The sequence below is a fragment of the Scyliorhinus canicula genome, chromosome 5 (assembly GCF_902713615.1).
Source record: "Scyliorhinus canicula chromosome 5, sScyCan1.1, whole genome shotgun sequence".
Lineage (NCBI taxonomy): Eukaryota > Metazoa > Chordata > Chondrichthyes > Carcharhiniformes > Scyliorhinidae > Scyliorhinus > Scyliorhinus canicula.
Window position 1 is genome coordinate 120,222,129 of NC_052150.1, and position 144,179 is coordinate 120,366,307.

The 144,179-nt window shown below is 45.0% G+C and overlaps 1 protein-coding gene across 2 annotated transcripts; it reads right to left on the reverse strand.

The window, feature by feature from the left end:
* Positions 1-18,456: 18,456 nt before the first annotated feature.
* Positions 18,457-77,713, reverse strand: col1a2 (collagen, type I, alpha 2). Of its 2 annotated transcripts, none has more exons than XM_038797562.1 (52): positions 77,504-77,713; positions 73,440-73,456; positions 73,316-73,333; positions 70,842-70,886; positions 70,217-70,294; positions 67,653-67,703; positions 64,831-64,875; positions 64,618-64,671; positions 64,457-64,510; positions 61,968-62,021; positions 61,737-61,790; positions 61,572-61,625; positions 59,347-59,391; positions 59,149-59,202; positions 58,668-58,712; positions 55,417-55,470; positions 53,841-53,939; positions 53,693-53,737; positions 53,484-53,582; positions 53,296-53,349; positions 53,083-53,190; positions 52,501-52,554; positions 52,243-52,341; positions 51,469-51,522; positions 50,063-50,161; positions 48,965-49,018; positions 45,934-45,987; positions 45,384-45,437; positions 43,521-43,574; positions 41,392-41,436; positions 41,199-41,297; positions 38,655-38,762; positions 38,158-38,211; positions 37,977-38,030; positions 37,715-37,768; positions 37,449-37,502; positions 37,237-37,344; positions 31,109-31,162; positions 30,823-30,876; positions 29,937-30,098; positions 29,710-29,817; positions 25,987-26,094; positions 25,819-25,872; positions 25,597-25,704; positions 25,430-25,483; positions 24,738-24,845; positions 24,571-24,624; positions 24,362-24,469; positions 22,413-22,662; positions 21,206-21,396; positions 20,836-21,078; positions 18,457-19,432 (listed from the first exon to the last, which is right to left on the reverse strand). In XM_038797562.1, exons 1-52 carry the CDS (start codon positions 77,583-77,585, stop codon positions 19,286-19,288), a joined length of 4,110 nt encoding a protein of 1,369 aa, XP_038653490.1. In that variant the 5' UTR covers positions 77,586-77,713; the 3' UTR covers positions 18,457-19,285. The 2 variants fall into 2 exon arrangements, with proteins under 2 accessions (XP_038653490.1, XP_038653489.1); XM_038797561.1 differs by lacking the exon at positions 51,469-51,522 and adding an exon at positions 51,375-51,428 and having other exon boundaries at positions 18,466-19,432.
* Between the last annotated feature and the right edge of the window lie 66,466 nt (positions 77,714-144,179).

Consider the following 144,179-nt stretch of genomic DNA (forward strand, 5'->3'; position numbering starts at 1 on the left):
GCCAGGGACAGCACAGGCGGCCCATATCCAATCCGTCATGCTCCACACCTGTAAAACAGCGCTGGGGAAAGGAGGCAGGTTAGTGACCGATCATTTTGCAGTGGTGGAGGTAGACCCAAGCACTCTGCCCCTCCAATTTAACTGCAGCAGGGGTGGTAAGGAGAACTTGGAAGGGCTGCTGTCACTGTGGCTCCAACCCTTCCCGAGTCCAGTTCTTAACCATGGCATAACTACCAGGCTGCACTGATGTTTCATTTTTCATTTTTCAAGCGAGCTATGTAATGGGGACGGTGATGGGTGAGCCGCTCGAACCTGGCTATGGAGTTCCTTGAGGGCGTTAGTGAGGGCTAGAACATAGTTAGCTCTTTCTTTAGCCATATGGTGAAACTGGACCAGTCTGGGAACAGGCAGGTTCCAGGGTGTTCTAATGGGCCTGCCATAAAATATCTCGGCAGGAGAGAGCCGGGCCGATCCCGCAGGTGTGACCCGCAGCTGGAAGAGGGAAACGGGGAGCAACTTAAACCATGCTAACCCCCTGTCCACTCGTAATTTGGCCAATTTGGTTTTGAGGGTCTGATTGTGTCTCTCAACCAAGCCGGCCATCTGTGACCAGTACGCACAGTGGAACTGCTGGCGTATGCTCAACTGGGAGCAGAACTCCTCGTTAATCTGTCCAATAAAATGCGGCCCGTTATCAGAACTTAACTGAGCTAAACACCTCATCACATTTTACAGCCACTGGCTCTCCATCCAGCTTCCTTCTGGTGTGATGGTCACCAGTAACGGGATGTCATCTTGGTGAGTAGTGATGGGCCAAGTCTATCGGCATCCTATCCGAGCCATAGCCAGCTTGCAACACATATTAAGGCATCCAATGATTATACAGTGTACAATTATAATAACAAGTATTATCAATCCATGCATCAGGTAAAACCCCATGACTGAGCTATGGGAACAAACTCTGAGCTGAATCCTGCTGTAGGGTTTATATCCCTCTTATTGTTGTACCGACTAGCAACTATCCCTCATCCTTGTCATTCGGATGTACATGTCATGATTTGTAAACTGTGCACGGAAATCAATGGTAAATGCATCCATCTCGCAGACCAGTGTCGATAGACCCTTTGTATTGTTCTTTCCTCAAATCCAATCACCGTGAACCATAGCTTTCGCCGCTCAGAAAGGTAACACAATAGCCATGTCCGTATGTTCCACTACCTCCACGGCATCTGACTACCTTGGGGTAGCAGCACCATAAAAGCTTCCTCATGTCCATTAGAAACAGCACAGAACTCAGTCCATCAGCGACCAAAAGGTCTTTTATCCCTCACTGTTTTTTTTTTAGGAAGTGCTTTCCGTTTCTCATTGGAATGACAAATTATGATATCATGTATTATCCACTGATTGCCTTGCTTTATTAATTGCAGGAGCTTCAACCGATCCTGTTTCTATTCCTGACTTCCTTACTCTAACATAGCACATTGTACTGAACCATATAATCTGCCAGCCCTGACTTACTTGAGGCAATAACTCAGTTTTTTTCAAACCCCTTTTGTCCGTTATCATTTTCCTTACAGCATGAAGTGTATACTTGCCATTATTCGGTTTTTTTTTGCAATAACACCACTCGCACATTTAATACAGTGAACTTTTTGGGGTTACAACCCAATTGAATCCACACATAACAGTCCCTAACAACTTACAGGACATTTCGTCTGTAATAACTGTTATACTCTCCAATGCTATATTGGTTGCTTCATTGGTTACAAATTTCCCCTCGTGGCATCAAGCTGCCAAGATTCTTAAACTATTGTCATTTAAAATACGGGGGTTCCTCGTCAGTTGCTGCTGTCTGCCGAGACCCTTAATAACTCCACCGCATAATACGCCCCTCCTGGAGACCACAGATCACCCATCAGCTGACGTCCAGTTAGAGATGTCTGACCAGAGGTTTCACGTATTCAGTAATAATTTGATATTTTGATTTGTTTCTAACCCGTAAGGTTTTTTCTTCCGGGCTCTATCATTTAATTCCCTCAAATATGTAGCCAATTGTATCATTAGTTTTTTTCCCCACACTGTCTGAAACATTCTTCTCCGGAGTGTTGTTCAGGTTCGTCATCTGTATTATTGTTGCTTCATCTGAAACCCAAATAAACAGGTCAAAGGCGGAGAGGGCCCTATTTCTTGATTTGTATCTTCCTGTCCTTGCTTGGATATTCCAGAAGTACCCTCTCCAGGACTTCGGAATTTCCATTGCCACCATTCCTCTTTTTCTAACTCAGTGATTCAATCAGGTCGAAACTTTCCCTGATACATTTCAGATATTGCTACTGCTTCTACTTCAATGTTTTTAATTCTGATTGTGACAAGATTTTTTGAAAGCTGAGTTCCGAATATGACATTTTCACTGTATCATCTGTCCTATCGATGCTGCTAATTTCAATTCACTGGCATCCTGACACCCACACCCAAACATTCCTTTTTCCCTTGTCCGAGCGGTTGGGGGATATGATCTATCCTGTGGAACGGCATCATTGCAGTGATACAGTCTCTAAGCACTGTTAGGCTAATTTTACGTCCCCAGGTCATCCCAACAGCATAAACTACATACTCCCTCACTAATCGATACCACACGTTTGTCAGTTGCCCACAAGCTTGCACACTGGGTTTTCTCTGCAGTAATTACAATTTGTCATTAGCACACCATCCCATTGTCAAAATGTATCTTATGGTCACAAACTTCAATCATCAGTATTGCTTTGAGCCGAAGCATTTCCCCATTTCTATTGTTCGAAATGCAATATCAAATCGCCTGACTACGCTGTATCTGTCATTCTCCTAGGTTTCATATGATTACCCCTTGACCAAACTACTGGGCTACAGGACGTGCCACACCTTTGACACGATGTTTCATTATGTTCACCATGAATCATTTTAAACTGGGGACCAATTCTCTAATGCAATTTCCCCTGTGCTTCTATCAGCTTTGATTAAAAGTGCTAATTACTTTTGCTGCTCCTAGGAAAAAGAGGGCCTGCATACTCTCATGACTATTCTTCCATCGGTGTCTCAAATACCCCAAAGTTCTCATGATTTGCTGAACCCCGTTTCGTGAAACAGGCGCTGTGATTCTAGTAACTTTCTCTCTCATCCCAACACTGGCCTCCCTGCCTGCCTTTGACATTGAATACCCTAAATAGTCGACTTCGCTCCTGCCAATCTGGCATTTCTTTCACCCTATTTTAAATCCTACTTCACTAAGTGTTTTAATAATTTTGGTCACTCTTTCAACATGTGTCCCCCTGATCATCATCTCTAATTAACACATCATCAATATATACTAAAGCCAAATCATGTTTAATCAGCTCCCTGACTATTGCCTGAAAGTGGTTCGGGAAACTAACATATCCTTGTGGCAATTTACAGTATACGTAATGTTTAGTGCCAAAGGTATTGCTAGTTTTGCTTTCCTTATCTCCTCTAGTTATCAACTGGTGTTTATATCTTAATTTTTTTTGCATCTATTTTTATTAATCTTTCCCTGCCATCAGATTCTCATTTCCTGATACTGCAAGTAATACTCCTAATCTAAGCTCCGGTCCCATATCTTTATTCCTTAAAGCTCCATCTGCAATGTAGTCCAAATAAAATCCATAGTCTTTGCTGTATGAAAATCCCGATCAGTAAATTTGATGTGTAGTGAGTTTCCAGAGAAAATACTGAAATCTCTACAAATTTGGAACACACCGAACAAAAGTTTTAATTCTAGGTACATCATTGCTGCCTCTAACAAAGGAGCACATGGCGCACACCGAATGCCTAGTCTTCACATTTCAATTTAGATTCCTTTGTTCTCTTATTTCTTAATTTTTTTTTTGAGCAGCCAAGACTATGCCGAGTTAAAACTAATCATTTACAAATCCCAATTTATACATTTTGATTTTGCTTTTTGTTTACTTCCTGAGAATTATGTTCTAATTAACTCTCACAATGTTAATCATTATTACTGATTTTCTAAAGTACTTTCAAATACTTACCCCATTTTAAATCTCACTTTAACGCCCGAGTATACCTCCTAATTGATGTGAAACTTCGTTTTGCAAAACACAACATTTTAAAAACTAGGAATACCAGAGGATGTTCACAGTTCTTATTAAACGGTGAGAAGTGATCCCCGACCTCCTCAGCCCAAACGCCGAGTGGGAGGGTTCCCAGTCCCCCCTGTAGCCCCCCCCCCAATACCCACACAGGGCACTCCCAGCCTGATCGCACACGTGCAGAAAATGCCAGCTTGGCACCACCAACCTGGCAATGCCCATGCCAGCTGGCAATGCCAGGGTACCCAGGGTACCCAGGTGGCACCAGCAGTGCCAGGGAACCACACTGTCCAAAAGGCATGCAGGTGGGGCCTCTGATCCCTTGTGACACCCTCATGAGTGCCGTTCTGTCTGGTCCTCGTTTGTGGGGACCAGTTCTGAATAGCGCTTGCCCGAGGTCTTTGAGGCAAAGGGGGTGAATCCCAAAGCTTTGGGTTGTTGCTAATTGTGTTCTCTCTTTAATTGGCTCTGTTTATGGCGGTTAATATGGTCACCTTCCTTAATTCTAATTACGGTTGTTCAAGAGTTGGCAGGTATTTTTCGATACCGCCACAAGGTTCAAAACCGAATACTGATCAAAGACTCGGTACACCAGTTAGTAAGTTCGAAATCAATGCTAATTTATTTACACATACACAGTCAAATATACTCATGCACAAAACTCTACCAACTAAACTATCACTACTATTAAAGCCAATACTTAGCTTTGGGTACCCACTAAATCCCAATATTCATTGTCTGCAGGGGTTGAAAGGTTGACATGTTGGCATGGTGTGTACCTCTGTGCCCAACCAGGTCCAACAGGCTACACGGTGGCCCCGGTTGACACTCCGGACTATGCCCCCGCATCCCCCCCCAATACCTGCACCACTGGTCCTGTCGTGTCCAGCACCATGGGGGCATTTGGCCCTGGCACCCGTCCCTGCTGCCAGAGGCTGCACCGTTGGCTGGCGCTGCCCTTGCTAGCGGTGCACTATGCACTCCCGCCTGGCACCCCCATAGGGGCTATAATGGACATTGCCCTTGAGTGGGCAGCACAATGCCCCACTGGCGAGTGGCAGCCAGGGTGGTGGCATGGCAGAAGGTTAGGTGGCAGGTGGGCTAGGGTGCACCCACATGGCCTGTGTTGCTCCACAGAAGCAGAGACCTAGAGTGGTGCCAGTGGGGTATGCAGCAAGATGGTGGAGAATCGGTTCCAACGCTGAAATCGCAGAGGGCACAGATTTGACGCCAAATCACAATTTTCTGTCACTTTGACAACAGCCCTAATGCATTCCGGAAGCAACGTACAGTAAACACCGTTTGCATATCATTAGCGGGGCTGACCCGGTGTTCTCCGGAGCTTTCTAGAATCTCTGCCTCTGATGGGTCGCATTCTGAAGGCGTGGTTCATCGTGCTTTTAAAATTGAAACCTGTATCATGGCTGTTGAGGGAGGGAAAGGAGGTAGGACTCAGAGATGCGACTGTGGGCTGACGGGCTGGACACTGGGCGGGCTGGCTGGGGTGGGGGACCCCTGCAAGGGCCAGGGGGTGGGGTGACAGGGGAATGGGGCCGTGTCCAGGCACAGACAACGATTGCCGCAGTCTGCAAGGCAGCCACCTTGCTGCACATCCCACTGACCACCCACCTTGCCCCTGGTTCTGCAGAATGACACTGGCCATGCAAGTGCCCCCACCATCCACTCTCGTACCCCAGCTCCTTCCCCTGCACTCCACCCTCCACCACACGACCAACTGCCATCCGCCACGGGGCATCACGGCCCACTCAAGGGCAATGCGCACAATAGCCCCTACGGGGACGCTGGGCCAGGCTGCAGAGCGTTCCACTGGCAAGGGGAGAACCAGCCTACAATGCCCCTGGCATCAGGGATGGGTGCTGATGTGTTGGGTAAGCTGAGCCTGCGAGGACTGCATTTACCATAGCAGTGAGAGAGACAGGCTTCCAACACTTGGAGAAATGCAACTCTATTATATTGAACTCTTCACTATTAAACATACTTTAACTGTGGGTTGACATTATGCTGAGTTGACTGGAGACCTGAGGTTAACCTGACCAGACTATTTTACTACCACATGGTGTATGTTCTAGTTGTTGCTCACGGGCTCTGACTGTCTCAGAGGCTGCATCGCAAGAGAGCGGGAAAACTAGTGCCCTCTGGCTTTATAGTGGCCGTGTCCTGTCTGGTGATTGGCTGCTGTGTTCTGTGTGTTCATTGGTCATCCTGTGTGTCAATCACTGCCTGTCTGTGCACCATCATATACTTTTAAAAAAAATGTGTGTATGTCAATAAATAGTGAGGGTGTGAATGTGCCTGACTATGTACAAAGTATGTGAGCGTATTTACATGATTAGGAGCCTGACTATATATGAAATACGTGAACATATCTACATGGGAAGGTGTCTAGTACAGATAGAGTGCATACAACAAATTAGGAAGAATAATATGTACAGACGTGTAAACAAAGCACAAGGCAATGAAGCAGTCAGTCTATAAATTCAGTCTCTGTGGCGGGTGATGAATTCTGGTTGACCGCCTCAAGGGAGGGTCAGGGGCCGCCTGCACCGGAATGGGCGGAGCTGCATCCAATGTAGAGGGTGGCAAAAGAAGCAGCAGATCGGTGACCTCATGGAAGGGTGCGTCCTGAGGAATCAGCAGGCGAGGCGGGACATCACGTTCAGCTGCCGAGCGTGGAAGCAGCCGCAGTGCCCGCCTATTACGCCGAAGGAAAGAGCCACCATGCATGCGAACGAGAAATGATCTGGGGGCCACTTGCTTGACCACCACAGCTGTGGCTGACCAGCCACTGTCAGGTAGCTGAACACGAACTCGGACAGCAGGGACCAGGGCAGGGAGATCTGTGGTGTGGGTGTCATAAGCTGACTTGCATTGGGCCCAAGACTGTTGCATCCTCTGCAGGACCGGAAAATTGTCAAGGTCCGGGATGTGGATAGCCGGCACCGTCGTCCGTAGTGTGCGGTTCATTAGCAGCTGTGCTGGGGACAGGCCAGCGGACAAAGGAGTCGCCCTGTAGGCTAGCAGTGCTAGGTGAAAATCTGAACCCGAATCAGCAGCTTTACACAGCAGTCTTTTAACAATGTGGACCCCCTTTTCAGCTTTCCCATTTGACTGGGGGTAGTGGGGGCTTGAAGTGACGTGCATGAAATTGTACCGTTGGGCAAAATCCGTCCACTCCTGACTGAAGAAGCAAGGGTCATTATCTGTCATGACTGTAAGTGGAATGCCATGACGGGAAAAGGTCTCTTTGCACGCCCTGATAACTGTTGCTGATGTGAGGTCATACAGTCTGAGCACCTCGGGGTAGTTAGAAAAATAGTCCACAATGAGGACGTAGTCCCGGCCTTTTGCGTGAATGAGATCAATGCCAACCTTGGTCCATGGGACGATACCAGTTCATGCGGCAACAAAGTCTCTTTCGGCTGAGCCGGCTGGAACCGTTGGCACATTGGGCAATTGAGGACAGTGTTGGCGATGTCCTGATTGATGCCAGGCCAGTATACTGCCTCTCGGGCCCGCCGGCGAAACTTTTTAACCCCCAGGTGACCCTCGTGGAGTTGGCCGAGGACGAGATCTCGCATACTCTGTGGTACTATCCTGTCCAGTTTCATCAGTATGCCATCGACCACTGCCAGATCGTCTTTTATATTGTAGAACTGTGGCTACTGACCCCTTTGCCAACCATCTGTGAGATGGCGCATGACCCGTTGGAGTAGAGGATCCTTGGCCATTTCATGACGAATCTGTACGACCCGTTCGTCAGTGGCCGGACAGTTGGATGTGCAGAACTCAACATGGGCGTCGATCTGGCAGACAAAGTCTGACTGCTCGCACAGCGTGGTGATGGAGCGAGAGAGTGCATCGGCCACAATGAGCACCTTGCCCGGGGTGTAGACCAGGTCGAAATCATAGCGTCGGAGTTTGAGGAGGATATGTTGTAGGCGTGGCGTCATATCATTGAGGTCCTTCTGTATGATGTGAACCAGTGGCCTGTGGTCCGTTTCGACCGTAAACTTGGGGAGTCCATACACGTAATCATGGAATTTGTTAATCCCCGTGAGGAGGCCCAGGCACTCTTTCTCGATTTGAGCATAGCGCTGCTCAGTAGGTGTCATGGCTCTAGATGCATATGCGGCTGGGGCCCAGGAGGAGGATTCGTCGCGCTGGAGGAGTACTGCCCCAATGCCAGACTGGCTCGCATCAATGGAGATCTTCGTCTCCTTGGCAGGGTAGAAGAATGCCAGTACCGGGGCCTTGGTGAGTTTCGCCCTGAGTTCACGCCACTCTTGCTCATGAGCGGGGAGCCACTGGAAGTCGATGGTTTTCTTTACAAGATTGCGGAGAGCTGAGGTGTGAGATGCAAGGTTGGGGATAAACTTCCCAAGGAAGTTGGCCATCCCTAGAAAGCGGAGGACCGCCTTCTTGTCCTCCGGTTTCTTCATAGCATTGATCGCCGACACCTTGCTGCAACTGGCTGCACACCGAACTGCGAAATATGGTCACCAAGGAACTTTATTTCTGATTGACCGAACGAGCATTTGGCTCTGTTCAGTCGGAGGCCATGCTTATGGATCCTATGGAACACTCGCTTGAGGCGATCGATGTGTTCCTGCGGAGTCGTGGACCAGTCAATGATGTCATTGACGAACACTCACACCCCCTCGATGCCATCCATCATTTGCTCCATTATTCGGTGGAACACCTCCGAGGTAAAGATGATGCCAAAGGGCATCCGGTTGTAACAATACTGGCCAAACGGGGTGTTAAATGTGCAGAGCTTTCGACTGGATGCGTCCAGCTGTATTTGCCAAAACCCCTTGGAGGCATCCAGCTTCGTGAAAAACTTGGCGTGAGCCATTTCGCTGGTGAGCTCTTCTCGTTTAGGTATTGGGTAGTGTTCCCTCATGATGTTACGGTTCAAATCTTTGGGGTCGATACAAATGCGCAGTTCCCCTGATGGTTTTTTGACACAAACCATGGAGCTAATCCAGTCCGTGGGTTCCGTGACCTTAGAAATGACACCCTGGTCCTGGAGGTCTTGCACCTGCTGCTTGAGGCGGTCCTTAAGGGGCGCCGGCACCCGACGGGGTGCATGAACCACAGGTGTGGCATTCAGTTTCAGAAGAATCTTGTATGTGTAGGGGAATGTGCCCATACCCTCGAAGACGCTGTGGTATTGTGCAATGATGTCATTTAATTGTATTTGGAAGTTGGCATCTGGCGAGGCTGATGCCTCAGCGGGCGACATGGAGTGAACCCGCTGCACAAGATTCAGGATTTTGCAGGCCTGAGCACCGAGCAAGGAAGCTTTGTTGGACCCTACAATTTCGAAACGCAGGGTGGCTCTTGAAGAATGATGCGATACCACAAGCTGGCATGAGCCACTGGCAGCAATGGCATTGCCATTGTAGTCGAGAAGCTGGCAGGCCAATGGAAGAATGTTCGGCTTGACGTGGATGGTATCCAGGTCAGACTGTGAAATGAGGTTAGCTGAAGCGCCGATGTCCAGTTTGAAGCGTATGCGAGATTTGTTGACCACTCGTCGTTCGGATCAATGCTCATCACTGGGAGGGGTTTAGCCTTTTTTGAGGAAAGCATCGTATGCTTGGTGATGATGCTCACCCGGAATGGGGATGTGAGATCCTCGGTGTCGGGATCTAGAAACATGTCAGAGTCGGAGTCTGCCACGGGTTGCTACACTGACCGTACGTTCCTGCGCTGCTGCTGGGATCGATGTGTGTTGGGCAGCTGAGCAGATCTGCACAGGGCTGCGTAGTGGCCAAGCTTGCCACACTGGAGACAGCGTCGAGATTTTGCGGGACATTGCCGCTTTAAGTGGGAGGAGCCACAGTTGTTGCACGTCATGGCGCTGATGTCAGGACACTCCGTGCGCCACAGCGCATGTGCGGTGCGATCGAACGATGTGCGCACCTGCGCAGTTCGGTCCTCGGCCTCGCCGCCCTCTCGGTCATTGCGCGCATGTGCAGGAGCCCGGGAAAAGCGCTCGAAATGGCTGCCCTCATCCAGACTCAGGCCCTGGAGCTGTTTTACGGCCTGCACCCGCTCCGCATCGTGGGGGCCTTGCCGCGCCGTCTCTGCCGCCTTGATATGGGAGTACTGGTTAGTAGCGTGCTCATGTAGGACGCAGGTCTCGATGGCGATGGTAAGGGTGAGCTGCTTCATTTTAAGGAGCTGTTGGCCAAGGGCGTCGGAGTGGACCCCGAAAACGATCTGGTCACGGATCATGGAGTCTGAAGTGGAGCCATAGTTGCAGGACTGCGCGAGGATACGGAGATGGGTTAAGAAGGACTGAAAAGGTTCATCCTTACCCTGAAGCCTCTGCTGGAACACGTAGCGTTCAAAGCTCTCGTTGACTTCGATGTCACAGTGGCTGTCGAATTTCAGCAGGACTGTTTTGAACTTGGTCTTGTCCTCACCTTCAGCAAAGGTGGGGGAGTTAAAAATGTGGATAGTGTGGTCCCCGGCTGTAGAGAGGAAGAGAGCAATCTTCCTGGCATCCAATGCAGCTTCAATGTCGGTGGCTTCAAGACAAAACTGAAACTTCTGCTTGAAAATCTTCCAGTTGGCACTGAGGTTGCCGGCGATGCGGAGCTGCTGAGGAGGGCGGACGTTGTCCATGTTACCGGATGGCTGATCGCTGGTCAAAGGCAGATTATCTCCAGGTAGGTCTATCAAACTCTAACATCACGCTCTGGTACCATGATGTGTTGGGTATGCTGAGCCTGCGAGGACTGCGTTTACCATAGCAGTGAGAGAGACAGGCTTCCAACACTTGGAGAAATGCAACTCTATTTTATTGAACTCTTAACTATTAAACATACTTGAACTGTGGGTTGACACTATTCTGAGTTGACTGGAGACCTGAGGCTAACCTGACCAGACTATCTTACTACCACATGGTGGATGTTCTAGTTGTTGCTCACAGGCTCTGGTTGTCTCAGAGGCTGCATCCCAAGAGAGCAGGAAAACTAGTACCCCCTGGCTTGATAGTGGCCGTGTCCTGTCTGGCGATTGGCTGCTGTGTTCTGTGTGTTCATTGGTCATTCTGTGTGTCAATCAATGTCTGTCTGTGCACCATCATATACTTGTGTGTATATTATGACAGGTGCCAGGGCCAGAGACTCCCACAGTGCTGGGCACCGACAGGGCCAGGGGTGCAGAGATGGGGAGGGGGGACATTGACAGGTGGAGGAAGCTGCAGCAGCAGAGCCTGTGACAAAGGAACAGGAGGCAGCCACCCAGGATGGAGAGCCAACAGCCCAACAGGCTGAGGAGGAGAAACTGCAAAGGAGGCACCGCACAAGGCCTCGTGTGTACTGGCAGCGCCTAATATTCGAGCACGTGCCGGACCGGGCAAGCTGTTGAAGACTCTGGTTGAGCAGGGAGACAGTGTGACATATCTGCCAGATCATGGCAAAGCTGACATTCCGGGGAATGGGGGGAGGACACCAAGGTGACGTTCGCCCTGAACGCCACGGGGTCCATCCAGGCGTCGAGTGGGGACCTGTGCGGGATCCCACAGACCTCAGTGCACAGGTACATCCACGCCGTCACCAAGACCATTTATGCCCATTCCGCACAATACATCTATTTTCTTGTGGACTGGACCCCCTGGGATGCCGGGGCAGCAGGTTTCGCTGCCATCGCCGATATGCTTGGGTCCAGGGTTAGGTGGATGAGATGCATGTCATCCGACGAGCACCTGCAGATGACAGGCCCGCTCTATACAAACTGAAAGAGGTTCCACTCCATGAAAGAGCAGTTGACCATCAGATGCGTATCATACACGTCTGCGCCCAATACCCTGTCTGTGTGCATGGCGCCTTTATCCTGGCACACAGGACTATTCCTTCTTTTTAATAAATTTAGAGTACTCAATTTATTTCTTCCAATTAAGGGGCAATTTAGCATGGCCAATCCACCTATCCTGCACATCTTTGGATTGTGGGGACGAAACCCATGCAAACACGTGGCGTATGTGCAAACTCCACAAGGACAATGACCCAGGGCCGCGATCGAACCTGGCACCTCAGTGCCGTGAGGCAGCAGTGCTAACCCACGGCACCACCGTACTGCCCTGCATGCGACTATTCCTGACATAGAGACGCCCCTGATGTGTTGGGCAGGTTGGGTCAACGTGGACTGCACTTGATGCAGTGTAGCGAGAGACAGACCTCTAACACTGGAGAAGATCCAACACGATTTTATTCAACGTATTAACAAATCTACATGCTCAGCTGTGGGTTGACACTATACTGAATTGACTGGAGACCTAGTACTAGCCTGACCAGACTTACTAGCTGCCGCATGGTGTTTGCACTGGCTATGCTCACGAACTCTGACTGTCTCAGTGGCTGGGTCCAGAGAGAACGGGAAACCTAGTGCCCTCTGGCTTTATAGTGGTAGTATCCTGTCTGGTGATTGGCTGCACTGTGCTGTGTACTTACTGGTCATCATGTGTGTCAATCACTGCCTGTCTGCACTCCATTATATACATGGGTTGATATTATGACAGGCCTCATGGCTGAGGGGTTGGCTCTTGGGCGGCAGGGGTTACTGCTGCGGTGATGGCTAATGAAGCCTATCCGGAGGCCTCAGACCAATGCCGAGACCCACTACAACGATGCTTATGCAGCGACCAGGGCATGATCAAGCGGTGCTTTGGCCCCCTGAAGATGAGGTTCAGGTGCCTGGACGCTCTGGAGGGGCCCTCCAGTATGACGCTGAGAGGGTCACCAGCATCGTGGCAGCCTGCTGTGTCCCCCTCAATCTTACACAGCAGAGGGGCAATGTGCTGGAGGAGGAGGATGTGAGGGAATGTGCAGATGGGACATGGGGCCCAGGCAGGCACGGGAGGCTGAAGGACGTGCGTGCCTGCGCCAATGCGTACGAGGCGCTCTGATCGTCTCCAGATTCACCGATTAGGGGGCGGGGGTGTGGGGGAAACTGGCCAGGGGCATGGACACTGCATCCCACCCTCACTATTTATAGATACATGCCCTCGCCTCTATAACTAAACTGTGCACTGCACCCATGCCAAATTAACTAGTGTCTACCTTTCTGGCTGTATGGGCCCTAATGCTATGTCTAGGTGGATCCCCAGATGGTACATCAGGGCTGGAGGCAGCCTGCTGTGATTCCTGCCCTATGACCTGGGTACCCATTGGCGGCTGTCTTCTGGGGTGACCGGACCTGGATGGGCCCAGCTGTTGCTCAGGTTTCCCAGGTGGCGTGGTGCCACCTCTTCTGCTCGCTGCCCACCAGATGCACCAGGGTCAGGAGTGGGAGGGGAGTCGGAAGTGCTGCGGTGTTCCAGCACCTCCATTGCGGGTGTCACCGGCACGGGCCCCATCGTCTCCTCCTCCCTTGGGGCACCCGATGGCCCCTGGGCTACTCCATGGGATGGGGGTATAAGTGGAGCTATCCCCTGAGGCTCCCCCGCCACCTGGCACTGCCAGTCCTGAAGACCTGCTCTGGTCTCGATCAGGGTCTGCACGCTGGCGGCCATGGAGCACAAGCACCGTCTGGGACTCGCCACATCACCCATTGACTGTCCCACCACCTTCTGGGTCTATGTCACATCAACCAATGACTGTGCCATCTCCCTCTAAGACTGGGCTTGTCAGCCTCCCAAGTGTCAATCATGGACCCGGTAAATCCTGCAATATATAGAACAGTACAGCACAGAACAGGCCCTTCGGTCCTCGATGTTGTGCCAAGCTTTGTCCGAAACCAAGATCAAGCTACCTTGCTCCCTATCATGTTTCCCATTGGAATCATTTGTGTTCCACGTGCCACTGGTGCTAGCCCCTCAACACTCGCTGAATCAGTCCAGGTGCGGTGCCAGTTTTGTTCTCATGGAAGTCCATGATTCCTGTCCCGGTGTCAACAGTTAGTCTCAGGAACGGAGAATCCAGCTGAAGATGTTTCCCTTGGCTGGTGAATTTGAAAATAGGGGACAAATTTCAGGATAAAGGGCAGACCATGAAAGATCTCTTCTGTAAATTTTCAGAAGTCTCTCCCTCAGAGGACTGTGGAAGCTTTATCATTGAACATGTTCAAGACAGAAACTGATGGATTACTCGAGGCAAGTTGCATCAAAAGATATGGGGGAAATGTGGGAAAGTGGTATTGAGTTAGATGGTCACCCATGATCTTATTGAATGGAGGAGCACATTGGCAAGCTGAATGGCCTCCTCCTGTTCCTATGTTTCTCCCATTACAGCTGTGATGAAATCACTGATAAATGGTATAAATAATAGTTTACACAGTTGCCCTGAGGTTTCTGTTGCATTTAGGGTAGGAGATGGGATGAACCCCAATGGAAACAATTACCCTGATGCCAGTCGTGCATTTTGAATGAGCAGCGCTTATTGGCTGAGGCTTTGCTATATACGAGCGAAGAATTTATCATCACTGAAGAATCCCAGCAGAATATTGTTTTACATGATGTATTGCTGTTATTGATCTTTTTGATATTGTGGGTTTCTCTCTAACCATTTTGATGGATGCATTAACTAAACTAATCAGTTTAAAGAAGTATATTCTGACAAATTGATTCATAATTTTAAAAGTTAATATAAAGGATTTGCAATTTACTGATGACTCTTGTTAGCCAGTTATCCCTTGTTACCCAGTTTTAGACTTTCTAATTACTACTTAGAATCAACCTGGGCACTGTCTAATATGTCTGCTGCTGGGATATTATTGTCCCCTGATATGAATAGGACCATTGGATTGTGACTAGCACTTCTTATTTTGGACACCACTGGCTGCTTTCAGTCAGCAGAGAAAACGTTATCCAAGGGTGACAATAGGAGACACTGCTACTTAAATATGGCATTTGAACAGTTAGGATGAAGGGACATCTCTGTAGACAGCCGGCCTGAGTTTTACAGGAGGGAATGGGAAGGGTACACAAGAGCTCAGAGGTAGTTGATGAACCAGATCAAATGGGAGACATGGAGACCCTGCCAAACTTAATTGGTCCTCTCCTGAGTGAGTATTTCCTGAATTGAACCTGATTGGATACCTGACCAGCAGGTGGATATAAAATCAAGTGTCAGTGGGAACAGATCCCTACTGTGGATGAAAGGGATTCTCTTGCATCATGGAGGGAGGGCTAGGCTGGGTTTTTTTTAGTGAGAGAGCAGGGAAATGTTGGGATAGGGAAATCCTTGAGGACGGAGTTAATTACAATGGTAGAGAAGGTCAAGGGCCCTTTAAAAAGCCTCAGGTAAAGGACGACATGTGGCGCAGTGGTTAACACTGGGACTGCGGTGCTGAGGACCAGGGTTCGAAACCTGGCCCTGGGTCACTGTCCGTGTGGAATTTGCATATTCTCCCCATGTCTGCGTGGGTTTCACCCCCACAACCCAAAGATCCCGGCTGGGTCACTGTCTGTGTGGAGTCTGCACGTCCTCCCCGTGTGTGCGTGGGTTTCCTCCGGGTGCTCCGGTTTCCTCCCACAGTCCAAAGATGTGCGGGTTAGGTGGATTGGCAATGCTAAATTGCCCGTAGTGTAAGGTTAATGGGGGGATTGTTGGGTTACGGGTATACGGGTTACGTGGGTTAAGTAGGGTGATCATTGCTCGGCACAACTTCGAGGGCCGAAGGGCCTGTTCTGTGCTGTACTGTTCTATGTTCTATGTGCTGGTTAGGTGGATTGGCCACCCTAAATTACCCCTTAATTGGAAAAGAAAAATAATTGGCTACTCTGAATTTATAAAAACTCGGGTTTTTTCTTCTCCTGCTCTTTTGGCCAATTGGGTGCACCTGTCATGTTTCTGCTGCTGGGCTGTGAATACTCAGGTTTGCCCTCTGTGGACCTCAAAATTACATTGCATTTCTGAAGGCATCATCGGTCCTTGACTTTTAATTTTAAATGGGCTGTTGCTTGCTTTCCTGTGTGATCCTTGTCCAGAGCCTGAATCATCGCCATAAATGTGAATATTATGGTGTCCTGGAACTCAAGTTGGAGGTGATATCTCAATTACGATTTTAACTCCTCACTTGACTTTCCTGTCATAGGGGTGGGATGTACAGGAGTTAATACTGAAACCTAAATTTCAAACAAAATTCAAAACAATGATCTCAAACCAGGTTAGCCATTATAAATTCCAATACACAATTGCATCTCAAAAAATGTATCTGGTATAAAAAAGGCTCAACCTCTGCTCTCTGCTCATTTTAACCATAATGTGATATGGATGCTATAACTGGTCACAGTGTTTCTGGAGAGGGAGGGAAAAAATAGTTGAGGTTATTGCTTTTCATAACTATCCAATGCCCCCACTAAAATGTGCATACATGGTCATTGCAAAGTCAGGGCTATTTAATCTGTGGCGTACTCTGTGGTCAAACAAGCTACTGGTCCTTACTATCGAAGTTCATTCATGATTATTGGACATTTACCAGGGTTATATAAGTGCATTACGCCATCTGAATTTTATCCCATCAAAGATTCAAAGCTTTTAGGGAAAACAAAATAAGATTATGGGATTCTTCGGCCGCGCCTTCCCGGTGACCTGAAATTCACGCCCAAGGTCAATGGACCTTTACATGGTCTGTGCCCGCCCGTGGCGATCTTGTGGTGAGCGGGGTGGAAGAATCCAGCCCTATTTCCGCTGTTCACTAATATTAATGAAAATGTCAGCATGATTACAAAGCCAGGCAGCTTGTTTTCTGCTTGTATTCTTGATGACTTAACCTTGATATTAGGGAACTGAGAAACTGTATCCAATACTCTGAGAATTTCAGACAATAGGAAGTATATTTCAGGCTTCAGTAAATGCCTACAATAGGCCCAGGAATGGAAGACTGTATTTTCATCTGGACATGATTAAAACGACCTTGAGATTTTTATTTTAAAAACAGCTTGCATTTAATTTAATCTTAAACTGAAACATTAACGTCTGTTTCTCCACGGATGCAACCAGACGTGCTATTTCTAGCATTCCCTATTTTATTTCAGATTTCTAGCATTTACAGTATTTTGCTTTTGCATTTAATTTTGTTTGATTTCATGCCTGTGAAGCACCTTGGAGTATTTTACTATGTTAAAGATGAAGCCTAAGTGGAAGGTGCTATTGCATTTATCAACTAAGGAGACATGGAAAGATAGAGCAACATAAGGAAATTTAACTGGCTAGAAGATGAATGGGATAGTAAAAGGGAATAATGTTTAAAAGACATCTGAAGATACAAAAAATAATGACACGGTGACGTGGCAGAGGGAGAAAACCCCAGAGGGCAGGAATAGATGGTGCTGATGTTGTGGAACAATAGTAACCCATTCTCATAATATTGGAAATTGAATTCAGGGTCATAGATTGGGTAACACAACGATGAACATTATAAATATGTGCTGCTTTTACAATTGTAAGAATGCAAGTTCCCCCTATCTTTTTGAGTTCTGATGAAGGTCATATTGAACATGAATAATTAGCAAATCCATTAGATTATTAAGTTCTAAAGATGCTATCTGTTTGTTCTAAGTTGGTGATCATTCAAGTTAACCATTGTCTTACGTTTGTATTATTAAGCCCCCCACTTTAATAATGTTGGCCGAGAAATTTGGGAATGCCCACTTTCGAGCACCTTATTCTCTCAGTCTTAGCAGCATGTGCTCAAATGAGAAGGTTGCCTGATTTTGAGTCTGGGAACTCATCACACTGCTGTAGGAACCTGCATGGGCAAGAAGTGCTCCAATTCCTAGATCAGTGATTAGATTGGGAGAGGGGCATCCTGATGAGGAATGTGTCAGTCTTGGTGCCTTCAAGTCGGGTTTCATTTTGGACTAGGCAGCAAGATTTCAGGCCTTGGGAGTACTGTTGAGGGGGTGGGTTGGATGGGGCTCAAGATTTCTGTTGAGGATTCTGTAGAACGATCACAGACTTTGAGAATACCAGTGGATGAGTCAGAAGAGCACTTGTGGCGGGGGGGGGCATGGTTTTCAAAAGTGTGCTTGCACAAGTTGGACTTTGCTTCCCAAATTGCATCCATATCTCCCAAACAATAGGCAACACCCATTCCAATTTCACACCCATGTTTTATTGCACTAATTTATTCTGATTTCCCTATACTTCCCAGCCAATTTACGTTGGGTTCTATAGTGAGATTACCAATTACTTAAACAATGTGTGATTGGCAATAACAGGCTTTTATAACCTGTCACTGGACTGGAGAGAATCTTACATCTCCATATGAGAAAGGTGGCGACACCCAACCAAATTACTCCTCTGTCTGTATGGAAGATAGAGACTGAGGGCAATTCTAGTTTACAAAGTTGTAACATGAACCACAGTCATGAAATAAGTTACTTCAGAACATTTTCATGCTTTATTTCACAATTATTAAAACATCTCACTTGTCACATATACAAAATAGGAACATTTTTAGTTTTTATTATTTGATTTTAGAATTGTCGCCTCCTTTTTCCATTCAGTTGGAGTGAAAGTGCATGGCTAAAAGCATGAACACCTGAAGTAATGAGATGGAAATGGCAAGGAAGGTATCCACCTGTTTAGTTTGGGAGTAGACAAGAGGATTCCATGATCATGATCAATGGATTTTACGAAGAAATAAAACCACTGTACAACTTAATACAGCACTGGAAACGTGGCCTCACATAATGACAGATGGCATGGGACATTCAGTTAGCACCACAGTTAGTACTTCAAGAACGGTATTTGCACAATTCAATACCACTTAGCACCTTTACAAAATGACTTGAACCCCAAGTACCACAGTTAATTTTGAGAAAGAAGTTATGTGTTTAATACTTTAAAATAAGTATATGAGGTAGTTTAAACCTTGGGAAGCTGTGGTTATAAACTTCCTCTTTGAAAAATATTCAAGACTACAGATGACACTCATTTTCACTTTCTTTTATTTACTTTCCATTATTCGTGATTTCAACCTTTAGGGCAAGATTTCACCTGCAATAATCTCTTGAAATTTCCAAGCTGTTGGGAACTGCATTAAAATTGCATGGAGAAAACAATGTTCCTTTTTTTTGGATCTCCTACTTCTCTTTAAGCCCAGAACTTAAGCAAGTGGATGAGCAGAAGACATGGAATGAGTCAGCATTCAGTAAAAAATAAAAGAAAAAATGCGGAGAGTATTCTAAGTTAGCTCAAGTTCATTTATTTGAAACAGACTGGGCCAATGTCCAAACCAAATTCTTGTTCAGGGCCACCAATGTCCAAAGGTGCAATGTCCATAAATGGCAAGCGAGATGTTTTCTGTGTCCTGTATTCAATGACTGTCTTACTCCATTCACCAGTATGTCTCTGTTACAAGTAAAACAGAATGAAAGGTTATTTTGAGACAATGCATTTATGTTTGCTAAAAAGATAAACATGACATGGGCCATGATCAGTAAAACTAGATTTTGTTTCATTCTAAGCTAAAACAGATTGTTGAAGGAACAATTTTATTGCTGCCCATCAGAGATTCCACTCCTGCCCTGCTGTTATTTCCTGTTGGTTTATAACAAACAATTGAGTGGGGGTACGCAGGTAAGGTCTTGGAGTTAAAATTGGCCACGCCTCTGCCATCAAAGTTTGGAAGGTGGGGGGCGATGGTGGCGGCTGATGCCCACCATGTCCGCAAATTTCTGCCATTAAAATCACAGCTAGAATGTCAGATACACACTAAAAACCAGTCTTATTTTAGCAGAGAAGCACATAACACAGCCTGGTTTAATTCACAAAGTTCCTTATTCATACTGATAAAGGAATAGAAAGAAGACGTGCTATTTAAAATACTCTTCCAGAAGTTACTGAGATCTCCTATTATTACCTTCATGCTACAAACCTAGCAAATGTTTCAAACACATGTGGATTTTTTGTTTAGTATTTTTATTTTGTCTGTTGTGGGTGGTACCAGCATCTTGCCAATATAAGCACAAAGTTTACTCGTTCAGCGCCTTAAATGTTGCAGTTCCTTTTTGTGATTAGGATGCTTTGTTTTATAGGGTGTATTTAACACAGCTAATCTCTGGTAGGGTATCTCAATTTCAATGGTTACATGATAAAAAGGCTATGAAATAATGTGAAAGAAGTAAAATTTAAGGCCTGGCCAATACTGGAAGTGGTTGAATTGAAGCGGAATGAACGAAAGGAACAGAACAGTGCTAGATGGATATGGTGAGAAGCCAGTAATGTGTTTGAGATTAATAATGAAATGAGTGGCTTGAGTTTCTTTGTACAACTAAATTACCCAAAAGAAAGAATTAAATGAGAAAGAAAAATAAAATGTATCTAATGGAAGATAAAGAAAAGCAGTATTCTACTTTTGAGAATATTTCCTGGGAACTCAGAGTTAGGAATCATGTTCCATGTAAAATCACATTGCGCACAGCCAATTTTTTCACTCCAACTTCAATTAAGTCACGTACATGTGATAAGTAACCTGCAACACAATCTGTGCGGTGCGGTACATTCTATGTTGCCACTTACGGCTACTGCTTACTGAGGTCATTGGTTGGGAATATTGCACAAAATATCCACCACTGTAACTCAGATCAGAGTTTATAATTTGTTTAATTGAGATCTCTGTGCTTTGCTACTCTGCTTCCAGCTAAGTAAAAATGTCTGCAAACAGATAATACATTTGGTCGCTGCATATTTTGTCCAACATGCGCAATTAGTGTATTGGGACATTAGTGTTAAGACAAGTAACCAGGACTTACTGTGCATCCGTCTTCCAGAACGCTGTAAGTGAATCTGCTGTTACCTTCAGCTCGGAGTTCAACATCATTGGAACCAAGTAGGATCACTGACTTTTTCAGGTTTCCAGTCTCCTCATCCATATATGCTACACTGTTCTTACAATGATAGGTGATATTCTGTGCGGCTTCATTGGAGAGAAGGTGCAGGAAGGTCAGCTGGGTACCCATAATAAATGGACTAATGTGTTCATCGTTGTAAGTGAACTGGAACAAAGAGATTCATGGTAAGATGTATATTTCCCAATATTTAAAGTACTGCACTATGTGCTGCATAGAGTTTTTGATAAGGGAGAAAAATACCCTTAACAATAAACTTCTGAGCTGGACTTACTTGGGCACCATCATTGATAGTTTCACCAAACCATACGTGTTTCTTTTCTTTGGGAGTCTTGTTATTCCACCAGTTCCTGCGTTCTATGATGTCTGGGTTTGCATGTACACAAGTCTCGCCTGATACAAAGTCACAATAAACTCTGATGGCATCCATGATACATCCTTGATTGGGATCGATCCAATAGTAACCTAAAATGAGGGAAAATATAATGATAAGGCATACTTTCTTATTGCTAGGGCAGCTTGGGCCAGAGCTTACTCTCTGTAAAAAAAATTTACAAAGCAAATGCACAAATCTGAAATTTACATTTCACAAGTGGATATAAAATTCACAGTTTGCAAGATGAAAGTTTTATAATTTTGGCACAATGATTAGCACTGCTGCCTCACAACATCAGGGACCAGGGTTTAGTTCTGGCCTCGGATGACTGCCTGTGTAGAGTTTGTACGTTCTCCCTGTGTATGCATGGGTTTCTTCTGGGTGCTCTGGTTTCCTTGCACGATCCAAAGATATGCAGGTTAGATGGATTGGCCGTGCTAAATTCCCCCTTAGTGTCCAAACGGTTAGGTGGGGTTGCGGGGATGGAGTGGGGGTGTGGGCCTTTGTTGGATGCTCTTTCAGAGGTTGGTGCAGACTTGATGGGCCAAATGACCTCCTTCTGCATGGTAGGATTCTATAATTCTATGAATTTAGTAAAGAGAAATTTGCAAAATGTTTAATTTTATTTCTGCATTAGTCGGGAATAAACATACAAAATGATTTTTAGTTGTAGTACCCTTTGAAGGAAATAACAATGGTGTATAATTGTATTTTACTTTATGTATTTCTTTATTCTGATATCGCAGGTATTGGCAGTCCCTTGGCACTTTGCTCAACTGACCATTTTTCATGTGAGAAATGCAGAATGATTGTTCTCAAAGTTTGAGAGCGTATTAATGAAACTTGATTAACACCTCATCGGATGTATACAGCAGGGATCACTGAATAGAGATTGAGAAGTAGAAGTTTGGCTACTTTTTCGCCTCTCTGAAGATAGCAGCAAATTATAATCTTTCCCCAAGGGCTGAATTAGTCCACTCTGCACAGGTCAGGGTTTAATCCTATGACCTTGGTCATTATGTACCCTACTACATAGCATATTTAATGATTTTTTTAAAATTGAAAAACACTGATAATTATGTAGTAATTTTGTTCATTAACATACCGGACTTCCATTCTGGATGGCTGAGTCTCAGGTCACGACATGAGCGAGCAGGATTTTTCTTTGACCCTTCAGGGGTGCGGATATTCTCAATCTGATTGGTCAAAACTTTCAGTTTGGCATCAACTTCAATATCCTTCTCTCTTGAGGCAGATGGTTGATCGGCTCTGTAATACTCGCGATCATAGCTCACTTCATATGGCACACCAGCCATACCTGGGAGGCCAGCAGGGCCTGGTGAACCAGGAGGACCCTAAAAAAGGCAAGGTTTCAAAGTCATTTGCCTATTTTCAGTTGACTCCCTTCATGTGATAAATTACTTGAATGCAATTCTCTGTATCATCATACTCCAGGGCTGAACTATTGTTCAGTCAGCCAAGTTTATTGGAACTAAAATTCCTCCTCCAATCTTGGCTTACCCTGCAACCTAATGATCTGTGGAGAGTGATTTGGATGGATAAATAGTGGGGAGAGGTTCAGTTCTGAGAAATAGTGATTTTAGGTGGTGAAGCTCCATCAATATCCAAGGGTGCTACTAGGATTTCCCACGCCTTAGCCTGTTAATCTTTCCTTAATTCGCGACCATAGCCCAGTCCATCATACGAACCTGCCTCCCATCCATTGACACTGTCTACACCTCCCGCTGCCTTGGGAAAGCGGGCAGCATGATCAAAGACTTCATCCACCAGGGTTATTCTCTTCCAAACCCTTCCATCGGCTAGGAGATACAAAAGTCTGAGAACACGAACTAACCAATTCAAAAACAGCTTCTTCCCCGCTGTTACCAGATGCCTGAATGACCCTCTTATGGACTGAATTGATCTCTCCACGCATCTTCTCCACTGTTGTAGCACTATACCCAGTATGCTTCACCCGATGTGTATGTCCATGTATTTACATTATGATTTCATGTATGGAATGATCTGCCTGGACTGTACGCAGAACAATACTTTTTCACAGTACCTCGGTACACGTGACAATAAGTCTAAATCAAATCAAATCAACTTCCATGTGTCCATTTGATTTAAGTGTGTCCTAACAGGGAGGAAATACCCACTCTGACTTTAATAACCCCTCAGAAGCTTTGGGTTTGCTTTGCAATTGCCAATTGGATGCAAACATAGCTGATGTTCTCAATGTTCTCTCACTTCAATAGTTGTTGGTCTCCTTTAAATCTTCCACCATCATACCTCTTCTCAAAAAAATAAGCCCTTCATCCCCAACCTCCTTGTATCTACCACACCTTTTCCAACTTCTCTTTCCTCTCGAGCCCTGGGTCGTGTTGTCACCTCCAGTCTCAATCCTGGAGCTCCATGTTTGAATCCTTCTGATCAGGTTCCTGCCTCTCCGAAAGTACTGGACCAATTCTCACCAAAGTCATAAATAACAGTCTAGGTGACAACGATAGATTTAAACATCCTTCCTTGTGCTTTGAGATCTGCCCAGGGTCTTTAACAGTTGATTACATCATCCTCCCCCCACCTCAGAAATGCGTGGGTATGCATTTCAAGAAAGGATTGACAGACTGTCTTTCTTTTCTCTTATAGGTGACGAGAACATTTCCTATTGTGGGGAAGAGAATTTTTAGTGGCCATCAATAAAAGATAGTCATCAAGGAATCAAACATGGAATTGGTGAGATTTTGGAATTTGCTACCACAGGTGGTAGTAGCACTGAATATTTCAGATGCATTTAAAGGAAAGTTAGACAAGTATATGAGGGAGAGGGAATTCGGAGTTATGATGAGACCTTTATTTGAGGAAGGATATGAGGAGGCTCGCGGGGGCCATAAACATTGGCGTGGTTGAGCTGAAAGGCTTGTGCCTGTGCCAAATATGGTACATCATCCGGCGTAATGTCATATTTCACAATATCATTGAGGCACTAATGAAGTGGCCTGTGTAATTATATATATAAAAAACTTTAAAATAATAGTTCTGCTGTCAGCTTACCATGGGGCCATGTTCACCAGGACGTCCACGATGACCAACAGGACCTATAGAACCAGGATGTCCGGAACCACCATCTTTGCCATGAGGACCAGAGGGACCAGATGGACCCTGTAAAGAATGAGTACATCAGTTTATTTCATTCTAAGTGTATTATTTTCAATTGAAAATGACCCATCAGTCTAAATCTGAAAAATTATTTCTTCACTTACTCTTGGACCAGAAGGACCAGAAGGACCATGACTACCAGTTTCACCAGAAATGCCCTAGAATGGAAAGGAAATCAATCAGGATTTTTCTGCTGGAAACAATAGATAAAAAGTGAAGTGGGGGGAGGAGAAGGGCTGGGGATATATTCAAGAATCTTACAATTACTTACACCAACACCAGGGAGACCCTGCAAGCCACCAGGCCCTCTTAATCCTTTCAGGCCTCTGACACCAGCAAAGCCAGTTTCACCCTTTCCTCCGCGTGGACCTTGTGGGCCCTACAAAGGATGAATAGATTTACTTATTGTTGATATTATATGGGAAAGAAATAGAACAAAACTACAAAGAAAGACTCGCACTAGGACCCTAATTCTTGAAGTAGTGGGTGAAAACAGAAGCAATGGCTCTGGATCTAGCTGTAATGCTCTGCTGTTGGAGAACAGCAGGAAGAGGCATAATCCAATTGCATCTGCAGTACAATAGGATACTTACCTGTTAGCCTTTCTTTGCCTTTATTACCTTGCTAGGCCCTTCAGCTTGAGGGAATTCTCGTGCAAGGTCTTTTAAAGATTGCAGAAAGAAAATTAGGTGGAAAGGGGGAAATGCCGATTCCCACATCGGTATCGTGCCAATGTCATTGTAAATGCCGATCCTGCTCTGCTCTTCTGGAAAGGCATCACCAACCCCCATGCAAGTAAGACACAACATAATTGGTTCTGCAACCCTTTTAATCTCCAGAGCACTGGTGAAATGATGATCGTTTCCCTCGTCATTGGGGGGGGGGGCTCACATATTGAAGCATATTCATCTAACTTTCTCTTCTCACAGTATGAATATTACAGCTGCTTGAACATGTACTCACAGCAAGACCTCTTGGACCCATTTGACCGACAGCGCCAGATGAACCTGAAGGGCCCTTATGTAAAAGGAAACAAAAAAGTAGTTTTATTTCTAAATTAAAAAATTTATGACCTAAATCTACTATTATGCACTTCCTTGTTTGAAAGCAAAACAAATTTGTAAACTTACGGCCTCACCACGGTTGCCAGCCTTTCCAGCAGGACCTACATGCCCATGGGCACCAGGTTGACCCAGTGCACCAGATGAACCAACCCTACCGGCATCACCACGTTCGCCCTGAAAACAAGACAAACAGAGAAAAAAAAGGTGAATCATCATCCAAGAAGATATGTGCTAATAGGTCAAAGGTCTGTAACCTTATTGGAGGATAGAAATTAGGACTGCACGTACCTTAACTCCAGATTGTCCACCAGGTCCAGGGGGACCATCGCGACCAGGATTTCCCTTAAAAGCAAAAGAAAGGGAAAAAAAGGCCATGTAATATTGTATAGTTTATTCACTTAGGATATCACATTCATAACAATAACACTGGCAATTGTAGTCTATTTATTCACTTACATCACGACCAGATTCACCATTTTGACCAGTCAGACCTGCTGGACCAACTGCACCAGCTGAACCCCGGAGACCAGAAGCTCCTGAAGGACCTGTTGGACCAGGTAGACCCTAGAAATAAGAAACAGCGAAATAAGATTAAACAGCAGAACTATCTGAGCAAGACCATCTCAAATGGAAAGTGGAAACATTTCATAAACATGAGCAGTATTCCAGCCTTTTCTTCAGAAATTCTGTATATCTCTCACAAACAGTTGATTACCCAGTTTCCTTTCGTCAGTCTTCAGTTGGAGTTATTATAAGAGACCAGTAGCACCTTGATAGAAGTTTGTATCTTAAAGGGATACATTTTACAAATAGCTGCCGAAACCTATTAGTGAAAGCATGATTATGTATATTTCTAAACTAAACCTATTCCTTGCTTGCTAAGTTTGTGGAACGTTGTTTTTATACATGTTTTAATTACAAATTCCAATGCTACTGATATTGGAAGCATCTAAAAAAGCTTTTTTCAAACAATCTTTATTGTCGCAAGTAGGCTTACATTAACAGTGCAATGAAGGTACTGCGAAAATCCCCTAGTCGCCACATTCCGGGTCCTGTTCGGGTACATGGAGGGAAAACTCAGAGTGTCTAAATTACCTAACAGCACATCTTTCGGGCCTTGAGGAAGGAAATTGGAGCACCCGGAGGAAATCCACACAGACACAGGGAGAACATGCAGACTCCACACAGACAGTGACCCAAGCCGAAATCGAACCTGGGACCCTGGCGCTGTGAAGCAACAGTACTAACCACTGTGCTACCGTGCCGCCCACCTATACTGATCTTTAACATTGAGACTTCAGATTGATGTATTGACTTCTATCAGAATGGTTAGGACAACACGGTAGCACAGTGGGCATCACTGTTGTTTCACCGCACCAGGGTCCCGGGTTCGATTCCCAGCTTGGGTCATTGTGAGTGTGGAGTCTGCATGTTCTCCCTGTGTCTGTGTGGGTTTCCTCCGGGTGTTCCGGTTTCCTCTCACAAGTCCTGAAAGACGTGCTATTAGGTGAATTGGATATTCTGATTTTGCCCTCTGTGTACCCGAACAGGCGCAGAATGTGGCGACTGGGGCCTTCTCACAGTAACTTCATTGCAGTGTTAATGTAAACCGACTGGTGACAATAAGGATTATTATTATTATTGAAACAATTAAAAAAGGAAGTGACCCTTCTGTTCTGGATATTAATGGCAACGATAGCAAATCTGCAATAAATGCTCTGGAAGGGTAACTGCAAAGCCTGATTCTATATTTAGGAATTCCCAGAGAGGAACACAAGCAGTAGTTTTCAACACATTTCAGTCCTAAGGCACTGAATTTCTCTCTGTTTAAATGAACAGACAGAAAATCAGAGCCGCAGGTTCATGATTTCTCCATTAGGGCCATTTATAGATATGGATTCTCACTGCAGAAATTCCATATACCTAGTTTAACAGGGGCCTGATTTTAACTTTTGTGCAAGTGGATGGGTTCTCCCCCTAGGTATGCTATTTGCATTCGTTGAATGTGAAAAAACAATTCATGCCAAAACCCTATTGTGAGGAATAACCCATATTGGGACAATTACCCTAAAATCTTTTCCTCTCAAGAGTCTAAACCAACAAAGTTTTGTTGGCATATTGAGGGATAAATTTCAATGACTAATTTCTCCATGGGAATCCCAATCTTTCTAAACATACAATTTTGTTGTCACCTAGTCATTATTTCTTGATTTGTCTTGTCTCTTTTATTTTTTTCACCATTTACCCATAAAAATATTGATCAAGATACACATTTTCAATATTTTATCACTTCATGCATGGCACCACGCAACTAATCTATTAACTATTTCAGAAGATGGAAAGAATGAGATGTTCATGATCCAGGCACAGGGGCAGGAAAGGAGGCTGAAGGAGCTACCTTTTAAAGTGGTTGGGAGGCGTTTTAGGCATCTGGATATTCAAGTGGCCAAGGATTGGGGGCAGCTTCGCAAGCTAAATTTGGGCAAAGCAGTGGATCAAATGAGAAGGGATTTTTGTAGATGGGACATGTTCCCACTGACGCTGGCGGGGAGGGGTCAGATGGTGAAGATGACGGTCCTTCCGAGACTGCTTTGGTTTTTTTTCAGTGTCTCCCGATTTTTGTCCCAAAGGCTTTTTTCAGAAGTACGAATGTGGGTTTATATGGTCTGGTAAAACCCTGAGAGTAAAGAGGACACTCCTGCAATGGACCCACGGGGAAGGGGGCTTGGCTCTCCCGAGCTTTGTTAACTAATACTGGGCTGCCAACATATCGATGGTCAGGAAGTGGGTAGTAGGGGAGGGGCCGGTTTGGGAGTGGATGGAAGCAGCATCCTGCAAAGGTACGAGTCTGGAGGCTTTACTGACGGCGCCCCTGCCGTTCTCGCCGCCTTGGTACTCCACAAGTCCTGTGGTGGTGGCAGCCCAAAGGTTGTGGGGGCAATGGAGGCAGCATATGAGACTGGAGGGGGAATCAGTGTGGTCACCGATCTGTGGCAATCACCGGTTTGTCCCGGGGGGCTGGATGGGGGCTTTAAGATATGGCAGCAGTCAGTGATTGAGAGGTTTGGGGATCCATTCATCCAGGAGGGCTTTCCGACCTTGGAGACATTAGAGGAGGAGTTTGACTTGTCGGGAGGGAACGGGTTTTGGTACCTTCAAGTGCGGGACTTTGTACAGAGACAGGTCCCAACTTTCCTCGCCTCCCGCTAAGGGGACTACAGGATAAAGTTCTGTCAGAAACTGGGGTTGGAGGTGGGAATGTTCCGGAGATATACAGGGAATTGTTAGAGTGGGAAGGGGCCCCTATCAGAGAGGTGAAGAGGAAGTGGGAAGAGGAGCTAAGAGGGGAGCTGGAAACTGAACTGTGGGAAAAAGCCTTGAAAAGGGTAAATGTATCCTCGTCCTGTGCTAGACTTGGCTTGATTCAGTTCAAGGTAGTCCACAGGGCCCACATGACGGTAGCTCAGATGAGTAGGTTCTTCGAGGAGGTGGAGGACAGATGTGGGCGGTGTGGGGGTAGCCCGGCCAACCATGTTCATATGTTTTGGGCATGTCCGAAACAGGGAATTCTGGCAGAGATTTACAGACGTTATGTCGGAAGTCCTGGAAGGTAGGGTAACTCTGTCCAGAATTAGCAATATTTGGGGTGCCGGAGGATCCTGGGGCAAAGTGGGGGAGGGAGGCCGATATCCAGGCCTTCTCCTCCCTGGTGGCCCGGAGACAGATCCTGCTAAGCTGGAGGGACTTGGAGCCCCCGAAGTCAGGAGTGTGGGTCAGCGATATGGTAGAGTTTCTCAGTCTGGAGAAAATCAAGTTCACTCTGAGACGATCAACACAGGGATTCGCCCGGAGTTTACCGTTCATCGATTTCTTTAACAAAAACTGAACGTCAGCAGTAAGGGGGGAAAGGGAAAAAGGGGTGGGAGGAAAACTGGAGGCATGGTAATGTTAAATAAGGATAGGGAACTTAGTATACGGGTAATTGGGGATAGGACGGGAGATGTGGGGGATGTGGTTTATTGTTTGCTGTTATTTTAGGGGGCATTTGTGCATCGACCCACACGGTTGTTTTAGAAATGTCAACATGTTAAATTGTGAAAATTACAAATGCTTCAATAAAATAGTTTCTGAACAAAAACTATTTCAGAAGACACTGTTTGATAAAATTGTTATACTTACATGTGGACCTGAGACACCTGGGAGACCTGAATCACCTCTTGAACCAGGAAGACCATGTACACCAGCCGAGCCAAGAAAACCTTGAGGACCAGGACCTCCTGGAGGACCCTGAACAGAAATTAACATAAATTAATAAGTAACAATGTTTATTGAAGAAAGTAATGGAAATTATAAAGTTGGATATCAATTATAAGGTTATATTTTACGATTAGTTCAAAGTAACTTACAGAAGGGCCTGTTTCACCAGCTGGACCTCTATCTCCAGGTACACCATTTGCTCCCAGAGAACCTCCTGAGCCTGAACGACCTTGTGGACCTGTATCACCTCTTGGACCTTGTGGGCCAGGATTACCAGTTGGACCAGGGGGACCTTGTGGACCTGCAGCACCCTATGAAAGTGTAATGCATTAATCACCAACACTTATATTCTTGATTGCACCTTCAAATGCCTCATGATATAACACATTTTCTATTGTTCACTCCCGAATAGAAAACATGCTTTTTCCTTGTTGTCAAAACCAATCTTCAAGGTCTACTATATGATGTATTTTCAGAATATGCATTCCAAAAACTACACATGGATGTCCTCTGTTTTGGTATCAACTTTGATGGAATATATTCCGATTGATGTCTCTTATGGATATAATTATGTTAAAAGATAAATGCTAGAAGTCTTCACAGTATGGTCTTAAATTTGCATGATCAATTACATGATTATTTAACAAAGGTAATAATTAAAACAGGGAACAGGAAACAGAAATTTTTGAAAAGGACAAATACGGAAACACTGAACATATCAAAAAACTGTGAAGAAAGGAAGATAGGATTATTAATGTTTCAGGTTTGCCCCTTTATCAGAATTGACAAAATTATCATCTATGTACTGAGGCTTGATGGATGCTGGTTTTGACCTGGCAATATAAACTTTCAGTCTAGATTTACTATTCAGAGCACCAAACCCTGAAGTTATTTTGGTTGGAAGAAATAAATATTGCAACCATGCATCAGCAGACAGATATCATTGCTAACATTAACTTGATCCACTTAAATGCTTCCCATCAGTTTAATCACAGTGTCAAAGTTAATTACTAAATATCAGAACAAAATACTTACTGCTGGACCTGGAGTGCCTGCTCTACCAGCTGGACCCGAAAAACCTGTCATACCCTAGAAACAGTAAAACAATTAGTTGAAGTTAGCTATTTATATACCAAGCCACCTTTCTCAGGCTGAAAATAGGAATTAAGAAGCATTCGATCTTACCACCTAAAAGCTACATCTACTCTGTCAAACCCCACAAGAATTTTTCTTTTTCTATGAAATGTTATTTTTCAACTCTATAGAATGTAGCCCATTCAACTCAATGAAATACTTGAGGTACAATTATTAGTCAACTTACTGTTTGTCCAGTGGAACCAACAGGTCCTTGCAAGCCAGGAACTCCAGCAGGGCCCTGAGGAGCAACAAAATGAGAGAAATACAAACAACTGAGATTAGAATTGGCATTGTGATAATGAATATGCACAAGATCGTCACCAGCAAGTTATTTCCTGATCCTGCAGAAAGCTCATGTTACCGATCTTCATTGCATGCCACTGTTATGGTGGCCACAAAGGACATGGGGGATCATCAATAGATCTCACTGTGGGCTCCGTTGAATATGAACTTCCCTACTGAGTGGCTGGGAACTCGCCTAATGGAAAACAAGCAATGGGAGTTTAAAACCTGCTGCTTCAACCTGGGCCACATTCTCTTGTCTCCAGCTGGGCGAAGTTTTACATTGGCAATGAGGATAAGAAAAGTTTTTCCTCCGAGCAATCTTCATTATTGAGAACGAGCAACTTCTTTGGTTAAAAAAAAGCCTCTCTTCGGAAAACATGAACCCTATGATGTAAGTGGGAAAGACTGGGCCCAATACACAGAACACATTACGTTACTTTTTCCAGGTTAATAATATTGAGGGAGATGAAAAAGAGAAAGTAATCTTACTGACAACATCCATGACCTTGACATTTAATGTGATAAAAAGGTCTGATCTATCCAGATGCCCCGACTCAAAGACCTTTAACAAGTTAGTAATGCTGTTAGAAACTGCTATGATCCGAAGCCCTCTGTTATACCCCAGAAATACTGCTTTAACACAGCAGGGGAACCCTGGGGGAACCTGCCACTGATTCTTTGGCCCAATTACAAAATTTGGCAGACAATTGCAAATTCAGACCATCCCCAAACGAAACATTGCAAGGCAAATTGGTATGCGGAATAAACAACCTGACAACCCAAATAATTATTGGCAGAACTCAACCTGGATTTTTAAAAAAGCCATTGAATTAGCTCTTATCACTGGAAAATGCAGAAAAGGGCCTCAGGAGTTACAAGGAGCATCAGACAGCAATGTCTGCCAGTTAGGGGAAGGGGCCTTGTGTAACAGTCGTCATCCCTCAACTGAGGATGCTTGTGTAAGTAAGATGTCAGATAGCTAGGAGGAGGAACCTGCCTGCAAGCAAGCCTCGTTAACGGCTATGGAGGTGACCGTTGCCAGAATAGAGCAATAGCTCGAAGCTGACCCCATGCCCGTCCCTCCGGATAATGGGGTCACGGACTCTGAGATGGAAGCAGAGGAAGCTGGTACCCCAGAGAGGACCCCACTTCAGGAACTCTCAGCACGCCCTCTGGAATTCAAGTTCGCAAATTTGGTTCACACCACCAGATCTGGTCCCACCCTTGACTGACATCAGACTGACTGCCAAGCAAAGGAAAGGACTTCCTCCCAGCAGGGCTTCTGGGGGAGAAACGGACGTAAGGCGGGGGAGGGGAGGGCATGGGGAGTCATCACTAGATCTCCTCGTGGGCTTTGTGGAATATGAATCTCCTTATAGAGCAGGCGGGAGTTCGCCAAATGGGAAACAAGCAGTGGGTGTTTAAAATCTGCTGTTTCAACTGGGCCGATATTCTGTAGGTCACCGGGCTGGGATTTGTGTGCTGTCAGCTGTGGCTGCGGCCTATTTCACTATGTAAATAAAAGGGTATCGTGTTGGTGAGATTATTACAGTTACAAAATTACTCCCAACATTAAGTCACCAGCAGACATTGGGGGCGATTCTCCGAGCCCCGCGCCGGCGTGAAACGCAATGGCGTTCACGATGGCGCAAACACTCGGGCTCCATTTGGGAGAATCGTCCCCATTATCTTTTTGATTAATTGTGGTAACATTATTCAGCATGTGGAGATTAGACAATGGCTATTCAAATTCAATTTGTACAATCTGCAATATTATTGCTTTGCACATGTGATAGAGTGAATGCTGATTCGTGTGATTGCTCTCCTCAGCATAAATCAGAGTGGACAATTGAGCACTGATTTTGAAAGCAACAAGTGGAAATGTATTCAGTGTATCATTTAAATCACAACCGGCATAAAATGACAGTGGGCAGCTTGTGTGGTAAATGAATACAGAAAGCAGAACCTGAAGCATCAAGAACATTACTTCTTGTAGATCGAACTGAAACTAGCTTCTTCGAGATTTCAATCATTGCCTGAATGAAGGCCTGCAATACATCTTGATACAGTACACCAGTGACAGCAAAGGTCACTGTAATAACTGTGCCTTGGAGACATTCCTGGCAAGCGCTACAGATCTATGAAGTGTGAACCAACTTGCTGTGCTTGTGGCCATCACAGCCACAGCAGATATTGTATTCTGCCAAGCCGATAATTTCATTCCTTTCTCAAATTGACTTGCAGCACCAGAAGAGTAACATATTTCTCAAAGGTGCAGGAGTCACTGTATGCTTCTTGCCATTCATTTCCATATACATAATGTAATGATCTATATGAACTGTAAGGGGTTTTATTGACTAAAAATGCAATTAGTTTGCTGTTGGCTCACTTGTCTAGACAGCTGGTTTGTGATGGACAGTAAGGCCAGGAGCGCAGGTTCAATTCCCGTACCGGCTGAAGTTATTCATGAAGGCACCCCCCCCCCCCCCCCCGGCCTTCCCAACCTTGCCCCTTACCTGGGCAGAGGTGGGGCAACATGGTGGCACAGTGGTTAGTACTGCTGCCACTCTGCGCCAGGAACCCGGGTTCAATACCAACCTCGAGTGATTGTGTGGAGTTTGTATGTTCTTCCTGTGTCTGCTCCGGTTTCCTCCCACAGTCCAAAGATGTGCAGGTTAGGTAAATTGGCTATGCTAAATTGTCCCTAAGTGTCCAGAGGTTGGGTGGGCTTATGAGGATAGGGCGGGGGATTGAGCCTGGGTAGGGTGCTCTTTCAGAGGATTGGTGCAGACTTGATGGGTCGAATGGCCTCCTTCTGCAGTGTAGGGATTCTATGATTCTATGCCCCTCAGGTTAAATCACCACCAGTCAGCTCTCCCCCTCAAAGGGGAAAACAGCCTATTGTCATCTGGGACTATGACGACTTTACCTTACCATTACCAGCTTAGAATTATACAAGTTAATGGCCACCTCCCAGGGAACTTGCACAACATGTTTCTATTGAGACTGGTGTGCTGTATCATTGTTCATTGGAAGGAAAGTAAGGTTGGAAGTTTAGTTGCATTTGCACCTTTAACTATCATAGCTTTTGTGAGGGTCACAAAGAGTCCAACACAAATTTGTGAGTCAAACAAAACTTAACTTTATTTACACTAATATTTACACAGCACCAGTAGTTCGCTACTGATCTTCTCTCTAGCCGGTATCTAACTGACCGGCTCTACTTATACAACAGAAAAGGTTAACGATTGCCCGAGGGAGCTTATACTCCCCACGATCCATGGGGTAACCAATTGTCCCTACCCAATAGGATCTGTACAACAATAGCTCATTAAACTTCTGGATTAATAATAGATACATTAAAGTAATGAGCAAAAATGCTTAAATGGCGACAGCATCAATTTTAGATTAGATATCCTTCTCTCCATTAATGTTCCTTATTCATGTAATTTGTATATTTGAATGGAGGCAGCTGCATGCTACTCAATGGGAATACAGCTTGTTCTTTAAAATATTTTTCGCAGCACCAATGTTCCAATGATGAGTTCCCAAAAATACATGCCGTAGGGAGACCACCTAACATATTTAAATTAGGCTAACTGCAGAGCCAGCGTTGAGCCCAGCAGGCTGGTGGAATTCCTGCCACCACACATCTGCTGATGATACTGCAGGAGAGGAAAGCCTCGGCTTTCTGGATGAAAGCAGTATTGACAACCTTCACATGGCTCTGTCATGCATTATCAAGGGTTCCCCTACAGACACCAACGTTGCTAACTCATTCCATCCCTTGCCTTGTAAATCAGGCATTTTGATGGAAGGGTAATATTCTGTCTTGCCAGTGAAGAGGGAATCTGTACCCTTGTTCCCTTTATCAAAGCCCCACGTCCATGATTCCTCCAGTGAAATTGCCTAGGAAACAGCTGTACTGAGGTGATAAGCACAAATTTCATAACTTAATTGGTGCTTAGTGCATTACAAAAAGGTGCTGGACAGAATTAATGCAATTAATATTCCACTAGCTATTGTGCGCTCATTATAGGGCACAGAATTGGGTATTAAATAAAAATAATAAAATGTGAGGTTCAAAATGTACAAAATAATGCTGAAACAATGGGTTGGATTCTCCGGTCCCCCAGTCGCATCTTCATCTGCGGGATGCCGTTCGCTGGTGGTGGGATTCCCTCTTCCCGCTGCGTGTCAATGGGATTTCCCATTGAAACCGCCCCATGCTGCTGGGAAACCGGGGGGCGGTGAGCAGCCAGCGGGGAAAGCAAATCCCAATGGCTGTAGAATTGCAGCTCATATGAGCAATATTCACTTGTTTCTTTATTGCCAAAAGAATCATTTCTTAGACACAAACATACATACCAATTAGAAGAAGAGTAGGACACCTGGGGCGGGATTCTCCGACCCTGCGCTTGGTCGGAGAATCGGCAGCGAGCCGCGCGAATCGCACCATGCCACCCTGACGCCGGCACGTGATTCTCCGCAGAGCGGAGAAATGGCGCCGGCGTGGTTGGCGGGGCGCTGGTCGCGGGCCACCGATTCTCTTGCCCGGATGGGCTGACCGGCCGCAGGAAAAGAGCTGAGTCCCGCCGGTGCCGTTCTAACCTGCTCTGGGCCAGCAGGACCTCAGTGTTTAAGGGTCGGGTGGCGGCCTTTGGTGGGGAGGAGGGGTACGACTCTGGGGGGGCCTCCGATGTGGCCTGGCCCGCGATCGGGGCCCACCGACCGGCGGGCTGACCTCTGTGGCTGGGGGCCTTCTTTCCTACACACCGGCCCCTGTAGTCCTGTGCCATGTTGCATCGGGTCCGGTGCGTTGAAGGAGGCCACTGCGCATGCGCGGATCCGCGGTGCACAGTTCGCGCCGGGATCTGCAGCTGGAGTGGCGCGAACCGCTCGAGCGCCGTGCTGGCCCTCTGTAGGGGCCAGAATTAGACGTAGGAGCGGCCCGTTCACTCTATCGTAAAACGCGACGGTGTTTACAACGGCGTGGACACATTGGAGAATCCCGCCCAAGGTCTCTTGCACCTGCTCCGCCATGCAATAAGATCATGGTTGATCTGGTTTTAACTTCCACTTCACATTCCTGTCTACTTCTGCTGTAAAGATATTCATGAACTTTGCCTCAACTACCTTTAGAGGAAGCGAATTCCAAAGTTTCACAACCCTCAGAGAAATTACTCCGTCGTAAATGGACCACCACTTATTTTGAAACATTGGCCCTATTTCATCTCACATGTTTAGATCATGCAAGCCTGACGGGGTAAATGACATAGATAAGTTGCGGCACGCATAAGAAAATTAAATGATTATCTGGATATCAATCTAAATTCTATGCTGCACAAATACTTTATCATTAAAATAAGTTGTGCTCTTTAGAATTTCAGCAATTAACAAAAACTAGTCCTCAATGATATTTTATCCTCACAGTCAAGGGTATCTTAAAAATAACCAAAACTGTCCTAGAGTTGGACAGTTCAGGACCTTCCTCTTGTTCACTGCTGCATTGGTTGCAGTAAGAGTAGTGGGTGGCAGCATAAAATTGGACAGGGATGCAGTAAGGGCAGCACAGTAGCACAATGGTTAGCACAGTTGCTTCACAGCTCCAGGGTCTCAGGTTCGAATTTTGGTTTGGGTCACTGTCTGTGCAGAGTCTGCACGTTCTCCCCGTGTCTGCATGGGTTTCCTCCGGGTGCTCCGATTTCCTCCCACAGTCCAAAGATGTGCAGGTTAGGTGGATTGGCCATGATACATTGCCCTTAGTGGCCAAAAAAGTTTATGTGGGGTTACTAGGATAGGGTGGAGGCATGGGCCTAAGTAGGGTGCTCTTTCCAAGGACCGGTGCAGACTCAATGGGCCGAATGGCCTCTTTCTGCACTGTAAACTCTATGATTCTATGAAGTCAGATTATTGCCCATTCTTTTGCCAGATTATTTATATTATTTTGATCAATATCTAGATGTATAAAGGGAAACATTTGAAATGAATGAATATACTCTCATGACTTTATGTCAGGATACTTACCGCAGCACCAGCGAGACCAGGTTGACCAACAGCACCAGCAGAGCCGACCTCTCCTTTGCCACCAGGGACACCTTTCTCACCTTTAGCACCACTGTGTCCATCTGCACCCTACATAGGAGAAAAAAATAGAGTTAAGGTGTTTTAAAAATAGACAATAGTTTAAAAAAAGTAAAAATAATTAAAATAAAATAAAAGTAAGTTTTGAAACTTACAGGTGGACCAGCAAATCCAGGAGGACCGATACGACCAGCTTCACCACGCTCACCCTAAGCAGAGTAAAATCAAATCAGATTATCTTATTGTCCGTGCTCCTTCTCAAGTAGTAGCTTAATTGAAATGTCGCAACTAGGACTATTAATTACAACAGATGTTTTAATGCATTATCAACACTTGATAAGATATTTAGAAGAACATGAAATAAAATACAAGAATTCAGTCTAAGTTCATTTTATCACTTGTTCCTGTGTTTTCTACTTACTGGTGAACCACGAGGTCCAGCTGAACCAGAATGACCAGAGGCACCAGATTCACCCTGAAGAAAAAAACATAAGTCAGCTGATGGTGGTAATAAAAAGGTATTGAGATGAAAACTATTATGAGAAGGACATCAGAGTTGAAACATTAATAAGCACAATAGTGATATTTATGTCCGTAATAAAAGATAGCAATGGAGTTAGAGACGATGACATTAATAGAAGGGACATTCTGATCACTTCTCGTGTAAGCTTTCAAAAACTTACCCTATCACCAGAAGGACCACTGGGACCAGGAGCACCGACAGGACCAGGAATACCCTATAAAATAGGAGCATGATAATATTAAGATAAATCTCAAGATAAGATCAAGGTTAGATTGATGTGCACGCATGAGTGCAGCAGTATTAAAGTCTTAAACCGATGCAGAAAATTATGGGACACTTACCCGTGGACCATCCATGCCTGCACTGCCTTGAGGACCAGCTGGACCTGAGTCACCCTAAAAAAATATACATGGCGAGTTAGACCAACTAATGGGTTGCACATAAATAAGAATACATATTGTTACTTAATATCTGTATGAATTATTTTATGCTTAAACTGCTACTAATTTTATATTTTTTTGTGGAACATTGATTGCTCTGGCTGAGCTGAAGTTGTTCTGTATACATTTCCACCATAATGTATCTTTTAAATAATTTTTAAAATACTAAATGTTAGAAACATACAGAATGAGATAGACTTATAAAGATTCTCATATGAAGCACAGAACATGAGTACATTTAACAGTTTTTATGTACATTGGTGGTGGTGCAATGTGTTTGGGAGACAGAGGCTTAAAGAAGCCTACACTACAAATCAACTAGCGGCCCTTAAAAAGTGAAAACATTGAGATATTTTCACAGTTCAAAAATATAAAAAACACCATTAAAAACAACTTACCTTTTCACCTTTGATGCCAATGGAACCAGCAGCACCTCTCTCACCTGGCATACCCTGAGCACCGTGAGCACCTGGGTGACCAACCAGACCAACAAGACCAACTTCACCCTGATAAGAAATAAAGATCAAGCGATGACAGTTTTTAAGAGTTAGTTAATAAAACATCACACTCAAAGCACTGAAAGCTCCCTTGATACCTATTTCTCAGAAATCCAGGTTACCACATAAGATCCCATATTTAAGAAGGCTAATGCCAGTTTCAGGTGTTCACTCTGGATAACTAAGGGCAGAATCTTCTGCTGATAGGTTATTTTCAGATGTTGACACCATCTCCAGGTCCTGATCTCACATCGACTTGTAATTTGCACTCCCATGTGATCTTTTGGGTGGTGACCTCCAGTAAGGATGTCGGGTGAGCTTCTGAGGCTGCAGGTCCAGTCAGGTGACCAGAAACTGTGGACAGCTGGCAACCTCACTGGGAGAGGTGGGCACAGTTGAGGGAGCTCGGACACCTCAAGTTGGAAGTGTCATTGGAAGCGTGAATGAAATGCCGAAAATAGAGATCTGAGTACTCTAGAAGAAGGAAACCCCTCCAGAGGATTGGTGCCATCGGCTTTGAGTGTAACCTTTCATGCCCAAAAACCTAACTTTGGGCATGCTTCGATTGGTTTCACTGGTCTGCGGCCTGTCTCCAAGAAGCTGCCTGGCTCTGCACTCATTGGTGATACCAGGAAGATCCTGGCAGACTCCCCACCGATTCCCCCCTATTGGGCACTTAATAGGGCGAATTGACTACCCACTGTTGCCTGGCGGTTAGCCAGTGACATGTTGACCCCGCCTCTGGCAAACCCGCCCAGAGGTGGGAACGGGTCGGGGAACCAACCCAATGCTGTCATCTCTGATTTCGCTCTCCTCCCTGCCTGCAGACTTGTCTCCGGAGGATTGGGGAATTTCCATCCGAAAGGTCAATATGACATCCAGCATATCACCCGCACAACTTAAGTATGGCAGATGGTGATATGAAATTTGAATTATGCCAGAAAAGTTGCAGAATATACATTTGTCCCCCTTTAAGTCCTCATTATTTTATGACGTGTGTTTAAATGATTTCAAAGAAATCCTGTAAACAATCAAGGAGCTGATACCAAAGCATAGACTTGATAGTGAGTCTCCTAAAAATATTCCATTAGCTAGTAAGAGTTAAATTGTGGGACGATATTATCAGTAATGGGAGAGAAGGTATCACTTCTGAATGGCTTTTATTATTTCCCCCTGGAGGCTATGGCTGCGTTCATAGTATAGTGGCACATCGCCAACCCTAACTGGTTTCACTTCATTGTTCCTACTGCACCCGTCCTCCCCTCTTCCCCCAAACCCATTGTGGAAGGTTTTTATTGTTTTATGATTACAAACTGAGATTCCCATGAATTTAATAGAAATACTGTCCATCACCTTTGAACTGAAACACATCTTTATATTGAAACGGCAGTTACAATGGGAATGTGATCTAAATCCAATATCGGGCTAGCTGACTCCAGAACAAAGTAGGGTGAGGGTCACTGGGAGAGTTTCCACACTCTCATTGAGGAGGTAATTTGGGTTTTAATATTGGATTTAAACTAAACATGTATAAGTTTGGTGTGAAACTGGCAAAGAAACCTCATTGAGCCTAAACTAATTTAAATGCATTTTATTCACAACCAATTGTGCCATATATATTTCCTTCTACATATTTCCTCAATCAAATCAATCCATATGGCATCAAAAAAAACTAATTTTACTCTTGTGAATTCACAATTGACCTAAACCCCTGATAGAATATAATCAAATATCTAGGTTAGATATCTGAGAATAGGGCGGCACAGTGGCACATTGGTTAGCACTTCTGCCCATGGTGCTGAGGACCGGGGTTCGATCCCGGTCCCGGATCACTGTCTGTGTGGAGTCTGTACATTCTCCCCGTGTCTGTGTGGGTTTCACCCCCACTACCAAAGGTTAGGTGGATTGGCCACGCTAAATTGCCCCTTAGTTGGGGAAAAAAATAATTGGGTTCTCTACATTTATGAAAAAGATAGATATCAGAGAATGATTCGATATTGCATAATGTAGCATTCACAAACCAAGTAAACATATAAATTGACATTTTCAAACATTTGTAAATTCTGACTTTGAATATATTTTTTGATGGAAGGAAAAATACAGATGATTTGCTTAGCCCAGATTATGATTTAGTAATGATCTGTATTAAGATGAATTCAAACGAAACCTTAGAATTTTCAAGTAAAACAAACTACAATAGAGCTTTCCAATTAGATCTACATAGGAGTCAAATGATCACTGTGTGACAGTGTTCTGTTACAACTTAAAATAAAGCTGCCAGAAATCCATTAGTTAGTTGTTGAGTGAGTTTGGGAAACATCAATTGCACATTTTTGATGTCTGTGATTAGATTTCAAGATATCAACCAAGCATCTTTCTTGTTTTGAAAGAACATTTAAAAGCAGGCATCATTTGTTCTGCAGAGTTTTTTTGCGTTCAGCATACCTTTCCACCATCAGAACCAGGAGGACCACTGGCACCACGAGAACCAGTAAGACCTTGGGGACCTTTACCACCTCGTTCACCTGGGGGACCTCGTTCACCCTAAATAGCAAAATATGAACCACAATGCTTTAATCATGATCTCATTAAATTAAACAAACAAAGTGTGAAAGTGCAGAAGAAATGTAAAATTTACCTTTGTACCGGCAACGCCTGGGCTACCATTGTCACCTCGGACACCCTGTGGAGAAATAGCATGGTAATAAGTAAGATATTTTGGCATCGTAATGCATAATAAAGTACAAATTGTAACTTAAAATATCTTAAATTTGACCATTGTGGTGAAGTTCTTTTTCTGAATGCTATTGTAATGATTTATTAAGCCCTTCAGATTTACGATATCATCACATACAGCTCATAAAACTGTTATGAATGCTGAAAATATGGGATAAATTTCCATCTTTCTTTTCTGGATTGTAACTGGTGGAATGGATTGTCCACCCATTATATCGACCACCTAATTTTAATTCAATTGAAATTAATGAAAACCAAATGGGCTCTAAGGGCCTTACCAAATGATCAACCAGCTGGTGAGTATGAAAATTGACCCACAATTCTTTCAACAAAAACAAATATACATTAACGTCAATAGATTGATTATTGTGATAGTTTGCTTATGTTAGGACAAATGTATAAATTTTAAAGCATAATTGTCCTTCAACTTTGTTCAGTTTGTAAAGACTATTAGCAAAGGTGATTTATTGATGCACCATTTGTTAATTAAATCAAGGTATTGGAGGTAATTAGACAAATATTGTTCTTAGTGCAGCTTCGCTTCTCTGTGGATGTCATCACCCTTTTCCTGCTGATTTCTGGCCTGTCAAGGTTTTGAACTGGGCTGCCATACCCGCTTGTAGTAGACAGGAACCTTGTGAATTCATGCAAACTGAGGTCTGATGCGGCACGGTAGCAGTGGGTAGCACTGTTACTTCACAGTTCCAGGGTCCCAGGTTCGATTCCCGGCTTGAGTAACTGTCTGTGTGAAGTCTGCACATTCTCCCTGTGTCTGCGTGGGTTTCCTCCGGGTGCTCCGGTTTCCACCCACAATTCCTGAAAGACGTGCTGTTAGGTAATTTGGACATTCTGAATTCTCCCTCTGTGTACCCTAAATGTGGTGATTCAGGGTTTTCACAGTAACTTCAATGCAGTGTTAATGTAAGCCTACTTGTGACAATAAAGATTATTATTATTATGTATAGGAGTCTAGTACATCTTCAATACTGCAACACCTGCGCATGTGCTGTGCCAACACTGCCCAGGAGACCTTGATGTAAAGTGGCCAGACGATTGGTCCTTAAAAATACCATTGAAACCTGCTCGAGAGAATATTCCAGATTGTTTTTCCTAACTACATTGGTGGGCAGCTTACCAATAATATTTTAATGAGGTCCGATCATGAAAGTAGCACGGGCCCCCAGTGTAAATCATTGGATGGATCTGTTCTAGCTTTTCTGCTTAATGTCTGCTCAATAAACTGGATAAGGATGATGTATTTATTTCAAAATTTATATTAGTATAATTTTGTCCCAGACACTTCAGATTATCCAAATTTAAACATACATATGGGGCAGGATTCTCCAATAATGGGGCTATGTCCCCACGCCAGTGTGAAAACCAGCGCCAACCACTCCGGCGTCAACGGCCCCCGAAAGCGAGCAGTTTTCCCCTTTCTAGGGGGCTGGGTGACGCCGGAGTGGTACCCGCAGCTCCAGAGCCGGCACCGTAGGGCCGGCGCGAGTTCGCTGGCGTATTTCCGCGCATGCGCGGGGGTTCCCTTATCTGTGCCGGCCCCCATAGGGCCTGGCATGGAGTAAAGTAGGCCCCCACGGAACCATCCCACCTGCCGATCGGCAGGCCCCGATCGCAGGCCAGGCCGCGGTGGGGGCTTTCCCAGATCGGATCAACCCCCCCCCCCCCCAACCCCAGGACGGCCCCTTCACACTTACTTTCCAGGTCCCAATGTGTGTGAGGTGAATAATCCATGTCGGCGGGACTGGGCCAAACACGTCAGCCACCTATCGGGGCCTGGAGAATCGCTGGGTGGGCCGCTGCCAACGGCCCCCCGACCGGCGCGGCGGGAATCTGCCGGCGCCCGAAAAACGGCACCGGAGAATAGGGAAGCCGGCGTTGGGGCAATGGGGACGGATTCGCGCCTCCCCCCCGGACATTCTCCGACCCGCACAGGGCCGGAGAATCCCGGCCATAGATCAAGTTATTTCTCATATTTTCTCTCTCCTGGAATGAATGGATAATTGGTTGCCATACCTGATTCCCAGATTTTCCAGGTTCTCCAACTGCACCAGGAAGACCGGGGGACCCCTATGATAACAGAGAAAAAAACCTTTACATTAGTACATTTTGATTACAAGACCAGATGAAAGCGACTTCATTCAAGACCAGTAGCATAATTCAGAACATTTACAAAATCTTTATAATTTAAGAATAAAAAATATTTTTTTTTAAATCACCTCATTCTACATTAGAGTGCAGAAATTATTGCTGGAGATGTAAATGCATGCATTGCTTCACTTGCTTGTACCAACTTCCTCTTTATAATATTTTCAGAGGAATTAATTAATTAATTGTTCAGAGTATGTTAAATATTTGTACATTAATATTCTTAACCATAATCCTTGAAGAAGAGAAAACCTTATCAATCACAGCCAGTCAATCCTCAGCCATATTTAACACTTAACAACCCCCTCTGTATTGTCATTTCAAAAACAAATTACTTTAACGCAAAAATTACATTTCAGATCAATACATCTGTTTTATTTAATTGTCAAAACATAAAATGCTGCATCCTTGGGGAACTGAGGTTTCGTTAATGTGTTTAAAGGAGCCTCAGAAAGCTAGAAAAGGTAACAGTTGGCTAACTGCTGCCTGCAACAACTTGCTGTAGGTTCAAAACCAGCATTGGTTTCTTTTACTTCCACCAATAATAGGATATTTATAATTTCCTAATTCATTGTTTATCAAGTAATTCCGACACAGTAGAATTAAGTGATTGTAACAACTCTCAAGGCATGATTTACGGACTTCAAACTAAGTCTGCTATCAGGCTTGTTTACTGGGGTGGTATGTAATGGCACTTTGCTGTTTTCTGGGCCTCGAGCTGGGGGGGGGGGGGGGGGGGGGTGTTCTCTCCGCCGAGGCCACACATAGAGTGGTTCCCTCCTAGTGAGCTGATCTCGCCAATCAGGAAAGGCTGTTCGTAGATTGAGACGCCATATTGACTGGCAGCACTGATCTTCCCCCCCAACCTTTCAGCCCCTCCCCCAACTTTATCGACCCTTTCTTCCAACCCCCAAACTTGGGGAGGACCCTGGAAAAACCCCTCACCTCCACGCTAATTAGCAATACTCCCCTGGTAGTGCCAACCTGACAATGCCACCAGGCACTAGAGTGGCACTGCCAGTACAAGGCCGGCAGTAACAAGGTACCCAGGTGCCATGGGGACAACCAGGTTACCACCCTGCCCTGTCGACTTCCCGGGGGGGCCCCCAATGACCTGGGAGACCCCACAGTTGCCATTACGCCTGGTCAACATTTGTGCGGACCAGTATGAAACGGCGCCCTGACAAGTGTGGCCATTGAGTACTGGGCACCGGATGAATCTGGGGGATGGGTATTTAAGTGAGCAATTAGGTGTATTTAAATATTCAGATTTGGATCTCGCCTAGCAAGGGCAAGTTCCAGATCTTGCCAGGCAGAGAAAGTGGGGTGACTCGCACTCAGCCTGGCACTCAGCGCCAAGCCCGATTTGATACTTTCGTGCAATTCACCCGCAATTGGTCACTGAATTACGCCCTTAGTCATCCAGAATATAAAATTGGAAAAGATGATTGAATACAAGTCCTATTTGGACATTTTTGCACTGAAATTAAACTATGTGCTATCATTAACACAGCTGCATGAACATCCATTATTCATACAAACCAATTGATTTTAAATTTAGACTAGTAAACCAATCAATTGCAAGTTGTTTGTGGTTAACGTAAAATGTACTTGAATGCTTTAACTATTTAAATGTCTCATTTTATTCTGCTGCTCCATGCAAAAGTATTATAATTCAAACTTATTCTATTGTATCCAGTATAAAAAGGAAACTCAATTTGATGGACATACCTGGAAGCCAGAACCGCCAGATGGACCCGCTTCACCTCTTGCACCCATAGGACCCTAAATAATAACAACAGTAAAATTGTTTATCTGACCAGATTGTTGAGTGATATGTATATCAAATTTTTCAAATTCATATGTACAATATTTATGGTAATCAAAATAAGTAAATTAATTTATTCAGCAATAATATTGCCATTTAAAATTTCCTAACACATAAATCTTTCTAAATCAATTGCATACATTTATTGTTAGTTTAGCTGCAATATGACACAACCAGTATAAAATTGCCTTTATTAAAAACTAAGATTTTCAAATTAAAGTCTGTGAATATTTCATCATGCAATCACTTTAATATATTACACTGTATCCAATCCCTGCCCATTATTTAAAACTAGGCAATGGTCCACTTATTTTAAAAATGAAGTAAAGAAAAAGGAATTAAGTATAATGAATTAAGCATTCGCCAATTAATATTCATAGATCACCAATTTTAAGGCCTAATTTGTATCTCAAACCTGTAACAATAGTTTCATGTTTGTAATTATTTACTTACAGCAACACCAGGTGGACCTTGTGCTCCAACCTCACCATCTTTGCCAAATGCACCCTGAAAAACAGAGGGGTCAGAAACAAAATGTTGTCAGTGCTATTACAAACATTGATAAACATGTCTTTAAGACAGAGATAGATAGGTTCTTGATGAATAAGGGATCAGGGGTTATGGGGAGAAGACAGGAGAATGGGAATGAGAAAAATATCAGCCATGATTGAATGAGGAGCAGACCCGATGGGCCGAGTGGCCTAAAGGGGGCTGGCTTAGCACAGTGGGCTAATCAGCTGGCTTGTACTACAGAACAATGCCAGCAGCGCGGGTTCAATTCCCGTACCAGCCTCCTCGAACAGGCGCCGGAATGTGGCGGCTAGGGGCTTTTCACAGTAACTTCATTGAAGCCGACTTGTGATAATAAGCGATTATTATTATTATTATTCTGCTCCTATGCCTTATGGTCTTGTGGACTTACTGCCACATCTGTATTCCTCGTACTCAAATTAACATTCAGAACAAACAGCTAAGTTACATTTTGCGACTGCCGTTTTTGAAGATTCTATATCCTATACAGTGCACCGCTGTTCTAATATTAAATTTATTGGAGAATCAGGAATTGATGCTTTCATTGTTGCTGTATCATAGAAATAAAGAATCACCCATAGATTTATGCATTTTTCTGAATATAATAGTCTATTTTATTTTGTGTAATTTCAAAGGAACTTTAATTAAGAAGAGCAACTGATCAAAAATTATTAACAATAATTACTTTCTCTCGCACATTGGGGAGTGGTTTTCAAATGGTAGCTGTTCTTCCCTTGCCTGGGAAAGAAGTGACGAGCAGAGGAGAACCTGAAGAATATTTTGGACAACAATTTGTTCACCTGGTGCAATCTTCAGGCAATTCCTGTAATAGGTGTCCAGCCTCTCTCATCCACAATCGGCTGGAGGTTATTTTAAGGTGTAAATTGAATTTTAGGATTCTGACTGTATTGTTAATATAAATGTGGATGAGTATTCACACTAATTAGAGCTTCACCAGACTTCCAGGGGTCTAAGCAATGGTTCATAGAAAGGGCAAGAAACGTTATCCTTTATTTTAAGAACTTCTGACATCAGAAGGACCACTCAGTGTGTAAGCTGAGGTCTGGAAATATAACCTGTTTCCATTTCATTCCTGCATTTCTTTGTAAAGTTCAAATAAGGCCTGAACATGAAAATGATAGGGGGCTTGGGTTTGTGGCCTGAGGCGGGTGCAGATTTCAACATCGATTTCTGGTCGAATTTGAAATTCCGTCATATTATTTGGCGGCCTCTCTCCCAGTCTGTATTCAATCATTCCTCATCTTAAGTCCCCACATAATGTACATGATTCTTGTGAGTAGCTGAAGAAAGGTAGGCTCCTTAAATGTAAGCCCCTTGCATATTTTTTTTACCAGATTGTTTCACAGAGCATCAAACACCATTTGATGGCTATAAATATTCTCACACTTTTTCTTAAGTTCATTCCTTCTGATGGTCCATTTCAATTTTTACTTTGGCGTATTGTCTCGTTACCTGTTTTTGAGAATATCATCTTTTGATTGTCTGAATAGTCTACTGCTAAGGCAGAGTTCATCTTTTTAGACCAATAGGGCCACTGCTTTGAATTATTCAATGCAATATTGCGCATGAATGCAAATACAACTATGTGAAATTCCTCTCCCCATCATTTTAGTAGTGCAATGAACCAATTTGAAATAAATCCGTTGATGCCTCCACTAAAACAGTTTCAGACGGCAGAATTTCAATGCTGGTCGTGCGTGGGGGTTCTGTACTCTAACCTTTTCACCAGGATTGCTTGCCTGCTTTACTTTTAGCTCAGTTGGACAGACACTGGTTCATGATGCAGGTTCAATTCCCGTACCGGCTGAGGCTATTCATGATGGTCTCGCCTTTTCAACCTTACCCCTTGCCTGTTGTGTGGTGATCTTCCGGTTAAATCCTCAGGTTAAACCCCTCAAAGGAGAAAGCAGCCCATGGTCATCTGGGACGATGGCGACTTTATCTTTACTAAATTTTACTTTCCACTGACGTTAACTTGAATTAATTCCTGTACATGCATTTCTAGTATATGCAGTTAAATTGTCTTTAAGTGAAAGTCATGAGTATTAGCGGAATTTGTTCCATCATCCACCGTGATCAGACGTTAAAGGTTGAAATGCACTATTAAAATATTAGCAGTTGAACATTTAAAATTTCCTTACAATAATTCTGCGCTATTTTACTGCAGGAATTGACTCTTGCATTTAAGATGGGTTAACTCACTGGTAAAAATGGGCAAGGGAACATTATGCAAACAGGTTTTTAAAAATGTTTCAGCTACCACATTTAGATGGTTCTAAGAAATCACGCTCTAACTTCAAGTGACTAAATAAACACATTGGGCTGAATTTTCTCATGCTGTGATGATGCTTGGAGATGGAGGATCTGTGAAAGTAGTGCGGAGCTGCACTGGAGTGGTTACATGCATTGGAGAGGTTTCCCAGGTCCCATTGGCTGCCCTCTGAACAGAGGTTGGTATCCAATTTACAAACAAGGTTCTAATTGGGCCTGATTTTGCAGTACTGCTGGCAACAGAACACCACCCCACTTTGCAGAGTCCAGTAGTTTCATGTAGGTGACCTGCCCTGGAGCAGGCAGGAAGGCATAAGAGGTTTACCAGTGAGTTAACCCATCTTAAATGCAAGAGTCAATTCCTGCAGTAAAATAGCGCAGAATTATTGTAAGGCGTAAGAGCCTTATGCCCCACTAGGGGCTGCCAGCAGGATAGGTGAAATGTTCTGGTTGGAGTGGTTTCCACTCTGCCCTAGCAGATTTACAGGCTTGGTCCTTCTGAAATTTTCATTTATATTTGGGCTCCATGTTGAAGCACCCTTGTGGTCTCCAACGTTCTCTCCATTGATGTTTGAATGTATTATGCATTCATTATATACGGAGTATTAAGTAAGCAATACTGTTGAGACATATACAGAAGAACTAATGGCATTAAACATACCCTTGGACCAGCAGCACCAGAACCTCCTCTCTCACCAGGCTTACCAGGTGCACCCTGGGAAATAAAACACATATATCAGTAAGAATAAGCTCTGACCTGATTACAAGAATTTTTATATTTCAAATTTTGAGAAATCTATTTGAACTCATCTAAAATTTTTTCAAATAAACATATATTTTATTTAACCTGACAAATAAGCTTTGTTTCTGATCCATAATGTGGAGGCTTAATATGAGACAATGGGTGGGATTTTCTGTATCCGCGTGGCGTGTTTCACGGCGGCAGAGGCGGCATGCCTTTGGCTGGCAGTGGGATCTTCTGGTCCCTCCGCTGGTAGCGGGGTTTCCCACAGCAGGGTTCACCATCGGCGGGACCCCAAGGTCCAACTGGTGGGAACGGCCATAAAACTCCAGCCAATATATGACAGAGTGTGTGCAGCAGAAGCTAAAGGTGCTTCCACATTTAGAGCTTCTGGCACTGAGACTGTGAGAGTTGACATTCATGTATTAGCTCCCTGGATCTATATTGACCAGGCTACCAATTTTGCCAATCAGCTTTCAGAGCTGGTTTTAGTTATGTAAATATGAAGGGACTGGCAGAGATAAATCACTCAGCCACAATCCAAACAACTGACTCATCAAACGATTCAGTCACCAAGGAGTAATAATGCTTGCTGCAGAGTTCTTCCCATCTCGCCGAAAGTCAATGGACCTTTAGCTGTCCCGCCACATCCCTCATGGCAGATCCCACCATGTTGGGGCGGGGTCACACTGGCAAACACCTTTTGCATCTGCTTAGTCACAGAATTAGCCTCCAATCACTTATTGCTTGTCTTACTAAAGCTGTCTTTTGAGCATCAAAGCTAACATTCAGTACACACTAAGGAATTAGTTGCAATATAAATCAATTAATTTACTTTCATAAAATATTAAAAGTTCTTACTTAATGGTTATTAAAAATCATCTAAATAATGTCAGTTTGGAAAATCATATTTATCGATCAACTGTAAAGGCTATTCAGAAAATGTTATGACAAAATATTTTGTAATATAATATTTATTTACTGGTAAAAATGTAAAATTGTAATTGTGTCACTTACAGAAGAGCCCTTTGGACCAGGGAAGCCCATCATACCAGCCTGACCTCTTGGGCCAGTAGCACCAGGTCCACCAGTACGACCTTCTTCACCAGATGCGCCCTAAAATGTACAATCTTAGACAATGAAACAATGCCCTTCACAAGTTACTGGAGGTTATTTTTGCATATAAGCCAATTAATTGTGGTTTGATTTATTATTTTTTTCCATGCATGTTATTACTAATTGCAAAAACAATTGAGTGAATACGCCACATTGGTTATTCATTTGTAATTCCATCGCAGTGGGTATAGGTACAATGCACAAATCTTACACATTAGTATGCTTTAGTATTTAAGGATGATATTCTACATTGAAGTGAATTGTGGATTGGGAAACAGAAAATTAAAATGAATTGAGGATTACTACTTATCCTATAGTACTATATACAGTGATATGTAAATTACAGTAGGAGTTATACCTTTAATCTACTGGGCTATGTATTGGTCTTAAAAGCTGGGATTTAAATCGGGATGTTATGATCTTAATAACACTCTCATTATCACTAGATAGTAATGCATAAACAGCAGCCAAGTAAAAATAAACTGCAATAATTGTACTGAGATGACTGATACCCTTAGTATGATTCAGAATTCTTCGTATTCATTGTGTAATTTGGTTCTATTCTAACATTCAAAATGTTGCCATATGGATGCTTCGACTTTCTCAAGCAGGTCATTCTGTCATTTTGTTCTTTGTATTCTTTGTATACTTACATTGAATTTTTTGTATACTTTCTCCATATATATGTAAAGACTATTTCGAATTCCATAAAATCATACATGTATTATGCCTAAACATGTATTTTTGAAATAAGTATAAGGGTTCAGTTATGGGTAATCAATAATTGATATACCACAACTATATATTTGAGTTAATGTAGCTAATTGTGAAGTACCGTTTTTGTGTAGGGGCACGTTTCCTGTGTAATACTGAAAGAAAATATTATGCCATGTTACTGGACATAGCTTTTGTTAAATAATAATGATTATGCAATATTATTGCATCATAAGTAAGTAATTGTTAGTCTTACCAAATGGTACAGTGTTTGCAGTTGCTGTACCTATATTAATGAATTATTTGAGTTACTTCTTAATTAAGAGTTGTTACTTTAGACGTTAGAAAAACCTATTAATTGAAGCCTTTTCATTTTTAAATATTCTGCAACATATGTAATGTAGTATCCCCATGCAATTTGCCATGCCTGATTCAAACCTAGTCTTAGATTGAATAAGCTGTCAGGAATGGGGAGTAGAAAACCTCAAAATCAACTTACAGCGGCACCTGATTTGCCTGGAGCACCTATAATGCCAGTACTACCTACGAGGCCCTGAAAAAGTAACACATAACTGTAAGAAGAGAAAACTTACTGGAGAACCTTGATTTCCCATAGCACCAACTCTACCAGTTTGTCCAAAATGACCCTATAAATATTGAGGAGGCAGAACAATTTTAGATGTAATTCTATCATGTATACAACATATATTCAGTGACATCTACTTCATTTTTGTAAACTTTTTAAAACAGAACTCTCAAGAATTGATTTTAATTGGGAATGACAATCTATGAAAATAAAGTTTATTGCTCCTAAAAGTGCTCAAAAACTAATGGAACATCAAACCCAAGTTAAGAAATAAGAAAAACAAAATCAGTAACATTACATTTTCTTGAGGACATATTTATTTTTAAAAATCGAAAAATAGGTTAAAAGTTACATCGTGCTATTTAATAAATAAATAATTTGTATAATCTACAACATGATTCTACTAAATGCCTTTACAATTAATTTGCATTGAAAACTACTGCAGCATATCTGAGTAAAGAAGTATAAACATATCGAGAGGCATTCTTCGGCCTCCCAGCTGCGTGTTTCTCAGTGGCGAGAGGCGGCGCACCATTCGATGGTGGCGGGATTCTCTGGCCCTGCCAGTCAATGAGAATTCCCATTGGAGCCACCCCATGCTGCCGGGAATCCTGCAGCAGGGGGTGCATTGCCGGCAGAACCAGAGAATCCCACCGATAGAGAATTCCAGTCATAAAATCTAAAAGTATATAAATAAATGCTAAATATTATTTAACAAACGTTTAATCTCATGCCACAAATCTACGCCTATTGCTATTGTAGTCCTTTTAATTTCACTCACCCGTGCACCATGCATACCACTTTCACCAGGACGTCCAATGTCACCAGGAGGCCCTTTGGCACCAGCAGGACCAGCTTCACCACGTCTGCCAGCTGCACCCTAGAAATGAATTACAAAATAAGGTAGCATCAGTCTGAATGCTACGCATAAATGAACCATTCTAGTCATTTAATAAAGAAAATCTCACACTTTCTTAAAAACAAAACCACATTTCTCAATTTTTACTTGATGCATTAATCAAAACAAAACAAACTTTACCATGCCACCAACAGTTCCATCACGACCTGGAATACCACGAGCACCAGGGGAACCCTTTAAATGAAATGAGAGCAAAAATTGAAAAGCTAATTACCCCTGGGACTCAATGAGCTGTGAATGAGTTAAACGTAGCATTAAAGAATGGTAACTCAAAATTAACACTTTCTCATTTATATTAATGTTGTTTATTGTACTATTAGTTTATGTATAATTATTATAAAGTATCTAGACTAATATTATGCAGTCTAAACTATTATGGTCCATTTTGTGTGTAGAGGATTGTCCCACAAAAGCTCTTTAGAACTTGTTTAAATATATCCAATAAGTTATAATTATCAACAGTATTCAGACACAAATTTATTTGTGAGTACACAGAATCTTTTAATAATTTGAGATTCGTTAGATTACGACGATTATGCTAGGATTTTGTAATTAGAAACAATAAGAGTAAGCATATTATTAGTTTATTTCATAAATATAATTTCAAAATTAACATTAGTTATTGTTTTAAAGTTGAAGATCTCTCTATATTTGATTCAGTAATCTATCAATGTAATTCTTATGATTTAAAATTAATCTTACCCTTTCACCAGACGTTCCAGTAAGTCCCTGCAAACCATGTTCACCACGAGGACCTTTCTTGCCTTCTTCACCAGCTGAACCAGGGGCACCTGCGGGGCCCACATCACCCTGGTTTTGAAGCAAAAATGGTAAAGACATGGGCAATTGCAATCAAAAATAGGAAATAAATTACACAATTAAAATATAAATTCATGTCTATTGCAAAGTACTTACACGGTCGCCTTTGGAACCGGTCTCACCCTTGACTCCTGGAACACCTGGATCACCCTGTATGGAGAATTTAGGAAAGGGAAATATTCTTAGAATTTCAAGTTAGAACTTTAGTAAAATGCCATTATTACAACTGATGAAGGGATTATTTATAGCAATTGTTTTACTATAGGATTATACTTGTTACTTACAGAGAGCCCCCGAAGACCTGCAGGACCAACTGCTCCGTGTTGGCCAGCGAGACCACGTGGCCCTGGAAAACCAGGGGCACCTGCAACACCTGGAACTCCCTATGTAAAAGAAAAAGCACAAGACAAACATTTTTTATTTTAAAATAAAAGTAGATTTATCAATGAGGTTGCTTTTGAAAGTACGAAATAGGTGTGCCGTATATACTTACCATTACACCCTTAGGTCCAGTTAGACCATTTGCACCAGCATTACCCTAGGATTGGAATAAAATAATGAATATAGTAGTTGCCATTTGTTCAGCCAGGTAAAATCATATCTCAAGATGTAACAATGATATTGTCACCCGGAGTACTTACGGAAAGGCCTACTGGTCCACCTATACCTACAGCACCTGGTTCACCTCTAGTGCCCTGAGCACCAGTTGGACCACGAGCACCAACTGGTCCAAGTTCACCCTATGTTATATGGAAATAAAAGAAAATCAACTTATACATTCAATATAGATTGTTATCACACATATGCTGTACTTATTGAGGTGCTAAAAGTTCATGAATACAGCACTAAACACATCTGGCACAAATAAACTTGCTTTATAATCTTTTCAGCGAACACATGATCACCTAACATTACAAACTGAGAAAGTCTAACTTTGTTTATCAATGCACTGTTTGAATTCAAATTATTTTTAATTTTCTTATATTTATGAGGATGTTGCAACAAATTGATTTGTAGCTGCAGTAGATCCTATCTAAAAATAATCAAATACCATTGAATAATTTCAACTGATGTACAGCAAAGAGACGATATTTAATTCAACATCTTTTGATGCTAGGATAAATAAATTATAACTTTATTGTTCTTATTTACATTCAGTTTTTGGAGAACATTTTTGGCTTTTTAACAACCAAACAACTGAGTTTTTATACGTTCCATTTCAAAATCTAACCTAATTATTAAGTAGGTGTGCTTTTGACTTTGCTCAGTGATATAAACTAAATGATATTTTATAGTCAATTTGTTGGGTCTAATTGTAGGTTGCTATTAGAGTAGAAAAGAACATATTACTTTTCATTTTCTTCATACCCACAAATAAATCAAATAATATATACACTTCTTTGACTAAAGGCAGTTCTAAAGTGCTAACAGATCAAAACCAAAGCATGACTTTCACAGTCTTAGAAAGACACCATTCTGCAAAGACTACACTAAATAATTAATAGGTTCATTTTGATGGCATATTAATTTACTGTCTGAAATACGTACGGATGCAACATTTTTCTTGTTGGCAGAATGTATTACGATAGTCCTGACAATTAACTTAGTTCAAATAGGAAGCATAACAAATAATAGGCTACAGTTAAGAAATCCAGGTAATAAATAGGTGCCTAGTTATAGCTACCAACTATTCTAGCCTTCGGTTTGTGGGAACCTAAGTCATAATGGCTCCTACATGGCACCACAAAGATAAAATTAACTCAATGATTATTCTTGTTTGCACTGCTTTATCTAGAGTTTGAAAAGTTAGAGTAATTCTGTAATTTTTCAAGATTATGCAATACTTACTTTGATATAATATTGAATACAATAAGTTTGTCATTTGTGTAACAAAAGGTTTAATGTTTGGGTTTGTGTAGAATTATATTCAAGCAACTAAGCAATTAGTGCGGTCGACTGTGAAACACCTGTGTTGCAACTGGGTTTTTTGAATGGGAATCATTGCATTTTTCAATTATGCGATAATGAATAATGACAGGTTGCAATAATTTGGTAAATAGCTTATCTCATAATTTCTAATGGTGAGAGACCAAAGGATCATAAAAATACAAGAATATACCAAACTGCAAATTACATTTTTTTGATATTATATGTTCACTTTAAAATTGTATTGTACTGCATTTACATTTTGATATTTAAAAAAATTACAAATGTTACCTTGAATCCAGGACTGCCTGGGAAGCCTGGGGGACCAGTTGCACCATTGGGTCCCTAAGAAAAAAAAAATTGCAAATATTAATGGCTTGCTTTTTTGTGCTCCTTTTACACTACAATTTACTATGGCCAGAATTTTTCAGAGCTTGAGTGGGTGCGCGCTCATCCTGAACTCGCAGGAAGAATTTGGGCACATGCCCAACGTCATGGTGCCCTTGTGCGTTATTTCAGTCAGCGGGGCATGTGAAAGAGTTGAATGTGCCCGCTGACAATTGAATGGGCAATTAAGCCCATTAAGAATGCAATTGACCCTAATTTTAACATGGCCCACAAGGGCAATCGGCCAGGCGACATTCATGTTTTCTCAGCATTCCTGATCCAGGGCGGGATAAAATGGGAGGTATGAGGTATTATGTGTTATGCTGCCAGTTGCCTCCTAATGACCAGGAAGTGTTTTTTGATTAAAATGCTATCATTGCATTATAAATGGGGCAGCACGGTGGCACAGTTGGTAGCACTGCTGCCTCACAGCACCGGGGGCCCGGATTCAATTTCGACCTTGGGTGACTGTCTGGGTGGAGTTTGTACTTTCTCCCCGTATGTTTGTTTGGATTTCCTCCGGGTGCTCTGGTTTCCTCCCACAGTTCAAAGATATGCAGGTTAGGTGGATTGGCTATACTAAATGACCCTTTAGGGTGAGGTTGCAGGAATTAGGGTGGGGGATTGGGCCTAGGTAGGGTGGTCTTTTGAAAGGTCAGTGCAGATTCGACAAGCTAAATGGCCTCCTTCTGCATTGTAGGGATTTTATGATTCTAATTGCAGCTTGGCCAGGTACTGGAAGAACACCAAGAAAAGAGTAGCATGTGGTATGATACTGGGCATGTGGGACGTGCAGAGGGGGAAGAAGGAGAACACAGGTGTCAGCGCACTGAAGGTTGCGGTGCAGACAAGTTCCACTGCCAAGGACTCAGATGAGTATTTTAATAGGCCAGTCTACAGATGCATGTTAATTCGGCTTACACATCAAAATGCTTGGTGCATTGTAAATCCATCAGAAGCCCTGTGGTCAATGTCAAGAAGCATGAAGGAGTCCAGCACTAATTTGACATAAGGCTTGACACAGAGCTGGAAGCTCATCATTTCCAGCATGAAACTGTTGTCAACTCCTTAAGAATTCTTGTGGACTCAACCATAATGCAGCAACTGATGGTTAATGACACAACTTCCAGTGCAGCAGAAGCAGCAGCCACCCAATGTCTGGGTGCTGTAGTGAACACTCAGTGTGGGGTCATGCAAGATCAGCTTGCTGTTTTAAAGTCTGTAGACTACAATGTTCAAAGGAGTTTTCAGAATCTCACAGTAGTTCAGCAGCCTGTTCTCTTACTGTACTAGGATTTCTGAGGTATTGGCACAGAGAGTGGCAATGACTCCAGGAAGCACAAACCTGGGGCGGGATTCTCCGACCCCCCGCCGGGTCGGAGAATCGCCGGGGGCCGGCGTCAATCCAGCCCCCGCTGTGTCCCGAATTCTCCGCCACCAGAGATTCGGTGGAGGCGGGAATCGCTCCGCGCCAGTCGGCGCCCCCCCCTCCCCCCGGCGATTCTCCTGCCCGCGATGGGCCGAAGTCCCGCCGCTGTCAAGCCTCTCCCGCCGGCGTGGATCAAACCACCTACCATACCGGCGGGAACAGGCGGCGCGAGCGGGCTCCGGGGTCCTGGGGGGGGCGCAGGGCGATCTGGCCCCGGGCGGTGCCCCCACGGTGGCCTGGCCCGCGATCGGGGCCCATCGATCGGCGGGCGGGCCTGTGCTGTGGGGGCACTATTTTCCTTCCGCCTTCGCCATGGTCTTCACCATGGCGGAGGCGGAAGTGACCCCCTCCCCTGCACAGGGATGACGTCATCAGCCACTGGCGCTCCGGCGCATGCGCAGACTTATGCCGGCTGGCGAAGTCCCGACTGGCGTGGCGCCAAAGCCGTCCACGCCAGCCGACGGAGCGCCAACCACTCCGGCGTGGGCCTAGTCCCTCAAAGTGAGGGCTTGGCCCCTAAAGGTGCGGAGGCTTCCGCACCTTTGGGGCGGCCCGATGCCAGAGTGGTTCACACCATTCCATCACGCCAGGACCCACCGCCCCGCCGGGTAGGGGAGAATCCTGGCCCTGGTCTCCTCTATCAGGATGACAGCATTCATTATCTAATTTCTAACATTCCACCAGTGGCCCTGCATTCCCTGTCGGCCAGACAGCTCAGACTGATGCCATCCATCTGACAAAGAGTCATTGGACTCGAAATGTTAGCTCTTTTCTCTCCCTACAGATGCTGCCGGACCTGCTGAGATTTTCCAGCATTTTCTCTTTTGTTTCAGATTCCAGCATCCGCAGTAATTTGCTTTTATCCCTTGCTTCCATCCATCTGAGGTATTGCAGTCTGCAGCTAGGCCCTTAAGGCCAAGAGTTGCTTGAGGGAGTCCTGCAAGGTCATTTGCCACCGTGAAAGCCAACCGGCTGTAAAATGTGGTGATCTGTTCAAAACTACATTAACTTTGACAGGACCATAGAATTCCAGATGGCATAAAATTCTACTGCTGGAGAGGCAAAGGCACACAGAAGATAGGCACTAAGGGTTTGCACATGGGAGATTAGTTAACTTTTGTATGCTTTATGATTTTAAATTTGGTGTCTTTTGCGATGACTTTTAGTCTATCATTGTGGCCAGTGAACACTGTGATGGTCACTGACAGAGAGGTCAAACTAGTGAATGGGGAACTGGGTTGCAGTTACTAATATCGCACTCAGATAAGTCAATGACAGATTGCCTGTGCAGCAATTGACTGCATTGTTGGGTCCTCTTCTCCCTTCCTTCCTCGTTCTCCTGGTCTTCCTCCTCATTGTTCTGCGCCTCAACTGACACTATCTAGCTGGCGACAAGCTCTTTGGCCTCATAATAGCAAAGTTGTGCAGCATGCAGCAGGCTATCACAAATTTTGACACCACAATTGTCGAGGACTCTATTGGAGGGGTCCGGGCAACAGAAATGTGCTCAATTATATTTTAGGAGACGGCGTGGCTTTCATTGTAAAAACGCTGCACATCTGTATTTGGGCTACGCACCGGAGTCATCAACTAGCTACATTATATGTTGCTGTGACACTCCAATATTGGGTTGCTGAAGCACCCTTATAAATTGTAAATAAGTGCGCATTTGCTGATTTAATGATTGATTAAGTTTTAATTAATAATATGCAAAGTGCATACTTACAGGAGGGCCGGCAGGTCCAGTCATACCATCACTGCCACGGGCACCCTTAAAGGAAACACAAAAGTTGCATTAATAAATTTACTGAAACTTCAATGCTCAATCTTGCAAGACACACTATCAATAGGCATCAAATTGATAATAAGCATAAACATTGAAATAAAAGCTTTCATGGAAATGTTAGGATAGATTACAATATAGCATTACAAATAGACAAAACACTTAATCATTCACAATATTTAAAAAATTCATTTCAGAAATCTATTTTAATGGCATATGTTTCACAATGTTCAAAAATATTAATGGTCACCTTAAAGCAGGACCTCATTCGATATGAAGGCAGATTTGTCAATTAATAAGTAAAGAATTAGGAGGGCTGTGAATCACAAAACCAAGCTGTCTGGTCTGCCTCTTGTTTAGTGAGGTTCCATGATAGAAGCATCAATAAATGGAACTGAGAAAATGTTAAAAGCTTGAAACTCACAGCTGAGCCAGCAGGTCCTCCACGGCCTCTTTCACCTGTGCTACCACGAGAACCCTGTTAACAAAAGAAGTATGCTTATTTTGGCTCAGTGAATGTATTTTCAAATGCTTTATATGAAATGGTGTATAACATTATCGGTAAAGATTATGCAGTATATTATTAGTACTATTTTTATATTTTGAATGATGTAACACATACCGTAAGTCCAGGACTGCCATTTTGTCCAGCGTTACCAACTTCACCCTGGAAAAAAAATATGAAACCAATATTAATTTTACTTGTTGCCGTTTTAAAAACGCAAGACAGCATATGAAGCAATGAAACCTGAATGAGTAATACTTCCTAACCTTACCTTGAAACAAAGACCTTGGGCAGGATTCTTGGGCGGGATAAATGAGCCCTATTTGCCGGCATGGCGTGCCCCCGCCAACAGCGCAATTCTCCGTTCCTAAGCCGGCCAATGGGGTTTCCCATTGCGGCCACCACACACCATCGGGAAACCCGCAAGTGTGGGTGTGCTGCCGGCAAAGCGAAGGATGTCGCCAGCGGAGAATCCCGCGGCTTATTGTTTAATTTGTACAAAATACCTCAGCGCCTGATATCTTGGCCAGTGTGAAACAAGCATAATGAAAGGAAACTTAGCTTCACCTCGACTCTCTTCTGGACAGTGAGAAATGCTCACTGTTCTGAAAGCAGTGGAAAAACTGCTCCAATGATAAATGAAATAAGCTCTGTTTATAGCTTAGAGATTGCTAAATGCTCATGTGTAGTAGCAGAGGTAGTCCATGCCCAGGCTAATCACGATAAAAGTCAGTTATATTTTGATGGAAAGATTCAAAATATATAATAATTTGGAAAATGTAATACAAATAGCAGAGTAAATTGTAAAGGCAATACTAAATAGTTAAATTGTCATTTTATTTGAAGCATGCAACTTTAAATCAAGATGAGTAGGACTGTACATCATTTCCTGACTAGCTTGAGGAAGAGAATGCTGACAAGGTGATGTTAAATGGTAATAACATTCTTCCATCTACGTCAGTTGCAAGATAATAACAAGATATAAAGGTGTAGAGAATTCGCACATGCAATTTGGCATGCTGCAAATGTGTATACCATCACCTTCATAAGACTGAAGCATATCAATGTGAATTTATCTGCCCTGTTATACTATACTGTAGCAATCTTTTCATGTTTTGCTCTGGGCTTCAACCAATAAGGCCTGATAAAAATAAGGGTGGGGGAGAAAAAGAAGATTTACCCTTATCAAACAAAAGCAGAGAAAAATGTTATGGAGTGTACTTGTATTCTGTTTCAGCTTCTTCAGATTGTCAGGTTGTCAAAATAGAAGCAATATCAGACCCTCATTGTCTGCCATGTTCATTGTTAAACTTCCAATCATTGAGGGTTGTTCAATGGAATCATGACATGCAAATTTTGAAACTTCAGAGATGAAAGCACATTTGTGGTTCTTGTGGAATGTTCCTATCTGTATAACATCAAGTTATCCAACAAAAACCATTAAAACAGAGGGCTGAATTTCCATGATCTCAAAGTCATCCTCAATTCGGGGAACCCAAATGTGACCGTGACAGGACATTGATCACAATCTTTCTGCAGGCAACAAATTAAGAAGTCACTTCTCGAAATCCCACCCAATTAAGCATGATGGGCAAGCCAGGGAAGAGGGAGGTCCAGTCAGAAGGCCTCAATAAGGTCTAGCTGATGGCCACACTGGGAGAGGTGGGTATTACTGAGGAAGGCAGGAGACTTTGAGGGTACCTCAGAGTGGAGCAGTGTGAAACATTAAAAGTCAAGCATTAGCACAGTTTTCAGGGGGATGTTGTGCACGGGAAACCCCACCATACTGGGGCTATTGATAGGAGGTTTTGATGGCTCCTAGTCCAGTGCCAGGGCACCTCCTGTTCAATTCTGGTCTCTTGCCCTAGTGGAGGACCGATCCACCATGGGTAAGAAACTGGGTGGGTGGGGGGGTGGAAGGAGTGCAACATTTTCCTCTACTTGGCTACCCACTGTTGACTAATGAGGCCGGGAAGCCAGAGAATTATGTCAGAAGCAACATCTGGCATATCTGTTGGAGAACTATTTTGTTGTTTTTATGGTGAACCTGAATATCTACTGAAATATTTCCCCTGAGCTTTGACAAAGAGTCATCCAGACTCAAAACACCCTCTTCTCTCCACAGATGGCGTCAGACCGGCTGACATTGTACAGTATTTTCTGTTTTTTGTCCCGTTTACCCAGTTTCATAACCTCTAAATAGTTTCCCATCTCTTAACAATGTGGTGAAACAGCTAGCATTTGATTTGTATCATTTATTTGTTTACCCTATGAATAACATGCTCCCCAACTAATGTTTTACAGCTCATTCTGTAATATGTTCATGACTGTATATTTCTTACCTTTTCACCACCGGCACCCTGATCTCCCTTGATTCCATCCAAACCATTGAAACCCTATCATGAAGTAAAAGATAATGAAAAATGTCAGTTAAACATGTAGCACTAATTATTTACTGCAGTAGAAAAAAGATATCAAAAGTATCAAATTTAAAATGTTGAACTCACTCGGTGTCCTTTCCTGCCAGAGAGCCCAGGGGTTCCTGGGAAACCACGAGCACCCTATGAAAAGGAAACAAGGGAAAGAACGGAATCATCAAAATGGAATGACCTGGCATTGTTGTTATAGCTGTTTAGTAAAGAAAGTATAAAATGAATATTTGCATTCAGCTGAAAGATCAGTGCCTTCTGCTGAGATAGCACAAGACCAGATATAAGCTTCACACTGCTATCTCTTACCTGAGATCCAGTAATACCACGGTCACCAGATTTGCCAGGTTTGCCATTTGAACCCTGTTAGAGAAAAGGCAAAATTTGTAGTATTAATAGAGCATCAATTAAAGAAGCGATGCACATATATTTATATAAGGTAGATTATATTGTTATTCAGGTATGTGAGACATGGTTCTATCTGCTGAAATATATAGTTCATGTATTTACTTCTGGTACATTATCATAGAATTTACAGTGCAGAAGGAGGCCATCCGGCCCATCGAGTATGCTCCGGCTCCTGGAAAGAGCACCCCACCCAAGGTCAACACCTCCACCCTATCCCCATAACCCAGTAACCCCACCCAACACTAAGGGCAATTTTGGACACTAAGGGCAATTTATCATGGCCAATCCACCTAACCTGCACATCTTTGGACTGTGGGAGGAAACCGGAGCACCCGGAGGAAACCCACGCACACACAGGGAGGATGTGCAGACTCCGCACAGACAGTGACCCAAGCCGGAATCGAACCTGGGACCCTGAAGCTGTGAAGCAGTTGTGCTTTCCACAATGCTACCATGCTGCCCTTCCAACCAACGCTCGCTACGAGAATAGACACTCCTGACCCCTTAGCCCGTACCAACTGGGAAGCCTGCAGTCTCAGGACAGAACAAGAGGCCATTGTTCCCTGATCTAGTGGGTTCCCTTATCGAAGATAAGTATTGGCTTGTAGTGGTAGGAATAGTTTAGTCCGCTAGTATTAGTTGCATGAGTATCGATCTACTGTGTAAATAATAAACGTGTTTGATTGAACCTTAATAACTGGTGTATTGAGTCATTGATCTGAACTTGAACCTCGTGGCGGTATCATAAGGATACCTGGCAACTCTAGAGCTAAGAAATAAAACAGAGCTAATTGAGTGTCAAGCACACTCACCAGAATGAGCAACAAAACAAACATGTTGGACCTTAACCTGGTGTTGTAAGACTTCTTACTGAATTCATACAATCAACATGCTAATCTTGTTTTTGTAGACTTATTTAAAATTCCCCTAATTTGCTTTGTGAACTCCACATAACAACAATTTGTCAGTTATGAACAATTGATATATGTTGATATTTTACATTATGAATTTCCAAATTGTTTAATATTCATCAGATAAATAGATTTTCAATACCGTATACCAAAATAAATAAAATCCAACCTGGTGGATCAAGTGATAGTTGAATTCACCTTTTTTTTGGACGCATATTGAGGGGATTGCTAAAACCAGACCCTGGACAGATAGGGCTCAAATTTGCCTCTGTGTTACTTCTGATTTCACCCAGACCCATTTGCAGAGATGGACTAAGGTCATTCCCCATAATGGGGAAGCTGCTTTGAATTCAGCATGTACTTTTGAGCATTATGCCAGTTACAGAAACCAACTGGCACTGGCAACAGGTGACTAGCTATCCTCTTGGTCAGGGTAACACAAGGGAAGGTTTACTTAGACTTTTGGACAAATATGTCAAAAGTAGGGATGTTAATCGGGGGGGGGTGACGTCGGTCTACATCAGCAGTACCAAACTGCCTGTAGTGAATCGCCAGCTGATTTTTCAGCATGTCACTTTTTATTTTCCATTGACTTGTAAAAATATTGCCAAGATGTTTTTAAATTACAAACCAGGTACAAGTAATAATAGTGAGACCAGAAAATGAGTCACCAAAAAGAAGCTGAACTATCATTCTGGAAACTTTGGTGCAAAGAAGATCAGGCACAATGAAAAATTAGCTGCCAATTTGTACTTATGGCAGACACCAATTTCACCTGCAACATTAATTAATTTGTTCTTTGATGAGATTTGAAGAAGTCAGATGCTTCTCAATCATATGTATGTGTTTGGTAATACTGGCAATCTATCTTATTCTGAATCACCTTGACCCTTCCTTACACTCTCGTCCAAGCTCACTACCTTTGGTACAAAGGGAAAAGGAAACACAAGTGGTTGCAGATGGCTATTTATGGGACTAACTCCAAGCCAAAGATCCAGCCGAACTTGATAACTTTAGATAATTCTTTGAAGTATGTTGTTTAGTATAGAGAAAAATCACTGTGACAGGACTAATTTCTAAACTCTGGTGGTTCAGAAATATTTTCTGCCTATATATTCACTCACTTCAAGTTTGCACTTGGAATTCAACAAATCCTGACATAGTGAGGAGGTGTCTGAATTTCTCAATTTCAGTTCATTATTTCTCAATTTCAGTTCATTATCCAGTTACCCAGCTCTAGTTTGTAAACATTACCTTCAATTATTCATAACTTAACTCTAATTTATTTTCTCTAGATATTGCCTTTGCTTGGCATCAAAAAGTGATTGACAACCAATTTCAGATAGGTTGAGGTTCAATGTAGGGCGCCCCAATGAGTGACGTTATCTGATTGATGCATAAAGTTGTGATTCAAGGAGCTGATAACATTTAAAAATACTGTCACGGTTCCTAGTCTACTCCTTCATAATCAATGCTTACATCTTCACCAGGTTTTCCAGGTACACCTTGAGGACCTCGAGGACCGCCTGGACCCTAGTGAATAAAGAGACAAAAAGATAATTAAAATCATTATGAAATCAAAGATTCACAAATTACTTAAGATGCAACAAAATGAAACAGCTGATTCAAAGTGTACTTACAGATCCACCGGCTTCACCTGAAACGCCTGGATTTCCTGGGGAGCCAGGAGAACCCTGGAAATGAAGACATGCATTTGATTCAAGTTTTTTTAAGTCTGGGGTTTCTAAATTGATCGTTAAACATGGTCATTTCAAATGGAGGTAGTACAATGTGTTGCATAGTTTCAATGATAAATGGGCAAGAAAGAAATATCAAAAAGTTGTAAAACTTACAGGAGCACCAGAGCCTCCTTGTGGGCCAGGTGGTCCCATTGGTCCCTGAAAAAAAAGGATCATATTGGAATTAGTGCACAAAATGCTAATCAATATTAAAGTAGCAAGACAATCTCTCGAAACATAAGTACAATATAGTTGGAGACAAAGAACAGTAAAGCCAGGAACAGACCCTTCCAATTCACTGTGGCTCTCCAAGTCTGCATCAATCATGATGCCTGTCTAAACTAAAACCTTCAAGAGTCTGTATCCCTCTATTTCCATCCTATTCATGTATTTGTCAAGATTCTTCTTAAATGTCACAATCATACCTGTTTCCACCACCTCTCCAGCAGCGAGTTCCAGCACTCACCATCCTCTGGGTAAAACAACTTCCCTTGCACATGTCCTCTACACTTTGCCTCTCGCACCATAAACCTATATCCCCGAGAAATTTTTCACCCTGGGAAAAAGCTTCTGACTATCCACTCTGTTCATGCCACTCATAATTTTGTAAACTTCGATCAGGTCTCCTCTCAACCTGTTGTTCCAGTGAAAACAATCCAAGTTTACCCAGATTCTCCTCATAGCTAATACTCTCCAGACTAGGCAACATCCTGGTATACCTCTTCTGTACCCTCTCCAAAGCATCCACATTCTTCTGGTAGTGTGGTAACCAGAATTGTACAAGGCAGATAAGATTGGCGTGATTGATGATGACTTACAAATAATTGATACTGTTCTGATTTTGACTGTCTTTAGAGGTAAGTCTTCATAAACCGATGACACTGAACAGAAATGTATTCCACAGTGAATTTGACATTAGGTGATCATTTAACTAAATTGAAAGCATTTCAAAGATAGGCAACTGGATTTTTCGACCACGCCCATCGCAAGATCGCCAAGGGCGGGGATCAGGAGACCTTGGGCAGGACTTTACGCTCGCTGGGCGGGCATGGCCGAAATCCTGCCAAGGATTCTGATGAAAGATCACAGACTTCAAATGTTAACTTGTTTCTCTCTCCACGGCTGCTGCCAGATTGGCTGCTGCCAACATTTTTTATTTCAGATTTCCAGCACCCACAGTTTCTTCCTATATGCTGACGGTATTTTTACCTGTTTATTTTTCAAACAATTTGACCTATGTTTATACATTTAATTTTCTACCAATTATAGATAAATATCAAGATTTAGATTTATATTGGGCTTTATCATGCCTCACAAGTGACTCGGAAATCCTCACAATGAGTTACTAGAGTGCAGTGGGTTTTTATATGGATAAAAGTCACGGGCAATTATTCTCACCAAATAGTGAGATGAATAATCAGCTTATCCGTTTTTGGCCATGTTGGATCAGAGAGAGTGTTGGCCCAGACACTGGGAGGGTACTCTGTTCTTTAAATAGTGCTATGAAATCTGACTGAACCATCGGAACATGCAGATGGCTCACCTGAAGTTCAACAATGCAATTGCACCAGATCTAAACTTAGATAGATTTTGGCTGAAATAACAAAATTGATCTCAAACGTTCTGACAGACACAGCTGCCAACTAACCCAAGCTCACAATGTTACGTGTATTTCAAAAGAAATGTGCATGTTAAAAGGGAACTGATCAAAATAAAGGGACAAAGGAAAATGTTTTAGCTGTTTTCTAATTATAATTTTTCACTGTTGCAAGAAGGGAATAGAAACAAATCTTCCCCCAACGGCGCGAGAGCAAGCTACATTAGTTATTTTCATTCATGGTCACCTTTCTAAATCTTTATTTTGCCAGCGATTTATTCACAATTGACAAGTTTAGGTTTAAATTACATAATTCTACTAAACTAACCTTACCAGACAAAAACAAGAGAGAAAATACTCAATATATTCCTTATTGGCCTTTGCCTTCTGCCCTGTTTTGGAGGGGAATTACAGGGTTTATTATATTTTAAGTGCTTCGAGAGAATTTACAAAACACTGTTATCACCGATATAATGTCAGAAAAAAAAATGAATACAAAATTTATTATTACATTTTAAATCAGTGGAAACCTGCAATTTGGATTTCTTCTTGTATACAGAGCTGTGAATATCCAATATTTTCTTTGCTCAGGAACCACTGAATTAGTATCCAACTTGTTTCAAATTCTAAATTTTGTGTTATAATATGGAGCTGTTCCTGGAAACATTCTGTAACCCATATCATTGGACTAGCTACATGGAGTGGCACTCAATATGAGTGCAGTACAAAATGGTGAATAAGCATGCTGGGAAGATACCATAGTAAAAGTGATGACATCGTTTGAAGGCCTTTTCTTTGCACCTTGAAATAAATAGTCTGGGGAGTAGTTCATACTGAAATGTTCCCTGACACAAAACCAACATCTTCAAGTGACTTAATTATATAGAACAACTGGCAGTTCCTAGATACAACAGGGGGCAACTATGTTCTTGGTAATAACAAGATAGAGTAACAACTTCAAAGTCTTAAATTCAACCATTCAGCCATATATTTTGGTGTTTCCAACTTTTTCTTATAAAAAAACAATTTTTTATCACTTGCTCTCTTCCAAACTGGTTTCAGTTTTGTTTTAAGTAATGTTTTCAAATAATACATGATTCATTTTCAGGACACTTAAAGCAAGTAAGAACTTTCAGGTACAGAATGATGTACAGGCTATTTATGTAATCCTACAGTCTCAGTGATCAGTCACACTTGCTGAAAATGTAAGCTGAAAAATCACAGTTACAATCTTGTCACTTTATCTTTTCAAATGTGGCTTCCACTTTGGGAGAGCAGGATCATGAAATTTAACATACTGTGCTGTGAAATGATTGAAAAAGGGGTTGTAAATGCATACCAAGATTCCTGGTGTCAAATCATCCCGTTTAATGTACTGAGCAGCAAAGCTCTGAAAAAAAAGATACATTTTACTTTAAGAGAGGCCCTAACTCATCATTAAATTATAAGTAGTCACAGAAATATTTCTTAACAGAAGTTCACATTGATTAAAGAATGTTGCAAACACATATATGCATATATGTACAGATAGAACATAGAACATAGAACAGTACAGCACAGAACAGGCCCTTCGGCCCTCAATGTTGTGCCGAGCCATGATCACCCTACTCAACCCACGTATCCACCCTATACCCGTAACCCAACAACCCCCCCTTAACCTTACTTTTATTAGGACACTACGGGCAATTTAGCATGGCCAATCCACCTAACCCGCACATCTTTGGACTGTGGGAGGAAACCGGAGCACCCGGAGGAAACCCACGCACACAGGGGGAGGACGTGCAGACTCCACACAGACAGTGACCCAGCCGGGAATCGAACCTGGGACCCTGGAGCTGTGAAGCATTTATGCTAACCACCATGCTACCCTGCTGCCCCCTTAGATAACCACCATGCTACCCTGCTGCCCCTCAATAGATAGATAAATAATAGTAACCACCCTTATTGTCTCCCTTCATCACTGACAAACAGTAGTAGCAGTGCGTACAGTAATATCCTGCACAGACTTACGGGGTGGGAGTGATAATCTTCCCCGTGAGCCCAGTGGAGTACGAGCTCGTCCGCTAGGGTTGGGGGCACTCTATTAACCTTTGTATGAAAGGTTAGCCAGTAAGGCATCGACCAGAAAACAAGAACCTGGTGGGCACCTACTGGGCAGTGTATATTCCATATTGTAAATACATTTTAGTTCTTTATTTTACTCTGTGTGGACTCCCTGTGTCCTTATTAGATATACCATCTACAAGATGCATTGCAGCAACTTACCAAGGCTCCTTCAACAGCATCTTCCAAATTCACAATCTCTACTGCCTAAATTGGACAAGGACAGCATGTGGACATCACCACCTGCATATTTTCCCACAAGTTGGAGTTGGAAATATATTGCTGTTCCTTTACTTTTTTTGAGTCAAAATCCTAGAATTCCCTACCTAATACCACTGTGGATGGACTGCAGTGGTTCAAGAAGGCAGCTCACCACCATCTTCTTAAGGACAATTCGGATGGGCAATAAATGCTGGTCCAACCAGTGATGCCCATATCCCATGAAAGAATAAAATACAATCTACACAAAACTCTTTCATAGCATAAAGCTAACATCCTAATTAACCATTTGTCTACAAGGACAAGAGTGTGAATGAGTTAATAAAAAGGGACATAGGCAGCACGGTGGCGCAGTGGGTTAGCTCTTTTGCCTCACGACGCCGAGGTCCCAGGTTCGATCCCGGCTCTGGGTCACTGTCTGTGTGGCGTTTGCACATTCACCCCATTTTTGCATGGGCTTCGCCCCCAAAACCCAAAGATGTGCAGTGTAGCTAGATTGGCCACGCTAAATTGCCCCTTAATTGGACAAAATGAATTGAGTACTTAAAATGTATTTTTAAAATAAATAAATAAAATGGGACAGAAAAATTAAACAATATGTTTACATTCATCACTGTTCTGAATTCTTCCTCAGTGTACCCGAATAGGCGCCGGAATGTGGCGACTGGGGGATTTTCACAGTAACTTCATTGCAGTGTTAATGTAAGCCTACTTGTGACAATAAAGATTTTTAAAAAATGTATTTATTTATTTTCTTAATTTCCATATCGACAATCTTTACATTTTCAATTGTTATGATTCAAAATAGAAAAACAGGCTTGCATGTAAATGATACCATACTGTTGTTATTTGGAGTACAAAGGTCCCATGCCGGAACTTTGTGCCCCATCCACAGCAGGACGGGATCTGTCATGGACAGGATAGAAAGTCTGGCAAAACAGCCCAAAGTCCATTGACCTTGGGTGGGAATTTCCAGTCCTGCCGCTGAAGGGACCAGAAACTCCCGGCCCCACTTTCAATTCCTGGGCTGTGTCGAACTCAGCGAAGGTGACAATGGGGTAAGCACACAAAATAGTTCCACCAACTGCAGGTTAACCAAGGAAAGAAACAATTACATTCTAGTTTATTTTCAGTAACTTGTGACCCCAGCCCCCTCTTCCCTCACTGCATTCACCTCCCATCTCCTCCAGCTAGGAAGATATGTCTGTATGTAAATTGGGTAAATGTAGGGTTGGGTTTGGTTGTGGTGCTCCTACTTTACATTATCCTCTGACATTAGAAGACTCAAGAGTTGGTGTCTGGATAAGGCACTGCATAATTGTAAATGCAGCCCAGTTTTTTTCATTAAAAATAGCTGTCATTAACCATGTGATTTGACTATGCTAACTGCACAGAAAAAACAACTGCAGGAGTGAATATACTCAGTATGTTTCTTATTGTTATTGGTGGAAGGGAGAACAATGAGAGATGGACTTTTGTTACTTAGTAGTAGTTATGTATACTAATTAGTGGCAACTGAGGTTGGCCTAAATTATTGGTCTAATAATGAATAGAATCAACTATATTTTCATTATAACTTACAACGCCAGGGGGGCCTGATGGTCCTGGAAGGCCTGGTGTTCCTGGTGATCCATCATTTCCGTCTTGTCCTTGAGGGCCCTTTCACAGAAAGAATGTAAATTATGACTATGTACCATTGGCAATTTGTTAAAAAAGAAAATGTTTAGATTTGAAAATTTAATGAAGATAGTATGACTATCAATTTTAATTTTAATTAATATTGTCATAACCCCCCACGAGTGGAAACCATCATTGATCTCCCTGTGGCAATCATGGAGAATGGGTTCCCCAGATAGGGGCCAGAGGCCACCCATCTGGGGCTTGTTATGAACTAAGATAAAAGCCGGCCCAAAGCAGGACCTGGGTTGGTTAGTTCTCCCAGCAAGGACTGTACTGGGAGTGATATGCTGCCTTGAGCAGAAATTTGACAACAGTTAAATAACGCTATGTTCATTTACCACCAGCTTCTTCTCAGTTACTAAAAATATAAATTTAATCAATTCAATATTCTAAACAGAAGGCAATACTAGAAAAAAAATCTGAAAATATTCTATGGCAACACCATTATCTCCAAACAGGTTCAATTAAAATTTTAATTCAGAAAAAATCCAGTTGGTGTAAACTCATCTAATGTAAGCATAAATACCCTGTCTCCTGATGGACCGCGATTGCCAGGGGGTCCTTGTGGTCCCTAAAAACATAAATATTTTAATCAAGTTAGATATAACAAGCTGTAACGTAGTTTCAAATGATTACAAGATTGATACATTACACTTCCACTCGATTTATGCATGATAGGATCCTATCATAGGTACGCTTAAGAAGATAGATGGAAAGAAGTACTTGCATTTATAATAATTTCATGATCTCGAGGCATCCCGAAGCACTTCACAGTCAATGAACCACTTTTGAAATATAATTGCCATTGTATGATCAATGTAGGGAAACTTGGCAATCACTTTGTGCATTGCAAAATCCCACAAGCAGTAGCAAAATTAATGATCAGATCAAGTCAATTTTTGCTGATATTAGTTGACAGATAAATGTTGGCTAAAACACCAGGGGAATTCCTCAAATTTTCCTTGACAATCCCAAAGTATCTTTTATGTTCATCGGGGAAGGCAGATGGGCCTAAGTTTAATATTGTTCAAAAGATAGTATTTTTGACAGTCCAGCACTCCTTCAGCACTACTTTGAGGTTCATGTGCTCAATCCTCGGGATTGGAGCTTTAACTTACAACCTTTTGCTTTGGAGGCAGAAATGCGACCGCTGAACCAAGGCTGACACTAGACCTGCAGAAGATGCAAAAGTGTTTTGCAAAAGATTTCAAAGGATTGAGGAAGTGATAGCATAGTGGTATTGTCCAGAGATCTACAGTAATGCTCTGGGGACCTGGGTTTGAATCCCACCATGGTAGATGGTGACATTTGAATTCAATATTAATTCTGGAATGAAAAAGTCAAGTCAAATGATGACCATTGTTGATTGTTGTAAAACCCCACCTGATTCACCAATGTCCTTTAGGGAAGGAAATCTACTGTCCTTAACAGGTCTAACCTACACATGACTCCAGATCCACAGCTATGTGGTATCTCTTAAATGTCCTCTGAAATGACCTAGTAAGTCAATCAGTTCAATTGCAATTAGGGATGGGCACAAATGCTGGCCCAGCCAGCGATGCCCACATTCCATGAAGGCAATAAAAAAAATGCTCAGGGAGACTGGGAAAGAGAATTAACATAAATATGTTAAAATCAAGCCTGGGTCATTATTTTATAATATAATATATATGTAAAGTTGTATATGCTGAAAATGTTGCATATTGAAAGACATTCAGAGACAATGCCATTTTTTAGCAGACTTGTTTCCTTCACCTGAATAAAAACACACATTTTACATTAGAGTGCTGCTTCCAACCTCCCTTTTCAACTTTTCCCATTCTCTCGCTCAGTCAGTGTGTGAAGATACAGTGGAAAGTGACAGAATGAGAAGCTGCCTAATTAAATGTAGGCAAACAGGATGAGTGTGATAATGTAGTTCTTTTTATGCTTGATTTGCAGAAGCCAAGCAGCCAAATGCTTATTCCAGGCCATTGGCTTAATACACCAGAACATATATAGAAGGAATAGAGAAAGATTATGCAGCCTATCAGCTTTGCTCATCAACTACATTCTGATTCAGAGCCTCTTGATTTGGTGTGCTATGTCAATCCTTAAAATGCATTCAGATAAATATATGAGCTTCAGATTTTCATGCAATCAAAACTGGAGAAGGGATGTAAGATGACTGCTGCTCACTGAGAAATGTTGCATGGAAATGTGAAGTGACAAAAGCATGTAAGCATCGGACTTTAAATCTTTGTGATAATTGAACAGAACTTCAGTGCTGCTGATATCCTGGGTCAGCTTTCAAAATGTGCTTGATTCTTAACTGCCCCTGAAATAGTCTGCAAACATTCAGTTGTGTTCAAGAAGGTGGCTCACCACCACCCTCTCAAGGGCAACTAGGGATGTGCAATAAGTGCTTGCCTTGTGGATGGTGCCCACATCCCATGAATGAATATCCAAAGAGTGATGGATGTGAAGTTAAAGAGGAAGAAAGAAATGGGACAAATTGAATTCAGCTGTTATACCACACATGCAGCACACCTGAAATATTAGCGGGACATCAACGTCAATGTCTATAAGGATGCTGAACTTTTGTATTTTAATTTTTTGTGTCATCTTTGTTTTTATCAAGTTGGTGGACACACGATGCAAACAACTTGACAACAATAACTGAATATTATCTATGCCGTAAGAGTGTGGATATGTGTAACTCACGAGTGAAATATATAAAGTATGATGAACACCATGAGCAATGTAATAAGCATGGCTTGTGGATTGTGCTTATATTCTGCATTAACGTGGCAATTTCTAATGGATAGGTGAAATGTTCTTCTCGTGTCTGAAGTCCAATTAGTATTGAAGTGTGGTCAAATGTCTGCTGGGAATAGGTTGAGATGATAGAAGGTTGTTTCACTGCATGTCTCACTGTATTTGTATGTCAGTAGTTTGTAGACATACGCCATGCCACAGAGTTCACAGTCACACTAAGAAAATAAATGTAATGGCGCATACCGTTAAGTCTTGGTAGGTCTGCAACAAGGAAGAGAAAACAAAAATATTTAATTATCATATCCGGACAAAACCAAAATACAATGGAATTTTTAACAGTAACAGCATAATGATTGTCAATACTTACGTCACTTCCATATACATCTGCGGAAAGAGAGTAGAAAATAAGATCTTAGTTATGAATTCATGACATATGTAACTGTAGATTATATTGTGCACAAGCAACACTCCATATATAAAACATCATTGTGTCCTTGTGTAAACCTTCCCTGGCTGACAGTCGTATAAAGTATTAGTCAATATATAATTATAGTGAAAATGACAGAATATTTGGTCTGTTCATTATTTGCAGTGAATTGTAATGGCATACATACACTTGATATGTGTTTTTTCTTAAAAATAACAGTAAAATGTTCTCCCATATTTGAAAGGATGCCTGTGATGCTTTTCAAAATATGTAGAATAAAAATGAAGATTCTGGTTCAGTAAATAAAAATGTCTCCCTTACATTGATGAAGACATTTATCACCAGAAATATTTTCAGTAATGATCAGACCACAGTAGAACTACGCTGTGCCTAAATTCCAAGCCATAGGCACAGATTATATTTATATAGTGCCTTTAACGTAATAAAATGTCCCAAGGTGTTTCAGAGAAGTTTACAACGCAAAATATGCCAAAATTTAATTTAACTGTTAGTAATGAATGCACTTCATAATTGTGATAAATTATGTCTTAGAATCATAAGTATTTAAAAAAATGCAACATTGCATTTTAATGCTGAATTTTGTATTCATAGATAAATAGAACATATTGCAGGCATCAAGCATCAAAGCTTTGGAAAAATACACCAATTGTGCTCTTTGCATTTTGACAACAAGGTTGAGACTATCTAACCGAAGTTCACATAGAATTCTTATTACTAATTGAGCTAAACAAAACATTTATCCTATCTTGTTATGCTGGAATTAAGAACAAAAGTACAATACCTGATGTTACTTTACTATCACATGCAGTGATTCTTCTTTGGACTGTTTTAGGAACTCATAATAATAAACCAAACATACCAGCTCAAGGGTATGACTTATTTATCCCCTTCCTCATCTGAACTGGATACAGCAGCAAATAGTGTTTTGTTAGTTCTCATTAATGTAGTATCCAGACAAGAATAGAGATAATCTCTGTAAGTTACATGAGAAACTCATCTTCAGCTGAAGGGGAATGAGACAGATGTCCATTATTGTCCCTGTATCAATCACCGGTATGCCTTGCGGCAAGTTTGCAGAGAGGTTTTTTTGGGTATTTATTTTAAAAATCATTCCTATCTAATCCTATTATTTATCAGTAATTAATTACATGATGCATATTAAACTTGATCTTGGAATTAGTGAGTACAAATAAAGTTCAATTAAAAACTTCACTTTAAAGCTGCCATGAAATCTCTTTGCTTTCAGGAATACCCAAAGAAATTTTTAAAAATATATTGTTAAAGATTCTCTTAAACGCCAGTTTTAGTGAAGCAAATGTTTTATATTGTTCACTGTACATTAATCATTAAATACGTACTATTAAGATGTGAAAGAGATTTAAATGGATGCCTTAATCATTGTTTATCCTTATTAATTGCTGCTGCATTCGATTAGTACAATTGTTTACAGTATTTATACATGAAGAACAAATGTGTAAATCTCTTTAAGGTAGTTAATTATCTTATCAGCTTTCAGTTTGGAGTCGAGTTATATATCAACTCTAACAGTCCAATGACGCAGATGAAAGCAGGACATAGAAAAGTGCATGGTCTGGAGGACCAACTAAGGCTAGTGGTGTTAGGATCAAGGATGACACTAGCGACATTTCCTTCCTATGACTTTGGAGACACCTTGCCGACTCTCCAATGATACTATTAGGCTGCTGGCACACAAAACTTGCCAACAAGCTGAGGTTTCAACACCTCCTTGCTCTTAATTTCCTGCACTTTCATTCACCCAACAATGTTAACTCGATCTGCTGCAACATGGAGATGATGGCAAGTGGCCACAGACCACAAATCATGTATATATACAAATGATTTCAATGCACTGAAGCCAAGCTATTCTTTAAAAAGGCTCAACAGTACGGCCTTGCTTGGCATTTTACTGTGTATATTTGCTTGGCAATATATTTGGCAATGATATCGGAATATAAAACTAGATAATATATAATTGTAACAACGATAGATGGGCTGATATTTAAAAAGTGTTTCTACCATGTTTAGAATGATGATAATAACACTGGTCATGTAACATTGAGATAGAAATACTTGATTATTCATTTGCCCTTACATGAATACAAGTTAAGCACAGATAGGTTTGCACTTCCAGTTCGAAAGAGAAAATGCTGGAAAATCTCAGCAAGTCTGGCAGCATCTGTAGGGAGAGAAAAGAGCTAACGTTTTGAGTCCGATCACTGTCAAAGCACTTGACAAAGAGTCATCGGACTCGAAACGTTAGCTCTTTTCTCTCCCTACAGATGCTGCCAGACTTGCTGAGATTTTCCAGCATTTTCTCTTTTGTTCCAGATTCCAGCATCCACAGTAATTTGCTTTTTTGCACTTCCAGTTGTTGCAAATTAATATAACTCTAATAGGTAGTTTAATAATATCACTTTGTGATGTGCAAAACAACCCAGCCGCCTGGCACAGTTGAAGGTTATCTTTGCAGCACCCCAAAAAAGATGCCCCCCCAAAAAATTACTGTGCCCAAAAATTAGAACTGCCGTGCAAGAAATTCCTAAAAAAAAATAAAATGGAAAGAATGGCTCCTGTGAAAAATGTCAAAAATCAAATTAAATTGTAATGTTGCATTTATCTCTCTTAACTGTACTCGTTACTTTTGTGAAATGAAGACAATTTCTGAGCCCAGCTTTCGCCACGGCCAAATCGGAACCTACTTCGAATTACCAGTAGGAGGCTCCAAAGTTCAGGGATCTTTGCACTGTCTATATGTGTGTGTGTGTATGTGTGGGATACAGGGAGGTGTGGTCAATCTACATCTATACGTTGCAGGCATATATATATATGTAAATCACATTGTAGGCGATGTATATAATCTGACAAATACGTTAAACGATCTAAAAGCATTTGATATTAATTAGAAAAGAATCATCACTTATGTACCGCGGCTGTGTAATTTTTTTTGGGGGGGGGGAGCTGAACCGAGGTTCCGCAGATGTATCTTAATTCCTGTCAGTGATCAAACCTGCTGACCTCTCCCACATTTCCACTTACTCGCCTACTCAAAAGGACCACGCCCTCTCTGGGTTTACCACCAGTGAATTGAAGGTTTCAGAAACCGCCCTCCCTTCATTGTGGGCACCTTCTCAGCCTTTCCCCGCAAAGAGCAACATCAGGGCGGCCAGCGGCATTCCAACAAACAAAACCCCCAGGCGCACGGAACATAGAGCTCCGGCAGCATCCTGGCCCACTATACACCTATACCAAATATATCAGAAATTACAACAGATACCCTTAATTTAAAAAGATTTCTAAAATACAGTGAGCCGATCTTCACTAGTCTGTCCGGACAGAACAATGAGGCAAGGCGCCGAATTCGAGTGAAAAGGCTACCGCGAGGTGGCGACATCGCGCGCGAAGTCCCCCCCCACCGCCAGCCCAGCCAGCATTTGTCATGGAAAACATAACTTATAACAATTTTAAAAGACACCCCCCAGACTAGATACTTGCCTATTTACTGTTTCTTTTTGTATTTAAAATTAATCACAGATTTTTGTATCATCTGGGCCTCAATGAACAGAATAATGTAAAAGTGGCGCCCAGTTTAACGATGGAACATAATTAAAAACTTGTTTTCAGTAAAAAGTTCAACGCTTGTGCGACTGCACCTCTAAAATACTTAAATACACAGTAATACTAAGCAAATATTTCTGGATATATTTTACGGAATTAGCAAGGTGCGCCTGACGAATCCTTTGCTATTGTTTTGCCTTACTTAAGAGGTTGTTCCTTGCAAATTATTGGTTCATAGCGGGTTACAAAATATGATTTTAAACTTTATTTTTCTTGTTTCCCTGCTATACTTTTTGATAAGTTTGAACTTAGGGTTTCTGAAAGAATCTGCTATGCTTTATCTTACTGGGCAGCAGACTCCAAACAAACATATACATTATATTGTCAGATTTAAAAGGGGCACTTACATTCATCTTCATATTGGCCTCTTGCAACGAACGTCGTTACTGCAAGCAGCAACACAATCCGTGTATCCACAAAGCTGAGCATGTCTAAATGTTAGACATGCAGACTCCTTGTGAAAAATAGCCCAGCCTTTTTACCCAGCAAGCATAAAACAGAGGTGATGATAACTCCAGACTTTACAGACCCCTCCTGCCGTATCTTCAGTGTGATGTACCCTTCTTATAGTACAGGAGGATCCCTGTCTGCGTGTCAGGACATCCCCTCAACCAATAGAAACCCTACGGCCCAATGCTATCAACCCCAACAGATCCATTGGAGGAGCATGTTCCAATGTGTCCAGCCTGCCAGAGAAATACTGGCACAGCATCATTGCAATGACGAATGCAGAAACACTTAATTAGATCCAGCCCTCTGCTTTCTCGGGTCAGTCTCCGCGAGCTGTCCTGGGGTATTTAATATCTGCCCCCACTTTGATGGCCACCGTGTCAGCAAGCTGCCAGCACTAACATAGCAGAGCTATTGCGGGGCGGGGAGGGGGGGGGGGGGGGGGCGAAGCAAGTTTGTCAGTGAACTCGTAGACAGAACATTTCAATAGTTTGCTTTTGGGCACAAATTAGATCTTTTCGGCTGCAAGGTTCACGATTGTCTCAGTAACTTGCATCGGAAAGAGCGAGTGTTTGTGCCAACTGCTGGGCAGTCATTAACTTCCAGTGGATTTAGTGGAAACTTCGACACTTATTTCAATGGGAAGAGTGAAATGAAAGGATGACAATGTGAGCTCCACGCCCTTTCCCCAAGAGTTCACGTTGCTCCCTTGTCACAACCCATGCAGCTTTAATATAGTTCTATAAAGCGCCTCGGCGTTTTGATGCCTAAACTGTTTCATTACCTGCGCGCCAGTAACGATTGTACACCGACCGTTTAATGGCGGGGGCTCAAATTACAAATCAGCCCATTGTGAAGGAACCGAGTCAAGGGAAAGATTATATAGGTACATTGCAGGGGGAGATGCGCTCCCGCGCTCACTATAAAGGACATAACTCGAGCCACCGTGAAGGATGTGAGGCACTGGAATAAGTGTATCTCTTTACAATAAACCACATCTGGCAAAATGAAAAGTGCACGGCACGCTTTTGTGTAAAAATACACAAAAATACACACACGGTTTTTTTTGTTTGAATCTACGTTTAATTTACATCAATGTTTTCATAGTTTGTCGCAATTGTAATATTACACAGGACCGTAATGAGCAGGCAGCGAATGAACAATACGTCCCTCCATCAGCTACATTAGGAGTGAGAAACATTTCTTCCCCCCTCTGTACAAAATGGTATTTACATTAAAAGGTCAGGTGACGCTAGGTTATCTCTGTGAACAAAAACGATTCATTCAGTAAGCTTCACCACAAGTGCCTTCTGAAAAGCTGACAAAACTTTCAACAATCATGTTAAAATTGTCCGTTCCTCCTTTGCCTTCGACACTTGGGCGCCATTCACAATTGCCCCCGCTATGGTACTGTTACAAAGTCTCATCATTCGTAAACCGGGAGGGTTTCATTCTCATCAGAACCCAGCCTTCCATCTAAAGTGTACTCGTGGCTTAGCGGAAATGCATTCAATTGTGTCAGTTTCTTTAAAAAAAAAGTGATGGAATTGCCATTCCAGTTCCAAAGTCAAGTTTCATCACATGAGCACAATTATACCGGTGATGGGGGGGGGGGGGGGGGGGGGGGCTGGGACTGCCCACTGCAGGTTTTCACATACTTTCTGAAGACAGTGAATGGTTATATAATCACGCTCACAATGTTGATTTCGGTAGCTATGCAGGTTAATTTCACATATCTTCTTTTGAGACTTGTTTGAAATGGGTGGGTGTGGCGGGGGGGGGGGGCTATATTTAAATTGCAGTGTTGGCTGAGGTACTTCTCCCCCAGATGACCAGATACTGTGCTCTTATCTGCAGCTAACGGCTACAAGAAGATGCCACATATTCACATTCCTTTTGTGTCTATTGAACTGTACGTCAGTCAGACAAATCATTCAAACGTCAAACAAAAATGCTGCGTAGCCGAGCAACTTTGTAATTTTACAATCGCACGTTATGTGCCGGTTCCATTCTGTACATCTCCGGAACAAAGTGCCCGATTCGGGAAAGTGACAAGTCCAGATGAAGCACATCAAAACTCCAAATTGGCTTTGGAGACTTTCTCAGCCGGAGCAACACACAGCGTGGCTCTGCGTTTGGTGATGCCCAGCATTATCAACGGATTCTGAACACAGACTAGTGCCTAAAGGGAACAGAAACTCGACTCATATTTCACTTAAAAAGAGACACAGGGCAAGAGACATCATGTTCAGACAGATGAGTAGCAGGCGGCAGCAACACCCCTTCTTGCAGAGTAGCTTTCTTATCACTTCTGAAATGTGGTGATCTTAGCCAGATGTGAAATTGGTTCATGGAGCCACACGTTCACGGATTTCAGCTTCAACAACCAGCAAGGTGCACATTGTTTTAATCCCGGTTATTTCTGAAATAGCCGGTGTCATAAACTGAATCCTGGAGAAAATGGGAATATCGGCTGGTTTCCAACCGCCCCCCCCCCCCCCCCAGCCGTGCCCGAGTCAGCATTTCATTCTTTATGCACATCTGGACATGCTTTTACAATGACTATGATCCAGAGGGAATGACAGGCTACATCACCCCCCATTCCCCAACAAAATATACACGGAGGCACCTTCCATTTTGCAAGACAGCTTACTAAATGAAAGTGCAGTTGATCGGAAGAGCGCGGATTGCAGCTGACACTGTTGGCGATGTGTACATATTCTTGAGAGTCGAACGGATCTTGGTTAAACATTTATGATCAATAAGAGCTTCAACAAGTCTATTTTAGATCTATCCTAGTCTGACACTGTTAACGTCTGTGAATTTAAAGGTAGTATAAACGTTTCATTGCCTGCCATTAATAATAGATCATAGAATCCCTACAGTGCAGAAGGAGATCAGGCGGCCCATGGAGTCTGCACCACCCGTCTGAAAAAGCACGCTATGTAGGCCCACTCCCCACCATATCCCTGTAACCCCACCTAACATTTTGGACTCTAAGGGGCAATTTAGCAAGACCAATCCACCTAACCGGCACATCTTTGGGTTGTGGGAGGAAACCGGAGCACCCGGAAGAAACCCACGCAGACACCGGGAGAACCTGCAAACTCCACACAGTCACCCAAGGCCGGAATCGAACCCAAGGCCCTGGCACAGTTAAGCAGCAGTGTTAACCACTGTGCCATCGTGCTGCCCACGTGTATCTTAACACTAGCTTAAGATCGAGCTGAAAAATGGCCAAATTCCACTTGAAGTAAAACATTCACAAACGATAACATTTCCAGTCTGCCAGTACTGAACCTCAGCTTCCAGTGGGCTGTCATTTTAATTCTCCACCTTGCTCTGGCGTGCTGTCTTGTCTGGTGTTCCCATGAAGCTTAATGCTCCAGAGACAGCACCTAATCTTTTGATTAGGTACTTTACAACCTTCTGGATTCAATATTGTGGTTAGTGATTTCAGACCATGATCTCTGCTCCCCATTTTGCTTCCTCCTCTTTGCATTTGTGAACATTACTCTTGATTTTATTATTTTTGCTTTTGGATGGTAGGTGTTCATTATTCTGAAACTCACACCTTGTCTCGACATCGCCCACTGGCCCTGAGACCTATCATTATGAAATGCTTTGAGAGGTTACTCATGAGTCAAGTTAATTCCATACTCCCAGATTGCCTTGATCCACTGCAATTTGCCTTTCACCACAACCTGTCCACAGTAAATGTTATCTCCCTGGCCCTCCACACATCCCTGGATCATCTCAACAACAAGGCCACCTACATCAGACTCCTGTTCATTGACTACAGCTCTGCTTTCAACACCATAATCCCAGCCAAACTCATATCCAAACTCTAAAACCTAAGACTTGGCTGCTCCCTGTGCAACTGAATCCTCAACTTCCTGACTCATAGACTGCAATCAGTAAGGATCAATGTTGACACCTCCTCCATGGTAGTCCTCAATACCGGGGTCCCAGAAAGCTGTGTACTTAGCCTGCTGCTATACTCCTTATATAATAATTGTGTGACAAAGTCCGACTCAAACTCCATTTACAAGCTTGCTGATGACTCGACCATAGTGCGTCAGATCTCAACAACGATGAGTCAGAGTATGTGAGGGATATAGAAAACCTGGTGGCATGGTGCAATGACAACAATCTCTCCCTCAATGTCAGCAAAACAAAGGAGCTGGTCATCAGCTTCAGAAAGTGAAGTGTCTTACACACTCCTGTCTATATCAATGGTGCCGAGGTGGAGATGATTGACAGCTTCAGGTTCCTACGAGTAAACATCACCAACGATCTGTCATGGTCCACCCAAGTTGACGCTATGACCAAGAAAGCACACCAGCCCCTTTACTTCATGAAATTAAGGAAATTTGGCATGTCCACGATAACTCTTACCAATTTTTATAGATGTACAATAGAAAGCTTCCTATCTGGCTGCATGACAGCTTGGTATGGTAACTGCTCGGCCCAAGACCGTAAGAAACTACAGAGAGTCATGAACACAGCCCAGTCCATCATGCGTACCCGCCTCCCATCCACTGACTCTGTCTACACCTCCCACTGCCTTGGGAAAGTGGGTAACGTATTCAAAGACCCCTCCCACCCGGGTTATTCTCTCATCCAACCTCTTCCATTGGGCAGGAGATACAAAAGTCTGGAAACACACACTAACAGATTCAAAAATAGCTTCCTCCCTGCTGTAACCAGACTCCTGAATGGCCCTCTTAAGGACTGCACTGATCCTTCTATGCATCTTATCTACAGTTGTAGCACTATATTCCATATGATGCATCCGGTGTCTTATGTTTATGTATTTACATTGTGTATTTCTGGTATGTTCTATGTATTCATGTGTGGAGCGATCTGTCTACACTGTACGCAGAACAGCACTTTTCACTGTACCTTGGTACAGGTGACAATAAATAAATGAAATCAAACTTTGTTGTTTCTTCATTTATTTCATTCTTATTAGGGGCTGTTTAGCACACTGGGCTAAATCGCAGGCTTTGAAAGCGGACCAAGCAGGCCAGCAGCACAGTTCGATTCCCGTAACAGCCTCCCCGAACAGCCGCCGGAATGTGGCGACTAGGGGCTTTTCACGGTAACTTCATTGAAGTCTACTCGTGACAATAAGCGACTTTCATTTCATTTCATTTTTCATTTCCATTGACTCTCCATGTCCAATTATTTTGTCGTTTAATGCCTCCCTCCAGCTCCTGCCCTATTACATGTCTTCCCCTTTGATCTTTTTTCATTTCACCAACTACATATCTAACTTTCCCCAGTTCTGATGACAGGTAATGGCCTGAAATGTTAACACTGTTTCTCTCTCCACAGATAGTGCCAGACCTGCTGAGTATTTTCAGCATTTTCTCTTTGGACCTCTGCAGCGGTCTTCTCTTATCAGTCAATCCCTTGGCACTGAATACATTTAGTATCTTAAATCTTGGACGATTGTTGAAGAAAACAATGGAAGGTAACTTTTGAAATCTTTAGGATGATATCGACATTGGTAGAACCTAACTGATAGCATCAGATCTGCCCTTCCACTGATTTGTGGCATTCCAATCCAGGAATCACACAGCACCGTGATTTTATTGTGTAAGGTAATGTTTGCAGAAAAATAAAATCACTTACCACTGAGTTTGCCCGTTGTACTTGCCTGTGTTCTTAAACATATCCGAGTGCTCTGCTGCAGTGATATGTGAGTTTTAGACATATCAACGGTGCTAAACTGCATTGTGTTAATTTGAGTCCCTTAGAATCAAGGTGACTGTGTCTTGTCACAGGGCGACCGGACACTGAGAGGCAGCTGCCAGAATGTTGTCAATTCACACATGAGAATGTTGCCATGTCATTTCAAAAGAGCATGCCCATTTATGGAATAAAGGTGACAGGTGCATTTACATTTGAGACATGTAATGCTGTCTGGGTGCAATCATAAATCTCAACAATCTTGGCGAATCTGTTCACGCTTGAGTCTCGCATCAGTGAACGCATGGCGTAAAAGGTGAGTGCAGTGGTCACTTTCACTGCCAACTGAGCATGCTGTGGATTCTCTTTGCAGCATTGAGCAGAACTTCACCAAAGCATCTTAACTGAAGTACAGGATCCTGACACAACTCCTTGGACCATTAATTCTACTGGGTGGGTATTGCTGGGGTGGTTTGGTCCTCCTTTCTTTCTGTCTGATTAATATTCTGCTGCTCTGCTTCTTCTAATGTGTGGAATATGCGAAGAAGGAAGCTCATTATACAGCTCTCACTCAGCAGTTGTGTTGAAAGGGTATGCTTTCTGAGGGGTACTTCAAAATGTAGCAGTAGCTTGAGAATGAGTGAAATTATTATTGCTATATCGGCTGTGAGTACCAAGATATGACCAAAGGTCATCACAACCTCTGTGCCTCTTGAACCACGTGCCTTCTGGCTTAATCAATGGGTCTGGACAAACTTTATCTTTTAGATGGTGGCACACAATACAAGGGTGGATGAATATGGAATTTAAGATGGGTGACTTCCTGTTCTAAGTCTGCCATCTGTTTGTAGTTTGCAGTGTGAGACCACCTGCTCCTTCAGTATGTCCTGAAGCTGAACATAATTTCTGCTGGGGCACTGAACTACATCCCTGGCTTTGCCAATCCACACCCTCCCTCAATGTAAAAATCTTAATCCTCAGAATTATTGTCTTGACCGACACTTCAGTGCAACATTTGCCACCTGTACAGTTTGGACAATTTTTTTCCCTTTTTCACTCTCCCCTCCCCCCCACCCCCCTCACCTCTCTGCGATGAACAACTCCTCAAACACGATCACAAACATCCCTCCACCTTGCCTCAAAACACTCCACTGAACCCCTTAACCTGTATTTGATCTTTTCCAGCTGAAGAAAGTCATATAGGTCACCCAGCCAGGCCGCTACCCCCGGTGGCGTTGCTGAACGCCACTCCAATAAAATTAGTTGCTGGGCAATCAGAGAGGTGAAGGCCACAACATCGGCCTTCCTCCCTTCCATCAGGTCCGGCTTCTCCGATATCCCAAATATCGGCACCAAAGGGTTCAGCTCCACCTCTTCTCCCAGACTCCCACTATCCTTGCTAGCACCGTGAAATGAAAAAAAAAATGAAAATCGCTTATTGTCACGAGTAGGCTTCAATGAAGTTACTGTGAAAAGCCCCTAGTCGCCACATTCCGACGTCTGTCCGGGGAGGCTGGTACAGGAATCGAACCGTGCTGCTGGCCTGCTTGGTCTGCTTTAAAAGCCAGCAATTTAGCCCAGTCAGCTAAACCAGCCCCTAACACACCCGCTCAGAATCTTTCCAAGTTTTCGCAGCCCCAGCACATACATGTCTGGTTCGTTGGTCCCCGCCCACATTTCTCACACTCGTCTGCCACCCCCTGAAAAAACCCACTCATTCTTGCCCACATCATATGTACCCTATGTACCATCTTGAACTGTATCAGGCTCATCCTTGCGCACGAGGATAGTACATTTACCCTCCGTAATGCCTCACTTAGTACTCCCCAGTTTATCTCCCCTCCCAGCTCCCCTTCCCACTTCTCCTTAATCTTCACCACCCGCTCACCTCCCTGTTCTCCCAGCCACCTGTATATTTCTCTGATCCTGCCCTCGTCTTCCACATCCGGAAGCACCAGTCGCTCTAGCAGGGTACACCTCGACAACCTGGGGAACTCTTTCCAAACGTTCCGCGCAAAGTCCTTTACCTGCAGGTACCTAAACTCACTTCCTCTCAGGAGCTCTACCTTCTCCTTCAATTCCTCTATACTGGCAAGCCCTTCTTCTCTCCACTTCCTAGAAGTGCTATCTATCCCCCTCAGCATGAAACCGTGGTTTTCACACAATGGTGTTAGCACCGATATCCCCTCCTAAAGTGCCTCCCCAGCTGGTTCCAGATCTTCACAATGGGAACTCCCTGGGCTCCACCTGGGCTCCCTGAGCAGCTGCTTGGTGCCATTGGCAACACTGCCATCACCATAGCCCTTAAGCTGTACCCCCTACAGAATTCCTCCTCCATCCTAACCCATTCTACCTCCTCTCCTTCCCACAATTGCTTCACCTTCTCTACATTCGCTGCCCAATAATCATGTAGCAAGTTCAGCAACGCCAACCCTCCTTGCTGCCTCTGCCCCTGTAAGAGTCCTCTTGGCAGAGTCTTCCCTGCCCACACAAAGTCCGAAAATTGGGTCTAGTTTCCGAAAGAAGGCCTTCGGTATAAAGATCGGGAGTGTCTGGAAAATGAACAGGAACCTTGGCAGAATGTTCACCTTCATCACTTGGACCCTCCCTGCCAAAGTCAATTGCAACATGTCCCACCCCTTGAGATCCTCCCTAGCCTCCTCCACCAGCTTTGTTAAATTCCGTTTGTGAAGCATCGTCCATTCCCTCTCTACCTGAATACCCAGGTATCCAAACCTGTCTCTTGCCACCTTAAATGGCATCCCCTCTAAATTGGCTCGCCGACTCAACTCATTCCCGGGAACACTTCGCTTTTCCCGATATGCAATTTATACGTGGAGAACGCCCCAAACCTCCCCGACAGGCCCATGATCCTCTCCATGCTCTCCAGTGGGTCCAAAACATAAAACAGTAGGTCGTCGGCATAGAGCGACACCCGATGCCCCCTTTGTCTCCTAATAATCCCTCGCAACTCTGCCGACCCCCTAAGAGCCATTGCCAGAGGCTCTATAGCCAGCACAAACAGCAGCGGAGACAGCGGCCACCCCTGCCTTGTTGCCCTGTGCAGTTCAAGGTTCCGTGAAACCATGTCATTGGTTTGCACACTTGCCCTTTGTGCCACATATAACAGGTGCACCCATGCCACAAACCTCGGCACAAACCCAAACCTTCCCAGGACCTCAAACAGGTACCGCCATTCCACCCGCTCGAATGCCAGCTCCTTATGATAGTCCCTTTGAATGGGCAGGGAAGGTTGGACACCACTACCTCCGGTACCTGAACTCCCAACGGGGTCATGATCATATTTACCAGCCTTTTTATATTGCTGGAGAGCTTCCTGCCCTTTAGGAAGCCTGTTTGGTCCTCCGCAACCACGCCCGGGACATAACCTTCCATCCTTGCTGCCACCATCTTAGACAGCACTTAGAAGTCAGTATTTAACAGTGATATGGGCCTATTCGACCCGCATTCCAACGGGTCCTTCCACTTTTTCAGTATTAATGTGAGCGTTGCCTGCGTCATCGTCTCCGGCAGCTCCCCCTTCTCCAGCACCTCATTAAACAGCCCCAAGAAATGTGGTGCAAACTCCTTATAGAATTCCACCGGTAACCATTGGGGCCTTTTCCGGCTTCATACCCCTTATACTGTCCAACAGCCCCCTCAGCTCCAAGGGCTCCGCCAGCGCTTGCCTTTTCTCTTCTTCCAGCTGTGGAAACTCCAGTTCATCTAATAACATTCGCAAGACCCATTCTTAACAACCCCCACCCCAGGGTGCATCCTGTACAGCTCCTTCTAATAATCCCTAAATGCCTCATTTATCTTCCCCGGCTCCGACACCACACCCCTGCCCCAGTCCGTATCTTCAATATTTCCGTGGATGCGGCCTGCCTCCTGGTGTGCTAGTGTGCAAACATATAACAGGGCCTTTTCCCCATATTCATACTGCACACCCCTTGACCTATGCAGCTGTCCTACCGTCCTCTCCATTGTCAGCCTATCAAATTTCCCCTGTAATTTTTTCCTCCTCGCCACTCACTCCATCGTGAGCGCCTTCGAGTACTCCCATCTACCTCTACTATCTTGTTCATTAATAATAATAATAATAATAATAATAATAATAATCTTCATTGTCACAAGTATGCATACATTAACATTGCAATGAAGTTACTGTGAAAAGCCTCTAGTCGCCACATTCTGACGCCTGTTCGAGTACACGGAGGGAGAATTCAGAATGTCCAAATTACATAACAGCATGTTTTTCAGGATTTGTGGGAGGAAACCGGAGCCCCCGGAGGAAATCCACGCAGACACAGGGAAAACGTGCAGACTCTGCACAGACAGTGACCTAAGCCAGAATCGAACCTGTGACCTTGGCGCTGTGAATAAATAGTGCTAACCACTGTGCTACCGTGCCAAGTTGTTCATATTCCTCCCACCTTTCCCTATCAACGTGAACCTTGAATGAGATAAGCTCTCCTCGGACCACCGCTTTCAGCGCTTTCCAAAAAGTGGCCGCCGACACCTCCCGTTTTGGTTCAATTCTTCATGATCTTTAATCACAGCCCGCACTTTGTTACAGAACCCTCTATCTGCAAACAGCCCCAAATCGAGCCTCCATCCTGGCCTCTACTCCCGTCCCAATCTAAGCCAAATCTCCAGCCAATGGGGCGCATAGTCTGAGATGACTCTCCCTGCTTACTCTGCCCCCTCCACCCCGACCACTGGGCTTGATAAAACAGCTGAAGGTGGCTGGGCCTCAGGCGGATGTAGGATTCAGTAATTTTAATAATGCCATTGAATGTCAAGGGATGATGGTTAGGTTCTCTTGTTGGAGGTGGTTATTGTCTGGCATTTGTGTGGTATGAATGTCACTTGCCAATTGTTAACCCAAGCTTGAATATTATCCATGTCTTGCTGCATTAGGACATGGACTGCCTCAGTATCTGAATGATGCTGAACATTGTGCATTCATCAGTGAACATCCTCATTTCTGACTTTATGATGGAAGGAAGGTCATTGATTAAGCGGCTGAAGATGTTTGAGTCCATGACATTACTCTGAGGAACAACTACAGTGATGACCTGGAGCTGAGATGCTTGACTCCAACCACCACAACCATCTTCCTTTATGCCAGGTATGACTCCATCCAACAGAGAGTTTCCCCCTGATTCCCACTGACTCCAGTTTTGCTCAGATGCCCTGATGCCACATTCAAGGGCAGTCACTCTCACCTCACCTCTGGAGTTCAGCTCTTTTGTCCATGTTTGAGCAAAGACTGTAATAAGGTCAGGAGATTTGGCAGAACCCAAACTGAACGTCAGTAAACAGGTTACCGGCAGGGTAGCACAGTGGGTAGCACTGTTGCTTCACAGCGCCCGAGGCCTGGGTTTGATTTCCAGCTTGGGTCACTATCTGTGTGAAGACTGCACATTCTCCCCATGTCTGCGTGGGTTTCCTGTGCGTGCTCCAGTTTCCTCCCACAAGTCCCGAAAGACGTACTTGTTAGGTGAATTGGACACTCTGAATTCTCCCTCTGTCTACTGAACACGGGCCATAGTCTGGCGACTAGTGGCTTTTCACAGTAACTTCATTGCAGTGTTAATGTAAGCCTACTTATGACACTAATAAAGATTATTCTCATTATTAAGTGTCACTCGATACCACAGTTGCTGACCCCTTCCATAGCTTTACTGAAATCAAGAGCAGACTGATGGGTGGCAATTTCCTGGGTTGGCCAATGAATAATAAAATAATAATTAAACAAAGAGGCTCTGTACTTACCCGTAGTTTGATGGAGGTCGTTGATCTTATTCTGACATTGAATGGCGGTCCTTCTGGTCATGCTGCCCGCACTGACTGCTGCTGCCGCTGTGTCCCAGGCAGTATTGCTCAACCTTCTGCTGGTTGAGGTTGGTATCCCCAAAGCGAGGAGCAGGTCTGCGCACTGCCATGCATGTGCGTTGACTAGGACTAAGTGGTGAGGAAGCGTTTAAAAGCACCTTTCCCTTGTTATCGGTGAGCTGCTGAGGCATGTGTCAGGCGAATCAGGCGGCGAGGGAGCCAGTAATGTCAAAAATCCCGTAGGGGCTCATTTTCGGCACTAAGTGCCATTGAATACAGGCCGCAATCTCACTAATGCGGCCGTTGCGAAACTCCCTGCCAAACACACCCAAAACCGGACTTTAACTTGAGTCCGCCTTATGTTGTTCTGTATTTAGTGTACCTATTATATTGCATAAAATTATTCCAGCCACTATGTTAATAGAGGTGTTAACTCATTTAATGTAAATTAGCTGGTATCTTTGTTAACAATAATGAATGTGGATTAAATATTTGTATAATAATGTCGCAATGTCGATTTTTCAGGCTTATGCCTTTTAAAAAGCTATGCACTACTTCAGTGCCAGTGAAATATTTATGCTTGGATCACAAGAGTTAACAAGTAATTCCATTTTTTGAATTGAAACAATAGATGACCATTTTTCATAGCCATTGCAGGGTAATTCAGGCCCCATTTTAAACGGAGCAGGCTTCTGTCTGAGCCATGCCAGGGTAACTAATTTTCGGGCCAAAGTTAACAAGATATTGGCCAATTTATTTTACCTCAGGCCAACCACATCCTCACAAGGTGTCTCAGGAGGCAAAGCAATGGCTCATGTAAAATACCTGTTTTGAGATTTTCCGGAGGATCCAGAGGGGGAATTCTGACTATACTTATTCTCGAATTCAGGTAACATTTAACTGTGATGTAATCCCACCATGATAACAAAAAAAGGGACAAATCAATACCACTCATTGCATGTCTTAACAATGCTGGTTAATTCTATGGAATTTATATGATTTGACCGACCAAGATTCACATGCACTACACAAAATGTAAAACATTGAGACTATTACTTACTCTGCTTATTGTTTACCCACTTAATAGAAATGTATTTTGCAAAACTGTGCTCCAAGGCTAGTAAATGGGGAGAATGTTTACCGTTATTGGTCTCAGTTTTTGGGCTTACTGGCATCAGGGGTGCCCAGCAGCCAGGGGGAAACTGGGACTTTTTGTTGTACCTTTATCAGTGGCTTTTTAACAGCAACTGAATTTGTATTTGACTTTAGGATGAAAATTAAAGGATAATCCAGGTGTTTCAATAGAGCAAGGAACTGCAGCAATGGACATTGCGCGGCGGCATCACAATTCGCTGATGCCTTCCTTGGCCTGCAAATATCCACCACCCTTGCTTACACTGCCTTCCCAAGCCTATTGCAGCACATCATTTCTCAGACTAACCTGCCTTGCAGGTACACCCGCCTGTCTGCCTTGGCATCTCCTCACATCTCCATTTGATCATCCACCATCTTAGTGCAACATCACACCTACCCCTCATAGCAGGCTGCAGCTGGTAGGAATCCTAACAATGCAGTCATAAGACAATCTCAAAAAGAGCTGATACCAGTTAACATTGGGGCATGGAACATGTGCAGCCTCATGGAAAAGATTACAGCTGATAGACCTGAGAGAAGAACTGCTCTTGTTGGTAGAGAGATTGCTAAGTATAATGCCCAGATTGCTGCCCTCAGCAAGCCTCATGTACCTGAGGAAGACAGCAAATTCTATCTGGCGTAGGTTTTGTCTGCCATGAACCATCTTGTCAGTAAGTTGACTTGCCTTCACAAGGGGGTTATTGATTGTCTGGTGGTGCTTAAACCCCTTTGCATGGGTGGCACTGTGGCACAGTGTTTAGCACCGCAGTCTCACGGCGCCAAGGACCCGGGTTCAATCCTGGCCCTGGGTCACTATCCGTGGGGAATTTTCACATTCTCACCGTTTCTGTTTGGGTTTCACCCCCATAACCCAAAGATGTGCAGGGTAGGTGGAATGGACATGCTAAATTGGAAAAACAAATAATTGGATACTTTAAATAAAAACAAAAATTCCCTTTACATGGCAACAGGCAAGCAACAATCATCTGTGTATATGCCCCTAAATAATCAAAAATAAATTCTATGATGACCTCCACTCTTTAATAATAACTGTGCCAAAAGAAGACAAGCTCAACATTCTTGGTGATGTCAACACAAGAGTCGGTGCAGATCACCAGTCATGGGAAAGGATCCCCGGAAAAATGAGGTTTGCAGTTGGAACAGTAATGGTGTCCTCTTGCTAAAGGTGTGTGATGAACATGAGCTCTTCATCACCAACACAGTTTCTGCCTTACTACGAGCAACAAAGTGCCTTGGCTCCACCCCTGTTCTAAGCACTGACTTCAAATTGACTATGCCATCATCAGGAAGTGGGGAAGGCAGGATATGTGTCTAATGAAAGCCATTTGGGGTGCTTACTGCTGGAGGGACCACTGTCTTTTTGTTTCAAAATTAAGGATTTTTGACACCCCAAGTCCGTGGGTAGTGAGAACAGTGATAAAGAAGTTAATGCTCCTGAGGAGAAGATTATAATGGAGGAAGAGATAACTCTGGCCTCCTGCTTCATTCATTTTCAGGAAGAGCAAAGTTTTATAAACCAGGAATATGTAATGTATGTGCATAGGATCCAAGAGAAATTAATAAAGGAGCAGACAATTTACATGAAGCGAACTGTACTTATGATTAGAGATGTAAGGTACTGGGCCTTTCCTCCTTGGATCACAGTATACAATGGGGACGTTTAATCAAGGCTTTTAAAATTGTGAGACTTTTAACAGAATGAAGAGGAGAAGAATATTTAATCTGGTCGGGAAGTCAGTGAAAAAGGATGTGAATTTGAAATAATTGCTAAGAGAGTAACGAGAGCTGTTTAGAGAAATTTCTTTACACAGATCATTTAACACTGGTGGATGGTTGCACCCAACAGCAGAGCTTCAGTTGACATAAAGATCCCTTCCTTGTATTTATGCTGAATCCTGTTAAACATGCAATGGAGGCAGATTTTTCAGAATCATTGCACATATGTGTCTTCTGATATCATTTGTGAAAGGTTAGATGATGGCACAGAATGTATGATTGCTAAGCAGGGCAGCAAGGTGGTGCAGTGGTTAGCACAGCTGTCTCACGGCCCCAAGGTCCCAGGTTCGACCCCGGGTCTGGATCACTGTCCGTGTGGAGTTTGCACATTCTCCCCGTGTTTACGTTGGTTTCGCCCCCACAACCCAAAGATGTGCAAGGTAAGTGGATTGAACACGCTAAATTGTCCCTTAATTGGACAAAATGAATTGGGTACTCTAAATTTATTTTTAAAAATGATTACTAAGCAGATGCTTCTTTGCACAGAGGGTAGTGTTCTTGGCCCATCCATGTTTAGTTGCTTCATCAATCACCTTCCTTCCATTATAAGGTGGGAAATGCTGATGATTGCATAATGCCATACTGAACAAACTGATCGAACTGTGAGCCAACAAGTCTCCAGGTCCTGATGGACATCATCCTAGAGTTTTAAAAGAGGTGACTAATGAAGTGGTAGATATGCTGCTGTTAATTATCAAAATTTGCTAGATTCTAGAAAGGTTTTATCAGACTGGGAAGTAGTAAATGTGACCCTCTATTCAAGGGAAGGAGGCAGACAATAGTAAACTGGGCCAGCGAGCTTGACATCGGTCATGGGGAAGGTGTTAGGATCAATCACTAAGAGGGTATGGCCTGGCACCTAGAAAATCTCAAGGTAATTGTGAAGAATCAGCATGATTTTGTGAAAGAGAAATTGTGTCCAACCAATTTATCGGAGTTCTTTGAAGGAGTAATGTGTGCTGTGGGTAAAGGGGAGACTGTAGACATGCTATACTTGAACTTCCAGAAGGCATTTGATAAAGTGCCACATCAAAGATTATTGTGGAAAATAAAAGCTCATAGTGTAGGCATAACATAGACGATTGGCTGGTTGGCAGTAAAGAGAGAGTGTGGGTCTTTTTCTGATTGGCAGTTTGTAATGAGTGAAATCCTGCAGCGGTTTGTGCTGGGCACTCCACTTTTTACAATTTACATCAATGACCTAGATGATGGGAGCGAAGGCAGGCTTGTAAATTTGCAAGTGACAGAAAGAAAGGTGGGAAAGTATGTTGTGAAGAGGACATAAGGAGGTTGTAGATGAATATAAATCCGGGAAAAAAATCCGAAGATGGAATATAATGTGTGAAAATGTGAAGTTGTTCACTTCGGCAGGCAAAATAATAAAAGCAGAATGTCACTTAAATGGAGAATGATTACAGCATTCAGAGGTGCAGAGGGATCGAGGTGTTCTAGTGCATGAGTCACAAAAAGTTTGTATGCAGGAACAATAAGTAATTATGAAGGCTAATGGAATCCTATCCTTTATTAAGCGAGGAATTGACCATAAAAGTAAAGATGTTATGCTACAGTTATACATGGTATTGGTGAGACCACGAGCTGGATTCTCCATTTCAGGGACTATGTCCCCACACCGTCATAAAAACTGTGGCCTTTCACACCAGAAAGGCCATGTATTCATAGCCCTGCAGGGGGAATAGCAAGGCCCCGTAGTGAATCTAGCAGCTTTAGTTGCAGATACGGGCCCTGCACTTCTGGGTCAGAGGCCGCGCATGCACGTGGCGGAAGCCTCCAGCTGGACCTCCTAAATAGTGCCCCTGAGCGGCCGCGCACCCGACCTGGACCGGCCACCCAAAAATAGCCCGGTACTGCATTAGGCCCCGCTGCCCTCCGATTGGCCCGCTCCCGATCATGGCGACCACGGACGGAGTCCGCAGCCGCCACTCGAGTATCCCAAATGGCCGGGACCACATTAGATCAACGGTGCCGGGACTACAGCTGGTCGGGGGCGGAGAATGGCGGGGCGGGCCTCCAGCAATGGCCGCAGGTAGGGGATACGCAGCGCGGCATACTTCCTGGGCACGCCGATTTTCGGAGCCTGGAGAATCGGGGAACCGCCGCCGGTCCAGATTCTCTGCCCCGGCGCCAGGCACAATTTTGGCATCGGGGTGCGGAGATTCTGCAAATTTGCAGTTTTGGTCTTCTTAATTAAAGAAGAATGTAAATGCATTGGACAGTTCAGAGGAGATTTACTGGATTGATACCTAGAATGGACGGCTCGTCTTATGAGGAAATGTTAGACAGACTGGGTTTATTTCCACTAAAGTTTAGAAGAATAGTTTAGAAGAAAAGTTTAGAAGTTTAGAAGTAACTTGATTGAAGTATGTAAGATTCTGAATGGACTTGACAAGTGGACATGGAAAGGATGGCCTCTCGTGGGTAAGTCCAGAACGAGCAGGCAATGTTTTACAATTAAGAATTGTCCTTTAAGGACAGAGATGAGGAGAAATCATCTTGCTAAGAGGGTTGTGCGGCTTTGGAATTCTCTGCCCCAGAAGGCAGTAGAGTCAGGGGGCAGGATTCTCTCAGCCCACGCCGGGTCGGAGAATCGGCGGGCGCGAATCACCGACGCCGCCCCGACACCGGTCCGGTGATTCTCCGGTGAGCAGAGAATCAGCACTATTCGTGCCGGTGCAGACGGCGCTGTGCTGGCCAGGGGCTGCTCTATGCGGGCTGGGCCGAGTGGCCGCCCAAAAAAAAGCCCCAGTCCCGCTGGCCCGTTCACATCAGGTCTTACCTGGCGGGTCCTCAGCATTCATCCTGCGAAAGTCAGCCTCGTGGAGGGGGGGTGGGGGGGGGGGGGGGGGAGCGGGAGCATCCAGCCACCGGGGGGGGGGCTGCACTGTGGTCTGGCCCTCGATCGGGGCCTACCTCTTTTGCTCCACGCCGGCCTCTGTAACCCTACGGCATGTTGCGTCGGGGCCGGCGCGGAGAAGGGAGCTACCGCACACACGTGAATTCGCGCCGGTTGCAGCACTCATGCGCAGATCTGCGGCGCCCATTTGATGTCGGTATCGGCAGCCGGAGTGGCGTGGGTCGCTCCAGTGCCATGCTGGCCTCTTGTAGGGCAGAGGATCACTACACATAGCGGTCCGATGACCCCGTTGTTAAACTCTACAGTTTTTATGACGGCGACAACACAATGCCTTCAGATGGGAGAATCCCGCCCAGAGTCATTGAATATTTTGAAGGAGGAAGTAGATGGATTCTTGTTAGGCAAAGGGATCAAAGTTTATCAGCGGTAGACGGGAAACTAGAATTAGGAACACTTACAGATCAGCCATGATCTTAATGATTGGCAGAGCAGGCCCAAAGTGCAGAATGGCCTACTTTTTCTCCTATTTTGTATTATGTTAGTCCAGCACCATTTCCGATGCCTTAGATAATGAAGCATTCTATGTCTAAATGCAACAAGACCTGAACGATATCCAGGCTTGGGCTGACGAGTGGCAAATAACATTTGCACCATACAAGCGGCAGGCATCTCCAACGAGAGAGAATCTAACCATTACCCCTTGACATTGAATGGCATTACCATCATTGAACCACCCAATATTAACATCCTGGGGCTACCATTGACCAGAGACTGAACTGGACTAGCCATAAAAAGGCTGTGGCTATGGAGGATGTCAGAGGATAGGAATCCTGTGGCGAGTACCCTCCTCCTGACTCCCCAAAGCCTGTCCACCATCTACAAGGCACAAGTCAGGAGTGTGATTGAATACTCTCCACTTCCTGGATGAGTGCAGCTCCAACAACACTCAAGAAACCTGATGCCATCCAGGACAAAACAGCCCGTTTGATTGGAACCGAAAACAGGAAAACAGGAATGATGCCAGAAAAAGGAAGATCTGGAGTTATACCGTTCCCAAAGAAAGGCAATCAAAACATCTTGATGCAGGTGTTCCATTCCAGTTCCAAAGAGCAAAAAAGATTCAAATAACGTGACTGTGTGACCTTTTCAAGCATTTGTTTCATTGTGGAGAATGGTGTCAAAATATAACAGACAATACTGTAAAATAATACACAATAAACATACTAAATAGTGAACATGCTATACTTCCCTGCATTGGTTATGTTGCTTGTTTTAAGTCGAATATCTAATTTCCTGCATTCAAATCTTTGCAAAGTCTTTGGTGCAGCCTTTCCAGCTTTCCCTTTCAAAAGCCTCACTGATTGTGACTCTGGGGTCATTTTATCTTGATCTGCCTGTTGAAAAACTGATGGGTTTAGATAAGTTGATTGTTTTATACACTTCTTGTTTTCACTCTCCATTAACTTCAATGGAAAGAAGGGTGGTACGGCGGCGCAGTTGTTAGCACTGCTGCCCTACGGCGCTGAGGACCCGGGTTCGATCCCTGCACCGGGTCACTGTCTGTGTGGAGGCTGGAATTGACTGCGGACCAGCCCAGGGTGCCGTAAAAACTTGGTCTGGTCTACACATGCCTCCAGATCCACAGCAATATGGTTGACTCTGAAATTTTCGCACAAGCTCAAGGACAATTAGGGATAATTATTATTTTTTTAAATAACCTCAACAACACAAGATAACCAAGGGTGAAAATAATTTGATTGGTTTGCTTGCTGTCTTGTCCTGTGAATCTTACCCACTTCTCAGCTTATTTTATTCAGGCCCAGTAGACATATTGTAGCAGTTGTGCACTTTTGCACAGAGGGTCTGGTATTTACTTGCATAGCCTGACCATGATGCCAGTCAGTGTCTAATGCTGATTCAACACCAGATCTGCCATTTCACCATTTAATTAAAGCTCTGCCTTAAACATTGCATATTGTTGAATGTTCACCACTTCCATCCAGGTTATTTTTTTTTTAAATTTTAGAGTACCCAATTATTTTTTCCAATTAAGGGGCAATTTAGAGTGGCCAATCTACCTACGCTGCACAACTTTTGGGTTGTGGGGGTGAAACCCACGCAGACACGGGGAGAATGTGCAAACTCCACACAGGCAGTGACCCAGGGCCGGGATTCGAACCCGGGTTCTCAGCGCCGTAGGCAGCAATGCTAACCACTGTGCCACCGTGCTGCCCCCATCCAGGCTATTTAAAGGATCATCAAGAAGGATGCTCTTCCTTGAACAAAAGCCCAATCTGCCCCCATCCATCCCCATCCTCCTCTGCCTGGTTGAACATGAGGAGATGAGAGGTAGGTTTTCTTGTGGCACTGTTAGAGAATGAAACTTGCTAGATTGATTGCAGGATGTTCCCCAATTTTGCTACATTATATTCTGTCAATTTATGAATAAATTTCCAAATGCATGTGTTGTCGAAGGAAACAGAAATTCATGATTTTTACCCAAAGCAAGCTAGCTGTGGTCCCTGAATATGTTCATGAAGCGTTGATTGGTGCCTTGCATTTGACAGCATGAAATTCTAATGCGTAATACAGCGGGGTGCTGTTGTGCATTGCAGAACTGGCACTTCCCTTGTGCCACATTTGACCAGGTTTATCCAAGCTATGTTGTTCATACCATCAAGAAAATCTGTCAGTGTTGGAATCTAGCCTGAGCCAACAGCATGATATATCATCAACCTGAGCCAAAATCATCAAAAACCTAAGAGTCATAACTTGAGGCTATAAAAGATGCCAACTCAAATAATGAAGAGTTTTGAATGAGAGCCAACTTGAAGTAATATTTTTATTCCGAAAGTCTCAAGCATCATTTTACTTCATTTCTCCTATGTTCTACATAGTGGCAATTTATTCCAGGAGATTCTAGTGCAGAATACATTTGAATAAACAAATAACTATTAATTATGCGCCTCAGACAGCTACCGAACAGCTGATATCCTGGCATTGAACAGTCACTAAAGCTACTGTAGTCAGTAGATTTGGTAATGACACAGGGCTGATGCGTAAAATAAAAACATAATGCCTCAGATTGCTGGAGGCCAGCTGCACTGTCAGAAGTGTAGTAGTAAAGACCTTCTACCGAGCAGTCTGCCTTTTCCCTGACCCTGACTTCGATCCAGGCCCCAGACACAGAGTCATTTCCACAAAATGAAGTTGGTTCTTGTGAATTGTGCAATTGGTGGATTTCCATTGCATACCAACTGGAGCAGTGTGGAGTCACAACTTTCCTTCAGTGAGGTGGGGTGGATTGTTCCAGCCAATAATCACATAATTATTGAAAATAAAGATATTTCTTTGAAGGATTGGGTGAGGGTGTAGTTATGCAGAGCTGGTCAGCTGTTCTGTAGATAACATGATGCCAGTCTCACCTCCTGTCCTGATGTCAGCTTTGGGAAAGTGGGGTATGGGATTGGGGTTTGTGGATGGGAAGAAGTGTGTGCTCCACCTCATTGGAATTTCTCATCATTCAAAAGGCTAGGTCTTGCTTTATATTCCACTGCCTCCTCACCTAACCTCAGAAGTACCCTCCATGACTGAAGGATTTTTGGCTTATTATTTGTACATACAATTTCAAAACTTGGGAATATTGTGAATTGTGAGGAGAACATTGTTCAAACTCTAAGGACAGAGACAGGTTGGTGGAATGGGTGGACAAGTGGCAAATGAAGTTGATTGCAGAATGTGTGAATGACGTTGATTGCAGAATGTGTGAATGACGTTGATTGCAGAATGTGTGAATGACACTTCAACTATGTGGATAGATTGGTGAAACTGGAGCTATTCTCGGAAAAGATTAAAAGGAGATTTGATAGAGGTATTCAAAATCATGATTGCTCTGTGCAGATTAGATACCTGACTTTTGCCGATATTTGGGAAAATCTTGCCCCAAGTTTGTCAACAGCCTAACCTGTAGCATCTGTTTTTAGTAATGTGGTGTTTACTTTTTATAAATGTTTTTATTATAATTCTAACAATTTTTATACAAAATATACAAAAAAATGGAGTAACAATTGAACAGTAAGAGCCCCCTCCCCCACCCCCGCCTTCTCTTACAACAGCAAAACCTAGTTACAAAGTCCCCCCCACCCACCATATTCACCAAACAGCTCCACTCCAAACAGCCAACAGTGACCAATGCTTTAAAGAACATTATAAACGGCTGCTATCTACGGTAAAACCCTTTCACTTGGGGCAAGACCTTCCAAAATATCAGCAAAAGTCAGGAAAAAGTTTGAAAAAAAACTTCAAGGATTGAGTCTGATGGTGTATCGCTGGTGATTCGCCTCCCCTGCCAGAAACTGAGAAATTTGTCATATAAATCTCACCTTCTCGAGGTATAAAAACTCCATCAAGTCACCTACCTATGCCGAGGCACTTGGCACGCAATTGTCTCCAGCCCAAGAGGATCCACCTCATTTCCACCAGTGAGGCAAAGGCTAGGACGTCTGTCCCCCGCCCTCGTAGAGTCCTGATGCAACCCCAAAAATTGCTACCAATGGGCAAGGCGCTAACCCAATGTTCAGGATTTGCGACATAATCTCAGAAAGGATCTCCAGACGTCCGCCAGCTATATGCACGCATAGAGCATGTGCACATGATGCGCTAGGCCCCCAAACACCGATCACATCTATTATCCACCCCTTCAAAACACGGACTCATTCTAGCTCACATGAGGTGTGCGCAGACCACCGCTTTCAGCTGGATGAGACTCAGTCTCACACAGGACGAGGTCGAGTTCACCCTCCTCGGTGCCTCACTCCAAACCTCCTCCTCCAAGATCGATCGCAGCTCCTCTGCCCACTTTGCCTTCATGCCCTCAACATAGCATGTGTCCTCCCCAACCATCCACTGTTATATACCCAACATATTGGCCACCTCTGAACCAGAGCAGGGTAAGATCCTCTCGAGCAAGGTTGCTTCTTCCGAAAGGCTAAAAAAGTACTTTATGAAGAAGCTGCATACCTGGAGATACCTGAACCCATCAGCGTTTGTAAGCCCATATTTTTCTTTCAGCTCCCCTAGGTTAGTGAACTGACCTGCTAAAGGTAAATCTCCCACTTTCTCCAAACCTTTATCCTTCAATTCCCTAAATTTCACATCTGACCTAGCAGGTTCGATGGGGTCAGCCTAGATGCAGTCCTCAATTTAAAATGTTGGCGGAGTTGCCTCCAAAATTTTAACATGGCCACTACTATCTAGTTAGACTAGTGTTTCCTCGGTACCACTGGTAACGGAGCTGTTACGAACGCCTTCAGTCTTGCTCCGCTCACAGACTCTGCTTCCACGTGGACCCAAAGCTCATCCAAATCTCCGACCCACTCCAACACCTTTTCAACATGAGCCGCTTAATAATAGTATTGAAAGTTTGGCAAGGCCAAGCCCACCAATTGTCTCCCCCTCAGGAGCAACAACCTCCTGATCCTTGGGCTCTTACCTGCCCAAATAAACCCAGTCACCAGCTGGTCAATCTCTCTGAAAAAAAGCCTTGGACAAGAATATCGGAAGGCACTGGAATAAAAATAAAATTCTCGGCAAGATATTCATCTTCAGCGATTGCGCTTGGCCCGCCACGGATAATGGGAGACCTTCCCATCTTTGCAAGTCCGCTTTGACCTTCTCCACCAGATTCGTATAATTCAGCCGTTGGAGTTTGCCCCAGCCCCTTGCTATCTGGACTCCCAAAAACTGAAAATGACTTCCAGCTAGTTGGGACAGCACTCCCCTAACCCTTCTCTCTGCCTCGGCACCCCAACCGCAAAGTATTCGCTCTTTCCTATATTTACCTTATAGCCAGAGAAGGACCCAAAATGCTGCCAGATCCCCATAATGTTTCCCATTGACACCTCTGGACCCCTCACATATAATTTGCAGTATAATTTGGATAATTGTGAGGTTATTCACTTTGGAAGCAAAGTCAGGATGGCAGATTACTACCTGAATGGTTGTAAATTGGGAGAGGGGAGTGTGCAGGGGCTGTTTAGCACAGGGCTAATTCGCTGGCTTTGAAAGCAGACCAAGGCAGGCCAGCAGCACAGTTCAATTCCCGTACCAGCCTCCCCGAACAGGCACCGGAATGTGGCGACTAGGGGCTTTTCACAGTAACTTCATTGAAGCCTACTCATGACAATAAGTGATTTTCATTTCATTTCAGTGGGACCTGGGCAACCTTGTGCAGCAGGTGGTAAAGAAGGCTAATGGTATGTTGGCCTTCATTGCGAGAGGTTTTGAGTATGGAAGCAGGGATGTGTTGCTGCAATTATACAGGGCCTTGGTGAGGCCACACCGAGAATATTGTGTGCCGTTTTGGTCTCCTTTTCTGAGGAAGGATGTTCTTGCTCTCGAGGGAGTGCAGCAAAGGTTTACCAGATTGATTCCAGGGATGGCGGGACTGTCATATGAGAGAGATTGACTAGGTGAGGATTGTTCTCGCTGGAGTTCAGAAGAATGAGGGGGGATTTCATAGAGACTTATAAAATTCCAACAGGACTAGACAGGGTAGTGGGCGTACAGTGAGACCCTGTGTTCCACACCACCTCTGACTATTCCTCCCCATTTCGAGGACCTTAGGGCCATAGATAGTAGCTCTAATACGAGTGCAAACAGCAAAGAGGACAGCGGATATCCCTGACTGGTACCCCTGTAAAAGCAAAAGGGGTCAGAGGTCACTTTGTTGGTGCAAACACTGGAGAATGTGGCCGTATACTACAGCCGCACCCACATACAAAACCCAGCCCAATTCCATGTTCTCCCCGTGTCTGTATGGGTTTCTTCCGGGTGCTCCGGTTTCCTCCCACAAGTCCTGAAAGACGTGCTGTTAGGTAATTTGGACATTCTGAATTCTCCCTCTGTGTACCCGAACAGGTGCTGGAATGTGGCGACTGGGGGCTTTGCACAGTGTCATGTGAGAGTACCTTTAAAAATGGGTGTTTTGGCAATGTACCTTTAAGAAATAGAGCAGCTTATATTACTGAAGTGATGTCAGAGGGTGGGGGTAGCTGAGCTGAGCTCACTTCTGCTTTTAGTTTCAGTTTGAGAGAGCAGCTGAAAAGTGCCTGGCTAGTTTGCTGAGAGCTGCATGAAGAAAAAGAGCTTGGATGTGTCTGTGTTTGCAGTGAGCTGGATCTGCTGCGATCTCTGCCAGGAAAGACTATCTTTGAATCATTTGGGTGATTTAAACTCATAATAGTAATGTCTTTAACCTGATGTGTTTCTGTTTAAAGGTGTTATGTCTTTTAAAGGTTTGAAGGAACATTTTGAGGGATTATTTAGTGTTGTATTATTTTCGGGGTTATCTTTGAAGTAAGGGGTAGTAAGTGATCCGCTGTTTATTTAAAAAGGTTAAGTTGAATTCATGGAATAAACAGTGTTTTGTGTTTAAAAACCCACGTGTCCATAATTGCAATACCACACCCTGTGCTTCAAAAGCAACAATACATTAAAGGGGGAGGTTGGTCGAACTCCATGATACATTTTGGGGTTCTGAAAACGTCTCTCCCATAACAACAGTAACTTCATTGCAGTGTTAATGTAAGCCTACTTGTGACAATAAAGGTTATTATTATTAATGAAACCCGTTTGGTCTTTCCCCACCACCTCCGGCAGACAAGGTTCCAGCCTTAATGGCAACACCTTAGCTAACAGCTTTATGTCCACATTTAGCAGGACAATCGGCCGACATGATCCACAGTCTAAGCGGTCTTTTTTCAAGAGCAGGGAAATCGAAGCCTGCCTCAGTGTCTGTGGAAAAGCACCCTTCTGCAAGGAGTCTCTGAACATCCCTATAATAGAGGGGCTAATAGGTCTATGAATTTTGTATAGAATTCCATCGGGAATCCGTTGGGTCCCGCTGTCTTCCCTGACTGCATCAAATTCAGCGCCTGCTTCATCTCATCCAACTCCAGCGGACCTTCGAGGTCCTCTCGTAATTCCCCTCCACCATGGGAAAATCCAACTCACCCAGGAATTCCACCATATCTTTCCCATCCTGTGGAGGCTCCAACCTGTGTAAATCTTTGCAAAAGGTCTTAAATACCTCGGGCGGGATTTGCCGTCCCGCCGGCAGCGGGGTTCGCCATCCCGGCAGCTGGGGAATGGGGGGCGCGATTCTCCGGACTCACGACGGTTCGGAGAATAGCGGGCGTCGGAAATTTTTACGGCGACGCTGTTCCGACGCCCTCCCGCTATTCTCCGAACCCCGCAAATTGTCGGAGTCGCGTTTCCCGACAAACGCCTCCTTCCCGCCCCTGACACGACCAGAATCGCCACTGAGAGCCCCCCCGCTATTCACCGGCCCGGATGGGCCGAAGTCCCGACGTCATGGCGCCCTGTTTGGACGTCGTGAAACACACCTGCTTTTTAAATTCGTCAACCAGTCGGCCTGGCTGACGACTGCTTGGAGGAGGTCAGGGCACCACTCTGCGCACCGCTCAGCGCACCGTTCAGCGCACCGCTCGAGTCTGGCCACAACGGGGAAGGCATCCCTGGGAACGGGAGGGGGTCCAGAACGGGGGCAGTGGGGGGGACGGAGGGGGCAGTGGAGGGGACGGAGGGGGCAGTGGGGGGGACGGAGGGGGCAGTGGGGGAGACGGAGGGGGCAGTGGGGGGGACGGAGGGGGCAGTGGGGGAGACGGAGGGGGCAGTGGGGGGCGACGGAGGGGGGGGGTTAGGTAGAGAGTGAGCCGTCCAACCCCGTAACAAAATGTCTGCCAGCATGCCATGGTGTGCAGGTGGCGAGGACACGGCCGCTGGTTCCCCTGTGGCTTCCGGCCATAGGCCACTGACGCACCCGTGAGGAGGCCATAGTTTACTGGCCGTTGGATGCAGAAAGTGACCAGGGGTTAGGCTGACCGCGTGTCAGCAGCGCGACCAAGCCACCGGGACACACTGGTATCCCATGGCTGGCGGCTGCCGAGGTGTCGACTAACGTCCGTCTAACATGTTCCGTTTCTCTGCCTCCCACCACCCTTCTGTAGGTTAGCACAATGTCTGTGAACAGAACGCCTATGTTCTGCGCAGTGGTTGGGGCCGCTCTACTGGATTTGGAGATGCAGCAGCATCCACACCCACAACCCGCAGTGGCTGCAGGGCCAGCTGCAGCAGCAGAGGGAAGGGCCGAGGAGTTGCCAGTCGTCGAGCAGCATGGGGGGGGGGGGGGAGGAGGAGGAGGAGGAGGAGGAGGAAGAGGAAGAGGAGAGAGTGAGGGTGCAGCCACGGCGTCAGAGGCGACGACCAAAGCCGAGGGTGTACCGTGTCCGGGTCTCTTTCCTAACAATGCCGGACATCACCTGCAGGAGAAGACTCCGGCTGAGTAGGCAGACGGTGATACATATCTGCCAACTCCTGTCGCACCTCGCCCCACGTGGAACGGGGGGAGGACACGCGATCCCGGTAGCCATCAAGGTGACGGTCGCTCTGAACTTCTATGCTACCGGCTCCTTCCAGTCTCCGAGCGGGGACGTCTCTGGGATCTCCCAGTCATCGGTGCACAGGTGCATCCGGGATGTGACCGACGCCCTCTATGCCATCGCGGACCGCTACATCACCTTTCCCGAGGACCAAGCAAGTCAAGACTCACGAGCCTGTGGATTTGCCAGTGTGGCCGGGATACCGAGGGTTCAGGGGTCAATCGACTGTGTTCACGTCCCCATGCGCCCGCCTGCTGTGGACAAGGAAGTGTTCACAAACAGGAGGGGGACATACTCCATTAATGTCCAGGTGGTATGCGACCCCCACATGAGGTTCATGAACGTCTGTGCAAGGTTCCCAGGGAGTGTGCATGACTCCTACATACTAGCGCAGTCGTTCATCCCTGCGATGTTTGAGGGACGTCCCCCCCGGCTGAGGGGCCGGTTGCTAGGTGACAGGGGTTATCCGCTGAGGTCTTGGCTGATGACGCCTATACGGAGGCCTCAGACCAATGCGGAAACACGATACAACGAGGCCCATGCAGCAACCAGGGGTGTGGTGGAGCGCTGCCTTGGCCTCCTGAAGATGAGATTCAGGTGCCTGGACCGCTCCGGAGGGGCCCTGCAGTACCAGGCCGACAGGGTCGCTCGCATTGTAGTGGTCTGCTGTGCGCTGCACAACATCGCGATGCAGAGGGGAGATGACCTGTTGCAGGAGGCGGAGGGAGAAGCTAGTGGCAGTGGTGCCAGCACAGAGGAGGAGGAGGAGGAGGAGGAGGAGGAGGAGGAGGAGGAGGAGGAGGACGCTGGTGGAGTGGCGGGCGCAGCACGCAGACACGACCCAGGTGCTGGTGATGTCCAGGAGGCGGCACGACGGACCCGGCAAGGACGGCGGGCACGCAACGCCCTGGTGGCAGCACGGTTCACGCATCGCATGTGACGTCCCCGATGAACACCAAACCACCACCTGCATCGCTAGTCATGCAGAGGGTCACCACACAACTGCCACCACCACAACCTCCCCCCCCCACCCCCCCCCCCCCCCCCCCCTCAGTGTACACTGCTCCACTTCGACATGACGCTTATCACTGGGTCCAGACGGTATGGCACAATATTGATGGCTGTGTCAGCGGGTGTGATCAGTGCCATGTGGAATGATGACAGCCCGCTCTGCGAAGAGCTGTGAGCTCAGAATCATTAGAGAGAGTCTGACCCATGGCAATAGCTGAACCATCCACCTTGGTGGCCGCTGAGTTCGTCACTGACACTCCATCACGTGCCCGCGTGGGCTAGCTGTGGGAGGGGGGTAGGGGCAGGGACTGCACACCCGGCACCGAGGTTTTACCACCCGTCACCCCCAGCGACACTCGGTCACCATCACGATTCCTGTGGCTGTGGAACAATCACACGGTATTACAAGTAAGGTGGAACAGTGCGTTTAATATTAACAATTATTTACAGGTGCCCTAGCCCCTACAACTAAACTGTGCCCTTCACCCGTGCCAACTTACTCAGTGTCTATCTTAGTTGCCTTACGGGCCCTACCACTACGTCTAAGTGAATCCCCAGATGATACAGCAGGAGTGGAGGAGGATTGCTGCGAATCGCCCCCCTCGACTCGTTTCTCCTTGGCTATGCGTTTCCTGGGGCGACCCGGCCTTGATGGGCCAGTCTGCTCTGCGGGCGTCTCGGGTGACATTGTGCCACCCTGCTCTGCCTGCTGCCCACCCGATGCACCAGGGATGGGACGGGGGGAGGCCGAGAATTCCGGGACGTCCCGTGATGGAGTTAATGGGACGGGCCCCGAAACCTCCTCCTCCCTCGGGGAGCCCGGTGGCCCCCGGGCCTCACTTTGGGACAGAGGTGCGAGCGGGGAGGTTCCCCGTCGTACCACCGACACCTGGCGCTGCCAGTCCTGGAGGCCTGCAACGGTATCCACCAGGATCCGAAGGTTTGCAGAGACGGAGTCCAGGGAGTTAGACATTCCCGCCAGGGACTGTGCGATCTCAACCTGTGTGTGCACGACGCCATCCAGCACATGTGTCAGGCGGTTGATGGTCTCCGCGACTGACAGCTGGGACTGTGCCAGCGACTGCTGGGACTGTGCCAGCGACTGCTGGGACTGTGCTATCGACTGCTGGGACTGTGCCATGGCGTGCTGCGACTGGCTAATGACCTGCTGAGACTCGGCCATGGCCCGCAGGGCGCCGGCAATGTCGTTTTGGCTCTGGCACATTGCTGCCTGTGAGAGGGCAACCCTGTCCAGGGCCGAGGATGACGCGTGCACATTAACCCCAACGTCTTGCATAACCTGACCCATTGCCTCCACCGCGGATGCCACCCGTGCGGTGTCGGACTGGGTCTCTGCCATGAGCGGCACCACTCCCTGCTCTTGGACGCGGTTCGACTCCTCTAACAGCGTCTGCAGAGTCTGGAAGGAAGCCCTCATCCCGTCATTGTTTCCCTGGGTTTCTTGATGCATCGGCTGTGCGGGTGGGTTGAGAAACTCCAGGAACTCAGAAAACGTCTGGGAGCCAGCTGCATCCTGGGCCTGGTCTGGCCTCCGCGAGTCCGGGCCCTCTGTTGCTCCGACCTCCACCTGCTGTACCTGCTCATCTGTGATGTGCCAACCAGACTGTGCCCCAGGAGACTCATCACTAAATAGGCCCGCCGGGGTGTGTATCTCTGGGATGATGGATGTGGTGGGAGAAAGCAGTGCCGCAAGCCCGACGCTCTCAATGCTTAGGGCCTCGTCCATGGTGTGGGCCTGCTCAGCGACAGGAGGGTTGTCCCTGGCCATTTCTGGTGGTGGTGGTGGACTTCGAACCCTCTGTGCGTCCTGGTCCGCAGATTGGGTTGGGGCGGATAGGGCTGCCCGCTGATCGGGCACCCTCTGTTGTGAGGCCCCGGGTGAGGTGGCGGCAGATTCCTGTCTCCGTCTGCAGCCAGACGGACCTGGTCGTTGGGCATCACGTCCTAGGGAAGAGAATGAGACGGGTTATTTCGATTTGCTCGGCAGGCCGCTGGACGGTCCCAGTGGGCAGGGTGTGTGAAGGGACAGAGGATGGGGGAGGTGACCCAGTGGGCAGGGTGTGTGAAGGGACAGAGGATGGGGGAGGTGTCCCAGTGGGCAGGGTGTGTGAAGGGACAGAGGATGGGGGAGGTGTCCCAGTGGGCAGGGTTTGTGAAGGGACAGAGGATGGGGGAGGGGGGGGTGTTTGTCAGGGAGGGTTGTCTCACTTGCTGCAGTTCCGCCAACCTCGCATTGCTCGATATCGCTGGTGGCAGACCCCCCAACAAGGTCCAGTGCCCTCTGTTCAAAGGTGCTGAGGGGGTGCATGTTGGGCGAACCCCCTCCAGTCTTGTGCCGCTCACGGTGGTTATGACCGGCCTTGTCCTGTTGGGGGAGGGAACATAGGTAGATCATTACAAAACGGTAGGTATCAGCAGTCCGTTCAGATACTGGCACAGTTTGGGGGGGGCAAGTTGTCATCAGACGATTGCATCTCTCCTCGGGGCCAGAGCGCTGGGTCTGTGACAACTTTGTGAACCACCCTCAAATAACTCTGCCCCAATCCCTCTCCCCCCCCCCTCCCCCGGGCAGTTAAGGGGGAGGGATGGTTGTGACTAGGGGGCACCCTCATGGCACTTACCCTGGCAGACCTGGTGAGGTCGTGTAGCTTCTTTCGACATTGCTCTGCTGAGCGAGGGGTCTGCCCCACAGCACTGACGGCAGCAGCCACGTCACGCCAGGCCTGGCGTACCGTGCTGGCAGGTTGGCGATGCCCTCTCCGCGGGCGGATGATGCCCCTCCTCTGCTCCACGGCATCGAGCAGCGCCTCGACGTCTGCATCTACAAAGCGAGGAGCAGCTCTCCTCGGCTCCGACATCCTGCCCGACAGATTCTGTGGTCGCCCGCGCCTTTTTACGGCGTCGGGCGGCGTCACATGGGCGGGTTCTTGTCGTCGTCGCGTTCCGTCGTCATCACGCACGTAATTGACGCGGCCGCGCTACTAGCCCATTTCCAGGAAGTGAATCCGTCGGGAAATGAAGCCTTCGCGACCGTCGTAAAACGGTCCCGATTTTTACGACGGTTTGCCGACTTTCCGCGGGTGCGGAGAATTTCGCCCGGGGTTTCCCATAGTGGGCATCCCCACGCTGTCGGGAAATCCACGGCAGTGAGTGCGCTGCCGGCAAAATGGAGGACCCCACCGACGGAGAATCCAGCCCCTCATTTATCTTCTCCTGATCTGAGACCAGTCCCCCATCCCATGGCTTGATCTAGGCAATCTCCCTCCCAGCCTCCTCCTTCTTCAGTTAATATGCCAGGTGCCGACGCTTTCTCCCCATATTCGTAAGTAGCTCCTTTAGCTTACCTCAGCTGTCGTGCTGCCCTATCTGTAGTGATCAGATTAAACTGCATTTGCAGTTTTTTCCTCTCCACTAATGCTTCTGGGAATGGACTCTCCGTATACTTGTGAACTATCTCTCCAATATTGTCTACTAGTTTTTCCCGCTCCCTCCTTGCTTCCAGCTCTACATGGGCCTTAAAATAATTTCTCCCCTAATTACAATCTTCAGCGCTTCCCATAGTGTCAAGGGAGAGATCTCCCCATTGTCATTGTTCAAAATATAATCCCGGATAGCACCTGAGGTCTTTGCACAGAATGCCATGACCATCAGCAGACCTACATCCAGCCACCACCCCTTTTGATGCCACCTACCTACCCCCATTTGCAGATCCACCCAATGTGGACCATGGTCAGAAATGACCATTGCTGATTACTCAGACTTCTTCCCCCCTGCCACTAGCACTCGGCTAGTGACAAAATAATCAATCCTGGAAAATACATTTTGTACTGAGGAGAAGAACAAGAACTATTTTTCCCCCTCGGGTGTCTGAATCACCAGTATCCTCCATAAAAGCAATTAATGCCTTAGCCAGACCATCAGGAACCAGCGATCTTGGCCTAGACCGATCCATCTTTAGGTCTAGTGCACAGATCCTCCCATAATAAGCTGATGGGTATCTTGATCCGGTATCACTGCCAGCAGCCGTTTCACGAACATTGTATCATCCCAATTCGGAGTGTACACATTTACCAACACCACCCTTCTAACATTCTGTAACACCCCCATACTATAACATACCTGACTCCCATATCTGCTAATACCTTCTTCAGACAAAACTGGACTCTTTTATTAATAAGGATCGCCAACCCCCTGGCCCTGCTGTCAAATCCTGAGTGAAAAAGGTGGCTTACAAAGAAGCATCTAATCTCGTTCGCGTATGTGGGTCTCCTGGAGGAATATCACATCAGCTCCCAAATTCTTTCAATTAGTAAAAACACGCACTCTTTTGACTGGGACACCCAGTCCCTACACATTCCAGATGACCAGCCTTGTTGGGGTTCGCTTACCAACCCCCCCAACCAGCATTGAGTCAGTCATTACCCCCGAGAAATGTCATAGCTTCGCCAAAGATTCTCTGGCCACAGGCCCACCTAAGACGGCGACCCGTCCCACCTAAATGGTGGAGGAGAGAAAGATAACTGGCCATTCCTCCCCAGTCAATAGATAGCCTCCCTCTCTCCCCACCCCTCGAGACCCATCAAGCTTAACTAAACTGGCCAGATAAGTCACAGTACCATCCCCGACTTGACTCCCATTAACTAGCTTACTTTCTAATGGTAGTAAGGTGACCCCCCCCCCCCCCCCCTCCCCCCCTCCCCCCAGCCCCGGTCCCACCTGTTCCTTAACCATTGCGTTCACTTCTGTCCCAAGCTCATCTCTCCCCTGTGATCCTCTTTCCTTAATAATAAACAACAGCCTTAAGCTAAGGAAAGATGCCCCCATCCCCGCTGTCCCAGCAACTACTTAAGCCTGTGCAGAAGGATAATCATAAAAACAGAACAGACGGAACAACCTCATCCGAACAACTCTACCATTACCCCAGCTGAACTCTTAACCTCTTGCATTATCCGTAAGTTCAGGTTCTGAACAATCCCTTGCCAGACTGACTATGAAAATAACACAATGAACTTTCCAGGATTTCCTGGATTGAATTCCTTCATCCAATTTCCTCATTTGGAACTTTAGCACAGTCGTATTTAAAACTATTGGAAAAACTATTGGTGAGAAGTGTGAAAAGGGAGGTGGTCAATGCAGGATTGAGGGTGTTGTACCTAAATGCGCGCAGTATACGGAACAAGATAAATGAGCTTGTTGCGCCCATTGAAATTGGCCGATACGATGCTGTGGGCATCACAGAGACGTGACTGCAAGGGAATCAGGGCTTGGATCTAAATATCCAAGGATATGTGTCCTATTGAAAGGACTGGCAAGTGGGCAAAGGGGGCGGGGCATTGTTAGTAACGAATGAAGTTAAATCGATAGCAGGGAGCGATATAGGATCAGAAGGCATAGAATCTCTGTGGGTAGAGTTGAGGAATTACAAAGGTAAAAAGACCCTGGTGGGAGTTTATGTACAGGCCCCCCAGCAGTAGTCAGGATGTGGGGCAGAAAATAAATCAGGAGATAGAAAAGGCATGTTAAAAAAGGCAATATTGCAATAATCATGGTGGACTTCACTATGCAGGTGGACTGGAAAGAATCAGGTTGGTTGCCGATCCCAAGAAAAGGAATTCATGGAATGTCTACGAGATTTTGTTTGGAGCAGCTTGTGGTAGAGCCCACTAGGGAACAGGCAATTCTGGATTTAGTAATGTGTAATGAGGCAGACCTGATTAGGGGACGTAAGGTGAAGGAACCCTTATGGAGCAGTGACCATAATATGATAGAATTCACCCTACAGTTTGAGAGGGAGATGCTGCAATCAGATGTAACGGTCTTACAATTAAATAAGGGTAACTACAAAGACATGAGGGAGGAGCTGGCCAGAGTTGATTGGAAAAGGAGCCTAGCAGGGAAGACAGTGGAACAGCAATGGCAGGAGTTTTGGGGGTTATTCGTGAGGCGCAACAGAAATTCATCCCAAGGAGGAGGAAACATGCTAAAGGGAGGACAAGGCATCCATGGCTGATGAGGAAAGTCAAGGACACCACAAAAGCAAATGAAAAGCCATAAAAGTCGTGAAGATTAGTGGGAAGCCAGAAGATTGGGAACCATTAAAAGCGAGCAGAGGACAACTAAAAAAGCAATAAGTGGGGAGAAGCTCGTAATATAAAGGAAGATTGGAAGAGATTTTTTCAAAAAATAACAGGTAATAGAGGCAAAAATAGACATTGGACCAGTGGAAAAATGCGGTTGGAGAAGTAATAATAGGAAACAAAGAAATGGCAGATGAACTGAATAGTTACTTTGCATCAGTCTTCACGGTGGAAGACACCAGTGGGATGCCAGAGCTCCAGGAGAACCAGGGGGCAGAGATGAGTGTAGTGACCATTACTAAGGAGAAGGTTCTGGGGAAACTGAAAGGTCTGAAGATGGATAAATCACCTGGACCGGATGGACTACACCCCAGGGTTCTAGAGGAGTTAGCTCAGGAGATTGCGGAGGCATTGGTGGTGATCTTTCAGGAATCACTGGAGGCAGGAAGGTTCACAGAGGACTGGAAAGTGGCTAATGTAGCACCCCTGTTTAAGAAGGGAGGGAGGCAGAAGATGGGAAATTATAGGCCGGTTAGCCTGACTTCGGTCATTGGCAAGATTTTAGAGTCCATTATTAAAGATGAGATCGCGGAGTACTTGGAAGTGCATGGTAAAATAGGACTGAGTCAACAAGGCTTCGTCAAGGGGAGGTCATGTCTGACAAATCTGTTAGAGTTCTTTGAGGAAGTAACAAGGAAGTTAGACAAAGGAGAACCAGTGGACGTGATTTATTTAGATTTCCAGAAGGCTTTTGACAAGGTGCTGCATAGGAGACTGTTAAATAAGTTAAGAGCCCAAGGTATTAAGGGTAATATCCTGGCATGGATAGAGGATTGGCTGACTGGCAGAAGGTAGAGAGTGGGGATAAAGGGGTCTTTTTCAGGATGGTGACTAATGGTGTGCCTCAGGGCTGGGACCACAACTTTTCACAATATACATTAATGATCTGGAGGAAGGAACTGAAGGCACTATTGCTACGTTTTCAGATGATACAAAGATCTGTCGAGGGGCAGGTAGCATTGAGGAAGCAGGTGGGCTGCAGAAAGACTTGGACAGGCTAGGAGAGTGGGCAAAGGAGTGACAGATGGAATACAATATGGAAAGGTGTGAGGTTATGCAGTTTGGAAGGAGAAATGGAGGCATAGACTATTTTCTGAATGGGAAAATGTTCAGGAAATCAGAAGCACAAAGGGACTTGGGAGTCCTTGTTCACGATTCTCTTCAGGTTAACGGGCAGATTCAGTTTGCAGTTAGCAAGGCAAATGCAATTTTAGCATTCATGTCAAGAGGGCTAGAATGCAAGACCAGGAATGTACTTCTGAGGCTATAAAAGGCTCTGGTCATACCCCATTTGGAGTATTATGTGCAGTTGTGTGCCCCGTATCAAAGGAAGGATGTGCGGGTCTTGGAAAGGGTCCAGAGGAGGTTCACAAGATTGATCCCTCGAATGAAGAGCTTGTCATATTAGGAACGGTTGAGGACTCTCAAGGACTCAAGAAGTCTAGGTGGAGGGTTCCACGGGGGAGGGTGTAGCTTGTAGGAGGGCGCATGCTGTGGGTGTATCTTGGGGGGGAGATTTTTCTATGCATGGTGGGGTTCTGTAGTGGGGGATTCTGTGAAACGGTCGGGGAGGGGTTCTGTGAAAGGGTGCAGGTTGTATCTTGGGGGGGTATATCATGGGTTGTGGGGTTCTGTAGGCAGGATGTTCCATTGCGGGGGGGGGGGGGGGTGATCTGGGGGCTTCTATTTAAAAAATTTTATTTTGAGGTGCCCACAATCAAGTACCTGACAGCGTGGGCTCTGTTGCCAGCGTGATGTCCTGGGACATGCCCATTCATTTATCACGGCTTTGTGCCAAAGAATACAGGGGGGGGGGAACGACCAAGTTTGGAGTTGGTGGCTTCCCTGCCGTTTTTCCCACCCTTTGTACCACTCTTCCATTTATGAACAAAGTCTGCCCACTGGCCCTTCACAACCTTTTTTTGCAGCTTGCATGGTCATTGTAAGTTATATATTAGTCTTTCATGCACAATTTAGTATCAGTGTCTGAAATAGATCTCTGAAATATACCAACTTAAAGTACTTCGGAACAATTGATCCTTCTTCATTACAAATATCCATTATAATAAATGGAAGCCAGCGGATTAGGCCGCAATACAATTGTAGTCCTGCAGAATTCTGGCTCATTGTTTCAGTGAATGTATACTTTTGTCAAGTGGACTATGTAGTAGCCAATACACAAATGCAGTTGAAACAAATGATGCAGTTTTAATACGTTAGGAGCAATTTTACTCGACCCACTCTATTCACTCACTGGTCAAGTTGTACACACAAAATAGGCTCTGGCTGATATGAATTGGGCCTGCCTGTATGTCAGGATTGAGGTATTTACATGGGCCAGATGTTGCCTGCCAGGGTCGAATACTTGGAAGCTGTGGGGGAGGAAGTCAGCCTGAGAGGGCTGCAGCAGTTGTAATGGCCACCAGCTGTGCAGCCTTTTGGCTGATGTCCAAAGACAGCAGCAGCCAGAAATTCCTCCAGCTCCAGAGGAATAGGCCAGGCCTTGCAAAAAATAAAAGTACTTAGCTTCTCTCATTCCCTTCTTCTTGCTGCCGGTTCCTTACCCCATCCCTTTTCAGGACCAGACTTGAGGCCTATCTGCGTTCATGGTTGCCATGGAAATTCTGAACTGCTGAATAATTTGTCAGCAAAATAAAGCTGGCGTTGTGGTTATGTTACTCTCACCCCCATTTACATAACATCAGTATCCAGGGGCTACCCGCATCACAGCATAGTCCCAGGGCACAAGAAAAGGAGAAAAGCTGATGGGATGGATTTCAACCCCTCAAAGCCAGTAGGTTGGGGTTTGGTGAACTGTGAAAATTTTGAAAATCCCAAGCCAACCGCAATCCCAGCCTAAACCACCTATTTTCCCTGGAGGTGGAACATGGGCCTGGAAGCCAGCCTGCTTGGAAGGACAGGTTAACCACTGAGTGATTGTCTCAGGTTCAACCTGCTCGACAACTTTAACCTTGTCACAGTGGGTTTCTGAGGCTTCAGGAAGCTCAGCAGGTGAATGGAGGCAAATACAGAATTGCCGAGAAGGTAAGTACTTTTACAATACTGTTGGTGAGTCAGTAAGAGCACAAGTAACGTACCCCCAGGTCCTCTTGTCTTGGATTGGACCTAATCCAGCAGCCCTTAAGACGCCTCCGCATTAAAAGACTACAGGGGTCAGGGATTAACACCCCACTCAGCCCACCCAAACATAGGCTGGATTTGAACCCCGTCTTGGAGTGAACCCTCCACACCCCATGGGCCGGGTCAGGATCTGACACACACCCCATATAGCTCCCTATCGGCTCTCTAGCCGTGACTGAGGCCTGTTATAGGTTGTTCCAACCGGACTGGAAGGCAGGCTTGTTAATCAAGCTGACTTTCTGGAAGAGTATCCTAATAAAAAGAAAAAACAAATGCTTTAGTGTAAAAACTCCACTGTATAGATTTTCCCACCTAAACTCCATACCCCCACCACCCCCCACTACCTTGTACCAGATTGGCAATGCCAAATTGTGCCAGGGCACTGCCGGGGAATGTCCCTTTCCCTCTGGGGGCTATACTTACCCCTGTGCCCCCCCCCCCCCCCCCCCCCCCCCCCCGCGTCCACAGAGATTCCCTCTCCGGTTTCTGATCTGGCTAAACCTGATGTAAATGTCAAATCGGCAAGGTATGAATATTTATTGAGAGTGGATTTTGTGGGGGGGGGGGGGGGGGGGGGGGGGGCTCGCTAATAATATATAATTGATGAAAATGTATTAAAATAAGTTTCATGTCCTTTGTGGGCGTGAAACTCATGATATCGCTGAAAGGGACAGACAAAATCGGAAATCATGGGTGGGATTCTCCAACCCGCCAGCCAACCAATGGGGTTTCCCCATGCCATCGGGAAATCCGCGGGTGTGAGTGCCCTGCCAGCAAAACGGAGGAGCCTGCCTATGGAGAATCCAGCCCGTGACCTCTCCAGCGAGAATTGCATTTCCCGATTCTCACGGGAATTTCTGCCGTGTCATTGATCCCGCGCTCCTGCGGCCTCAAAATTGCCCCCTATTGGAACCGGTTTCACTTTCAACTGATCAAGAAACGGCAGTAATGTCAGTCACTATGCACATGAGTTTGAAATGTCTGAGATTTCCTCAAAGTAGTAGCCCAGAACACTGCCTGCCCCCGCCGAATCAACATAAGCATGGAAAAAGCGGTGCTAAGCGAATACATTTTTCCTCAGTGTTTTATGTCAAGTGGCCAACATATGAATGGGCCTCTAAATTAACATGCAAGTTCACTGTTTCCTCTTCAGTACCCACCCCTTGCCCCACCTAATCCCATGAGTGTTTACCTGCACCTGTTAAACTATCACTTCCACCTGGATGCAGGTAAGGTGGAGAACGTGTGCTCTGATTGACATGACCTCCAGTCTTTGTCTTGATTTCCAGATTTGTGTCATTTATATTGGATCAGCCCCCCCTCCCCCCCAGTGCCACAAATCCATCCACTACTGTCTGTCAAAGTATAGGAATGGCTAGGAAGCTTCAAGCACAAAGATCCTTGTGAAAACATGTTTCAATTCCCTTTTGACGCTTCATGACCTTGCTGCTCGACTTTCTCACTTTGTCCAATTTGAGATATTATAAAGAGTTTTGGGGAAGCAGATTTCAATGTATTCCCCGTTTTTATATCAACATGTTGAAGGTCAACAAGGGACGGTGCAGTGCTGAACCTAGTTCTGGAGAACAAAGCCGGACAGGTGTTCGAGGTAACAGTGGGGGAGCACTTTCGAGGTAGCGACCACAACACTGTACATTTTGTCATGGAAAAGGAAAAAGCTGGTCTGCACAAAAGGGTTGATTTTATTAAAATAAGGCAGGATCTGGTCAAAGTAGACTGGGAACAGCTACTTCTGGGTAAGTCTACAGCAGAACAGTGGTGGGGGGCGGGGGGGGCATTCAAAATGGAATTGCCGAGATTAGATCAAACACGTTCCCTTTCATGTGAAATGTAGGAGCAACAAAATCAGAGAACCCTGGATGTCCAGGAATATTCAGGGCTTCATAGCAAGGAAAAGACAGGCCCTTAACGGGAACAAAGAGAACTCATGGAGTACAGAACGTGTAGGGGAAACTCAAAAAAGCAATTCGGAGAGCAAAGACGGGGCAGAAAAAAGCACTGGTGAATAAGATTAGGGAAAATCCCAAGATATTCCGTAAGTATATCAAGGGGAAGAGGACAACCAGAGGAAGAGTAGGGTCCAGTAGAGACCACCAAGGGGGTAATCTGTGTGTCGAGCATGATGACATTGGTAGAGTGTTAAATGAGTACTTCACATTTGTCTTCACTTTGGAGAAGGAGGAGTTGGGTACAAAATTCAGACAGAGGGGTGTGAGGTTCTTGAATAGTTTGACATCGGGTGTGAGGGGGACTGGAGGTTTTGACAAGCTTAAAAGTGGACAAATCCCCAGGCCCAGATGAGTTGTATTCCAGGCTGCTGTGAGCTGTTAAGGAACAAAATCATAGTGGCTCTGACCCACTTTTTTAATTCCTCTCTGGCCACAGGGAAACTACCAGAGGACTGGAGGATGGTTAATGTGGTTCCACTTTTCAAGAAGGGTGGTAGAGATAAGCCAGGGAATTACAGGCCAGTGAGTCTCACATAGGTGGGAGGGAAACTGTGAGAGAAAATTCTAAAGGATAGAATCAATCTGCACTTGGAGAGGCACGAACAGTCAGCATGGCTTTGTCAGAGGGAGGTCATGCCTCACAAATTTGCTTGAATTTTTTGAGGAGGTGACGAGGTGAGCAGATAAGGATAGTGCAGTTGATGTAGTTTATATGGATTTCAGCAAAGCCTTTGACAAGGTCCCACAAGGGAGACTGATAAAAAAGGTAAAAGCACATGGGATCCAGGCTAACATGGCAAGTTGGATCCAAAATTGGATTAGTGATAGGAGACAAGTGGTGTCCAGTGGCATACCACAGGGACCAATGTTGAGTCTCTTGTTGTTGTTGTTTGTGAAATGATAAAGAAGAAAATGTGGGGGGATGATAAATAAGTTTGCAGATGACACGACAATTGGTAGGGTGGTAAACAGTGAAGAAGAAGGTCTTAGTTTACAGGAGGATATGGACGGATTGGTCAAATAGGCAGATCAGTGGCAGACTGAAAAGCGTGAGGTCATGCACTTTGGAAGGAGTATCAAGACAAGGGAGTACTCAATGAATGGCAGAACATTAGGAACATAGGAATTAGGAGCAGAAGCTGGCAATTCAGTCCTTCGAGTCCTTCCATTCAATCAGATCATGGTTGATCTCTTCCTGCTCTCAAATCCACCTCACCATCTGTTGCGCATAATCCAATAACCCATTTTTTAATCAAAAATATATCTATCTCTTTCTTGAAACCACTTCATGACTTTGATTCCACTGCACTATGGGGCAGCAAGTTCCACAAATTCACCACTCTCTGTGGGAAGTAGTTCCTTCTCATCTCAGTTCTAAATCTACCACCTCTCAACCTATATCCATAACTCAGGAAGTTCAGAGGATCAGACGTATCTTGGGTACTTGTTCACAGATCCCTGAAGGTAGCAGGACAGGTTAATATGGTAGTTAAGAAGGAATACGGGACACTTGCCTTTATCAGTCATGATTATAAGCGCTGGGAGGTTTTATTGGAGCTGTACAGTACTTTTGATTAGCCCATAGCTAACTGTGTTCAGTTCTGGTCATCACACTATAGAAAAGATGAGCTTGCTCTAGAGAAGGTGCAGAGGAGATTCAATAGGATGTTGCCTGGGATGGAGCATTTTGTCCATGAAGTGAAGCTGGAGAAGCTCGGGTTGTTTTCTTTGGAGAGAAGGCTGAGAGGGGGCCTGATTGAGATGTATAAGATTATGAGGGGCATGGGCAGAGTGGTTAGAAAGCAGCTGTTCCCCTTAGTTAAAGGGTCAATAACAAGGGGGCATGATTTTAAGGAATGCACTACCTGGGAGGATAGTTGAGGCAGGAAACCTCACAATCTTTAAAAAGTACTTGGATAAGCACTTCAAATGTCATAACTTTCAGTGATTTGGGCCAAGTGCTGTGAAGTGGGATTAGTGTAGATTAAAATAGATTTTCTTCGTCAGTGAAGGTTTGATGGGCTGTAGGGCCTTTTCTGTACTATATGATTCAATGAGAGGAAGCTGGTGCAAAAACTACTGTTAGTTTATTTGGCGCCTCTAAAAGGTGTTTGCCTGAAAGTACCTGCAGGAAGGTGGGGGGGGGGGGGGGGGGGGGAGAGAGAGATTGTGACAGACACAGTTAAATCTCCCTTGTTATATTTTTAGGGGCCTCTGATGCTTTCCCTGCATAATGCATTGAAAAAGATCTGAAAATCTGTCAAAAAAGGAAGAAACCCGGTATAATGGGCTGTTGCACATCCTCTGCTAATTTAAGACACATTTGGATTGCCTCAGAGAGGAAAATCGCCATTTGTGTTTCTTTGCACCAAGGTTTACGCTGGACTTTTTGTGCATTGGACCAATTAAACTAAGAATAATAGGGCAAGATATACTTTGCGTGCTAGTTGTAGCAAAATCTAAAACCTACTTCGAAAGAACATGAAGTATTTTATGTGTAGAACACAAAAGAAACTTTTCACTATTTTTTTTCTTTTTTGGCGTGACCTGACGTTGACCTAAAAGACAGAGGGGGGTTTTAACTCTGGGTCCCTCTAATTCCACTGGTCAGTGCCTCTGTCAGACACAGAGTGCCCAGTAAGGAGACAGCCCATCTCCCAGGACCCAGGCCTACCCACCAGGATTTTCATAGCAGTAGGATCATGTCAATTTACCAGCGGAAGCAGGATGAGTCCTTTAAGTGGACCTTAAGTGATCTCAATTGGACATTGCACAGAAAGGCCATCTTCAAGCCTTTCTGCCCAAGACTGAACCAGAGAGTGGCAGAATGGCATGGGATCTCCACCCTGTACCTTCCTGCCTAATCACATGCCACCTCCCCCCCCCCCTGCCCCCCAACCTCCAAACCCACTTCAGGGGTGGAGGTTTAAATTCCAGCCAATGTGTCCATTTATAGACCCTTTCTCACCTTAGTGAGAACTTTGTCCACACCTTCCCCCTCATGGAATATAGGGTTGGCGTCATTTACAACAGGTCTAAATTAATGTGAACATGGCGGCCTCACCTCTGAGGGGATATCAGAGGTGGGCGCTCAGGCGGTCATGATTCCCCGGGGTCTTTTAATTTGACTCTCAGTTTGTTTAATTTAACTTATTTTCTTCAATTAAAATAGTTGGAGTACCAAGCATTGAATTACAATGCTCAGACAAGAGTTAATCTCATGCAGGATACACTGAAGTGAACTCCAATGTAAGGCTGTATCATCATTCACCCCATTATAGATCCTGACAGGGGGCATCTTTCAGGTGCCACACGAGTTTGAAGACATGGGTCCCATGCACCCACTCAATTGCCCAAGACCTAACACAAAGTTGAGGAGAGGGGGTTGGGAAAGGCAGGGAGAAATGTGCTGGTGAGACTCTGGAATGTTCAGGTGTGTAATCCTGGTGGAGTTGAAGGGGACAGGTGTGGGGATGTGCCAGAGTGAGAGGGAAGGGTGTGAGACTCAGTGGAGAGGCACTCACTGAGGGGGAAGTGCATGGTGACAGTCCCAGAGGAGTAGAGGGCTGAGGGACAGGGCCTTCTCAGGAATCCTCACCGCTCACTTTGATTTTCTTCTCTTTTCAGTGCCTGATTTTGGAGAATCATAGAGCCTGTCGAGTTGGTGTTTCTCCTACTGTCGATAGAGCAGCAGCAGAGACAGAGAAGTACCACTGCATTCAGCCAGGACCAGTGCCCTGTTGAGGAGGGGGAGCCTGGGATCTGAGCTATTTGGGGAGCATCACCACAGAGGTGGATCTATGTTTGAGACTCTACTGGCAAAGGTTATTCCCACATTGGTCGTTCTATGTCCAGATATGAGAGCCACAGTGGTGGAGAAGACTTCCCCTGCCCCAGGAGGGACAGTATTTTGCCATGTACTGCAAGGGCTAGAACCTCATGGAATGGGTAGACACCCATTGCTTGTGGCCCTTAAAGTGACAGCTGCTCTGAACTTCTATACAAGTGGCTTGTTTCAGGGCAGCCCCAGTGATCTGTGCAGCATCTCCAAGTCAGCCACTCACATTAAGGAGGCTAATGGTGACCTTTATGAGAGAACCCACACGTATATCAACCTGGACTGGGACTAGGAGAGCCAAGACGCCAGGAACATGAGCTTCGCCCATTTAGCTGGCATACCCCAGATGCAGGGTGTGATAGACTGCTCCCACTTGGCCCTGCAGTGCCCATGGCATCATGCAGTGCCACTTATGAACCACAAGGGATTACACTCCCTCAACGTCCAGATTGTCTATGACCACATGATAATAATCTTTATTAGTGTCACAAGTAGGCTTACATTAACACTGCAATGAAGTTACTGTGAAAATCCCCAAGTTGCCACACTCCAGCGCCTGTTCGGGTACACAGAGGGAGGATTCAGAATGTCCAATTCACCTAACAAGCGCATCTTTCGGGAGTTGTGGGAGGAAACCAGAGCACCCGGAGGAAACCCACGCAGTCATGGGGAGAACGTGCAAACTCCGCACAGACAGTGATCCAAGCGGGAATCGAACCCAGGATCCTGGTGCTGTGAAACAACCGTGCTAGCCACTGTGCTACCATGTCACCCTGTGATGTGAATCATGCATGTGTGATCATGCATATTACTTGGGGATTGTCCATGACTTACATCTTGTGGTACTCTTAGATCCCAGATGTTTTTGAGGAAGAGCAGAATCTGGAAGGATAGCTCCTCTGGGAGATTAGGGTGAGGTGTGGGGGGGTGAGTAATGCTTGTTTGAGTTTGCTGGAGGGCGAGATCACACACTAGTTCTGCTGCAGATAACTCAGGTGATGGACCAGGCTGCAGAAGAAAGCTAATATGTGCACATTGTAAAATATTTAGAGCACTGGAAAGCCTGCAAGATAACCAATGGGAAAGGAGTGGTCAACTGCTTCAGCACACTCATGGATATAACCATGATGGTGGATGTCACCACTGCCATTGCAACATAGAATCATAGAAACATGATGTGCCATCAAATGTGCCACAATGGAAACTCATCCAGCTACCATCATGGTTCAGGGTACTACTGTTCATAGAACATAGAACATAGAACAGTACAGCACAGAACAGGCCCTTCGGCCCTCGATGTTGTGCCGAGCCATGATCACCCTACTCAAACCTACGTATCCACCCTATACCCGTAACCCAACAACCCCCCCCCCCCCCCCCCCTTAACCTTACTTTTTATGTCACTATGGGCAATTTAGCATGGCCAATCCACCTAACCCGCACATCTTTGGACTGTGGGAGGAAACCGGAGCACCCGGAGGAAACCCACGCACACACGGGGAGGACATGCAGACTCCACACAGACAGTGACCCAGCCGGGAATCGAACCTGGGACCCTGGAGCTGTGAAGCATTGATGCTAACCACCATGCTACCGTGCTGCCCCAATGTGGCTTAGAATCGTAGAATACCTACAGTGCAAAAGGAGACCATTTGGCCCATTGGGTCTGCACCGACCCTCTGAAAGAGCACCCTACCAAGATACAAAACCTCACTCTATCCCTGTAACCCCACAGAAACCCTTTGGACACAAAAGGGCAATTTAGCATGGCAAACCCACAAACCTGTACATCTTTGGACTGTGGGAGGAAGCTGGGGCAGCCGGAGGAAACCCACGCAGACATGGGGAGAACATGCAAACTCCACACAGGACAGTCACCCAAGGCTGGAATTGAACCTGCAGTGCTAACCACTGTGCCACCTTGCCACCCCAAAGGAACCACAGCAGAACAGCATCGTTTACCCCAACAGATGTGGTGAGGCAGCAATCCAGGAAAATGGTGGTGGCTCCGTACACCATGAACCTACTGCCCTCTCTCAGGATGACAGCATTCCTGCCGCTCAGTCAGTGACATTGCTGTTGCCTGTCTGTCTGCCCGGCAGCTCAGACCTCTCTGAACCAAGTCAAAATGTCACAGTCTGACACTGGGCCTTATCAAAATAGAGCTGCTGCTGATCACCCTCCAAGATCATCTGCATCACATGACAACACCTATGCTGGAGCCACAAGGGAGCAGAAGCACACACAAGACCGGCACTAAGGGAATGCACAATTGTGATTAGTTCATTTAGCATTATACAATGATTCAATTTGTAAATTTAGACTGAAATGTGCATTTTCTGGTGGTTTTCATTTTTGTGTTTTTGTAAAGAGGTCAAAAGGTCTCTTTTCTCTTCCTGATCCTCCACTTTCCATTGCAATTAGCATTTTGAAATACAAAAGTACTGCATGCCCTAACTAGCTCACCATAGTCATGTGACTTTTCCATGAGGTAGTCTCTCTGCAGGCTACCTTCTTAAGATCAATTCAATTAAAACTTGCAATGAGAAAGAACTGAGGAAGCTAAAAAGCTACTGAAATTGGTGTGGAAAAGCAAAGAAACTGAAGGCTGCAGGTAAAATACTGGTTTTGTGAGGACCACGAAGAATCCAGCACGAGTTTTCAGGATACAAAGAAATAACATTTATTTACAAATTAACATATATACACAACAGCAGCAACACCAACTTCCCTTGCTGCTCACTCCTCTCTCTCTCTGGTTCCAAACTGGCCAGCTCTATTTATGCAGGGAGTCTGCTAATGATTTCTCCGCCCCCCTCATTGGGGAAGCTCATACTCCAACAGGATTGTGGGATTGTCATTAGACCCCAGCCAATGGTAAGCAGGCAGGTTATAACAACTGGGTAAGTGAAAATTGCACAAAACTTTCCAAACCTAGCTCCTGTCGAATTGAAAGTAAATATAATAATAATCTTTATTGTCACAAGTAGGCTTACATTAACACTGCAATGAAGCTACTGTGAAAAGCCCAGGCAGTTTTTCCACTTGCAATGGCAAAACTGCAAGATATATCACACTGCCAGGGAGGAACTGCTACATAGTGTACACCACTCTAAATCTAACCGAATAATTTAAAAAATGGGCAACAGAGGTTTTGCAAGTCTTTAATGCGCATTTTGAAACCTGAATTAATGTTACGTATGAGAGTTATGTATTCAACATTAGAGCCCAAGATGCAAAGGAAACCATAGATCAGTAAGTGATAGCTGTAACACAGCTTGCAGAATGATGTGAATTCAGACAGCAAAAAGATGATCTGATTAAAGATGAATTAGTCTTCGGCTTAGAAGACCGCTCAGTGCGAACAGGTCTACTGAAAGAAGAGAAACTTAGACTCAAGAAAGCGATAAACATGATTAAAAAGGAGGAAGTTGTAAAGTGTCAGATAAAGCACATGTATGGCACAGCAAATCAGGAGATACATTATGCTGAGACACATTTCAATGGGCAGAGCTATCACAAATGGCAGGATGCAAATATTGTGGAGGACATCATACATCGAGTGTTCAGCTAGAAAGAAGCAAAAACAGATGGCCAGTGGAGAGATATTAGATGAGACTGATCTAGAATAATACAAGACATAATAGGTTGGTTTTTCAAATCAATGGGTGATGAATGGTTTGTGACTGTTACAATGATGACCACAGAAGGACAGTATCAAGCAAACAGGAAGTGTCAGATAGGCACTGTGCCTCATGCAATATAATGATTTTCACGGGCTTGTGTGAAGTAGCTCAAAATAGTGATCCTAAAATGAAGCCCTCAAAAGTGAGGTTGAGGCTATATGTTGGGACGATACACATAACCGAGAGCAAAAATTAGTCTGAAAGCCCAATGCAATGGAAAGGAGGAAGACCTAGATCTCCAGATCATAGATGGGACACAGCACCAACTCATCTCCACTGAAGCAAGTGTAAAGCTTGGACTGGTAATCCTGAACGTGTCAACAGATGTTTACAGCATGGCATAACGTACAACATCATTGATAACTGCATAGATCCTTGAGGAGTACAGATGGTTTTACAGGATTGAGATGTCTACCAGTCGACTACTATCTAGAAGTAGATGAGAGTGTAAGATCACTTCAGCGAGAGTCGGGAAACAAGCTTCTTGGCGGTGGGATCTAATTTCCCGATTTTCCACACCCCTCACCGGTGATGTAACATTTTAATAGGTGTGCACATCTTAAACGGCCTCGCCACCACATGATCCCCCTCACTTAATATTCAAACTTTACTGATGTGGCATCACATCAGTGTATACAAACAGGAAACAGTCAAGGGGATCTTACCAGGGGCGTCAAGGTTAGTACAGCCAAGGTAAGTACATGTCTGGGCAGTACCCTGGCATTGTCTCTGGTACTGATTGGCACTGCCAAACAGCTCCCCCTCCAGACTACACCAACTGGCACAGCTCCCCCTCCAGACTCCTGTGCACTTGTGCCTGAAGTATCACCATGGTAAACCCTTCAAGACTTCTATAATGAGAATATGAAAACAGAAGTAGGTCATTTAGCTCTTCTAGTTTTTTTTGCCATTCATTGCGACCAATCTATCAGTCTTGGATCCAAAATTTACAACCTGTCTCGCATTAATTGTCACAAAATGTCAGTTTATCAGCTGGTGGCTGTGAGTATAAGCTTGATTTTTCCCCCTTTCACCACTGACTGGGAAAGTTCCAATTTTTTGCTTTCTGAATGAAAAAGAGAAAAGGGTTAAGTTGTAACAAAAGGAGAGGAGAGTGTGAGCTTCCGCCCGATGTTGCTTCCTTTCTCCTGCATGTCTTCACAACCGTACTGTTTTTTTACTCTTTGGGGGACAGTGGGGAAGTGTTGGAAGGATTCACAATCTGGTTATCAGCCCATTGTATCACGTTGAATGCTCCTTCCGTGGACAACGAGTGCTGGTGTCGGACACAAACTTGGAGTTTCTGGTCCAACGGTAGGGATGATACCACTGCGTCACAAGGCCTCCCCTCTGCAGCTTGTGAGCCAGTAGAGATTGAGGTATGATGGAGGAATAGGAAGAGAAAAGATATGCAGATACCCTGCAATGTGTTTTAGTGATGTGGCACATGGTTCAATAGCTGTCAGCTTGTGCGAGCTGTGATTTGTGGATATGAGGCTTGCAACAGTGTTAAATTGGTGGGGGTGAGGTAAAGTATGTTATATTACCATGATTGTTAATATGTTATATTCTTTGTCTTTTCTTCCAGAATGACCCGATATAGAGTTGACAAAGAATATACCACTCAAAAGATTGAAACAAAACTGATTTATTATTGCACTATTAATTAAATGAAGTCCGCACACTCTACTGAGCTACAGATAATAATTAAGTGATATTGAATCTGTCTTACAGTACTCAGTAAACTATCTAGTCACTAACTACACTATGATCTAACCTCATGCTAACTCTATCTACTCTAATCTTCTTATGCTGCCACCATGCTTTCCTTCCAGAATTCCCTCAGAGTCTGACTGAAATATAAAGAAATGGTAACGCCCTCTCGTGCTTGATTTGCACAGAGATGTAATTATTATCCCTTCACTAACCTGACTATATACATATCATTACAAAGTATATATTTATTGAAACACTGAATGCTGATTGATGACTAATTGGGGTGTAAAGAATTGAGCAGTGGACGAGGTTAGTGGTTCAGTTGGGAGGCTATGGTAGGATATAGCATTTGAAGATTAACTCACTCACCTTGACAACTTGGGTATGATCATCAAACTTCTTCCTGCAGTGCATTCATGTTCTTTATATCGGCATTCTTTATTATTAGTTTCTACTGTCTCCTGAGTAATGTTTGGTGATGTGATGGTTGGGGCGGTGAAGAGGTGAGGCAGTGCTGTGATTGCAGAGCATCTTTTCTGCTTTCCACCTCTTTCACCAAGACCTCCAGTGATTTTTTGAAAACCTTGATGCTCGCTCTCGTGCGGGCTCATCCACTGTTCAAAGTATAATAGCCTCAGATTTACTTTTAAAGAGCCTCCCATCACCTCTTCCAGCCTCAATTTGTGCAACCATAGCTAATCTAAGTTTAAAATTTCCCACTTGCCTGAATTAGCCCAGAACGTAGCGATCAGTCAGCTTTCTGGTGACACGAAACATTAACTGGCATTTGTGGGCCACTGAGCTCAGTATTTTCAGACCAAAGGATCAAGGGGAAATTGGGAACATAGTTTGGGCCCACAAGTGAGAGCTGCAGTATAACAACACTCTTAACAGCGCAACGTGGAACTTTAACTACCATATATGGTACAGTTTCAACACAAATATTCTTGAAACCAAAGGATACTGAGGGGTTAAATTCCAAAAAAGTGCTGAAGGATATTTTCCTCCAGATTTCAGACCTCATATAACAGATAATGTAAGGCAAGCCAAGTTTAATAGACACCATATGGAGAGTAAATTTGGTCACTCTGCATTGGGCTAGAGAGCTGATTGAGTTTCTAAAACGGAATAAATGAGTTCTAAAAGAATTGTGGCAGGACCACTGTGGGGTAAATAGGCAACAGGCATTTCTTTTTGTTTTACTGTTCAACATAACACATGTATTTTGAAACTAAGGATATTCTAACTTAATTTCAATAGCTAAATTTATGGTATTTAAATTAATTACATGTCATTATTTTTGCTGAATCATTTGAATTAACCCAAGGTCACCGCTATTAGAATTTTATAATTGTCAGAAATTATGTGTTCTTTAAAAAGAAGAGTTGGTTATTACTATAGTCAAGAATTATGGCTCAGTTGTTAAAATGTAATTTGAAACCAGTTCAAAATGCCACGATGGAAATTTCATGGAGACACGCTTGAAGAATGAATATATGGCAAGTTCAGATGAGGCTACAATCATAGATTCACAGACTATTACAACACCGAAGGAGCCCATTCAGACCATCAAATCTAGGCTGGGTCTTTTGAAGAATAATCCAGCTGGTCTCACTCCCCAGCTCTTTCCTCATATTCCTGCCATTTCTTCTCCTTCAAGTATTGATCCAATTGCCTTACAGTTAAAGCATAAAGGACTCTTGCTGAAAGGATTGTAAATTTTTAACAACACAAAGCTTTGAAGCTGGGCTGAAAAAATTGAAGACCGCTCAATATGAAATGAGCAGTTCTGCCTGGGCCTTAATTTCACCACCGTTTCGGTTTTAGTGGGCCACAAATTGCAAATTTAGCGCTTCAGTATACTCAACTAATCACACATAAATCTCTGTAATTGGCAATACTGAATATAGCTCAAAGTGTTCCTTGGCTCCTCCAGTTTCAGTATTCTGAAGCTGCTATTTGACTGCTGCTATTTTAAGCAGAAATCCATGTGAATACAGCTGATGTGTTATGTACTCTGGGATAACACGGGCTGCAACTGGATGCAGCTTTAACCAAACGATACTCCAGATCTTCAAGTTAGTTCAATCTGATTTATTGAACCAGTATCACAGTTAGCACAGTCCTCCATGAGTTCGACTCTCTGCTAACCTAAGTGTGGTTACTCTGTCTGACTGAACCAGACTAGCTCTTAGCCACGTGCTGGAGGTGTGATACTGTACATACACCCTGACTCACTCTGTAGATGTTCATCAGTGGAAAGAGGCAGAGTGTGAGTGCCTCGTGTATTTCTAGTGAGATACCACCCCTGAGTGTCCTGCCTGCTCATTGGTCATGTCCTGTTCTCTGTGTTCATTAGCTGCCTGTCTGTGCCTGTCTGTATATCATTATCTGCATGTCTGCATATCATGACATCTCCCTTTTAAAAAATGTTTTGTTGGCATATGGGAACGTACTTACATGTGGTGGCACATATTAACATATTTACAACCGGTGGTATATGTGAATGTATTTACATGTGAAGACAGCTGTCTAATGTGAGAAAACAGAACATAGCAAACAAAACAAATGTTCATAAGTCCAGTCTCTGGGGCTTGCGTCTGATTCTTGGCGACCGCCGGAGAGGTGGTGGTGGGCACAATGGCGCCTTGACAGGTGGGATGGAAGCCTGACTGGTGGCCTCGTAGTTCAAGGTAACAGGAGGTGGCAAAAGAACGGACAGAAACGGAGAAGAAAGCGGTTGCGGGCAGGCAACTTTGCGCAGTGCCCGTCTGTTTCGTCGCACAACAGAACCATCAGCCATACATACAATATACGAGCGTGGCGCAGCCTGTTGAACAACGAAAGCTGGAGAAGACCAGCCACCATCCGGTATCTTGATCCTGACAGTGTCCACCGGGGATAACACGGGCAAATCGGTGGCATGAGCATCATAGCCCTGCTTTTGCTGGTTTCAGAGCTGCTGCACCTTCTGCAGCACCGGGAGGTAATCCAGGTTGGGCAAGTGTATGGCTGGAAGTGTCGTCCGCAGGTCCCTGTTCATCAGGAGTTGAGCCAGCGACATGGCAGTGGACAATGGGGTCGCCCTGTACGCAAGCAACGCGAGGTGGATGTCAGAATCTGCGGCCTTGCAGATCAGATGTTTCACAATGTGCACCCCCTTTTCAACCTTCCCATTGGACTGCGGATAGTGTGGGCTGGAAGTGACATGTTTGAAACTCTATGACTTGGCAAACATAGACCACTCGTGGCTGTTGAAGCACGGGCCATTGTCACTCATGACAGTGAGTGGTATACCATGCCTGGAGAACGTCTCCTTACAGGCCTTGATGACTGTCTGAAATGTGAGGTCTGAGAGCTTCACGACTTCAGGGTAATTGGAGAAATAGTCAATAATCCACACGTAGTCACGACCATTCGTACAAAAGAGGTCGATGTCAACCTTAGACCACAGGGAGGTCTCGATTTCATGCTGCTGGAGCGTCTCCTTGCTTTGCGCTGGCTGGAAGCGTTGACAGGTCGCACAGTTGGGGACCATGTTCAAGATGTCCTGGCTAATACCGGCCAGTAGACAGCCTGCCTGGCTCTGCGTCTGCACTTCTCGATGCCCAGGTCTCCTTCATGGATTTGGCGGAGCACCGAGCTCTGGAGACTGAGTGGAATGACAATCCGGTCCAGCTTGAGGAGGATACATCAATCACCGTCGGGTCGCCCTTTACATTTTAAATTGAGGGCACTGCCCTTTCTACCAGGTCATTGGCGAGTTGGTGCATGACACGCTGCAAGAGGGGGTCTTTGGCTGTCTCCTCGCGGATATGAACCACCTTCTCATCAGATGTTGGGATGGTGCTAGCACACAGCTGCACCTGTAATCCAATCTGCCGGATGATTTCCAGCGGTTCACGAGGCAATGTGATGGAATGGGACAATGCATCAGCGATGATGAGCTCCTTGCCAGGCGTGTACACTGCGTCAAAGTTGTACCTTCTTGAGTTTGAGGAGGATGCGCTGCAACCAAGGCGTCATGTCGTTCAGGTCCTTGTGGATAATGTGGACCAGAGGCCTATGATCCGTCTCGACAGTGAATGTCGGCAGGCCGTAGGCAGAGTCGTAAAACTTGAGAATGCCAGTGAGAAGACCCAGGCATTCCTTCTCTATTTGTGCATACTTTGTTTCGGTGGGCGTCATGGCCCTCGATGCGTAGACTAACGGTACCCAGGATGAAGTGTCATCGCGTTGAAGCAGCACCGCACTGATGCCAACCTGGCTCGCATCTGTTGAGATCTTCGTCTCCCTGTCTGGGTCGAAAAATGGCAAGACGGGTGCAGTGGTGAGCTTGGCTTTCAGCTCCAACCACTCTGCCTGATGGGCTGCCTTCCACTCAAAGGCAGAGGACTTTTTCACCAAGCTTTGTAGGGCCGTGGTGTGTGAGGCCAGGTTTGGGATGAACTTGCCCAGAAAATTGACCATGCCCAGGAAACGCAACACCGCCTTCTTGTCTTCAATGATCTTCATGGCTTCAATGGCCTTAACCTTGTCTGTGTCTGGGTGCACGCCCTGCTGAGAGATCTGGCTACCTAGGAACTAGGTTGACATGCCAAAGCAACTTTTGGACCTGTTCAGCTTCACCCATTGGCATGGACATGGCGGACTACCTGCTGGAGATGCAAAACATGCACTTCAGGGGTCATGGACCATATGATGATGTCGTCCACGTACACATGAACTCTTTCAATGCCCTCCATCATCTGCTCCATGATGCGATGGAAGATCTCCGATGCTGAGACAATGCCAAACGGCATGCGATAATAGCAGTATCTGCCAAATGGTGTGTTGAAGACGCAGAGCCTTTTGCTGGACTCATCCAGCTGGATTTGCCAAAATCCATGTGACGCATCTAACTTGGTGAAAAAACATGCGTGTGCCGTCTCACTGGTGAGTTCCTCCCGCTTCGGGATGGGGTAGTGTTCACGCATTATATTCTTATTGAGATCTTTGGGATCAATGCAGATGCGCAGGTCCTCCGAAGGATTTCTAACACAGACCATCGAGCTGACCCAGTCAGTCAGTTCAGTTACCTTGGAAATGATGCCCTGTTGCTAAAGATCCTTGAGCTGTGCCTTCAGGCGCTCCCTCAGCAGAGCCGGGACCCGGCGTGGTGCGTGGACCACTGGCTTGGCATCAGGTCGGAGCAGAATCTTGTATCGACATTGCAGCGTGCCCATCCCGTCGAACACATCCGGATACTGAGTGAGGATGTCGTCAATGCCGGCCTGGAGATCCACATTAGAGGATATCGTTGTGTAAATCTACTGCACGAGGTTCAGCTGCTTGCAGGCATGCGTGCCAAGTAGGGATGCCTTGTCTGGCCTGACACTTTCAAAACGTAACCGTACATGGTTGCTCCTGTTGGAGACGAGTAGATGGCAGGATCCCAGTGCCGTGATGGCATTTCCGTAGTCCAGGAGCCTGCAGGCTGCTGGAAGGACCTTTGGGGGCTTCTTGATGCTTTTGAAATCTACCTGTGAGAGGACATTGGCGGAAGCACCTGTGTCCAGCTTAAACTGGATGGAGCAGTGGTTGACCTGCATCACTGCACGCCATTCGTCCGCAGAATCCACAGCGAGGATGGATTGAATTTGTGATGAGTTGGATGTGGCATATTCACATTTGGTAATGATGCCCACACAGGAGGCGGAGTCCAGGCAGTCTTCCTCTGGATCTGGTGTGTTGCCAGGATCAGAATCCTGTAATCATTGTTGCACACTCTGAACGCGCCGTCATTGGAATTGGGAGCACTGGCCCCTGACTGGTGGTGCAGACCTGCACAAGGCTGCATAGTGTCCACGCATCTCACAGTTTAAACATCGCCTGCCTCTTACAGCCCAGTGTTTCTTTAAGTGGGCGTTGCCGCAGTTCGAGCACGTCATAATGTTGGCATCCTGACGGTCAGCACGTCGTTGCACATGCGCAGTGCGGGTGTCGGCCACTTCGTTATCCCGTTCTCATCGCGCATGCGTGGGGCCTGGGAAAAGCGTGCAAAATGGCCGCTTTCCTCAATGCTGAGGTGCTGCATCCGGGCGATGGCCTGCACACTCACTGCCTCGTGGGAGGCAAGTTTCTCATTTTCAGCCGATTTGTACTGGGCATATCGATTTTTGGCGTGCTCATGCACTGTGCATGTTTCAATCGCCACTGGAAGGGTCATACACTTGATTTTCAGTAACTGTTCTCTCAGAGGATCAGAGTGAACTCCAAAAACGATTTGGTCTCTGATCATGGAGTCAGCAATATCACCAAAGTTGTAGGACAGCGCTAGCAAACGGAGGTTAGATAAGAACGAGTTGAAAGATTCATCTTTACCTTGTTTGAATATTTGAAGATTCCATTGGTGTCCACTTCACAGTGACTGTCAAACTTTTCCAGGATGGTCTGAAACTTTGTCTTGTCCTGGCCTTCGGTGAAGTGAAAAGTGTTGAATAGTTCGATGGCTTGATCACCCGCTGTTGAGAGGAGAAGCGCAATCTTCCTGGCATCAGACGCACCCACGAGGTCTGAAGCTTCGCTGTACAGCAGAAAATTTTGTTTGAATGTCTGCCAGTTGGCACTGAGATTGCCGGAGGTCCTGAGCTTGTGAGGAGCCTGAATCTCTGAATCTTCTCCATGGTGCCGGGATACATTCGCTGGTCGTCACGGAACGGACTGAGGTAAACCACCTAGATTAAGCAGTCTCCTGGTAGCATGATGTGTTATGTACTCTGGGATAACACGGGCTGCAACTGGATGCAGCTTTAACCAAACGATACTCCAGACCATGAAGTTAGTTCAATCTGATTTATTGAACCAGTCGCACAGTTAGCACAGTTCTCTATGAGTTCGACTCTCTGCTAACCTAAGTGTGGTTACTCTGGCTAACTGAACCAGACTAGCTCTTAGCCATGTGCTGGAGGTGTGATACTGTACATACACCCTGACTCACTCTGTAGATGTTCATCAGTGGAAAGAGGTGGAGTGTGAGTGCCTCGTGCCCTTTATAGTGAGATACCAAACCTGAGTGTCCTGCCTACTCATTGGTCATGTCCTGTTCCCTGTGTTCATTAGCTGCATGTCTGCATATCATGACAACAGCAATGGAATTATTGGTGGTATGTTTCCTCCATGATTCAGGAACTTTTTAAAGCTTGTGTGCAGTGCAATGATTTTAGTTTAGTTTAGTCTACCACGTATCATCTATTAAAATAATATTGTCAAGTTAATAGATGCTTCAGTCTAGAAATTGGATCCTCCTCTGCCCGTTTTGCAGGCATCATTGGGTGGTGTGTGTGTAATCATTTTGAGGCATAAGTAGCCATCTGCCATATTGGTAAAGGTGACTCCGTAGGTGTCCAGGGTACTTTCTGAAACAGGAGTTAAGCTTTTCGCATGTGCAGGTAAGGGACATTTTGCAAAATTGAACTGTGCATGACTGCAGCATGCAACTTTCCATCCTAAGATCATTTACTTCTCGTGTTTGTGAGACAATCCAGTGGTACTCAAAGAAATTGAACTTTTTAATCTTGCCATATTGTTCACCAGGTGTACTTCTCTTGGCTCCACATTAAATCCATGGACCGTGGTTTATTTACACTCACCCCCTCCTGAATGCCTCCGCCCGCTATCATAGAATTTACAGTGCAGAAGGAGGCCATTCAGCCCATTGAGTGTGCACCGGCCCTTGGAAAGAGTACCCTACTTAAGCCCCACGACTCCACCCTCTCCCCCTTTATCCCTGTAACCCCACCCTTTTTTGACACTAAGGGTAATTTAGAATGGCCAATCCACCTAACCTGCACATCTTTGGACTGTGGGAAGAAAATGGAGCACCCAAAGGAAACCCAGGCACACACGGGAAGAACGTGCAGACTCCACACAGACAGTGACCCAAGCCGGGAATCGAACCTGGGACCCTGGAGCTGTGAAGAAACTGTGCTAACCACTATGCTACCGTGCTGCTCCACCATGCTACTATGCTCCCAATGGAACATCAGCAACCCCTTGCTGCTTTCTAGGGCAGGGATCTGTCTCTGGGGCCACGACTGATGCAGAGCCCTCAACTGTGAGTGAATGAAACCAGCAGTTAGAAATCATGTCCAAGTTCTCGTGGAGTTTGAAGGTTCGGAGTGGCTTGATGCAGAACTGTAATTTTATGGGGTGCAAATATGCTGCAAAATTAACAAAAATGCTTCTGTCCATTTGTTGGAAGCTTCTTCATCTACTATTTTAACCCTTTAATCTTAATTAGGCTTAATCATTTTAAAATAGCTGGCAGATAAATTTCTTGCAAGCTCATTTGAAAACCATTGATCTTTCTGATAAGGTGCACTGTACGCATTGAATTGCTTTGTGTGAAATTGGTATCGACCATATTGAAGCAGTTTTTAAAAACTAATTTCATACACTATCACAATGACAAAGTTATATTTCTTACAGTTTAAATTTATGTTCTTGCTGTGAAAGATCTCTGTTGCTGACAGGCTGGACAATATTTTCCTGACGGTAAACTTATGTGCAGCAGAACTTCATTATAATCTATCGTTCTGTGGCAGTAAATTTGTGCCATATAACGGCTCCAATAGTTATCCGTGTAAGCTCCAGAACAAACTTCTCAACATGAAATCAAAATAAATGTATTCCACATTGTTTGGAGAAATACCTTTGTGCCCTATTGTCTTTTGGGGACTGTGACCTGCTATAGTGATCTTTGGTAAAGTAAAGGATTGAGACAGAAGCTATTTCATACCACATGAAACATGGATGGTGGAAGGACTGTGCAGCTGAACGTGACTGCATTTTGATCGCTGTAAGAGAGCCAATCACCTTTTTTTAAAAAATAAATTTAGATTACCCAATTATTTTTTCCAATTAAGGGGCAGTTTTAGCGTGGCCAATCCACCTACTCTGCACATTTTTGGGTTGTGGGGGCGAAACCCACGCAGACACGGGGAGAATGTGCAAACTCCACACGGACAGTGACCCAGAGCCGGGATCGAACCTGGGACCTCAGCGCCGTGAGGCGGTTGTGCTAACCACTAGGCCACCGTGCTGCCCCCGAGCCAACCACCTTAAGGAACAGCAGAGAATAATTAGAACTCCAGTCTGCAACTTTGTACAGGACTTGACTGCTGGGTGAGGAAGATTTGAGATTAAATTCAAAATTCTTCCAGTTTCAATTGCAGAACGAAGTAATCATCACAGAATTAAACAAGAAACCTGACAAAATAAGAGTAGCAAGTTGTATTGCACCCTGGACCTCACTGAGGAGCTGAAAAGTCAGTCTTGTGAAATTTTGCAGGCATTGAAGACCCATTTTGAGCCCTCTATAAAGGTTCCTTATGAAAGCTGTGTTCAACACCATCTTAGGAAGAGGGGGAGAATCTTGATTAGCACGTACCTGCATTGAGAATTCAAGATGAATCTTGTGATTTTGAGTAGCTGAAGCATGATCTGATCAAAGATATGCTGCGGGATTCTCCGTCGGCAGCGCACCCACACTTGCAGGTTTCCCAACGACGCCAGGATGGCCACAGTGGGATACCCAAATGGCTGGCTGTAAGAATGGAGAATCCTACACCGGAAAAAGGGGCTGGCCGGACGGAAAATCCCGCTCAGGTTTGTCTTTGAAATACAAAATCTCACTGTGAGAACGAGAAACTTCCACCCAAGAAGGATATTGGTATGTGCAGAAACTCTGAAATGATTAATTATTAGTTGAATAATGTTGATTGGAGAACTGAGGAGGCTTTGCACCAGGTTCAGAGGCAATTTATGCCTTCCAAGCACAGAACGTTGGAGAAAAGGAACAACTACTTACAGAAGATCAAGAGCAGAAAGATCATGGTTGGAGTGCGAGATGCAAATATTACAGAGGACACCACACAAAAGAAGGAAGCATATCTAGCGTGGAGAAAGCAGTGCTCTAACTGCAAGAAGCGGAGTCACTTTGCATGTAAATATTTCTGCTGGAATGAAGAAGAACAAGCTTATAAAGACGATTACTGGAGAGGTGTCGGATGATGACTCCAATGACTCATTCTACACAGTAAGAAGTCTTACAACACCAGGTTAAAGTCCAACAGGTTTGTTTCAAACACGAGCTTTCGGAGCACGGCTCCTTCTTCAGGTGAATGGAAAGCCTTTCCATTCACCTGAAGAAGGAGCCGTGCTCCGAAAGCTCGTGTTTGAAACAAACCTGTTGGACTTTAACCTGGTGTTGTAAGACTTCTTACTGTGCTCACCCCAGTCCAACGCCGGCATCTCCACATCATTCTACACACACAAGGCTCAAAGAGGGTTTGTGACTGTTGGAATGATGATACTGGTGCTCCATGCTCACCCCATGAGGACAAACTAAGCTGAGAGCAGAATGGAATGAAATGAAATGAAAATCGCTTATTGTCACGAGTAGGCTTCAATTAAGTTACTGTGAAAAGCCCCTTGTCCGGGGAGGCTGGTACGGGAATGCAGTAGGAATAGAGAAGATCTGCAGTTCCAAATGGCAGATACTAAGCAAAATCCACTCAACTCAGCTGGAACAAGTCGAAAGGTTGGACCCTCCAACTACCAGAGAGATTTGCAGTATTTTTTCCGGCACAAAGTCATCGACTGCTGATCAAATCCTAAAGAATTACTAAGATGTTTTCATGGGTCTTGGATGTCCTCCTGGCAAACATCATCTTGAGGTAGATGAGAGATTCAACATCTTTCAAGGAGAGTTCCAGCTGTTATGGAGTCCAGTCTGAAAGACAAGGTAGAGGAACTTGAAAAGATGGTGGTAATCAAAAAGTGACAACTCCTACAGACTGGATTAGCAGCCTGGTGGCAGTGAAGAAACCTGGAAAACTTGGAGTGTGCACAGGTCCAAAAAACCTCCATATAACTTTGAAGTGGTTTCACTACACCATGCCATCTAGTGAACACATTTTGCCGCAACCTGCCAAGACAAAATTCGTTACCACCCTGGATGTGAAGGATAGATACTGGCAAGTGAAGTTGGGTGAAAGCAGCAGTTTTCTGACTATGTTCTGGATGCCATTTGGGAGCTACGGGGATGGTTGCACTTACATTCTGGAATTCCCACTGTTCTGGAAGAGTATCAAAACAGACAGCAATAAACTTCCAGGAATCCATCATGCATGATCTGCTAGCTTATAGATGTGGAGAAACAGGGGAGAAGCCATCACAGATGATGATCAAAATCTAGTAAGACTACCGGCGACACAATACCGCAGTGGTTAGCACTGCTGCCTCACGGCACCGAGGTCCCGGGTTCGATCCCTGTCCATATGGAGTTTACACATTCTCCCCAAGCCTGTGTGGATCTCACCCCCTCAAACCAAAGATGTGCAGAGTAGGTAGATTGGCCACGCTAACTTGCCCCTTAATTGGAAAAAATAGAATTGGGAACTTTCAATCAAGAAAAATCTAGTGAAGCTATTAGAGAGAGCTCGCCAGATCATCCTGAAGCTGAATAACAAAAGGAAGTTGATGATACTAGCAGAGTGTGAAGCAACAGCATGACATACTCTGGAAGTCATCAACCCAGCAGAGATGTTGGGCGGGATTCTCCGTTAGCCGACGCCGAAATCCCGAAATGGGATTTGGCGGATAATAGCTCCTGACGCCAAAATCTCGGCAGGCGCCGATTTGACACCAAATTGCGATTCTCCGTCACCTCAAAAACAACGGCAATGCATTTCACTCCTCACGTACAGTAGGCACCGTTTGCATATCATTAGCGGGTCTGACCCGGTATTCTCCAGAGCCTCCGTGATTCTCCGCCTCCGATGGACCGAGTTCCCGACGGCGTGGTTCACTTGTGCTTTTAAAAATCGTGAAACTGGTGTGGCGGCTGCTGAAGGAGAAAGAGGGGATACGGAAAGTGTCCAACATGGCCATAGTGTGCTGACAGTTGTGTCGCTGGCCGGTGGGGCTTCTGCCAGGGTCAGGGGGAGTAGCGGGGGATGGCCAGGAGACAGAGTGTGGGGTTAGGGTGGACAGACATGGAACATCTGTGCCGCAGCCGGCAAGGTAGCTGCACACGCCACTAACAGCTCACTTTGAACCTGGTACCACGGGTCATATAGGTCCCCCCCTCAGGGCATTCCCCAGATGCCCTCTGGTCCCAGCCCACCCTTCTGCTGTATGGGCGCAGTCCAGCACAACTAGTGCCATTTATTTGCTTGGATAAGTGTATGTGGGAGTGTAATGTGTATGTGTGGCTGCAGCTTGTCAGCCTCCCGAGTGTCGATCATGGACCCGGTGTATCCCGCACCATTTTCCAGTGGAATCAAGTGTGTTCTGCGCGGCACCGGTGCTAGCACCTCAACCGTAGCGGAATCGGTCTAGGTGCAGCGCCGGTTCTTTTTTTGTCGTAAAAGTCCATGGATTCAGCGTTGGCGTCAACACTTAGTCACAGAAACGGGAACCCCGCGTGTTGAATCTGACAGACAAATGTCTTGCTCAGATCAAGTAAACTACAAAAGAAGATCTAACTCTCTCAGGAAGTAGTAATGAAAGGATGGCCTGAAACTATCAAGAACACCCCTATTGCTATTAGAGGGTCTTAGGTATACAAAGATGAAATGCTTGCCCAAGGTGGCATCTTGTACAAAGGAGCTAGAGCCCCTAAAGAGATGAGAAAAACGTTTCTGAAGCACATTGTGCAAGCCAACAAGGAATTGAGTTTACTCTGAGGAAGGCAAGAAAAGAGCTCTAATGGCTAAACATTAGCAATTAAATTAAGGATCATATCAGTCAGTGCCGTGCTTGTAAGGAACATCAAGCTAAAGAACTGCTCATGGCTCATGACATCTCAGAAAAGACTAGAAAGAACAAACAGTCATTTTGTACTTACACAGTGACTTTCTTTGTAGGCCATGGATGTGGCTAACTTGTAACTGCAAGAGATAGTGCAATTTGTTTTTTATCCTTTTTATGTAAAGGGAGTGTTTGGAGACATGCTTTTGTGCACTGTTGCTTTTTGTGTCCTGTACTTGCCATAGTCATGTGACATCAGAGGTCACCTTTGGTACATAGAACATAGAACATTACAGGGCAGTACATGCCCTTCGGCCCTCGATGTTGCGCCGACTTGTGAAACCAATCTGAAGCCCATCTACACTATTCCCTTATCATCCATATGTTTATCTAATGACCATTTAAATGCCCCTAATGTTGGCGAGTCCACACTGTTGCAGGCAGGGCATTCCACGCCCTTGCTACTCTCTGAGTAAAGAACCTACCTCTGACATCTGTCCTATATCTATCTATCCTCAATTTAAAGCTATGTCCCCTCGTGCTAGCCATCACCATCCGAGGAAAAAGGCTCTCACTGGCCACCCTATCTAATCCTCTGATCATCTTGTATGCCTCAATTAAGTCACCTCTTAACCTTCTTCTCTCTAATGAAAACAGCCTCAAGTCACTCAGCCTTTCCTCATAAGATCTTCCCTCCATCCCAGGCAACATCCTGGTAAATCTGCTCTGAACCCTTTCCAACGCTTCCACATCCTTCCTATAATGCGGCGACCAGAACTGCACGCAATACACCAAATGCGGCCGCAGCAGAGTCTTGTACAGCTGCAACATGACCTCATGGCTCCGAAACTCAATCTCTCTACCAATTCAAAAGAAGATGTAAAACAAGGGATTAAGGCAGCAGCCATTTTTATACACACCACCTGGATAAGTTTCAAAAAACATAGCAAATGGGTATATTTTTCTTCAATTTTCCATTCTCTTTGGAGCTAAGCCTGCTTTTTTCTTCATTAGGCATCCACATTTTCTAGCAGTGGTCACTAAACAGAGACTTGGGACTGAATTTTCCAAGCTTATTGATGACGGGTTGAGGGTGAGCGTGCTAGTAATCTGGTAGGGGAAGGCATGGTGCGGGGAGTCTAACGTCATCCTACCATAGTGTACTGCCAGTGGAGGAAACTATAGGCACATGGTCTACCATTGGGTGGCTAGTTTAGTCACACAGGTGGCCAATTAAGGGCAACATCCTGCCGTTGTGGCTCTTGTCTATGTCAGGAGGGCCCACTATTGTGCGGAGAGATCATCAGGTAAGATAATAATGCTCAAAATATTTCCCCTGACAGCTGAGGCCCGACTGGCCTTCAATCGCATCAAGGCAGATATTGCCAAAGCCGCAATGCACGCCGTGGACAAGTCCATCCCATTCCAGGTGGAGAGCGATGCGTCGGACTTTGCTCTGGCCGCTACACTCAACCAGGCGGGCAGGCCCGTGGCTTTCTTCTCCCGTAGCCTCCATGCCTCCGGAATTCGACACTCGTCCGTCGAAAAGGAAGCCCAAGCCATCGTAGAAGCTGTGCGACACTGGAGGCATTACCTGGCTGGCAGGCGATTCACTCTCCTCACTGTCCAACAGTCGGTTGCCTTCATGTTCAATTACACACAGCGGGGCAAGATTAAGAATAACAAGATTCTGAGATGGAGGATCGAGCTCTCCACCTACAGCTATGATATCTTGTATTGACCCGGGAAGCTCAATGAGCCCCCAGATGCCCTATCCAGCGGTACATGTGCCAGCGCACAGGTAGACCGACTCCGGGTTCCACAATGACCTCTGTCACCCGGGGGTCATCTGCTTTTTTCACTTCATCAAGGTTCGCAACCTGCCTTACTCCATCGAGGAGGTCAGGACCGTGACCGGGGATTGTCAGGTCTGCGCGGAGTACAAGCCGCACTTCTATCGGCCAGACAGAGCACACCTGGTAAAGGCTTCCCGCCCCTTTGAGCACCTCAGCATTGATTTCAAAGGGCCCCTCCCCTCCACTGACCATAACGTGTACTTCCTCAACATCATTGATGAGTACTCGAGATTCCCCTTCGCCATCCCCTACCCTGACATGACCTCTGCCTCCATCATCAATGCCCTGCACTGTCTTTTCACCCTGTTCGGGTTCCCCGTCTACATCCACGGTGATCGGGGTTCCTCCTTTTATGAAGGACGAGTTGTGTCAGTTGCTGCTCAGCAAGGGCATCGCCTCCAGCAGGACGACCAGCTATAACCCCTGGGAAATGCACCTGTGGAGAGGGAGAACGCGACGGCCTGGAAGGCCGTCCTTATCATAGAATCATAGAATTTACAATGCAGAAGGAGGCCATTCGGCCCATCGAGTCTGCACCGGCCCTTGGATAGGGCACTCTAACTAAGCCCACTCCTCCACCCTACCCCCGTAACCCAGTAACTCTATCTACCCTTTTGGGACACTAAGGACAATTTATCATGGCCAATCCACCTAACCTGCACATCTTTGGACTGTGGGAGGGAACCGGAGGAATCCCACGCAGACACGGGGAGAATGTGCAGACTTCGCACAGACAGTGACCCAAGCCGGGAATCGAACCTGGGACCCTGGAGCTGTGAAGCAATTGTGCTAACCACAATGCTACCGTGCCACCTAAAAAAAGCAACGTCCTTCTGGCCCTACGGTCTAGAAGTCTCCCAGTCTCCTGCTGGCAGGCAGCCCTCTGACGCGCTCCACTCCATCCGGTCGCTCCTGTGTACAGCCACCAACGAGACCCCTCATGAATGTGTGTTTGCCTTCCCTAGGAAGTCCACCTCCGGGGTCACTCCCGTCCTGGCTGGCAGTCCCAGGGCCCGTCCTTCTCCGGAAGCATGCAAGGAGCCATAAAACCAACCCCATCATCAAGAAGGTCCTGCTCCTCCATGCAAACCCACAATATGCCAACGTGGCACACCAGGACGGGCGGCAGGACACAGTCTCCCTTCGGGATTTGACACCTGCAGGTTCCCCGGCCACCATCACCACCACCCGCGACCCTTCACCGTCCTCCCCCGCCCCTGCCCACCTACCTCATGAACTAGCACCCGCAAGCCCATCGGCGGCAAGCACCACCACCTCCGCCCATTGTTGCACGTTTTACTATGGGCGTAAAACGCGTTTATTGGAGTGTATTAACACGCCTCCGAGTTCGACGTGTGCTTAACACTGCTAGGCTCTGTTCTATGTAATTATTTAGCTCTGGAGTCGCCAGTTGCCGTATAGGCAACGTCACAAGTATTCCAAGGTCAAGTTCAAAGTAATAAAGACGATACACCGATTAGTCAAGTTCAAACGATCAATATTTATTATACAGTTAATAATAAATACTCATGCACACACACTAAGAGACTAAGCTACAACTAAACATAAGCAAACAGAATACTTATCTAACAGGAACAGGCAAGGTCAGAGAACGAGGCCTTCGTCCTGGTTTTGTCTGCAGCCTTCAGCAAGCGTTCTGGCACTTGGGAGTCTAGCGGGCTTGGATCGCGTAGCGAGCGTTGAACTTACGGTTTCGGCGGCTGGTGCTCAACGGCTGGAGTCAGGATACCAGGTGTCAGTCGGGGCCGGAGCACGGGTTTAACAGACCGGACAACACGAGGTCCCTATCTTTTATAGGGGTTCCGTTGTCCTTCCCTCTTCTCGGGCGGGCTCTACCTATTGGATCAATTTCTTATCGATACTGGATTAATTCCCCAATGCGAGGGGGTCTCCGTGATGGAGGGGGCGTTTCTTATGTCCTTTTGTTCGGAGGTTTCTGGTGCCTCGATGTCTGGGTCTTGATTGGAATGTGTCCATTCAGAACCAAATGTATCTATTGTGTGGGTGTTCAAGTCTGATGGCCTCATTAGCATGCAAAGCGTTTTGCCATTTGCACCTAGCTAAGGTCTTTTCACCTGAGCCCAAACTGGTTCCTGCTGCTGCAGAATGCAAACTGCTGTTCTGGCTGAACTGTCTGTTTCTCAGCAGCCTTCCATTTTAGTTTGGCTCAGTGTCCATTTTGCGTGGCCAGCATGGCTACATTCCCTCCTTGTGATCCTCACAATCATACTATTGTGAAGGATCACCTATGTACTTTGCCTCCTTGTGTTCTGACCTCTTGCCAGTTCCTGTTCTACTCTGTTCTAAACTATGGGAAGAAGAGAAAAAAATTTTAACTAACATTTCTACTTGGCCCTATGTCAAAAGGGACATGCATTACTACAATTGGGAACCTCTACCTATCACTATTAACCTTAACCTTAACTTAAACATTTCATCACTCTAAAATCTTAACCATTCACACCACAACATCACACTTCCCAACTCGGCAGTCGAGTATGGAACAATATAATACATGGCTGAATTTTATTTACAGAGTGTTGTAATCAGTGAGGGGTTGAGGGGTTTGGTGGAATCCGAAGATGGGGGATTGCACTCTATAGATGGGTGAGGTGCTGGAACGAGAGGCTCTCCTCTTCCATTTCCTCAACCTGAGGGTCTGCACTAGGACGATGAGGATCGCGATCACCAACAGTGATTCGATTATGTAGGACATGGAGTACCACGTCATGAATTTAGTACACCAGGTCTGAACCTCGCTGATCAGAGCTGAGCACTGGGGGTTTGTTGTACTAACATTTACGGTGGGGGTTGTGGGGGAAACGTGTCTTGTTTCCACACATATACATATGACATTAAACAGTAATAAGTGGGCTTCCATCATCTTTTGTTGTTCTTCTTCTTTCTCTTCCTTCTTCCTCCGGTATTGACAATCCTGGCTTCGACCTCTGTCTCGTCCTTTGAAACCTTTGGGATCAAGCACAGTATCTGTCAATACACAGTTTAAGACCTTTACTTGTTAGTGCATCTGTCTTTCAAAACCCAATTGACCCTTTAAAATGACTGGCTAAGTCACACCCTGTGACTCCCCTCATTTTTTTTCAAAAAGCGAATTTAAAGACCAGCATACACCTAACAATCCTTCCTTCTGCGAGCCGTCTCGCAGGCTTTGCTGATTTACCATCCGAATGTTCCCGGATGTAAATAGCATGTGGGATGGCGGCCGAAGGGCTACCTGACGTAAAATGAAAACAAACTTGGAAATAAACATCCGAATGAGTTGCGTATGGGCCGCTACGGGTATGAGTTGGATGGGATCCCCGGGTAGGGCGTGCTGTGCCATACCCGAGCTTGGCTGACCAAGGGTTGGTTCTCAGACAGGGCGGGTCCTCAGTGCCGTTTGTCCACTGCCTGAGTAACCTGGAAAAAACGGGTACGAATGTGTTTACCATGACTTGCAGCCTCTATTTCGCCGAATAGAGGGGCACCTAAAAAACCAAGGGAGCCAAGATGCTCCAACTGAGGACATGAGCTGGTCTTCAGATATTTTAGACGATACGGTGAGCTGCTCACCAGGCT

What these genes read in the sequence shown, in the direction of transcription:
- col1a2 (XM_038797562.1), bottom strand. Translation starts at nt 77,585, where the DNA reads ATGCTCAGCTTTGTGGATACACGGATTGTGTTGCTGCTTGCAGTAACG. An exon ending in GTGGACCAGTAGGCCTTTCC is followed by an intron (nt 53,738 to 53,840) that starts GTAAGTACTCCG and finishes TTCCAATCCTAG; the next exon opens with GGTAATGCTGGTGCAAATGG. An exon ending in CTGGTGCTGCTGGTCCAAGG is followed by an intron (nt 45,988 to 48,964) that starts GTATGTTTAATG and finishes TCTGTTTTTCAG; the next exon opens with GGTGCATTTGGCAAAGATGG.